General features: G+C 37.4%; 1 protein-coding gene across 1 annotated transcript; it reads left to right on the top strand.

The window, feature by feature from the left end:
- The first annotated feature begins 16,061 nt into the window (after positions 1–16,061).
- Positions 16,062–82,784, top strand: GRB14 (growth factor receptor bound protein 14). Its single transcript, XM_074145113.1, has 14 exons — positions 16,062–16,204; positions 17,854–17,986; positions 53,799–53,955; positions 60,902–61,023; positions 62,697–62,771; positions 69,292–69,429; positions 70,502–70,612; positions 70,803–70,898; positions 71,478–71,558; positions 73,770–73,886; positions 73,985–74,042; positions 74,133–74,220; positions 77,963–78,056; positions 82,096–82,784. Exons 1-14 carry the CDS (start codon positions 16,062–16,064, stop codon positions 82,240–82,242), a joined length of 1,560 nt encoding a protein of 519 aa, XP_074001214.1. The 3' UTR covers positions 82,243–82,784.
- The last annotated feature ends 50,330 nt before the right edge of the window (positions 82,785–133,114 follow it).

The following is a 133,114-nucleotide window of genomic DNA, read 5'->3' as shown; positions in this document are numbered from 1 at the left end:
TAAAGTACAGTACATACATACAAGGAAAATTTTGCAAGTGACTAGTTAAAAGAACAGGAATGTTAAAGAATGGGTTTGCAGATGTGATAGTGAACATCCAGAGGAGTAAAGGAGTTAAAGAATACAATCAGCTCAGGGCCAGGAGAGAATTAAGTCCACAGAACCTGCAGTTGCAATAGCTGTTAAAGAATAAATCTGGCCAACAGTGGCTATTTGCAAGTACTAGTGTACTTAGTGTACTAGGGCTGGTGTACATTAACCACTAGTGTACTTACTAGTGGTTACTGTATTTCTAGTTGAAAAAATAATTAATAAACTATTGTTGGACTCATAATTTCAAACTTTTGTCCCAGCTATATGTGTGTGTCTGCCTGTTTGTTTACTCTTGTGGTTTTTTTTTTTCTCCCTATGTGATCTTGAGCAAGAGCTAAGACATGATGGCTACAGTCGCACTTAATCTGAAGTGGTAAAGCAAGGATAAATGAATTTATTTCACAGTTGCTTAAGGCTTTATATAGCTCTGATTTATCAAAAATACAGTGAAAATAATCCTTAAAATAGTTAAGCTGATTGCAATTTTCTAAATGAAACACTCAAACTAAACAGAAATGGGGAAGGAATGTGGAGAGAGCTGCAACTGGTCACCTTGGTTAAACAGCATGATTGTTCTGTTTCTCCGAATGCTAAGAGCTAATTAAACACTTGCGCTCTGCAAACTGAAGTCTATTTGGCCGCACAAATGTGGATCACATCGGGGGACACCTGCAGCTACAAAGTGCACGTACCAAGCAAGTAACTCCCTACGGCATGTATGCCAAGCTGCTGTAATTCTAAATTCCAGCACCTAAGTAATACAAAGAGGTGAAGCAACGGCTGAAGCAGTGGATTGCAGATGGCTTCCTTTTTAAATTGTAGAGGACCAGGAGAAAGATGGGCACCCAGGGAGCTGCACAGTTTGGTGCCTCACTTGCAAGGATTAGCATATACTGTTAACCCTTATTAACGGCTGCAGTACTGCTAGGGTTAATTCTTGAATGGTCAGAAGGTCTGCTGGGAGACAGCCAACAGGCAGTTGAGCTGGTGGTGGCCCCGGCTCTTAGAGCTGACATGTTTTAACCATCTCTAGAGTGCCGAGGACAGAAAGCTCTCTGATAGAGAAACTTCACCTGAGTCTCCCTTTACCAAGATGACCAAGGGGTGGGAAGAGGAGAGCATTACAGTTTGTGTGGCTGGTAACTGTGTGGTAGCTCTTTCACACACAGCTGTGTCTCTGCCAGAGAAGCTGCCGTGAGAGGCAGGCACCAGCTGTACGCACAGAGTTCACCTGGGGCAGACCCATCAGGACAAGGGACCCTGAGAGAGGGAGGTTTGGGGGAAGGTGGCTTCAGGGCTCTACCTGGAAGTGGTGGGTTTAATTTTTTTTAATTGGTGTCTGCTGTTGATGCTTTTTTAAAAAATCAGAAATTTTCAAAATGAAAAAACAAAAAAAAAATATTCTAGGCTGTCAGGTGTGTTTGGAATTTCAGTAAATATAAAAGTCTTATTCTTTGGTGCTCACTAAAGATAAAGACAGGTAAGGAAGGGTCTGCTAGACCATATTGTCAGGAAAGGGAAGTAGGTGAGTCTTTTCTTGTGTAACTATTATGTTAATTTAAAAACACAATTTGGTGGTGATATGAAATGTAAGTTGCCTGATCATCAGTGGGGAAAACAACATAGCAGAAATGAAGCTGCAACCCAGCAGGAATGATTTTTTTTTCTCAGAAAGTGGAAAAAAAAAGTGTGGTTAAAAGCAGCAGGTATTTTAGATTGATAATCTAAAGGTGGAAGGCAATTTGGGCAAGAGAGAGAATAAAACAAGAGTTATAAGACCTTTAGAAAACATGTCAAGAAAGATTAAAGGAATGAGGTTGGTTTAGTGTAAAAAAAAAAAAAAGAAGACTGATTAGGATGACATAACCATGTTTCAACACAAGAAAGTTGCTACACCAAGGCAAGCGATTAATCATTATATCTTCAAGCAATAGTCTGTTCCAGCTTTAGAGCATAATGGAAGAATGGCTGTACTGGGTCAAACTGAAGGTTCATTTAGCTGTTACCTGGCTTTTGACAATGATCAAAAATTTACGTCTAGGGAAAAACATAAAATTATAAACCACACAAAGTAATACTTACCCCAGGCGTGCTCAACCTTTAACAATTTTTAGCTCTGAGAATGCCTAGCGAAGATGATTTCTATGTATTTAATAGTCTTAAATAGTTGTCTTGTTCAAGAACTCAGCTACTTATTCTTTCAACTCCTGTAAAGTTTGAGCAGTGACAGACAGTACTTTGTGTGTGACAAGGAGTTCTTTGACTTAATGACACACTGTCTGAAGAACCATCTTTTTTCTGTTTGTTGTGAACTTCAACTTGCTAGCTTAATTTTATCCTCTCCAATTCTTTTTCTGAAAGAGACATTAACTCATCAATCCCCATTCATACTCTCTACGCCACTCGTCTTTACATAACATAAAGGTTTGTACGATAGGCACTTATTTGAGACTTGCACACTTTTGCCATTCTATCTGTTAGATATCATCAAGGTTTGTCAAAACAAAGATGTAGGTCTGAGCATGCCTTATGATTCACTTCTCTCAATACCTCGGGAAGAGGATATTTTCTCTTAGCCACATTTATTTTTCAAATTTGTCTCCTTTTGCAGCTGTTTGCATAGTGAGTCACCTGAGGATATACCTATCTTCTGTACAAGATTAAGACTTGGAGAGAAGTCTGTGTTTCGCACTTCTAAAGTGCTAAATATCCAGCTGAATAGAACCTTGCTAAGCTCTATTTATTCACAGGTGATCTTTTCAGTTCTTTGGCTGGTGAACAAAAGAGTTTAAAAACTTTTGGACGTGATACATAGATTTCTCAGTTTACTGTGATAGTTGTTGATTAGTTTCAACTTAAAATAATGAGATTGCTTTGGCAGCTAAAGTGTGCCACTTTTACATGTGAAATTTCAATCATTTTTCTGGTGGGATTTTCTATTGATATCCAATACCAACATACTATGTTTGACTAGAATAGTTCATCTAATCTTTCTAATTCATCCATTAGCAATTTTCCCAGGAAGTTATCGAGTCATAAATATGTAAGATTTCCAACGATGAGATGAGAAATTAAGAAGCTTAACAACAAAATAAACACTTAGCCAAGCAAACATTCATGCTACCTCCTACCTGAGCACCAAGATCTGTCGCTCCCAAAGGGAGGGCAAGTCAGAACCCAGTGTGATAACATAGGGACCCTGCTGGGCAGGGCCCCATCCCACCATCCTCGAGTAAGGGAGCAGGGCAGGCCTGGAGACAGCAGCCAGGGTCAGCCGAGATTACCAGACAAGTCCATAGTGAGGAGGAAAAGTCTGTAGCTCTAGGTGCAGACAAGCAGGTCCATGGTCAGACACAGGCATGGATGCAGCTGGAACTGTAGCTCAAGTGGGGACAAAGCACTAAAGACTCAGATCAAGAGGAGCTCCCCAGGAAGGGGACAGCGCTGACTACAGCCTCCCCACCAAGCTGTCTGAAGAGCTCTTCCCGAGGTCACCAGCTGCAATAGTCTGGCCTTGAGCTCAGGGAGCCAAACCCACAAGACAAGGGAGGACGTGCTTAAGGCCTCGATACCTGGCTCTGTTGGAAACGATGCCCCTGAGTGGAACAAGCTACAGCAATGTCATACTTGAGATATGCTAGGAGTTCAAGCCTGGAAAAAACATTTTGCTAGCAGATGTACACCAGGCCTAGAAGGAAAAGCAAGGAGCTGTGGGCAAGTTACTAATGCTGCCATGGTTTTCTCATCCCCCTGCAATCCCCATGCACCACACAGATGCAGTAGGCAATCTGGCTGTAATTCGTACTCCCTCTCCCCTTTTTAAAAATCATCTTTTTACTACAGTCAATCGCTAAGCTGAAGGTTACTGTAAAACATCAGTTGAATGAAGACGGTGTACTTCCATGATGAGCATTTTTGCCTACAAATAGAGGTAGCTGTCCAGAAATCTAGACCAGGGAGAATGTCTTGCCTTTAGTCCAAATATTCTTTCTAGTCTGGCTTGCAATCAAACACAGTGTTTTCTCCTGAACTGTTTCTACTGATTCATTATTAACTTACTTTGCATTGTAAAGTTAAAGTGAAACATGTTTCTTTAACTCTCTTTAAATGAGCTACCTTTGTGGCAGTATTTTTAGATGGGTCTTTTGATGCCTTTTAATGGTACATTAAAACTTAATGAATGCTGAGTAACAGTAGAATCCCTATGGAAGCACATATGGTACCTACATTAATACTGAATGACTGCATAATGATCGGTAAAATTTCTGTGATTTCCACATGAATCAACAGTGATGAGCCACTTAGTGTTACACTCAATTACATCATGTTTAATTTATGTAGCATTGTTTGGACATTATGTTTAAAATGTCCTTAGTAAATCATTGAGACTCTAATTGAGCCTCCATTTCGGTGACAAATGGCACTGTAAACATTAAATTCATTTTTTTACACAACAATTAATTTATGTTGAAGCCTGCTTGCGAAGGGTCAACAATTTGATATATTCTCACTATTACTCCCTGAAAAATGGAATCCTAGTATGAAAACAAATTGCAGTACCTGTTAAATTATTTCTGTTCCCTTAGTTATACAGCAGCCGGACACTGGAAAAGCATTAATTCCCTGAACTCTGGAAACAATGGCAATACCTCAACTGCTCTATATGACTGCTGCCAAGCAGTTCAGAAGACCTTTTCAGGTCAGAGTACCTTGTCCGCATCTGTGCAGCAGTTCTCCGCAATGCCTGCCTCACCACAGCGTCTCACAGGTTTCACATCACCTCTCATGTGGGAGGCCCTTCTAGCACATCCATGGCTCACTTGCAGTGCTTATACAGCACAGCAAGGTGGACCAAGAGCTTTTGAAGAGTGACCAGGCCACCAATCTGCCAGAGGTAGCCAAAGAGGTGGTGAAGGAACCTACACCAAATACAGACACTGTCTTTCAGCTGTTCTCCCATCCCATGTTGGACAAGGAAGCAAACACTTATTCCCATGGTGTTGATTACCTAAAAGCCTGTGCAGAAGAGTATAATCTTGCCTCACTTCCAAAGTACAATGGAAGTGTGAGGACCTACTACCTCACTTCATCTCTCCTGTTCTAGTCCATGCAAATGAACGTGGGCAGTTGCTTGCATAGGCCCTGGGGTGAAGGCTCTGTAAAAGGCTGCCAGTGGCAAGAAGACTGGCTATAACTGTAGCCCTCCACTGACGTCTTCCATGGTAACTGCTGCAGCAACAGAATTGGGAGTGAAATAGGGCAGAGACTCAGCAGAAGATGCTGTGCGAGACTCCATCTTTCCAGACTGTCTCCACATGAAGACTAGGAACATGCACATATCTGATCACAGTAAAAACTAATACAAGTACATACATTTCATAAGGGAAAACTGGAAATAAAATACACTTACTTCAAACCTCCCTAGGAACAGTAAACTTCGGCTTGGCTTTCACTTTTTCCTGTCAGGTACTTCTAGCTGATAAGCTCCTGGTACACCATTTCAGTGGGTGTCTGCTTGAGCTGGCTTTGGAGATGTTCCAAGGCAGGTCTATAAAGTTTCATTCATAGAATAAGGCTGGAGTTGCCTATTTTACTCAATCATCTCAGTTACCTGAAGAGCCATCTGAACTCATCTGCCTTTTGGTAGAATAGATACCCTCTTCCACTACTCCAGAAGGGATCTTGCACTCTCTGTTCTCTCAAGTTGGCCCTTCTCACTGGTAGTTCAGGCCAGTAAGGTCTTATCAAGATTCTTTTTGTCTTTAACATTGTTCCTCAAATAGCTGTTCAATATACGGTAAGCTTGAGGGGTCTTGGCTTAGGGGAGCTTTTAGTTCTGAGAGGTTGTCTAGTTCAGCTGTGTCAACGAGAAGGACTGGGGAGAAAGAGAACTAGGTTTGGAGACAAAATCCCAACAGCTGTTTACAAACAAATCCATCAATATATTTTTAGTTTCTGCAAATTTTACGCTTTAGCTTCTAGCACTAGGCACTGCATCCAGATGCTTTAGTTTATAGAGGATTTACCATCTGTGAGTATACAAAGGTATCATTTTAATTTGCTGTTCTTTTTGATCTGTTTTGATATTATCTGGTAACTGGCAAGGCATCTAACAAACAGCTGACCAACAACTTTTTTAGAAGATCTATAGACAAAGAACTTTGTAATGATAATAATTATAACAATAGCTGCTCTCATTTCTCTGGATTGCTGAAAAATGCAAATTCAGACCTTTAATAATTGCAGCTCAGGCTTTCATTTCTGACAGCAAAGTGAGAGTAAAAAAACCTTTCCATTCTAATAAGCTGTAAAAGGGGCTATCAGCTTCTTTTTTTTTTTTTAATTATAATTCACTTCATTCTTGTTAGAAGAATATAATAAACAAAGTATAAGAGAGAAAAGATACTTATGGAGAACCTTTTCATTTTGCTTTAAAAATGTCCTTTTTTGGTTTATGTTGATCATTTTAGTGATTCTGTACTCATGATTCAGGAATTCTATGCTGTGTTAATTTAATTCAGCTTTAATTTGAATTGAATAAAGTATTCGCTAGCTTGCTGGCTATGATAATAAAATGCATGTACTGCTTAAACTGAAACTGTTTGAAATATATAAAATAATCTGGAATGAACCTGTTGGAGCGAGTCCAGAGGAAAGCCACAAAGATGATCAGAGGGCTGGAGCACCTCTGCTATAAAGACAGGCTGAGAGAGTTGGGGTTGTTCAGCCTGGAGAAGAGAAGGCTCTGTGAAGACCTTATAGCTCCTTTCAGTACCTGAAGGGGGCCTACAGGAGAGATGGGGAGGGACTCTTTATCAAGGACTGTAGTGATAGGATGAGGGGTAATGGTTTTATACTGAAAGAGGGGAGATTTGGATTAGATATTAGGAAGAAATTCTTTACTGTGAGGGTGGTGAGACACTGGAACAGGTTGGCCAGAGAAGCTGTGGATGCCCCATCCCTGGAAGTGTTCAAGACCAGGCTGGATGGGGCTTTGAGCAACCTGGTCTAGTGGGAGGTGTCCCTGCCTGTGGCAGGGGGGTTGGAACTCAATGATCTTTAAGATCCCTTCGAATCTTAACCATTCTGTGATTCCATGAAATACGCTTCTTTTCAATGTATGCTTATAGATTCTAGTGATGTAATTATTTCTAATTTGTTATGTAGCTATATATTTTTAGAGCCTGCTGTGTCAGAATATTTTTTAAAATGAGTTGTAATGAGGTTATGATACCCCTATAGCCTTTGGAATAACACCAATATAAGAAACAGTACAAGAAAATAATCGAATGTATGCCTTGAGCTACATGATGACTGCACAAACAGACTTCACAGCAAATTAGATTTCCTTGACTAGTGTTGTGGTTACAGTGATATAATTCATGTTTCATAACTCAGAAGAAATAATGAAGACATTGTAACCAGAAATGTGTCAATTTGAATAAATTTATTATGAATTGCTTTGGTTCTAAAAGCTCCCAATATGTTATAATAGAAGCCTACGTTCTTGTTTGAGAGCCAGCCAAACTATCTGTAGAAAATGGAATGGGTTTTTAATGTCTTAACAAATCACAATGGTAGATTTTCCCTTCAAACAAACGAAAGGAGAACTGTTCTGAAGGGACCGTGCTAATAAAAGAGATTGGAATATACCTTTCTTTTAAAGCCACTTTGAAAGTAGAATGTTTGGAGGCCTCAAATTTAGACAGTGGCCTCTTACTCCCTACAGAATCTCAAAACGTTGTTAAAACAGTACATCCATTTTTGCCTGAATCCAGGTTGCAATGAAGTAAAACGTAGCCCATGCAACAATTAACTCTCTTCACCCATTGCTGAACTGCAATTACATTTGGACTGAATGCTACATTCAATGGGCTACCTCCACCTACAGAGCAAAAGTAATGTCTCCAACCAAAACTGGGCAAGCCGGTGGAACCTAAATTGGAATTTAGTTAAGGCATCATCTAACACTTGCACAAAGTACAATGTATCAGTTAAGAAGTTTCATGTATCACCTTCAGCCACACATTTTGGCTATAAGCTGATTTCTTGGTCAGAGGCTTGGTATTGGCTCTGAGGCCATGGCTTGACAATGTGCTAAAAACGGCCTTGAGGCCTTGAAGAGCTGCCACAGGAAGGAGAATCCTCAAACTCACTCTGTTAGTTCAAATTTGTTAAAAGATTTTTCAATGGGTCCTCCTGTAGCCTGCATGAAGTCAACATGGAAACATAAAGCTGCTACTGATACTTATCATGTGCTGTGGCTAATTTGACAGAAATGTGGCCGAGTGCTTATTTCTTCTGTGGAACAGGGATATCATCTTGAGTGATCCAGTAGCACAGAAACCCAGTCACAAGAAAGAACACCAACTTTTGTGTCTAGTGTGGGTTTATAAAAGCCTGGACTTTATGAAAAAGGAATATGTTAGTCCAGTAGTTCTTAAATGACAGCATGAAAGTTCAAGTGGGTCAGAAGTCTGAAAACTGCATTGCTATTGTTTTATAAAATAAGTTCAAATAATGTAAAAAACCCCTCCAAATGTGTATTGCTTTCTCATACTTGAATTCTCAGACTAAGTACAATGGACTGAGCTACATTTATAGAACTGATGCAGAACCCTGGAGGTTGAATTTAAAAGGGTTGAGTGGCTATAACAATTTTCCTAATTTTAGATGCGATTGCAGTTTGTACTGCTGCTTCCCAAATGCTTCAGATACATCAGATGTTAAATTTCTTTGAAGTCAGGTGCAAATTATTTATGAACTTGCTCAGTAGCCAGCATTTTTCACATTTCCCCTCTCACTCCAAGGGAAAATTTTGTAAGACTTTTTGACTTTTAAGTAGAATTTACAGGGCCACTGTGTGTAACACAATTGTCTGGAATTATTTTGTATATGTTATTATTCATGTATTGTGTAATGTCTCCTTCATAAGTAAACAAAAGTGAACTAGAAGGTTGCTTACGTTCAGCATTATGAAATTGTTCTATTTGTCATGATAAAACTAGGACTATTAGGAAAAAAACACTTTTTAAATGAAGTAGAGTAGCTACTAAAACACTCCAGAGCACAGCTTCAGTGAACATGAAATCAAAGGAAAACGTACTTTTTTCTCCAGCTCAAAGGAAAATCACCTTCTGGACCAGATTTAAAGCTGACTTATTGTCAGGAGTGCTGAAGTATTAATACATCTTACCTTCTTATTTTTAGAAACAAGAAACCTTCGTTATAGTTACAAAGAAGGACGGCCTGATTGTTAGAGTACTAATTTTGGACTCAAGAGTTTGCATTCCTTACTCAGCCACAAATTCCATTAGATCTTGAGAAAATCATTTAGCAAATTAATTGCATTGTCTAATTTTCAACAGCTAACTGAGATGCTTAAGTCAGAAGACAGTTCTCCCTAGGTTTCCTATGTAGTCAGAGGAAATAAAAAGTTATTCTGGGATGGCTGTCAGCACTAAAACCCCTACGTGATTTTTAGTTGACCTCTGGAGTCTTCCGTTTCTCTCCATGGAAGTTCTATGCCTCTGTATTAAATGCCAACCTGACTTGGTATAGCGCCTAAATATATGCTAAATACCCACTTAGGGTTAATTTTAAAACACATTCAGGCACATGAAGATGCAAACATTTACTCATCCGTATGAAGGGAGTAAATACATTAAAATGTTAGGTGCACTGATGTTGTGATAATTAGGTTCATAATAAGTGCTGAGATTGTCATTGTTAGATAGGGTTTCTGAATTACAGACAATTGCATTAATAACCTTTAATATAATAACTTCCAAATAGTCAGCACAATGCTTTTAAAACATGAACGGTAGGTTGCTTTTTCAGAGGTTTATTGAATACCTCATTCCCTGAATATAGAATTCTTGGAAAAACTCTTGAGACAGAGCAGATGCTCTTTCTCTGTGTAAACTCTGTGAGATTAATTCATTTCAAAGAGTACTAAATGTCCTACCAGGTGATGTATTAAAATGGTGGCAGATATGTAATCATACAGTGGCACTACCATTGGAATTCCAGCTGCCCAGATAAGCATTTGTTTGTTTTACTTTCTGTCATTTGGGAGGAACGTAATGACTCCATCATTAAGGTTCAGCACAGCTTTCCATTTCAGAGCCCATTTTCAAGGCATTGCACAGGTAGATTGATTTGGAAATTGCTTTGCTCAATCAGGGCTGGTGCAAATTTGGGGATGCAAATCTGGGCTAAGCTATTCTAGTGATTCTGGAAGAGAAAAATTCCTCCTCCCCTCACATGTATGCAGATACGCATACAATCACATTTTAAATTTCTTACTATTCCCAGAATTAGAGAAAAATCTCCTTAGATCTAATGAAAGCTTCCAAAACTCAATTCCACAATGCAATATGTCTGAAGTTACTAGAGTAATTTTGTTTCCTAAAGTCATGGATAGTCTATTGTGTGCTGCATGTTACAGAAGAAGAAAAGAAAAAATATGAGTGAAATTCAGGCACCTAAATACAAGTGTCTGATGCCATATTTAATGTCCAAGGATATCGGAAACATCCACACTAGGCTGTCACATCTGACATAGAATGAACAGAAAACCCATGCCGCCTTAGGGTGTGGTAGAATAGGTATCTAAATTGGCATTAGATACCTGCCTTTAGGCAAACAAATCTCTATACCTCAGTTTTTCAAAATACAGAATTCATTTGTCTTTCTTTTTCATGTATCAGCCTTGTACTCCGATAAAAAAAGTGGAATGCTGCCTGCCTTGAGTCTGACCAAGTATGTTGTTTCTTTTTGCCCAAAATAACTCTGCATCTCCCTCTTTGCATATATCTGGAGACTCTTATTGTGCTTTGTTTAGTACTATTGCTTCAGTGTCCTTGGCAGCAGCTCAGAAAAGGCTGAGACTTATGAGTGATGTGGCTCTTTGTGAAAAGTCATTTTAGTTCTACATTCCTTGATGTTGTTTTTGTTTTTTGTTTTTTGTTTTTGGTTTGTTTTTTTTATTTTAATGCTTGTATTTTATTGCATACTCTACAAAATGGCTAGTGTTAAAGGATCTTGAATCTGATTTCCCAGCAACTCACATTACGGAAAGTGAACTGGATAAACACAAGGAGTACCAGATGGCATAGTCACCTGCTCCCTTTCCTCCATACTAAGTACATGTTTGTGTGCAGTATTCTGAAGGTACATAAGGTCAGAAATTATTTTCTTTGTGTAAGTTGGAGTTCCAGAAAAAGGGCTGTAAAAAGTATCACCAATACTTCGCTGTTGTGAAACTTCGCCTGTTTAATTTATCTAAATATTTTAGTACTTATGTGATGTTTAAAGTTGTCAGCTCTTCACAGCAGTTATTTCAGAGGAACTAACCATTAATTATCACAAATATTTACAAGGGATTAATAAGATCAGAGAAATGTATTGAAAGAAAAATGTTTCTTCCATTACAATACTATCATTACAAATGTTTGGCACTGCTAAATGAGTTCCCTGAGACTCGTCAATTCACTTCCATGAATAACCCCAGTAGTATGTTATACAGTTCATTCATCCATAACTACCCAGAAGATTACACCTAGTCCAGCAGATTTAGACCCATCAGATGAAGACATAGCCACTGTAATCCATACATATGCGATATGCACCCTGGACTATTACAGTTCTCTCTAGGAAGGAACTTCATGTCTTATAGAAGTCCAAGGTTGGCCAGTGCAGATTGCATCACCTAATGCACAGTTTATTATAAATGCTGCTGAATGATTGATTTCATGCAGCCTTGATGCGAGGGTGCAGAAGCCAGTATGCCACGTTGTCTGACCTGCATCTCACAAGCCCTACATGCCACCCAGTCAACCCTATGCTGAATCTAATTATTTGTTTTTAGCTACAACGATCTTTCAGAAATCACAAGCTCTTGATTTGGTTTGGTTGATTTGAAGGGTATCTTTCTTAGTCTCAAAACCCTGTACGGAATTTAATTTTGTTCTTGTGCTACAATGCAAGGCAAAATTCCAGCAGGGGGATGTTTGGGGCTGAGGACAAAGCTGTCACAGGGAATCACAGAACTTGCTATTGAAATAGCAAACACTATTGTCAAAGCTAGCAATAAAATCAACTCGTCCACTCAAGTTTCTTACAAAAGTACACTAAAATATTCATGTTTTTGAATAGGTAAAAAATCCTAAGCCCAAACCAAACAACAACAGAAAACACAGTGCAAATCTGCTTCTTGATAGTAAGTGCAGAAAAGGAAAATTAAGTCAGGGGAAAAAAACAGAGTATTACTGTCCTGTGGTTTGTGTAAGTGCACACAGAGGGAGTTTCAGATTAGGTTGAAAAGCAGCTTCTGGAAACGACTGAGACCAGTGGTGCTGATTTAATCCCTTGGAACCTTTTCCTTATCTGCAATAAAAGATACACATTTTAACAATAATTCTAAACTTAACATTCAATGCGACCTATAATAATAGGCAATACTGCTCACAAACCATTCAACCATGCATAATTTTCAGTTATGCACGACTGCCAAGAAGCTAGCTAGTGATACCTCTCTCTACTTGAGCTCATTGGATAAATTTGGCTCTCATGAAGTACTGGCCAAACAGACGGGCCAGTTTTCAAAGTTAAAAAAGGGCTTTTGAAATGCTCAAGAAGGAGCAAAGACGCACAGCTTGTTCTATCAGGACCATAATATGTGTTCAACATATTCTAAGTACATTGAGTTAATAAATACACATAAATTATAAATTCAGGCTTACACCTTGGGGCATGCCTTTTTCACTGGAAAAATTACTTTTTTTTTTTTTTTTTTCCTTAATATGATCCACTGTATCATTACATTTGATGAAACTTATTTTGGGGTGCTTGTAGAGAAAACATTGTATAGGGAGACAAGACTTATGCCTGGTTATAGCCTTGTACTGGAAAAACTAGCTACTTCTATGGCTTCAATCTAGTACTTCAGTAGAGATGATAATTCTTTTCTCTGCTATTGAGGCTATGACAGAAGATGGTGTAAAGGTATGATATTAGTTCTCTTAGTGTAACCATATTTAAGAAATTATAGTGAAGCTTTTTGCAGTGAAGCCATTATACATAAAAAACCACACTGAAAATATCTGGATAAAAACAAGGGTGAAATAAAAAAAATCTAACAAAAACCTTCTAGTTTTCAGAGATAATCACAGATAGTTTGAATTTTTTAAACCTTCACTTTCTCAGTAATAACTGTGAAAGTTTACTCTAATTAAAGGCATAATTTTGTCACATTAATCAAGTGCTGTGGTTCTAAATAGCACACATGCTTTTAAGAACTAGAGAGCTTGATTTTCTGGAAGTGGGGTGCATACTGAATAGCTTGAATCCACTGGGGTTTTTCTCAATATATATTTTTAATTTTTAATTTTTAATTTTACTTGATAAACACCTGGACCTGATTAGGGCAAACAAAGATTAAATTAAAAGAGAAAACAAAACTACTGAGAACTGAAGAATGCCCAGAAATTTATCTTTAAGAAAACCTAAGTCTGAATCAAGGTCCACTATGCTGTGGAAAATGAAAAAAAGACTAGACAGCTTAGGTGTATTTATGATAAAAAGGAAGCCTAGTCACACAGCTCAACAAATATTTTGGTGTCAGGACTTAGCAGAAATCTGCTAGCCTTTTATTATCAACACTATTAATTGTTCAGAGATTACTGGGTTTGTATTTGTTCAAAGAAAGAGTTAAAAAAGGTTACACTTGTACAGAGTCTAGGTCAAATGCTCTCAGATATCTTTAGGCAAGCTCGGGCAATCTTTTTTATCCTTACAGTTGTTTGCCAGGAGTGACAGTAATTCAGGAGAAACTTTAGTTTCACATTCTCACCTATGCAATGTTTCCAATGCTACATGGGAACACTCACGTAGGTCTTTCTGTGCCTCAGTTTTCCAACGGCTGTATTCTTCTCTTACAATGCTATTTCCATAGAAAGCACTGAAAGCAGCAAGCATCAGGACAGACTATGAGAAGTAGAAAATAATTTTTTTTTAAAGTCAATTTGTTTCTTAAATTACTACATTCTAGTGAAATTACAGTAGCATTAAATGCTGTCATGACTCATTAGCAAAGTTATTTTGAAACACAGAAGTATTTAACTTATTTGCTAATATTCCTTCTCATTGTGTTTTTTATTTGCCTGGCATTTTAAAATAATTACATGACTAAGCCAAAGACACAAACACATACCATGTACGTCAGGTTGCAGCTATGTAACAAGTTGCACAGACTGGATGAAACATCAAAACATACTTTCTTTTCATGGCTGAACTTTTAAAATGCTGATCAATATCAGTATATAATTGCCACTTGAAGGTTTTTATCTCATCCCGACCTCAGTTTTCTACCTAGAGCACCTACACCAGTTGTTCTTCCTTCTATTCTTTTGAAGACAGTGAGGTTTAACATGCCACATTTATGCCAGTGAATTAATTACGCAAAACACAGCGGTCTGGTCTGTGCAATTGTGTAAAAAGAGCTGTTCGCAAGCAATGAGCAAACCCAGTCAATCATCTGACACTGTAAAATTCCAGATGTTTGCCAGTGTCTGCATGTATGAATTGTTAATCAACTCAGACTTGCACTTCTACTGCCAGCATAAGAGAGAATGAGCTGTTCAGAGGACAAGGAATCCTTCGTTTCATTGAAAATAAACGTCCTGCAGAATCATCTGTGACTCAGCCAAAATGAAAACTGTGAGTATTGCTTCTATGTTAGAAAAAAAAAAATCTTTCTCTGGAACTGAAATTTTGGCTTGGGCGTGATTTCTTCGGTGGCTTCAGTAAAAACAGCAAAGCATGTATGTCCTGAAACATTCGCTATTTTCACCAGTCTGACATCCCAGCTACTGCCCACGAGCACGCCAGGTACAGGCCGAAGGTTTCTACATACAGCTGTGTTTACCACGGGCTGGCCTTTAATTATTTGACTTTCTATCAAATTGACAGACTCAGACGATTTTACCCACTCTGCTTGGTGCCGTGAAACTGTTCTCCATTCAGCGAGGTGGTTATTTTTATTTTGCAATAGGACGAATGCTGATAAGGACAGCCATGCAATTTCCACGTAGGATATTGTGTACAAAAAGCAGGGCAGGAGCTGGCTTCCTCAGCAGCACAGGCTGCTGTGGAGGAGCCCAAGGCACGAGGAAAAACCTTCCCACTTTCCGCTCTGGGATGACCCGTGGCTGAATGCGACCCCCGGGCCCAGCCGGGAGCTCGCTTGGCCCAAAGGTAACTCTCTCGTTCGTTCCTTATTTCTCCAAGGCGCAACCATAAACTCCCGACCTCGCAGCCGGGATGGGGCAGCTGAGTTAATGATTTGTCGGGCGCCGAGACAAGTGCCAGGCCCCTCCGGCCGTGCGCGGCTGGGCCCCGTTGCACACCGCTGCTCGAGGGTCCGGCCCTACCCGGGGCCAGGAGGCTCCCGGCCAGGCCCGGGTTTCCCCTCCGCCCAGGCAAAGGGCCCCGGGGTCCCCTCGGCGGCGCGGACACTCGCCGCCTCCTAAGGAGACAACCGGCGGCGCCCCCTCCCCTCAGCCGCCCCGACCCCCCGGGCAGGCCCGGCGCGACGCCCCAGCTGACACAGCGGCCTGGTGGGCAGCGCACCTGCCGGGGCCCGCCTCGCCCTGCCCTGCCCTGCCGCCAGGGAGCGGAGCGCAGCCGAGAGGTCGCGGCTCGGCCCCCGCCCGCCCCGCGCTGCCTCCCCGTCGCAGCGCGGAGCCGGCGGCCGCCCGCCCGCCCCCGCCGCCGCCCGCGCACGTGTGCCGGGGAAGGCGTTCGGTGCCGCTCGCCGCCCGGGCGGCGCTTCCTCCCCCCTCCCCGCCGCCTCCCCCCGCAACTCCTCCGCAGCGGGAGCGGAGAGCAGCCTCCGCCCGACACGCCCGGCAGCGCCGGGGCCGCTCGCCCGACGTGCCTCCCGGGCCAGGACGTCGCCGCCGCCGATGGCCGCCCCGCTGGCCGGTGTGCTGCGCGGCGCAGGGCGGGCGGCGGAGCCCGCGGGCGGCAACCCCCGCGGCGCGGCGGGATCCCCCTGCCCGCCTCCCCGGCCCCCCGGGGGGGACCCGCCGCCCTCGCCCCCCGACAGGTAAGGCCGGAGCCCGGGCGGGCGCCGCCAGCCCTGACCGCTCCCACGAGGGCCCGCCCGCTACCGTCTAGGGGCGGGCAGGCGTCCTGCGGGCGGGAGCGGGGGGCCTGCGGCTTGGCAGCGGCGGTTTGGGGAGGGGGCGAAGCGGGAGGAGGGAGAGGAGGCGGCCTGGCCCGGGACCGGCCCGCTTCTCCCTGGAACTCAAAAGTTGTTTCCCGGCGCTGGCGCTGCAGACGCTTCCCTCCGGTGGGGATGAGTCTCCCCCCCGCCTCCTTTTTTTTTTTTTTTTTTTTTTTTTTTTAGAGGTTTCCCATTTTGAGGTGAAAAAAAAGAGGCGATCCTGCCTCGTCAAACGGAACCGAGCCGCTACTTTCTCGCTGCAGTGTCTTTCTCACAACGTTAGTCAGCTAAACCGCTTCTCCGTGAGCGATGCCGCTGTAATTGCTGTCAGTGATGTGCACCCTGTGTTGGTTACCTCTCGGGCTGCTCTTAAAGGCATTGGCCTCTACTCTTAGTAAAGGAAACTGTAAGCTAGGTTTTCCATGAATTTTGGTAGACTGAAGTTTAGAAAAATATTAAAATATCGCATACAGGATTTTTCACTCCTCCTTAATGCTAAATATGACTTTAAACGAACATTCGGTGAGGATTTCCAGGAAGTGAAGCATCTTCATTCTGCATCGTTACCTTACTATGATGGTTTTCCCCACTCTGTACCAATTAGTATGTGAAATCTGGAATGATAATAGTCAAGATAATAAAGTTAAATATTAATCTTGGGGCCATCAAATCACACATATAGAAAAATCTGATTATATGTTGGCAGACTCAAATACTTGGGGTGCTGTGGGTACAGCTTTCTAAATGAGATCAAGTAGAGAAAGTGCTGCTTAATATTTTACGTGAGAAAACTATGCACTGTAATATACACAGCAGTCTATAAACAACAGCATTATTAATGTGATACTTTAAACCAGTGCAAAACCGAGCTCATCAGCAAGTACAGCAGTGATTATCTTCCCTATTCTTGCAAATGCTGCTTGGTGATACTTGTGGCACAATCAGATTTAAGTGGCCAGAAACTACTGAGACATCTATTTTATGATGGAGCTACGGAGATTCAAATACAAACATAATTGAAAATAGAAATGAGTGTATGGCTTTGCACTGCTTTATCTTGTCTGTCACTTTGTCTCCTGATTCGAGGGGGAAAAAGTTTCCATTTGTTTAAAATACAGTTGTGATGCACTCAGGAAGTGTTACTGAGAAGTTACACGCGTCCACTGTTGTAATATGTGTACATAGGGAATGGCATGAACACAGGGACAACAAAATATTTACTGATGTCCGTAGAAGCCAATATAAATATATCTGTGCTCTTACTCTGCAAAGACTTACACATATTCAAGCAACTTTATATTCAGAGCTGAATACTTGGATTGCTTTCAAGTAGTGTTAAGCACTTTATATTAATGGATTCAGCCTACTGATTAAAAAAAAATAACTGCACTAAAAAGCTAATTGCTGCAGCCAGCAAGTATCGTGGTGAGTATCAGTGCTTTGGTATTTCATGCGTTGTAGCTGGATACTGCAATTTTAACAGCAGTTGTTACAATTATCACTTGATATTATGTATTTTGTTGAAATAGGAGAAAAAAGAAAGATGACAGTATTTTGGAGATCCCATCAATTCCAAATCCTTTTCCTGAGCTGTGTTGCTCTCCGTTTGCATCAGTTTTGTCAGCCAGTCTGTTGCCCAAGGCAACTTCAAGGAAAAAGCAGGTAAGATTTATAAATTATTATTTGGCAGATTCTAGATTGGTTTCATGAAAGCTTGAAGAAAAGCCCAGTTACCTATTAAGTTATTTTTCTAATAAAGGTGTTCCATATTTCTGTAACTTGGTGAAATTTTCTCTGTAGGTCATCAATGACTGTAGAAAATGAGGTTTTGGAATCTGTGACTTAAGACGTGACTGTTCTTTCACAGTCTATGTGTGACTGTGCAAATTTTTCAGTTAAAGCAGAATCAGGGGCAGGCAGGCAGTACTTTATGTCCTTAAATGAGAAGTTAATTTCTTTCTTCCCTTCCTCCCCACCTCCAATTACTGTCATCAGTGCTATGGCATGGAGGGTTTTAACAGTCACTGAGCAGCTTCTTTTGTCTGAAGGTCTAATTTTGCTAGCATAAGTGAATGAAACTGAAATTGATGGGGAGGGAGCAAATGCTGTGTACATGGCTATATTTTTAATGCATGTTTGTTTATCTGTGTATGGCTGGTGTTACTATATTTCCATAAATGCCTTAAACTGTAAGTCAAGGGGAGTTCTGAGTGGGCAGATAGACCTGGCAGTGCTCTCTGTCTTAGTACTGTTCACACACAGTGTATTTGTTATCCTGAGCAGGGATAGAGGTTAAAGAGGAAGAGTTTCCAATTAATGGAGATTACTGGTGTCAAAAATCTGTTTTTCACTCTTGGAAAGCTTACCTGTCTCATTTCTTTTTTCCTCTCTTGAGACTGGAGAGAGCTCTGATAAGGAACACCTGTTGGATTAAGGGTACTACCTCCTTCACATTCTCTTTTCTGGAGGTCTGTGAGATCCCTATCTTAACAGTTTTAGGGGTTGATATCAGAGGTGTAAGAACTTACACTGCTGCTGCTTATTCAGTTTTTAGATTTGCATTAAGAAATTGTCTGGTAGTTGAAGTTTCTTGTAGTTGCATTAACTTTCCTGAAGCTGACTAGCCATGACTGCTTCTGTGCACCTGCCAGAGAACTTTACTAGCAAAGTCTTGGCCCGCACCTTAAGGAGGAACTTTCTCCCACCTTCTCCAGTGAAAAACAGATACGTTTCTGGGAAGCTGCACTGATTCTTTCTTGCCGTATTTTGCATGTTCTCTAAAAATAGCTATTGTGTGTTTCTGGACTACTTTAATTGCTTTTAGTTCTTTCCTACAACAGCAATACTAACCTGAAGCATTTCTGGTCAGTATGTATCTAAACACTGCTAATGCAGTGGGGTAAAATTGTGCTAGTTCTGTGCTTGGGCAAGGTGGAAGCATTGGCTGTCTCTGCAGAGGCAACAAAAACACTGAACTGGTAACATTATCTTTCAGAACATAAGGACTAAAAGTCACGTTTAAAAAAATTTGTTTAAATTACTCATGTTGCTGGCTTAAATTGCACTCATTGTGGTAATCTTTGTGCTTGCAACTGGAAAGTAGATTTCCCAAGCATGATTTAACACACAAAGGTCAACTATCTGCTTTTGTGGCTTGTCATGTTTAAAATTACTGACTGGCTTGATCAGTTAAGCCAGCTAAGCGTTAGCGTCAGCCTTTCAGAAGCTGAAGTTCATAGCTTCACTTATTTTCCTTCTGTTTTTTCATAAAAGCTCTGGTCATACCTTTTGTGACAATTTCTGCTCACGGTCCTTCCATTTCTCCTGCTCTTCCATTAAGAATGCAGTGCTTGCTTTGGAAAAAGCAGAATCAAGAACAACTGGTTTACTGACAGAATTGAGCTAAAGTAATAATAGTATCTTTCAAGGGCCTGATCCTTTTTCCAGTTACCAGAAAAATCCAGAGGAGTCTTCCTGTTATTTTCTGGAGGCATTTTAACAAGGCCATGGTTTCTGTCAAAACCACTGTCACCTATGTATCCGTTTGTGGCCACTGCAGGACAAATGGTACTGGGCTAAGTAGACCTTTTGTCAGACTTGGCATGACTGTTCTTACGTTCTTCACCTAAAGTTATTAAAGGTTGAGACCAAATGGCAACTGTTGAGTTAAACTTTGATCTTTGAAATTCAGGTTGAAGTCTTCTAACATGTTTATAACATTACTTGGATTTAAAAAGGTGGGAGGAAATGTTAAGCAGGTGTGCAAAGAGAAGTGAACTGGCAGAGTTTGACTTCCCACAGCTGGCTGTGGAGGCTGTGCTTGGAAGTGTGTTTCCACCCTACATTCTTGTTTTGCCAACTTTGTAACAGCTCTGTCTGCAAATACATAATCCATATACAAAGATTTCATTGCATATAGCCCCCAAGGTCATGGATATTATTGTTACAGTTTGATAGTTTCCTAACTCTTCAGAGAAACCAGCTACACTTAGGCACTTTCTTTTTTTTTTTTTTTTTATGGTGTTGACAGCTGCCAGAATTTTTGCTGTTGCCTCTGTGATGATCTATATGTTTTCAGTGTTTCTTCTTTTAGAATGCTTTCTTTCTGATTTAGGTTTTTTTCTTTCTTTTTTTCCTGCAGCATTTTTAATTTCAGGCATGGTAAAGAAAAATTACAGAGTGAATTTCTACTTATGTCTAGCTGGTAACTCTTATCAAAATAGGTGCTTCTAAAAGAAAAAGAGAAATTATGCTTCTGACTTGTTTTGCTCTCCAGAAAATAATTTCTTCTTCCAGGAAAAAAGAAGTTGTCACAAATATCTACTTTCTTATTCATAGCACCTGTGACATCTGAAATCTTTCCCCTTCTGAATAGATTATTAACATTATTTTAAATTCTTGGGTTGTAAGCTGAAGTTCCTACTGTCTTCTGATGATCTTTTATCATGTGTTTCTCAAAACATTGAACATGCTACTTGAAGAGCACATCTGTGGGGTTGACTTACTGGAAATAAGTTTTTAAAAGCAAATTGGTAAAAGCCATGTATCAGAATAGTGAGTAGCCTCTGTGCTTGGGAACTAGGACATCTATGTGTTTGAACATTATTTGGTCTACCTCATCAACACAGCTGCCCATCTCCTTTTCCCCCTGCAGTTTGGAAGAGGTTTTGTGTTACATCCTCAGAGACTCATAATCCTGACGTGTTAGCAGTAATTAGAAGAAACTTTCTTTAAGAGGCAACCTTGACTATTTTTTTCTCTTTTCATTTAAAAAATGAACAGAGGTAATGATGGGGATCAAAATAAGAAGTAAAAGTATAGAGTCAGTATAGTGACAAATTTTATTATCCTCGAGGGAGGACTAGGAGCTGGGAGAATGGAAAGAACAGGTTTTCATTTTGCTGCTGAGATCATGCAGGCTTGTGCCTCGGATGACCTGTTCTCAGTGGAGCATTTCATGGAGGTGACCCTATGGAGCTGTTACAGTATCATACCCATGTTTGGGTAGGGGGAACTTTGAGATGTATCCCAAGTGGGATTATGTATTTAACATCCTCATCTTCAAGGGAATAACGTGGAGATGAAATCAACGGCTAAACATGTGGATGGCAAGTCCACTTTGTGGACTGTGTAATCCCTTCTGTAAGAAATGATGAAGTTTGGTATCCGTGGAAGACATGTAGGTGGGGGTTGGGTGCTTTTGGCATGAATAATGTTATGTTTATATATGTTCAAATAAACTGAATTCTATGCTTCAAGGTTGAAGACTTTTGCCTGAAAAGACCAAAGACTCCAGCTTTTCCCTCAGGTCCAACACAGCACAGTCAACTACGTGCGTGGTGGGAAATGTTGCATTCCTCTGAGGAATTGATCATTTTCTGTTGTTAGGTGGAGTGTGTGAACTCATCTGGAAAATCTAATTGTGTTTCAGAGTCTGTATCCTCTTAAGAAGTGACAAGGAACTGAAAATATAAAACTCTTCGTACTTTTGTCTCTAGTTATGATCAAAATGGATGTTAGTAGGGAAAACTGTTAACTGTAAGAAAAAAACATTCTGTTCTTTAGTATACTTTTGATTTTCTTTGGTCAAACAAACTAAAAAGAGGTTACTGTAGTTTTATGAAAGCTTAGTTCTTAAGTCTTTCTGAAAACAAAACCTGAATCATTTGCTCTGGAGTGACAGTTCTTGCCCTGCTCAAGGATAAGCCAAAAGTGTTTCATCACAAAAGTAGTTCAAGGTAATTAGTGCCTTGTTTCTTTAAATTAAATTAGAAGTGCAAAAATAAAACTCAAGTAAATCTCAAGGTGAAGAACACTCAAATCTTTGGAATTTTATCTTGCCTCTTTTGTCTTTCTTTATGTTCTAAACAAGTAGATATTTTTATCATTTAGAATCCAAATATACTCCCACAATGTTCTTTCCAGGAAATCAATTGTGTAAAGAGACCTCAAATGCACATTTGATTGTAGTGGAACATCACTTCTTGTTTCGCATTAACAAAGATTTCAATATAAATCTCTTTGGCAAAGAATAGTATGAAATATTATATGAAAAATGAAATATCTGTTTTCTCTTGACTTTTAAACAATGCAAATATGAAAGGATTTTTTTATTGAAATATAATAACTAATGAATTTCCAAACAATTTCCAAAGGTTGAAATATCTTTTCCAACCAAAAGATGCATTAGTTAAATTTAGTCTTTAATCCAGTCTTTCTGTTTCTTGCCAGATTTCTTTCCAGGTTGGAGAGCATTGCACCTGCCCTCCTTTATCAGTTCTCAATATTTTTTCCTTCCAGCTCCTAAACATAAAGCTGTTTTTTCCATGTCTTCCCCTTAAATTACACAAAAAAAAGACTAAGAGTTTGAAAGGCAAAAGGGAAGGGAAAATGTCTTTCCAGCCAGTTTACAGATTAACAGAAAAACCATCCTATACAGAACGAACTTAAAGAGCTAAAGGTTTTTACATGAAGTCTCTAATAAAAGACGTGATTGAATTAGTCTCCGTTTTGTGTTGTCTCATCTGGTGGTCTTCTGCTCTGGCTTCTGTGCTCTGTTCTTCATTTAAATGGCTGTACCCTCCCACCAAGGAAAGATTATTGCTATTATGTTAGATTAAAATTATTTAGAGCCCTGTTAAAACTTGCATGCATGTACCTTTGTGCTTTGACCAGGCACCTTAACGCTGTGGCAGAAAGTCACAGGTCTGTATAGTTAAAATCAGGAGGAGGCAGAGTTGACCAATTTCTCCTTTTAGCAGTAATGAATATCACCTGGTTTATATTGAGGTGGCCTAGCATAAGCTGTATGGTACATCAACCTGGGGAAATTTCAGAATCACCTGTTCGTGTCTCTTCTTTTTCTTTTTTGTATTTTATGTTCTTTACATTGGTTCATTCCTTAGTGTATTTTTCTTACAGAGAAATCACTTTCTGTCAGACTTCACATCAACCCTCAATGTTATTATAAATTAACCTTGTACTTTGTTACTGACCAAAAACAACCCAAGCAGAGACTCTAAACATTCTAACTCCACAAAAATAGCATGTTTTTTTTTTTTTTTTTCCTGCTAATGAGCAAGAAAACAAGGTCACACTAACTTTTCTGGTTACTAAGATATTGCCCCAGCAAGCTCGTTGCTTAATTCACATCAGGGAAATGTAAGGTTTATATTTTTACTATTTGTAGCTATATAAAATAAAACATATCATCAGTACTGTCAAAGATTCTGGTAGACTTTTTGCCAATGTGTGTCAAATTGGAATGATTTTAATCATCCTTTTGATTTTGGTTGTTTAGGGATTCATCAGCCTGAAAGTCAAAACTGAAGTTTCTTATCTTTTCTGTTAGGACTGTTTTCTCACTACAAGAAGCTGCCTCTTCTGTGCCATTTGGGAAGTTATATTTGGAACAAGAAACCTCTGGTACATTGCAGTAGATCTACTTCTTTGTGTAGGAAACCTTCCCTGGAAATTTGGAAACCTTGGTTCTCTAAAAAGCAATTATTTAATATTCATCTCTTGAATTCTGAGTTGGCTACCTGGTATTTTTGTCCCATGATGTCTCTCAAGTGCTATGTAATTACAAGGTGGCTAGAGCAGACAATGATAAAAACAGTCTCAATTTCTTTGAATATACAAGAGATTTGACAGTTAAACCAGCTGAACCTGCAGGGTACTTATCTACTGTTGCTGAGTCACTTTTGATAGCTAAGTTTTATTGAGTTTGGCTTTAAAAGATTAAACTCTGATGAATGGAGCTTGAATCCTCATAATTTTCAGAAGGGAATGAGATGTGATAGATACTAACACCGTTCTTAGTCATAATTGTTCCTGGGGATGGGTGCCTTTGTTTAGGGTTAGACTGTAGAACTGAGAAGTTAGGTCATTTTGTAGTAGGTCCATACCTGCCATAAACAGATCCATGATTAAATAAATATCTTATTGACAGATCTTTTTCCAGGTGGCTTCTCATTGGTAGCACTGTCAGTAAGTGACAAGTGTGGGATGCAAGACGTCTGTATTGTAACAGAACACTATTAACATCTTCCCTTTATGGACCACTGTCTGAACTGTCTTTTGATGAAAACAGATAAATATTCCCATCTGACTTCCAGGGACACACAATCTAGGTTAATCAGAATAGTGTCTAGTAACATTCATAATTTGTATCATTTATTCTAGATAAACTTTATGATTCATATTGAAGAAATTATGCGGATTGCTGTTTAAAGGCATTATTAAGTTAGAAGACCTGTTGCTTTTTTCTTTCTGTTGCTTTTTGAAGCAGTACTCATATTAAGAGCTTTTATATTCCCAAAAGGTTTGTTTTTTACAATCTTAAAAGACTTAAATGACAGTGTTTTTAAGCTTGTACGTTAGAATTAAAGTTCATGTCTGCATGTGTGAGAACTCCATAGATCATCTTCCTTTTCTGTTGCCACAGCAGTTTTCATTTTCAACCAGATAAAAATGAGACTGAGCCTCCTGCATTTTTTATTTCTTGTGGGTTTTCTCCATTTTGTTTTTCCTCAACTTTCTTTTCTGGTCTTATAAAACCTCTGTGGTCCTGTTCTGGTCTACTTTTGTCATCTTGTTGACCAGTATTGTAAACACCTACTTTATTTCATGTTCTGCTATTTTCATAACACAATTTAATAGTTGCATAATATTGAATGAGATGACAGTAGTCAATGATGAATAGTTCAATTACCTGAAATGCTATGGATTTGGTAAAGCTGGCAACTTAGATGTTTTGCATTGAAGAAATATAGAATAGTATTAAATATTTGTGGTTAGTAAAACAATTTTCTATTCATTATACAATGTGCATCTTCTTGTAAGTTATTTACCATAGCTAGCTGGAGACTTATTTGTTCTATCAGATGATAATTCCAGAACCACTAATACAGTATTGGGGTTTTTTTTCACCAATTTTTGTTTCATGAGCCTTTAAACTCTTTGCAGTGGTAATCCTTATGCTATGCCAATGTATTTAATAGATCTAGCTAGAGTTGTAATGGAAATTGGACCAATGGGGCTATTAGGATAGAAAAAGGATTCCTCATTTTTTAAGTTGCCTTCTCACATCTCTTCCATGCTTTATTTGCCTTCGCTTTCAGCGCCAAGTTTCTCTTGTGAAAGAAAAAGTATAGAAACTGACAATAAACCTGAGATTTCTCACCCTTCTCAACACCCTATTTCATACAGTGTAGTAGCAGACAGCTGGTATCTGTGCCTTGACACCTGCAGATCACTTAGTTGAGCATCTTTAGGATAAAAGTACTCTTCTGTTTGGTACTTGTGTAGCAGGAACCACAATGGCCAGGCAGTGGAAAGGCATCAGAATCCTGTTACCGACAGTTGATGGTGGTCTCGTGTGTGCGTGTGCAAAGGCAAGAACTGATGCAGCTTTCAGCTGGCGATTTCAGGGCTCAGGGATTCCAAACTTTTCTAGCAGCTGATTTTTTTCTATTAACAAGATGGCACATATCTCTAGCAAGTGGTGAAATCCTACAATGATAAGTGGAAGATGACAGTTGACCACTGGCCATATTCTCCTTGTTTGTCTTCAACATGTTTAAAGCTGTTACTTATGAGGGAATTCATGCCTTTATGACTGCCTTTAATTTGGGAAAGAGGATAAAAGGAAACCTTAAAGACAGTGTACTTAAGTGTGTCTCTCATGTTAGAGTTCTGATGGGAGTCACCTCAAGTGGAAAGATGAAAAAAAATGCTAATCAGGCCAAAGAAAATTTTTCAAGAAGGGCAGTTGTGGGAGGAGGAATTAAGAGGGAGAAGAAATTAGACCTCTCTGCTCTAGTAACAGCATGAACTTTCTTTTTTCCTGTTTCAGTCACAGAACATTTGTTTGCAGCTAATCAGCTCATATTTTAGCCCAGTTGTGTATCTGATATTTAATACTTATGTCTCGAGAGAGAAATGTATATCGGTTATCTTAGAGGTGTGCCTGTGCTTCTAATTAGGATACTGATAGATTGTTCCTGCCTATTTCTGGCATGTATGCATATGCTGCATACTGGCATGTCTATCTGTTTGCTTCTTTAACTTGATATTATATCCACAGGAAAGCAAGATACAAGAGATCGCCCTGTGATCAGAATTGGGTTATTCAATGAATGCATTCTTAGTCTATAAATAGCCTCTTATATCAGTTATGTTATGATAACTCCTGTTACTGATTACATTGAGACCTGGAGTTTATGAACAGCTGCAAGCACTTGATAATGGCACAGAAATGGTATCAACTGTTGAGAAACAGGCTGGAAGTTTGCAAGAATTTCTCATAATCACTAGAACTTACTGGTATGTAGTGAGAGGGAAGCCCATGCAATATGAGGGTTTTCTTATGATTCAATTGACAAAACTTTGTTATCAGTGTATTTTTCAATTGGGCTTGAACCTATTGATTGCAAAATAGGCAGCTGAAAAGCTGTGCCAGGAGTGTGCATAACAGGGCTTTTAAGATCCCACGAGTTTGTGGGGAGAATTGACAAGGATGGAAAACTGCATTATGCTCTTTGATACTGCAAAATTTGGAGCTGTGCTCAGCTTTTTGCCATTGTTCTTGCAATGTAAACCCTTCCATAATCATTTGAGGGGAGATGAATAATTTCGTAAAAGAGGATTTTTTCCAGGCTGGTGTGATTTTCATTATTAGGCTTTTCTCTAACATCAGCCCCTCTCCGATTGGTGCATTGTAGCATGAGGGTACGGGAATAGTCAGGATATAGACAGGATCTGCCTAGTTTCTCTCTAGTACAAAAATTACTCATTAGGGCTAAAAGAAAATTGTTCCCATCCTGGTTTTCATACTTCAATTTAGTTCCCATAACTGTAATTTTAACTGGTTGCACTTAATATTTGTATCTGATTGTTCTCATTAAGTTATAAAGTGATTTCTTCTTTGAAATTGTCTCAAAGTTTGTAGTATTTGTGTGTGTGTCTTGTTCAGGAGGTAACAGCTGTCTAATTTCAGATTGTCCTGGAAAGCTGTTTTACTTCTGTGTAGTATTGTGTTAAGGTTTGTGTTAGGATGTTAATTTTCTAGGTAAAATATGAATTGCTCAGTTAGGGTAGACCTGAGAAGAGAGCAAGGTCATTTAGACTTCTCAAATAGGGAAAAAGAAGTGATTTACAGAGTTGAAGGTTAAGGGTCCTGCTTATGATGCTGAAGATGAAGGTTTAAATCCTTTCCTTAATTTGAAGTGATCTGGGTAGCAAGTCATTGCTCTAAATTGAGCAAAGCTGGCTCTTCCTAGTGTTTTTATAACCAATAATTCTGGGAAAAAAAAGAGATATTTCACAGCTAAAAGTTTTAATTGGCAATATTCTGATAGGCTGTAGTCCATGATTAGTCACTTTTGTGATAGTAAGTTACTTTGAGTTTATTATATTCAGGTAACTTCAGAACATGGAGCTTTCAAAGGAAGTTTGTGTGTTTTTTCTCCTCTGGGCAACAGTCAGCAATGAGATCCATTTTTACCCAAGTGTCCACATAACTACTTATTAGTATGATCTTAGGATAATATCCTTCTCATTCATGGAAATGAGAAGCAACCATGAAAAGGACATGCTATGGGTTTGGGGCTTTTTTTCTTAATGTAAGATCAGAAGTGAGTTGAAAGGTTTTTGGAAAATGGTTCCTCTTAAGTTACTTCTTAGAAAGTTTTTTACTTTGTCCTTTGTACTTCTGCCCATGAGACAATGACCTTATTAAATAACATTGAAGATTAAGCATTAGTACATTTTTGAAGTAAGTTAAGTATCCAGTAGGATATATCCAGTAAGATCCAGCAGGCACTGGGCAAACAGATAGAAGACTCTTAGGTATGGAAAATAACGTCAGTCTTGTCATGTTCCTGTTAACACTTTGGCAGTAGCTGGCAAAAGCTTACATAAGGAATAGACTTTATGGAAAATTGGAATGTGTAACTGCTGTGTCACTCAAGCCATATAGAAGATGTAAGATATTCTAAAGTAAGAGCTCTTTGGAAAAGCTGAATGATGAACTCATCATGGTCAGGTGTTATTTTTCTACTGGGATGGAGACTTCCCAAATCCTAAATGAGTTTATAAAACAGAAACTACTCAGCATTTTCAGGCCCAAAGGAGGGGTATTTGTAGCATAACTGCAAATAAGCAGTATGTAAGCTAGTGGAGAGGAAAGGACTGAGTATGTCTAGGCTTTTTCTACAGAGGTATTGTGGAGAAGCGATGAAAAAATACTCCCAGTCTTTGTATTTGAGCCTTATGCATTGGCACAAACCTTATATGAATTTCTTTTAATCTCTTCCTAAACTATTCCAGCAGCATTACAGTTTTGAAGTAGGGGTTGTGCTTACCTAAGTACAGAAGTCATGACCTGGGAAATTATTCATATAGAGTCCTCTGAGATTTAAGAGACTATAAACTCTTGTGACTGAGATAAAACACGTTACTGATGCAGTCCAAGCAGTCTCAATGTACAGTGAGGAAAATACATGGTTTGTGGAACTCTGGTATGTGCTTGACTGACTGCTGCTATTGGTTGTATGGTTCTATGTGTATTATTAAATACATTTTCCTATGGAAAATGTACACTTGATAACAAATTGTTTTCTAATGCGACCAGTCTGTAATCTTGACTGTCAGAAAGTACAGTTGCTGAGAATTTTTGTCCAAGAATCTTGTTTTAAGTATGTTTAAGGGTCAGTTTGACCCAGTTAGATCATGGCTATAACCAGAGGGAAGAGGGAAGCGGGAAGCTGACACATGGGTTAGTAATTCAAGGATAACATTAAAAAGGAGTTTGGAGTTCATGTGGTACATGTTTCATGGCCAGCAAAAGGACAGGGATCTGCTGAGAACTATGAAGTGACATATTTGGAGATGGCTTTTCAGTGCAGGATTTGGGATCTAGGGTTATCTTGTTTTGCCCTTAAATTACTCTGACATGGTGTGTTGTTTGTAATGCCTGGCTTGTCCATGGAAAGGCTAGAAGAAGAGCTGAAACTATGAATTGTACTGGTTCTTTCTTTTGTGGTGCATTAGTCTCTTAAAATAGAAGCATTTAATAGGTGGATAATTATATGAAAAGACAGAAGAAGAGAGATCATGATGGCTCAAACTTCATAGTGAAGTTCCTAGGTATGTTATAACATGTATGTTGCTTTACAGGCAATATAGTCGGTTTTGGTGCAACTGTTTCTGCATAGGAATCAATCATTATCAACCCTCTAACAGGGTGTACTGTATGTTCTGTTTGAGGAGTAAGACCTGGTTACATTTCTTTGTACAAGTGACTATAGGAGCAGAAGGACAACTCACTCAATCACTTTGAAACCTTTCTTTTGTAGGGTGGTTTTAAAGAAAATAGTTATTTGCCAAGCGTACTTATGCAAAAGTACTTATGCAAAAAAATGCCTCGTATGTGTTTGCACAGTCACATTGGTGGTATTAACTGACTCTTCTAGTAAAGAGACAAAGTGACCCCCTGTGCCAAACCGACAGGAGCACTCTCTCAAGGAAGTGAGATAGTACCACAAATAACTTAGCTGACTTTATGCTGCTCTTGTGTAATAATCTTCCGCTTTAGCTTAAAGGAAAAACAAGTACAAAAACCAGCATAAAAGTTGTTTATAAACCTTAATGAATTTATATTCTCTAATTGTTTTTTCTTTTATCTACAGAAGCAAAAGCTCAATCTGATTTGCTCTTGTTACCGATAAATGCCCACATTCCTGCGTTATGTCTGGCAGAGCCAGGAATAGATCAGCTGTTGTGACTCCATATCCAGTGCCTTAAGTACATCACTGACCTTCCACTACTAGCGGGATATCTATATTCCATATGTTGTTATAAAACCCTTACTTGGAGCTACTATCTCTTACTAAGAGCTTTTCAATTCTTGCCCACTCAATTTAGTCACTCTTTCTTTAGCGGCAAGAAGTAGTTTATATTTTGAAGTATCTGAAGAGTATCTGCACAACATTTTCAGAACTGTATCTGGTAGCTTAGTGACAAAAATAGGAGTGAAAAGCTGCATTAACATATTCGTTTTACAGGGCTCTCAAGAAAGTAAGCGGGATCTGATTTCCTTCCTGTCCACCAGCACCAGCAAAAGTCTTTGCAAACCAGCCATGGACAAGTCAAATCTTCTATCTGTAGGAAAAAAAAAAGTGATTATATATGTTTCCCAGAAGGCATAATTGGCTTTCAAAGCCTTTCTGTATCTCATATTTACAACAGAACTCCTCTTGGCTTTCAGATTGTGAAGTGATTCTGCAAGGTTTGCACTGAGAAGTTGAGATGTCATTTATTTTATTTTATTTTTTGTTGTATTTATTTTGTTTTGTTTTAATTTTATTTATTTTATTTCTTGTGTTTCTGAAATTCTAGAGATGAAGGTATTCCTCAATGTCATTTTTAGTATTCTTGGGTACAGCTGATGTGTACTTTCATTATTATAAGTAAATTACTGTAGTATTTTTGTTTAAAATCTTAGAATCAGAATAGTTTGGGTTGGAAGGGACTTTTAAAGGTCATCTAGTCCAACATCCGTTGCAATGAGCAGGGACATCCTCAACTAGATCAGGTTGCTCAGAGCCCCAGTCAAACCAGATCTGAATATTGGAATTTTATTACAAAGTCAAACACAACATGTAAGTGTTTGCTTACTTTCTGAATAGGTCTGGTCTGTATATCTGACTGGAGAAGATAAAATACACTGAGGAAAATAATCCTCTGCTTCACCTTGCAGACAAATAGGTCAATATTATTCATAGAACAAAAGGCTGCACGTGCTTTTCAAGAGCCAAGGACCTTCAGTACCCAGGGGTAAGGAAAGATGGCTTGGGTTATTTTTGTTTGTTTTGCAATAAAGCCACTAATGTAATGCACTGAGATTTACAGTTACTGTTTCCCAAACATTTTTCTATAAGATCCAAGGAAAAAGGATTGTAGAAGCAGTTTTTTGTTCTGGTGCTGCAAACATTTGTGTGTCTAATATTCCTAGGAGTAAAATGCCTACAAGATCAGGGTCTGGTTCCACAAGTTGTTTTCTGAATCTTACAGCAAAATTTTGAGGGTGTATTATAGATTTTTGAGAACATGCTCCCACAGGAAATAAAAACTTTGTGCCTGAAAGGTAAAAACCTAATTGCAAACACTTGACATTTATCATAGCTATCTCTAGTAGAAAAGGACGTTCATTCCAAGTGTTACAGAATTAGCACTTTAAACTTGATCTCTAGAATAGCTTTTTATTCTCCTGATTTCTCAAAACAGTCATAAGGATTTTGGACTGGAGCTTAAGAGATTAAAATAAAAGTAAATAAATATAATACCTTAAACCTAGAAGATTAGTTACTTGCATCTGTTGGTGCTACAGACTCAATGTAAAATGAGTCAAAGTTAAAACTGAAACTCTATTATTAAGCCAAGGAAATGGCTAATATCTGCTGCGTTTTAACTGATTTTATGGCTTTATTAAAAGCTCTTGTTTTAAAGCTCACTGAACAAGGATCAAATGTCTGTCTCCAAACAAATTCTCTTTGTGACTTGGCATCGGTTTGTTATCAGGTTTTTTCCACCCTGTATGTCTCAATCAAGGACAACAGGTTTTGTAAGTTTAGGAAAATATTTGTCTTTAGTTTCTATTCCTTGGCAGTATTTTATTACTATTTGAGAGCTGCAGGTAAAATGCCAGGGCGTTGCAGGTTTTAGTTTCTGAGAGGGAGATGTATTCTTTTTGTATTTTCTTGTTCATCAACAGAATTTACCAGAGCCCTACTGATTTTAGGATTTCAGGAAAGTAATTTGTCATGAAAATAGATGCTTTGAATCCATGGATTCTGAAGTATCTTACTGGTGCCAGTGACTTGTTATGTACTTTTGGCACTTAGGAAATTCTTGAAACAGAAAATTACATGAAGTCACTTTGTTAATTTGCCACTATATAGTTTCTTATGTCCTAGAGACAAGATTTTTTTCCTAGACAGTTTGGGATTACTACAGAGTGTGCTCGTCTATAATTACTGAGGGAAAAACACTATCAATATGATCTAGTGAATTTTAGCATGGATTGTTATATTTGCCAAGTCAGTTCTGAATGCTTCTAGGACATATACATCAGATGTGTGCTAAATAATACATTTGCATTAACTTTCTATGAAACTACAGTAGTCTGCATATCTGATGTATTGTTGTTTGAGATGTTATGAATATTTAATACAAATAATTTTTGCAGAATGTCTACTGTCTTCATCTATGTTGAGCAATGTTTCTGATGTGAACTGCTTGTTCAAAAGAAATATCGAATATCACAGTTCTAACATCTGTTTAATAATTTGGTTTACAACAGGATTATTGCATACTCATGCTCCATAAAAGTAAAACTGGTTTTCTGCTATTAAGCACATTATGAGACCTTAAGAAAAAGAATAGGACTTGCCTTATCATATAAGCAATGTAAAATCTTACCCTTCTTGACAAAGAAGGAAAGAAAAAACCTTGGCTTCCTTACTAGAACCATGTTAATGAAACCAGATTTGTTATGCAGTTATTTGATACATAAAGTAAATATGTGAGTGGGGGTGATCAACAGCTTGAGTTCATAAAACAGTCTTAAATTTCACTTGCTTGTAATATTATGTGCGCCACATCTTCAGGCCTTTGTTGGATTGTAAAAGTAGAAATTGCATAACTTTAAGTAGAAGGGGAGATTTACTGCTGCTTTGAATAAAGGTAGTTAAGAATCATAGAATTAAACTCCATGGATTCTGTGCATCTATTCTTATGCTCAGTTACTTTCCTGAAATCCTAAGATCAGAAGCACTGAAGAATATTTTGTTTGCTGGGAAAAGTCAGGAAAAAAACCCCAACGACACTATAAACACTCTGTAAAGTGCTAGAATAGAGTCTTTAGTGATTTGGTTTTGGTTTTTGTTTTGACAGTGAAGACAGAGTTCTGAGTGATAGAAATGCTTTTTGTTCTGCTTATTTTTATATCCAGAGATACCAGTGTGGGCCTTTCCAAGGACAGAAGACGAGTTTTCAAGCTCTTCGGTTGGTTGATTTCTAGTTAGTCCTACCCCAGGGTCTTCTGTAATTGGCTTTGAGTAGGACTGGATTCACATAAACAGAGTGACATTTACTACATCCTTAGTCTTTTCTTTGCACTGACTCTCCAATATTTGGGTTATGAGAAATTAGACTTCAAGGAATATTGCTAACTGCTTTGTTCTGCTTCATTTTATCACCTGAATGAAGGTTGGCGAGTTCTGTGAAAAGCAGACATGAGTTTATCTTCAAGAAGAGTAACGTTGCCTGCAGTTATGCCAATAACTCTGCAGAAATGGGTATGGCATTTAAATCAGTCTTGTAATTCTGACTTTAGTATGGGTTGGTAATACATTTACTTAGTGTAAATAAACAATGTTTAAGATAAACAGGGCTGTATTTAATTTTTCTTTTTTTTTTTTTATTTCTCTAGTGTAATACAATGTTTTTCTTTTCTGATAAATGTTGATTTTTTTAAGTATGTGAAATATGTTTGCTTAATACACATAAATATATATGTGTACATAATTGAATATTTGTTACTGTGGTTTTTTTCTCTGGTACTGTAATTCTGTACCTTGTGCAAGAAATTGATTTTGCTTACAGATTAATGTATTTTTTTAAATATAAAATGTCATAATTACATTTCAGAATATTAAAATACGCCTCTGTAAAAGGCTATGGTATGTTCCTAATGGATATTTATTGGAGTCCACTTCCATGTGCTTTGGATCAGCCTTAAACACAACATACTTTTTCCTCACCCTCTCTGGCTAACGCCTTAACAGTGGATGCAGTGGATGGTCCATCGTGTATTTTGGGAATCAGGGTAATGCTGTACAGTGTTTCTCCATAGCCACTGTAGCTTGCCTTTTTCTGTTATCTTACTAAAAAGTGGAAGCAATGCAAAATCATTATGCCTACGTGCACCAGCATTGCCAAGTGTAACTCTATGCATTGGGGGTATCTATGATACACACGGAAGTGAAGTATGGGAATATGACTCTCTGCTAAACCAGATATATTAACTTCTAAGAAGTTAGTTCAAACAAACTGTAATTCATTAGTTCGATTTATTTTGTAAATGTGCAGATATTTTTCAAAAATTCATTGCTGCATACTGTGCCTGAATCACTGTTAATAGGCTCTTCTGTTACTCAGAGGCTTTTAATATACCAGCAGTGTGAAAAATGAAATTTCACTGAAATATTGCTACAGTATTAAATGGTTCTCATGAGCAATTTACACAGGACACAGCATATACTTCTTATGGCGTCAGTCCAGTGGGTCTGAAGTAGTATATGAACACATAGCTCTTATTGGCTTGGGATGTATGGTATTTTTTCAGATTAATTTATTGTTTGAGTTAGAGTGGAAGCCTGTGAACATACAATTTTAGTGTGATTGATTGGTACAGATTAGATTATACTACTGTCTTAATAACATGACAGTATACTGCTTTTCTGGTATAATATCTTCCCTTTTAGATTTAGATGTGTTCTCTTACAGAGTTTTATCCTAACAATTTGGTATATCTCTGTTACATTCCTCAAAAATACTCTTTTAAAAATTGTGGTTTAACTTTTCAGCTCTTATCCTCTCAATCCTGTGGTTTCCTCCCTTTCCTCTCTCCCTCCCTCCAATATCCCACCTAGTCTCAGATCTTCAGTTGTCATAGTTATTTTATTTTTGGCTGTTCTTTGGTTATTTGTACGTCAGGAGATGAAGGTCTTTGTTCTTACAGTGTGTAGTTGTGTTGGACTCCTGTGGTATGCACACAGCAGTACTTGGTGCTGTGCGGGAGGAGAGAGATGTGTAACTTTGCTCAATCTAGCCTTCACAAGGCTAGGAAACTCAGTTTTAACTGTGCCGTATATTTTAATTGGTTTCTTTGCTTTATTTTTGCTGTTGAGAGGTGAGCGTAATCCTCTGAGGAAACTCAAGGCTTTTTCTCCTTTGACAAACGCACGGTGAGTAAGATTGTTTTCTGTGCATTCGCTCCTATTTTAAAACACAAATATTTTCACACTGCTATCAAATTACCTGTCAACAGTTACTGGCTTTACTTCTCTTTATCTGTGCATTTTGTAAGCCCAAAATAAAAATAATGGAAGTAGGAGGAAGAAGCAGCACAGGATGTTGCCTTAGGTAGGTATTGGGTTACACACAGTTGCAAAAATTTTCAAAGGCATGTGTCCTCACTGAGGGCTCACTGTGTGCCAAGTTTAATAGTTCTGTTTATGCTATTGATGTTTGTATCTGTGCATGTAGAATTCCTCCTGAAAGTATCTCCTCTCTATTCAGAAGGTGCTTTCGCTGTTTCTGTAGCAATACCCTAATTTCTGGAACTGGAATACTGCAGGCGGGGAAGGCAAGAAGGCAGGCAAGAAAGAGCCTTGCTTGTAAGGGCTGACATTTGTGAATGCATGTGCATGTATAAATTTGCTTTTGTTTCTCATGGACATTAGAACCTCAGACACCACCTTTGACTTAAAGTAGTGCAACTTCTATTTCTTGTAATGCAAGAAGGACCTGGAAATGTAAGGATGTTATGTTAGCACTACATAGTCAAGAGAAACTTAAGCATTAGCTTATGAAGTATTAATTTAGGCTATCAATTATCCCCAATCTTTATTTCTTAATTCATAGAATGCGTAAACGTGTAAGAAGTCTACTTTAATTATGGTACTACAAAAATCGCAAGTCTTTTTTTTTCTTTTTTTTTTTTTCTCTCCTTCATAAAAGGTAAAATTTTGCATTTTCAATGTGCTAATCTGGGTGTTGTGCCAGTTTCTTAAATACATGGGGTTTTCTCATTTTCATTCCAAATATCTAATATGCTTTGTCCAAAGTTATCTCATACTTCTTTCTGTTTTAAAATCTGATATGAAGTACTTATCACAGTTGACATGTTTTATTCTTAAGTAACATATTTTTAACTAAAGCTACAGGGCCTCATTTAGATTCCAAGGGGTCTTTTAGCACAGGCAGAAAAATGACTTGCTTAATAAGCATGGGGAATTATGCATATTGAATACTATTAAAACCAGATTTATAGTGTGTATATAGACTAGACATACAATTAATCCAACACAGTTAGAGTAAATGTCTTCTTTATCTTTTGTATGAATAACTTCGTACTCTGCGATTTTTTTTTTCTAAGAAATTAGATTTAACAGGTCACATTGCGTTCAAAACATTGTTTTACTGTCAAAGAGCAATCATTTATTCAAGATAAACACTCACAAGTCTACTAGGCTTGTTATGTGATAAGTGGAAGAGTATGTATGCACCCCATGTTGCATGCAAGGTGTATAAACAGTGAGAGTTGTAGATTTTCCCACAGCAGCTGGGAACTTCATAGCGTACTAGGTCACACAGGGTTAAAAGCTCTGTGTACATAGGTGATGTTTATTGCAGCTGAATAATTTCCAGTGAGTCTTGAAGAGATTGCATAGTGTCTTTTAAATGAAAGAAATATTGATTAGAAAATGAGAATGTGGTTTAGATTGCTCAAATCTAGGACTGGTATAAGCATGCAAATTTCAAGATTCTTTTGCATCTTTATTCCATCTATTTTTCTGGCCTGAAATCACATGCTGCTTTAATCAACACTCGCCCCTCCCCCAAGGAAAAGTGGTCACTTAAGCCAGATTGTACTGAGAATTAGTAACGTCTGTGTGCAAGGCTAAGAGCATGAAAGTAATTTTTCGGTTTTGCATTTGAGTTCCCTGAGATGAAAGGCCAATGTGCTAATCCAGGAATTTTACATAAGGCACTTTAAGTGACATGATAATGGTGTCATTAAATGGATACCTTTTATAAAATAACCAGAGGCAGACAAAGCGTTCATGTATGAAACATCTCTTCATAAGGACAGTTTGAAAAATAGTCATTTAAAGATGAATAAACAACACCCGTGCCCTCTTTGTCTTTTGTACAGTAATAAAAATAAAAGAAATACAATAATAAATAATATAATAGTAAATACAATAATAAATAATATAATAGTAAATACAATAATAAAGTAAAAGAAAGAGTAACATCCCACAAAGATTTGAAGACAGATGAGAGGTTTAAATGGGGGATGGAATTGAATGTGCTTTAAATACTTTAGGAACAGTGGCCAGAAAACTTGTGGTGGTTGAGGTGAGCTATTTGAATCGTTAAAGGTCTTATTCTTAATGGAATATTTTGTTTCGTGATTTATGGAGGGATCTGAGAGAAAATAATGGGGATAACCACAGGTAAAGTAGTAAGATGGGCTTGACTGGAAATTCAGTATAGAATTAGATCTTAGAGATAAATTACTAAGATAAAGCATCAGCATGTGCTGCTACTGGATCTGCAGAGTTTGATACAAATAGTAAAGGTTTTGAGCCAGAAAAAGAGTTGAGGAAGGTTGATGAGGAGGAATATCTTTGGGAATGGGCAGAGACCCAAACTGAATTCAGGAGACTGGTAGTGTGTTTTTTGGAAGAAGTTTATGTTTAAAATTGCTAGAAGGACAAGCTAATATGTAAGCTCAAGGAAAGGTCTTGCCACCTTTATGTATTTAACCTTTATGTATTTACACCTTTATGTATTTAACATGTGCTAAGATAGCTGCATTTTGTTTAGAGAGATCTGGAATTCTTGCTTCCTCTTGATAATACATAAAAACTTGTGAAACTAGTTTCACAAGTATCTTCTTCAGATACTCGTTTGAGGGAACAGACAGCTTTCATGTTAGCTATGGAAAGATTCATGAACTGCCTAGACTTCAGTTATCTGTTGTACTGTACTTGCAGATACTAAATTACCTAATCATGATAGAGGCTGATGTGATGGTAGAGATCCAGTTTGTGGATGATCTCTAGGGAAGGAAGGTGGCAGACTAGCATTTTCTGTCATTATGGAAGAGATCTGGTCAGGTCCAGGGACTGTTTAGGAGAGAGCTACTGACAGGGCCTCCCTGGGGGAAGGTGTTGCAGGACTTTTCCCCTCCCTGATGATGTTGGCCAAATAAATCTAGATCTGATGCTATACTCAAGAAGGGTTCTGGGACAAATTTTTGCTTTGAATATGTACTCTTTATACTCAAGCAGGTACCTAAAAATGGATTCTGGTATAGCAGTCATATACGGGTTGGCCAGTCATAGTTCCTGCTTTGAATAACATAAAACCAGTAAAGCTTCCTATGATTTTTATTGTGTATAAAAATGATCCCACACGTATAAATGAAATCAAAGTGCGACTAACTTTAGCAATACCTATGGTTCAGCTACTGGGGTGGGGATGGGGCTATTTTCTATCCTGTGACATTCCAGTTTCTACAAGCAATGAAATTTCATAGAATATCTTGTACACAAAATCGTCAATGATCTTGGAATTTAAAATATATAGCAATATACTTGCATAGTTGCCATGAAAGGTGGATAGGGACATGTGTGTGTGTGTATGAGAGAGTGAATAATAAGTGCACAGGGCTTTTTAAAAAGTCTTTTAAAATATCAATGGTTTAATACACTTGGTCATTACTTGTCCCTTGTACAGCTTGACAAGGTTTAGTGGCACAATTAACGTTGCACTATGTCTCCTCTCTGTCTTCAGTTCTTGAACAAATCTTTGATATGTTTTTCAGTTTCTTCTTGCCTTCTTTGAACATCTAACATTCTTCATACAGTAACCAAGGAAATTGGCAGTGTTTAGTGCCCTACTCTGCTCATAATCCTTTTCTGTTGGCAGAAATCCTTTGGAAAAAACCCAGCTTTTTCATCAATTGAAGAAAGTGCTTGGCCATTTTCTAGCTCTAGTACTTTAGTCTCCTCTTGAATAAATTAGGCTTCAAGAAGTCAGAACTTGACCTTCAGACTGTATTATCTAGCCTTGAAGTATATCAAGAGCTATTGCTGAATAGTTATTTCTACTGGTAGTAAACCCCGTACTGATTATGCTGGATTGCTGTATATGAAGGGAGAAACTAAACAAAACTGCACACAAGGTGTTGGTGTCAGTCCTATGCAAAAAATCAAATTCCCCTTATATGTCTTCTGTGTGTGTTACTTTCAACATTCTACAATACATAAGCAAGTATCTGAATAATTAGATTTTATTTACTTTGGTAAATTAAAGATATACTCATGTATACAAAGAAAATTCATCACCTTGCATCCAGGAATTATTCATATTTAAGCTTGCGTTCTTCCTCATTTTCATGCTGTTGCTATGGGTACTGGCCATGCACCATGCTGCCCCCCACTCCTTGTTTTTCTGTCTGTGGGTCAGGAACTGAGGCAGGACCAACCCAACAAAACACCAGCCGCTTTAAGGACCTAAAAAAGAAGTTATGGCTTTATGATCAAAACTTGTCAACCAATATAATTCTATTGTAACACTGGGAATTTTACTCTGGTTCCAGTCCATCTTAGTATCTTACACTCGGTAGTGACTTCCTAAAGTTTCTTTTTTGAAGATGCCCTTACTCGGTTGCTTTCAACCCTTTATTCATGATTACATTATTTCAAGACAATGTGTTTTTCATAGTTTAAAGTAGCTATATGAGAACAGATTTATTCTGGCACAGTGCATAATGGGTGCCTAGGGAACAGTACAAAGCAAGGTGAGTCAAACTTCCTAAGTCACACTTTCCAAGAGTACACATCCAGTACTTGAGCCAGAGTTGATAGACTCTCATCTCATTTCTCATGTTTCCTCATATTTCTCATAACATGTTTCATCTTCTCTCTCTGGCAGATCCTAATGGCTGTCTTGGACTGCTGTCCTGTATCTCTACTAATACGCATGCTTGGGCATCAAATGTTTTAACTTGGAGAGATATCTTTGGTTCCTTTCTTTCCTATGCCTTGCACATCCCTGAGGTTACAACTTCCTGCTATTTGTGTCTTTGCTTTTCATTTGGCACCACTAAAATTCTTATGAAGGACTGAGACCTGGGAGGAAGTGTTCAGTTCACACCCTTAATGCTTTTCCTTTCTACTAGAAATCCTCTTTTTCCTGCTAGAATCCTCTCTTTCCTACTATTCCTCAGCATACTCTGATTTCTTCACATATTTTTTCATCACTCTTGTTGCATACTGTGTCATTTCCACTCCCGAACTTTGCCCTAACATAACATTGTGCTTTTTTTCTTAGACCACTTAGACTGCTTTTCTGAACCAGTTAATTCCCTTCTCCAAGAGGTTAGAGATTAAATGGTATCTAGACTGAATAGCAATTGGAGCCCTCTGCTTGTCTTAGACTAGCTTGACAGCCAGACTTAACTAGCTCATCAAATTACCCACCAGCTGTGTATGCAAGCCCTCAGTGTTGTCATTTTGCCTTTGGTCATATTGAGTGTAACTTGTTGGATTGGTGTCTGTCACCATCCTTTTGGGCATCCTGTTTGACAAGACTTTTAGTATGATCCTAACACAAAATGCATATATTCATGATGATATGAACAAGGCTTGTGTGTGGGGAACAGAAGCAGCAGCCAGACAGCCCAGAAGACCTCTGAGTGTAGGTAACAGCATCTGTAGAGATGAGAAATGTGCTACTGACTTCTTAGTTTTCCTGTATGACTGAAGGCTGTTCAGTCTACATACTTCATTTTCGTTTTGGAACAAATGATTAGAGGTAAGTAGTATCAAAATACACAATTTCTGAAATGATTAGTCACTCCTTATTCCTACATCACCCACTTAACATTAGCATTTTGTTCCACTTTGTTCACTTGTTTTAGTGAGTGTCTGCTGCATTAGATGACTATGACGTTTTTGCCTGCAATTACAAGGCCTAATTTCCATGCCCAGGCACTCCTGGTCTTTCTTTCTGTTCCTGTAGTGGTTTGGATTTGTTGGCAAAATTTGCTGACAAATCTGTAATAACGTGGCAATGTATAGTTGAAGGTTTTACATGGTTTGAGTAGACTTACTAGCTTTACTGCAGGATTTACTCTTTATTTGGATTTTATGCTTTGGCTGGAGGGAACAATGCTATGTGAATAAAATGAAAGACAAGTTAAAAAGTGCTGAGGGATAAAATGTTCTGTCAGAGTAGCTATTCTACAGCTGTTAAACCTTGCTGTTATATACCACCAGTGACTAGAAACAGGTACCCAGAGACAGTGCTGAGCTGATAGGATGTTGTAGTCTGACCCAGCAAAGCAGTTTTTTTGGTCTTAAACCAAATGGGAAGTGCTTCAGCATTCTAAACCAACAATTATTTTAGCGATTTAACCTACATAGCCTTTGTCATATTTGTACTAGTCATTCCTTGTACCACTCCAGAAATTCCAAGAAAATTTCCAAACTGTATGTTCTTTAGCTAAAAATCTAAACTTGGCTTAGTCTTACAGAGTTTATGTTCTTTTCTCCTCTAGTGACCTCCATGGGAATACATAGGGGTAAAGGTGACGACAAAGGCATTCTTCGCTTTGAAGCTGTGTTGTAGTTTAAGCCAGAACTTCTGTATAAAATTGTAAAAGTGAAATAATTTTTTAAGAAAAAATGTTTTTTCTTTTTTTTTAATTTAAAAAAAATATTTTAGGACTATTGCAAAAGAAGTGGGAAACTAACTGGTGTCTTAATAGTGTTATTCAGAAACTTGGTCTTTTTCAGCTTCAGCAAGAGATCTGCTCTACTGAGAAACCAGCAACGTAGTGTGAAAAACTTGGTAGAAACAATAGGTATTTCTTTTTATAGCTGGTATCTCTTCAGAAACATAGAGTGCAGCCAGAATGTGGCAGCAACAGATTTGCTTTTTCTTGTGCTGGAACACAGCATTCTATTTATCTCTGACAAGCGAAGGATATGTTGGACAAACTGCACTATTAAATACAGAAAGCCTCATTTAAATAATGTTAGTGCTTTGACATAAATAGGGACAAGCTATTCAAACATGAGGCTGATAACATTTTGCCCTTAACTTTGTTGTACACAGAAAACAAAACCCAGAAGTGTCTTTTAGTGGCTTTATGTTCAAATTTCTTTCTCCCTGATCTTCATACATGACTTCTTTGGAAAGTAGAGTAGTGTGTGGATAATTTCTACCATATTTCTAGTTTGGGGGATAAAGAACACAGAACACTTTATTACCCAGTGCACTGGTAACTTTTTCCATTTTCTGTTCATTTTTTATTTCATAAACTATTTTAAAAAAATTAATACTGAAGTTCCTCCTTCAAGTCAGATTCTTTGAATCTGCTAGTATGTTTTTTCCATCTCATCCCTCTTTTTAAGTCCACTCAGTCTAACCGGATATTTTTCCATCAGTATATGGTAAGTGCATTCTAAATGTTGTTATTGTACATAGTTAAATGCAAAGCTCTATGTTACTATTAAATATATAAAAGCTATGTAAAGTTAAGACTTAGCAGGCAGCGTGGAAGCAAAGGGCTGAAGATATACTAAATAACATAAGTTTACTAATGGGGCTAATAAGCTGTTTGCTTCCACTAAATTAACTTTTCATGAAGAAAAGCTCATGTGAAAGTATGTTCTTATTAACCTTAATGCAATAATCAAGTCCAGTCTGAATATTGATCTCTTTAAATCAATGAGACTTTTGAACTTTATCACAAAGAACTTGGTTTGGGGGCAAAATATGAAACTCTTAGCTGCTACCAAGATGAATTTTGTACCTTGCTAGTTATTTTAGCAATTTTTTCTGAATTTTATGACAAATATTAAGGCAGCTCTGAGTGAAGATAATGAATCATGAAGCATGTACATTTAACCTAAATAACTTAAACTACATACTGTGAGCTGTATTGTTTGGACATACTGAACTACATGAAAGAGTGTGGTGATTCTGATACTAAGAGGTGGTGATGCATGGCTAGAAGGGAGAATAGCTTGTGGACAAATGTACCTGTTCAGAAGTTGGATTATGTTATGTTCTTCACTGAGTTTTACAATTGCTTTCTGTTGGTTAAAGAATTTTACCCAAATTTCACTGGATTGTTGTCATCATTTATTTATTTTTAGTGGATAGGAAGATGGAAACTCTCTTGTCTTCCTAATTGAGAACTACATGTCTATGTACTGGGTTTAGGTTAACCGGGGAGCCAAGCGTACTGTGCACTGAGGTTCAGAAGTGACCTATGTTTGATTAGCTGTCTGTAACTAAGTGGCACATAGAAGAGAGGAATATGGAACCTTTTACCTTTCCCAGGGCCAAGAGGTTTTTCAAATACATTTGTGTCAGATGTTAATGTACCCACTTCGCATTACTCAATAATGTAGTGAAAAATAACCCAAGATTTATTTTTATCATGGCTTGTAAAGAATGGGTCCTCCACTGTGATTTAAAGGTGAGTATGAAGAAAAGTCTAAAATTACTTGACTATAGCCAGCTGTTCTAAAGATTAACCATTCATTCCAAGCTTGTATTTATTTTGCAGTCTCTTACTCCATGACTGTTTAATCTTCATAATAGCTCTTCTTTTGAAGGACTTGGGAAAAGTTCTTGATACCAATCAATATAAACTGCGCTACCCCACTGAGATTTTTCTGAGATTTTTCAGAAGTATGATGATTACTCTGAACCATTCTAGTAACTGCTGTGAACAAGATGGGGAAAAGTTTTCATAAATTGAAGAGTGTATATTCTCCTAGGAAGAGACAGATTTATGTAATGTTAGTAGATTAGTACCTATCAGCCTGGCAACAGTGGCTCACAAATTCACAGTGCAACACCCTGGAATTAATCTGCTGCAATAGCCTTTGGGCTTTTTTTCTTTCTCAGGAACGAACAGGAGTTTATGTACATCAGATGAAGTAATAGATGGAGCATAAGCCTCCATTTCTGTTGATGTTAGGACAGACTGAGTTTGCCATTTAAGTTTCTTTAAATTTTAGGCTGTATAACCTTCTGTTAACTATTTGTTTTTGCTTTTTCATTTCCAGAGTCCCCTCTTTTTAAACTGGCAGTTTTATTTCACCTGTAAAGAGTAGATGTAGGAACATATTCTTCCATATCCATTGTGAATAATTAAAGCAAATAAATCATTTAGCTGCTCTGCAGTGTGTTTATCTTGTAGAAGTGATCCTTTGCTTAATCATCTAGCAAACCTGCTAATTTTCTTTCATTTTTGCTATTCCATGGAATTGTATTGTTTGGAATTTTTGCTAATGATGTTTAAATTTCCTCACAGCTTTCTAGTTATTCACACGCATCTTACCAGTTGTTCTTGAAATGCCTCTTTAGCTGCTTTTGTTTGGAATCTTCATAGTCTGAAAAAGATCTCTGGTAAGGCAGAATAATTTGGGACTCTATTTAAATAAATTGTCCCATCCACCCCCGCCTTTCCTTATAAATAATGTGCATTCTTTTTAAGGACTTTATTGTGGTTTTTACTTCTATTGATCCCTTTGCATTTCTTACTTCTGATTTGGTCCTTTGTTGTGGTAATGGCTGTTGATGATGATAAATATTTCACTTTGTATGTTTAATCTACATGTTATTTATTACTGCAATTGTTAATTACAGTATGTTGAACTTCACAATGTAGTTGTTGATATTTAATTCTCCAACTATAGTAACTTTTTGAGCAAAGTATCATATAATTATTGTTATTGTATAGTTAACAATAATCTCACTTTCTGCTCTAAAAGTAGTTGTATTATGAGTTAATTGTCCAAAGCGTGGAAGTTGCTTTCTCTAGACCTTGCCTTTTGTTCACTTTTATGCAAAGAAATGAAATATTCTGTAACTATTTTATTACTATTTAAAACTATATTTTGCTTTTGTTGACCAACATTGAAAAATTGAATGTATCAAATTCAGGATTAAATAATTATATTTATACTTTAACTTTCTTGATGTCTTTCAAACCTTGTTTCTCTTCAGTTTTACTGACGTTGTCTTTGAGATGATTGCATGTCAGCATTGTCCTCATTCTGCCATTTTTTCTAACATCATAATGTGGTTGTCATAACCTTTGATTGAAAGTACTTTGCTGGTATATTTTTGCATGTAGCTTATTATAATTTGGAGATCTGCATAATTTAACCTCTCTTTTTATAATACAACATATTTACACATCTAAAGCAGTAGTCATATGAGCAAGTCTAAATGCTTTACAAATCTTAATGAGTTCGAACTCTTACCCTGCTGTACAGAAATAGATTTCAGTTCCCCTGACCCATTTTACAAAAAGCAAACTGAGGGACTAATCCTGACTTGCCCAAAGTCAGATGGCAAACGTATATTTTAAAATTAAGAACTGGGCCTTTTTTGTCTATAGGTAATCTCAAATATTTCTCGTTACTTCTTCACATTACTGTTTAGTTCCTTTTTTGTGTGTGATTTTTCCTTTCATGGGATGGTCAATCTTGTGCTGGATTAGGCAGAGCCATCCTGAGTCTCGGGGAGGGGAGTGACTGTATGGGATATATAATATAGACAGTTGCCATAGTATGTAAACTATCAGAATACTACTAATAATTAAGTTTTAGTTGATAATGTGTGCATACTGTTACTGTGAAATTATTTTTTTTTAATACCTTCTAACAGAATATTTAGGTCTGAAAAAATTCATTGCGTTTTGAGACAACAAATTAATGAATTGCTGGAGAAATTGTTCTTGTCAGTGGTCTTATATTTGAATAAAGGCTGGAAATTGACATTATTTTTCACTTTGAAAGGTCATTTTAAAAATCGTTAGATTTTGGAAAAAATACGAGATTTTTCTAGGTTGTGGTAGGAAAGGTAGGCAATTTTCTTATACTTTGCTCTTCCTTTCTTGGCACTTTGGTTTCATTGCAAGACAGGCATAATTGATTATTAGTGGTTTTATATCTTTTAATGCTTGTGAGACCATACATCAATCTATCAATAATAGGTAAGTGTATGCAAAGTTCACTTTTGGTCATGTGGAAGAAGTTCCTCCTCCTTCAGGCAACTACTTCATTCTTTGATGTTTGCTGTCCTTGTAATCAGGGACTTGGCTTACCTTCAGTTTCTTTAAATTGATCTCCCAAGTCTTCAATATATGGCTTCACAAGCCATACCAGGTGCTTAACTTTTCCTTAATAGCCTTGATAGTCCTATTGAAGATGATGACAGTTTCAGTTCATTTCATGTCACTTATAAAGTGTCCAGTCTGCCTATTTGGACTCATTTTTTATAAATTTTCTGGTTTGTACCTTGAGAAGAAAGCAAGGACTATAAAGATGATCAAGGGAATGGAGCACCTCTCTTATGAGGAAAGGCTGAGAGACCTGTGTCTGTTTAACCTGGAGAAGAGAAGACCGAGAGGGGATCTTAGCAATGCTTATACAAATGTAAAGAGCGGGTGTCAAGAGGATGGGTTAGGCTTTTCTCAGTGCTGCCTAGTGACGGGACAAGCGGCAACGGACTCAAGCTGGAACACAGGAAGTTCTGTCTGAACATAAGGAAAAACTTTACTTTGAGGGTGGCAGAGCACTGGAACAGGCTGCCCAGAGAGGTTGTGGTGTCTCCTTCTCTGGAGATATTAAAAACCCACCTGGATGCGTTCCTGTCCAGCCTGCTCCAGGTGAACCTGCTTTGGTAGGGGGGTGGACTAGATAATCTCTGAAGGTCCCTTTCAACCCCTACAATTTTGTGATTCTGTAGTCTAGAACATTGGAACCACAGAATAGAAAATGTTGCTGGGACCAGGATCTTAAAATTTCCTTCCTGAAGTTGATAGGAATACAGGGAGTCTGTGCGTGAAAGAGATTTTAAGTGTAATGCTCGTGTCACCAAAGCTACTGCATATATACGCTGTACATTTTTCTGCATGGGAGCAGTGTTTCTTCTGCCTGTTGAAGCTATGCTATGTTCCAAATAAGAAGTCAGGATTCACTGGGACCTCTATTTTACATAAATTTAGTTTTTGGATTGCATGCTGGAACTCAGATTTGCCCTCTTCCCCCATGGACAGGCTTCCAGGTAATTGTCACTAATCACTGGGTGACAGTTCCTGCTTGCCCAGTTATACACATTGAGAAGTCTGTGCAGACAGTGTGTGTGGTGCAACCTCCTCAGAAGAGAGGTTCACAGGCTTTAACGGCCACCACTTTAGATCTGGGTGCCTAAAATACTAATGAATCCTCTGTTGTTTTGTGTCTGTGCTTCAGTTCTCAGTGTTCACTCCTCACAGGGACATTTACAGGACAAATTTTTGAAAGCTCCTGTTGTGGTGATTACGAAAATAGTTGTTTTACAATGAGCAGTTACAGCAGTAACTGCAGTACAGTTTATCATTGTATCATCATACAGGGCTCGACGAGGCCCTGGGCAACCTGGTCTAGTTGGGGGTGTCCCCGCTGACTGCAGGGGGGGTCGGACTAGATGACCTTTGAAGGTCCCTTCCGGCCCAGATGATTCTATGATTGTGTGCACACTTTTTGTTTTTTTCCTCTTTCGTTTTTTCTTTTTCATTTTTTTTTTAATGACAGGTGTAGATTTCTGCAAACTGAGAATCCTTTTGGCCTGGAAATCTTCCCTTTGGAGGAAATATTGGAAGCTGGCTTTCTAACTGTAGACTGGGATATTTAAAGGGAAAGTCTTGCATTCACTCCTGATAATGAAGACGGTAAACTTTACTAACACACTTTTTTTTTTTTTTTAAACTAGTCATGAGTTAACCTGCCCTTAAATATTTTTATGAATGTGGAATTTTGCTGATTCTCTCTAGAACCAAGACAGCCTATTGCTAGAAGTCATAAAATAGTTCAAAATGCTAGAAATTTCCAAGTGCTTCCATTGTAGTTCAAATACACTCCAAATTCCCCTACCCTCTGCCAATATCAATAGCAAAAAACTTTGTCTAGCAGGAGACAAGGTTGGAAGTTGGAGAACAAATGCTTCAGGCAAATAGCCTGTTAGTTAACACTAAAGACAGAGGTTAGCACGGTATCAGGCAGGATCTCAAGAGGAAGTATGGCACCCTGGAGTGCAAGACTTTCTAAGGCCTGGTTTTGCATACAATAACTGTGCATTTAACATAAATGTGACTGAAATTGTAATGTAAGTACAAAATGTGCGATGTTTTATTCATGGGGGAAAAAATAATTGTAGAAATGGTAAGCTGAAGTTAGGTGCTTGTATCTTTTTAAATAGAAGTGGCCTGATTTTTTTTTTTTTTTTCCAAAGGTGCTGTCCATCCACTGTCTTAATGACTGTACAGGAGCATTAAGAATCGTGTAAATGTTAGATCATTTTTATGTAGACACCTAAATATGGACTCCAAGTGCTGAGTGGTTCTTTTTCTGTTGGATCTACCTGGCTTTTTTCACGTTAGAACTTAGTTTGAAATTCCTCATTGCAGGGTTTGGTCTTTCCATATGTTTGTGCTGTTTCTGCAGATTGGAACTTCCAAAACAGATGGCTTGAAGATTCTGAAGAATCAGACTTGGACACTCTCTCTTAAAAGTCTATGAAAGACATTATTTAATTATTGTAGTGGAGATGACGTTTGAGTGTTGAAGACTCGGGGGAGTAAAGTCCAGCCTTCTCTTGCTCCTCCCTCCTCCCACACTGATTACCTTATGTGCTCTTTTACTTATTCTTTTAAACAGATGCTGATTTTTTTTGCTCCTTCTGATTATTTTTTTAGTGTAAAAGCTAGGGTCTCCTTTTTCCTTTTCTGTGTTAAATACTAGGTTATATTTGTCAACATTGATTTTACATTCTGGGTTCAGATGATTAGTGAAATACAAACAATAATCTATTTTATTTTGAAGCAAAATTTCTTATCAAAATATTTTTTTGTGGGTTAAAGATACATTGCACATACTTCTGGGATCTTGGCTGATTTTTAACATATTGAAAAATGGAAAAAGAACCTGTAGGAAAGCTGTACCTCCTTGCCTGCTCCCATAGGCAAGGAAAATGATTAATGCTTGTCATGCTCAGCTTGGTGCTTTCCTCCTATAAGAAGATCTTGGAACTGCTAATTTCTTACTTCCAGTGGTTTAAATGAAAGCTATTGAGATGTTTCTTTTTCTGACCTTGGGAAGAACTAAAATCTATTCATAAATAGACAGGAAAGAAGAAGATTTGAGCGCTACTGAGGCAACTTCTAACCGTCTACTAATAGGTATAGTCAAGGGAAGTTAAATAGCTTGCTTTAGAAAAAAGCTTGAGTGTGTATGGTAATGAAAACTATAATGACAGCTTGTTTTCAATTAGCAGCTCTTTTCTTGTGTGCTACTTCTCAGACAAATTTTCAGGGGAAAAAATGAAAGAGTTGGGATGACTGGCCAACGTAATGCATGATGGTAACTGCTAATAAAAATAAAGAAGTGGTCACTCAATCTTATTCATCTCTGTAGGAGCTCAGCATAACTGCATCTGTAGCATAATCGTGCCACCCTTTAATTCTTGGAGCTTCCTCTACTTCTGGGAAGAGAAATATTTGTTGCAACATATTTCCAAGGAAAAATGGGATTTTGAATTTATCCTTTTTCGTCAGATCTACTCCCCTTGGAACAAATACATTCCCAGAAAATCCTACAAGAGACTTTGCTTCAAACACAGCAGAAAGCGCAGACTGAGCAACTTTTTCTAATTAAAAACCCCCTCAAAGGTCACTCTGACTGATGAGATTTACACCATCACATTCAATTCATTAAACTAAAACTGTAACAGAAGTTCAGAAGGGTCTGGGAGGTGACTGCCTGTCTGTTGTCTCCTGCTGTATTTGAATCCCTTGCAAGGAAGAGAAAAAGGGCACAGCATTTGTGTTTTATAAGGTAGCACATGTCATAGCTGTGAGCTGGGGTGATCCGTTGTCCTAGACTTGCGCAGGATTTATTTCCCTATACTGAGAAAGCCGAGTGAGAATACTCACAGAGAACATAAACTCTGGGGGTTTTTGCCATTGTTTTTTGTTGTGTTGTTTTGTTTTAGCTGTATTCCTGTAGTCCAAGGCCACCTCCAAGGCTTCCTGCTCCCTGAGTTGAATGGCCGCAGGCAGCTCATTATCATGACTTGTGTTGCTGTCTTCAGCATTTTAAAAAGTCTTTTTCTATTTCTTCAGCAATAAGAGTGTAGTCATCTGCGCTGCAACTCTTAACCCTTTTAAAAAGAATTTCTATAAAAATCGTCTGTCAAGGGCCTCAGCATGGGCTGTACGTGCTCCTGCTGTAAAACAAGCACACCACCTAACTTGATGAGTAGCTGGAGAAAACTGTAGTAGCTGGTACGTGCTGGCAGGGTCCCTAGCTAGGGCACTGGCGTGGATTCTCACTCTGGCTTTACTGTGAGAATATTGAGAAATAGAATAGAATATTTCAGTTGGAAGGGACCTACAATGATCATCTAGTCCAATATTAGGAAAGTTGCTTTAATTCTCTCCCTTCCTTTCCCCTTCTATACTGTCTCTCTCCTTTCTGGCACTTCCACCTGTAAAATCTTTTTTACAGATTTAGCCTGACGCAGACTTACTGGAGAGACTAATGAAGCTGTCCCTGACCTTTAGTACTGCCCAGAGTAGGACATACTTTAAGGTGATGGGATGCTGTTTTGTCTACTCACCTGTACAGCCCTCCATCCCATTCACAGAACAACCTGCCAGACACCTCTTTTAATTTCATCTTTGAATCCTTGTAAATACTGCAGGAATTTAAATAATACATGCCGGTTTATCCTGAACTGCAGAACATCATTTCTGTGTGACTGGAGTAGGAGTTTAAGTTGTGTGTGTGGAACAAGACCCTACTGCAAGCAGGCTGCATGGCTACTGGTCTCACCTGCTTAGCAGTGGGAATGCTGTCAAAGCATAGACACCTTATAAAACTGACCATAGCCATCAACCACGGCTGCTTTGGCAGTATTGATCATTGCGTTCAATATCATCTTGGTCTTTTTGGCTTTTGTTTTAAATGCAAGTACTGGGCTGTAGCTTAGGCCTGTGGAAACTTTGGATTGACTTTCTCTAAGGTCTGCCTGTTTTTTCCTGGAAGACTCTGCTTTGAGGTGGTTGATTGATGAGTGGAGAGAGATTTTCACACTTTAGAAGCATGATTTTAATGTTTGCTGTATCCTGGAGATAAGTGTCATGGCAAGGGTGGCTGAACCTCATGTGGCACTTTTGAGCTGTCATCATTTATTAGCTGAATTATTAAAGCAAATCATCATGGACTTCATGCTGATTTAATATGCACAGCCAAAGTTTGTAACAGAACCGCTGTATGTGTAGTTCCATAGAGAAAAGCAGGCTTTGGGAGAGGAGTAAGGCCATCGATGTGCTTTAATCTCAATGTAGTTTTCAAATGGAGTCCTTTTTCCTTGTTCTGATGTTTGGAAAGCATGGGTGAACTGACCCAATTTTTTATTTTTATTTATTTTTATTTTTGGATTTCTGCCGTTAATGGGAGAGAAGCAGGTGGCAGGAGATACAGTTGCAGCTCCTTCCTCACTTTCCTACCAACTTCAGCACAAACCAGAGAAGGAGCTGCTGTAACAATTTAGGGCAACAATAATTTGATTGTTCATTAGATACTTGAAAGGAGCATATGTTTAGTAAGGTGGCAATTAAGGACTGACTGACAATAACAGGCTTGTTTGCCTTTATAGTAAAAAACTGTGTCTTGTTTAATGAAAGGTTTACAATGGTATTTAGGTTTTGTGCATAAAGTGCAGGTGAGGTGTGTCATGTATTCTCACGAATATGGATAAATTGATTAAAGTGAGAGGAGGATTTCTGAGATAAATTAAAAACGTCTTGGACGCCCTTTGTCTTGAGGATGTCTGTGCTTTGGCACAGTCAGGGTAGGCAGAGTTGTTTAACCTATGCCGAGTTCCTTGCTGTTGTGGCCAGGCAGCCACTAGCAAATGAGCTGCTTAGTGTTTCCATTGGCACAGTACACAGCAGGCACTGCTCTGGGGATGGACATTCAGACTCTTACCGTTTTGGTAGAGAGGGAATAATGTTGCTCAGTGTTACTTGACACTACTGGAAAATGTAAATATCGGGGAATAAATCTCATTCTTAAAGATGAATGAATGTATTAACTTCCCAATCTCACAACATTGAGTTGTTTTGGGTGAAAATGCTTGTTTGAAAATACAAAGAGTGAAAAAGATGCGTTCCAGACTTGATTACTTAGTGTGTTTCTGAGTACTTGGAAGACTTCTATGGCATGTTTAATGTTGCGTCAAATCTTATATACCTGTTCATGTTTACCTGCCTGTTTGTGTTTATAATAAAATCTCAAACATCTGTTTTATTTTAGGAGCTATGTTACTATTCCAACATAAAGCACCACAGATAGGAGTTGATCTTTGTTTCAGGAACCTCAGTACTTTTCTCTTTTTATGTTTTGTCTACTTTTAAAGAAATGAGAAATAGAGGAAATCTAACAGAGTATTGAGTTTCCTGACTGCTTCGAGGAATACGAAACTATTTTCTATTCTTATGCAAAAAACCTTCTGTGTTGACTTTAATGGGTTTAGTCACTGTGCAGAGCTTACGAGGACAGAGCACTAGTGATCACCAGTGATCCACTAGCATTAATTCCATCCAATTCACTGATTCATTTGATTAATTCTCCTTAAAGAAAATATAGAAAAAAAACACCTAAGTGGTCATGCCTTTTTTTCCAAACAGTCAATATACAATAAGACTTCCTCAGCCTCTTCATTTGAAACTAAGCATAAGCAGGTGTAGCTTCACCTCTTCAAGAACTTAATGGACGCCCACTCTTCAGGGCTCTAAAATGGGTATCAATGTTGAAAAATAAATTTTTTTAACTGAAATTTAAAAAGTGGAAATGACGAGGAGAAGTCATGAGAGCTTATATGGCCTCCTTCACCCCTTCCCCACAAAATACTTAATAGAGTAAAGAAACTTGGAAAAACTACTGAGATAAAAGAAGATAAAAAGTGCTTACTTTAAGTATAGATCTTCTAGAACATTTTATTTACATTCCTGGTCCTCATATGGTGGTAATTCTTTTCCTTGTATGACAATTTTGATTCTGTCTGTATGTATATATGGCTTTTTTCACTCATGGTTCAGTTCTTGCTTGTCAAAATTTGAAGCAGCACTGTAGCATCTCCTTTTTCAATTGTATATAGAACTGTGAGCATCTTGAATCTCATTACTGTTCTCTGAAGTAACTCTATCAAATCTTTCTACAGTTCTGCAGTCATAGAGTTGTTGCATTTCACTGTTCATCCTCTGTGGTTTCTTCTTTAGCTTATATGAGAATGTAAAATTTCACCAGGTTTATTTACCTGTTCATTACTGTGGCAAGGGATGTCCAGCAGCCAAATTTAGAAGTGGGATATTCTTTGCTCAGTTGTTCTGTTCTCAATTACGCCATTGCACTAGAAAGTGTTGCATCCCATGTGTATAGGTTCTTGTCTCCGTGATGAAGCTGAGAGGGGAACATATTTGGATGAACTGAATCAAAAATTAAACTTTTGGATATTTTAGCTTTTTTATTTATTGCAGGTAATTAAAGTGTATAGTGAAGATGATACTAGCAGATCTTTGGAAGTACCAAGTGATATAACAGCAAGGGATGTATGTCAGCTGTTGATACTGAAGAACCACTATATTGATGACCACAGCTGGACTCTGTTTGAACAATTTACCCACACAGGTTTAGGTAAGACTAGTACTATGCAATGATATGGCAGTAAATAAGGTGTTTGGTTTTCATTTTCATATAGAAATGCAATTGTAATAGAAAGGCTTGGAAGCAAAATGATGGGAAGGGCTTGTGTGAATTTGTTCTTTTGGGGTCTTGTCACTTCTGTTTCTCTTTTTTTTTGAAAGCATAACTATAAAGTACATTTTGTCAGTACATTTGCCTCACACTGCTTGATCTGTATCTGTAAGAGTGATTTGGAAGACACCAACCATTAAGGTTCTCCCTGCAAATTCTTCCTCGCTCTTCCTTGCTTTTCTTTGGCAGTTCTTCCTCTTCTACTGGTGTTTCCTGCTTATCTCTAGCAAGACTTGAGTTCTTTTCATTGCAAATAAAATCTTTGTTGTCCCTAACACACCTGAGTGAAATCTCTGACATCAAGGACAGAAAGCAGTTACACAGTACTATTCTATCTGAACAATAGGACTCAGTCTTCAGAAACAACATCAGAGTAGGCTGTTAGTGTTTTCTTTCAATACAATCAGTTTGGCTAGATTTATTATGAACTCTGGGACAGGACTACTTAAAAAGCAAAACAAACCCATTCTTCTAAACTTACAGTTATCAAACAATGAACTGTGTTGAAGTGACTTTATGCTTAGTATTTTAATTTGCTGGAAACTAAATGCTCTGAACTCCTTCCACATCATCAGTGTTCCTCTAGTGTAGTAAAAAACCTTTTTTTCTGTTACACATTTTAAAAGGTGTAATCTGTGGTTTCAGAGTACAACTATAATTTTAATTTCTGGTCTGTGTTCCTTTTTGTAGTGTATAGACGTAATTTTGCAGTATAAAAACACATTTAGACAAATTAAGTATATAGAGAAAGGGGATGTTTGCAGAGATGTAAATAATGTGGAACACAAGGAAGAATTCAGTCAGCAAAAGATGAGTTTAGAAGCCCACTGCTAGGATGTCCTATTGAACTGATATTGCTGGAACGGGTCCAGAGAAGGGCAACAAAGCTGGTGAGGGGTCTGGAGAATAAGTCTTATGAGGAAAAGCTGAGGGAGCTGGGGTTATTCAGCCTTGAGAAAAGGAGGCTGAGGGGGAGACCTTATCGCTCTCTATACCTACCTGAAAGGAGGTTGTAGAGAGGCAGGGGTTGGTCTCTTCTCCCAAGTCACAGGCGATAGGACAAGAGGAGATGGCCTCAAGTTGCACCAGGGGAGATTCAGATTGGGTGTTAGGCAAAATTTTTACCCTGAAAGGGTTATTAAGCATTGGAATGGGCTGCCCAGGGAAGTGGTTGAGGCACCATCCCTGGAGGTATTTAAAAGAAGCGTTGACATAGTGCTTAGTGACATGGTTTAGTGATGTTTTTTTATCAGAGGTAGGTTGTTGGTTGGACTAGATGATCTTAAAGGTCCCTTCCAACCTAGACAATTCTGATTCTATGATACTGTAGTCAGGCAGTCTTACTTCCTTTTACAGCACTACGTTTCAGTACTGTATTGTGTTTGGTTTTGAGAGGGAATTATATCAGAAAAACCTACTAGAAGACAATGCCATAAAAAAAATCTGGTTTTAATTTCACGTCACTCAAAAGTTTCCATATTATTCTTGAACTTTGGCACTGTACTAGAGTTACCAAAGGTAGTACTTCTGCAACTTCAAGGGCAGTTCCAGCTGCTAGTGCAAAGTGTGACTTGAGAAAGAGGACATTTTGGGGGCCTTTCCTGTGTTCTAAAATACATAGAAAACTCCTTGAAGTCCTAATTCTCAGAGGAGACTGCACTGGTACCTGGTAACTACAGTTCTGTTGATTTTAAAAGAAAACACACACCACCAACAAAAAAATAATCCCCTTACCCCCCTCAATATTTAGGTATCATTAAAAGCTATTTTTAAAATCTCTGTGTATGTATCTAGGGAATCTGGACTTGTGCATTTGTGCAAAATAAACTTGAGTGTGCATATCCAACTGTATTGTGTTTATCAACTGTATTTTAAAGAGGAACTACAAAAGCTAAAACTGTTTTCTGCCCTTTTCTGCTCCTTTATCCTATGAAGGCAGCCACAAACGTTTTTCTTTTTTTTCTTTTTTTTTTTTTTTTTTCTTTGCTCTGGAACATTTCAAAGATATTTATAACCTTTTGCACTGAATGTATCAGTTGTAAGATGCTTCCAGCTCAGAGTAAGGTCAGAATTAAATCTGGGTTGAGGCTGTAAATGACTGACTGCTACAGAAGAGGAGGTATAAAAATGGCTTTAGACAACACTACTATATAAATAGTAGAAGTGTTTTCTGTATTTTATAGTGTGGCTGGTGTTTAAGTAGTGTAGTAACTATTGAAGAAGACACTTTTGACAAACTATACTAGCACAATAGTGGCATTGTTTTTCTAGTTTTATTTATTTGCACAATAGGCTTTTTGCCAAATACTGTGTTTACTTCAACCTGAAGGATTTCTTGGAAGATTTCAATATCAAATCATGAGTGAAGTTGTTTTTCCTAAGATTCTGAAATTCTGAAAATAGCTAATGTGCAGGTCTGAAGACCTGCATTCACCATATGGTCTTCTGATTGCTCCAGCTGCTTTGGATATAATTTTAGAAAAAGGTGAATTTTTGATTTCTAAAATAAAATTATTTCCTAGATGATGAGGATGGCAATTCAACGTTACTAGAGAAGGAAAGGAACAACTTGAGATATGTTCCATTTTTTTTTTTAAATAATACTGAATAATAATGGATTTATTTTTATGATACTCTTAGGTCTGGTTTTGTTTGAAAGGCTTAACATATTAATCTTGACTTGCTTTAAGTATAATCTTAAGTGCTGGATGAGTAGCATGAATAAATATTTTTCAAATGATGATTTGGTTTTGGCCCATTTGCTGTTTGTTATTCTGTTGTATGTTTTACCCATGGAAATTTGGACAATCAAATTTTTCTGCTCCCAAGTTAAATGAATGGATACAGAAAGAAGTACTGTGAGTGATTGTGTATGTCTGTGTAAATTCCAGTATGATGGGGATTAATAATTCATTCATCAGTTAGCGAATATTTTCTTTAATATCTAACAGCTGTCTGAATACTCCTGAATTAGATATGATTGCATGAATCTTAGTGAGCTGAGCAGAGTGTTCTGCTTTTAATCAAGACAGACATTAGTTACATCACTGGAGCGTGCCTTCATTGCTGTGTGGAGATATCTGCATGTGAAAGAGGAAAAAAAAAAAGCCCACCCAAAAGAAAACATAAATCCATGGTCTGTATATTCCTGTTTTAACAAATCTATATGCTATTCTTTAGTGTGGAACTATGTTGTTGAACATTAAGCATGGTCGTGTCCTCACTTCATTGCATGGCAAGTGCTGACCGGGTGGTGTTGACTCAGGGCAGGTGAGACGGTTCCTCCACCTGTGCCACGTTCCTGGGGTTCTGGCTGGTGCACCCCATCTGCCTGCCCTGGGGCACCCATGCTGTGCACAGCCTGCTGCTGCTGTCTCATCACCTGGGAATGCTCAGCCTTCCTACACACCTGGGTAGGAAGTTTTGCAGTTGGGCTTTATTTCAAATATCTGAAGTATGACAATTATTACAGCACTATAAATCACAATGTATTTCAGAACTCTGTGCTCCTCATATGTGTCCTTTTTGTCCAAAGCTATTGAATTAAAAAAAAATTCTTGGATGTTTTTCACCTAGTCTAAGATTATTGAAGGCAGCTGAGGTATGTCTAGATTTGGATGATGCCACGTCATCTCTACCACCAGGTACCTTGGAGTTGGAGTCCCATACTTCTACTGCGATTTCCCTGTACAGGGCAGGCTCTGAAAACAGAACAGTTTTCCATAGCTATTCTCCTTTTCAAGGAAAATACTGTCTTCATCCTGAAATTTTTCCTTGTATAGTGAGAAATTTTTGTGTTGACTGTAAACAGTTTTCCATTTGCTTTTGAACCCTGGACTTGTGTTCCAGGGTTCCTCTTTGAGTAGGCGATAGTGCCTTGGCCAGGCACATCATTGTTGTGCTTCAGTCTCTCATTTTGATTTCACTACCTGCATTATTTTAGGTAGCCTGTGGAAAGGCTCACAAAGCACTATCGGTGCAACAGTACTGGCAGGCTTTTCTGGGTTTTATTTAGTTTAATTTTTCCCCTCCACTGGGTGGCTAGAGAGGAGGCTATTTGACATGTATTCTGTCATGCACTTCAGTAGTAAATCTTTCGTGTGCTTTAGTTACTTCCCATAGTTAAGGAGACTTTGGTTTGTACTGTAGCAGGTGATCCTCATGTTAAAGATAGTAGTAATAAAGAGATGGTAGAGAGGAAGGTAGAAACTCTCCAGTCTAGCTGGGAGAGAAAAAATTATCTAACTAAACCAAAGTGCAGCTTTTTCATGGCAGCATTTAGGGATCTGATTACAGGGCTGTGTTTTGGAGGTCGCTAACTCAATGTTAGTGCTCAGTTAGCAACTCAGTTGCTTCAAGAAATGAAGTTGAATCAATTGTAAAATATTCTGTGATGTGACACCTTAAAAATAAAGAAATACCAGCATCCTTACCCATCCATTGGGGTGATGCAGAATGTTTTATTTTTGTACCAAGAAGTGAGTCTTGAGGAAATGGTATTTTCTTAAATGTCACAATGCCAAACATTTAAGAGTTTTAAATGTCATCCCAGAGGAGCACTTTCTCTCTATAAAACTGAAAGCAAAATCCTGCTGGTTTTGAGTAAGAGCTTTAGTTCTTTAGTGTCTCTTTACTCCTGCATCTGAAGCATGTGTTTTGGAGTAGAGCAGCCTGTACAAGATTTCAAAATGCTCATTTTTCTTTCAGTATTTTTGGGGTATTTTTTCATTTTCTGAATTGCTTTATGTTTTTATTTGCTTCATTTGATCTGGTCACAAAATGTGAGTTTCATGTAGCATCCTTAATCTCTGTATTTATAGGCTCAAGATTGAGTGAAATTCAGTGAAGAATTAGTTAAATTCAATGGAAGTTTAACTTTTCCCTACTTGATCTGTAGATCATGAGAGTGCTTTGTCTTCTGCTGGTTGTGAGACTGATGCTTTCCTACTGAGGTGAAATTTAGCTGTATGAGTGTATTGTCTCTAAATTTGCTAGCTGGAAAATTTCTGAAGAAGCTTATAGATTTGCTGGCTACAATCAGGCTGTTACCCACCAGACTGAACAGTGTGGAAGAATGAAGCAGTGATGGGCAAAAGAGGTGGCAAGAGAAGATCAATAAAAAGATTCTGTAGTTCTAAAGAGGCTTTAATGATTTCAAATTTGGTGTTCGATTTTTATCTCTTAGAAGGTTGTGCATGATACGCTTAATGTAAGTTAGCCTCTTGGTTTAGCCAGGACCAATTGTAAAAATGTATATTAATTTAATATTATGCCTAATTAAGTTTTTAAAAAATCTATATTATTCTTTTATGTTATGATTTTTTTAAGAAGTTTCTAACAGCAGACAGTTACAGGAGACCATCAACATTCAGTTAAAGATATCATAAGATCCCTTATGATAATGCAATGAAGTGTAGAAAATGTGATGAGAAAATTGTGAGTTACATGGATTTTATAATATATTTTTAGTTGCCTTTTCCCATATGACCAGAATTGGATGTTAAAACCCTGTAAATGGCAGCAAGACACAAGTTTAGATCTCAGACCTGTTCTTAACCTGTAACTTATTATTGGAATGTAATTTAAATTTGGAGATGCCTATGATCATTTAAATAAAATCTACAACTTTGTTCAACTCCATCTTGTCCTCTTTAGTTTTTGAGTCCACAACAAAGTACAAGCGGCCACAAAAACTGTATACTCATCTGGAAGCATGTTCATCCTTTTTTTGTAACATGATTTCATAAGCTGCTGAAATTTATTTTTTTTAAAAAAAGAAGGCAGTATAGATAGTATTTTACAGAAATTATCCATAGTCTTTCAGGATTTATGCTTAACTTCCTGCACTGTGAGTAATCCCATTCCATTATTCAGAGTATGTAACACATAAACATGCACAACACATCTACAGGGCAGTTCTTTCCTTTAAGTGCATTTCATATTGCTGTAAAATCAAAAAATTCACTCAAGAATCCGAGCGGCAGAAGCAGTCTAAAGCAGTGAGAATACCAATTCTGAATGCCAGTGCTGCGGCACAAATAAATGAATTCTGTGCCTTTTCTTCCCCTCACCCACTGCAAAGCCAAACTACACGTTAGGGCTCACTTTGTAGGTAATTTTTTGTTTTGTGTTTTAATTTTTTTCATGGCTTACCATTCCTTTTGCATATACTAGTTCTATAGGTGCCAAAATTCTCAGTAATCCCTAGTTTGTGCAAAATCATTAAAACACTGAAATGCCCTAAGTTCATTTGTAGTTTTAGAAATGCTTCAGGACATATTAGGAGTCTGGGGAGAAGAGAACAAATTAATGGTTTTCTATATTGCAGATGACTTCCACTTTACAAATGATGCCTTAGAGAAAGGAGCATTAGAATGACATTCCTGACGCCCCAGACAGGCTTGAGTGAATGGTTGAAGTGGTCTGCTGCCTGCTGCCCCATGTGTCATGCAGCAGGAACCTCCTGTCTTCTGCAGGGAGAACATGGATTTGGCCATGACATAGAATAAAGCCCTCAGCTGCCCCTATAAAAGAAGACACCACCAACAAAACACCAACAAAAAACCTGACATGTGACCTACCTCAGAAGTTGGACCCTACTGAGGTGGAACAGTAACTTGGTCTAACATGGACCTGATTAATGGGCTGAGTTCTGATTGCTTGTTTTGTGTTTTGTATTCATTTACAAATAATATTCAAACATATTTACATAAACATTTACAAACATTCAATAATATTTTTATTATCTGAGCTTTGTGTTTTCACATTCTGCTCTTAGGTGCAGGTTGTTTGTTGTTTTTTTAAAATTTGTTTGGTTTTTTTACAGGAAGAGCTATAGAAGACCATGAATTAGTGATGGAAGTCCTGTCAAACTGGGTAATGGAAGAGGAAAACAAACTGTATTTTAGAAAAAATTATGCCAAGTATGAGTTTTTTAAAAATCCACTGGTAAGTCCTAATGTTCTATCTGTGAAGTGGTGCAGTTGTTGCTGCTGCAAAATAGTCTTTTCCATTACACACAGCTAGACAGAGTGTAATGTTATGACCCAGCGCTGCCCAATGGCAGCTTCTCACAGCTGCAGCTAAATGCCAACGGACACAAAAGGCCATGAGCAGCCATAACCTGTTAGGAGAAAGAGAAAACGAAGCCAAAGTTAGTGTATGTAAGGTATAGAAAGAGAGCAGAGACAACTCATAACACAAGAATGTTGCCAAAGGTTAATGTTGCTGATTCAGACCTTGGCTGATGGCAGAGGCCCTGGAAGCAGTCCTGGCTCAGCAGGAGAAACTCACCATCTGGTTGCTCAAACGTATGGTATATTTGGATCGCTCCTAATGCTGTCTCTGATAAAGCCAACTTGTTTCAGCTGTCAAAGGGAAAAATAGCAGAAATGTATGAGGACTTGAAAGGTGAATAGTGGAAGGGAACCCAAACTGTCCACTTGTGAAGAGGATGAAAAGGTAAATACTAAGATACCAAAATATATGAGAGATGTGAGGCCTTTTTCGTGTTCCATTTGTGTTTCTCTGGGCAAATCATGTACTCCCCTGACATAGAGATATCAGTGCACTAGTGAAAAATTCTAAGCTTGAGATGGTCTATAGTTAGTACAGAGCAGAAGCTTTCAAAGAATAAATATGTTTGTGTATCGGTTAACCGGTGAGTGGAACCAGCTGCGGAGGGCAACAGACATGCAACTGTGACTGGTATCAGCATCTGTGGCTAATCAGAGTCCTTACTGTTGCTGTTGAGTCATTCTTCTCGGTACTGTGGTCCCAGGTGTAGCAAGAATGCTTTATCAGAAATGAGTTGATATGAATTAACCCTACCATTATCAAAAATGAGTCAGTGGACATAGGATGGTCGAGGGACTATTAGCTTCAAACTTGTCCAAGCTTTGAGAAAACTATTAGTAATGATCACAGAATCACAGAATTCAGAATCACAGAATCACAGATCAACTCTGGCAGGTTCATATCTGCATGACTATATTGAACTCCCCGGCTGCAGGTCTGTCCCATGAATTACCTTGATTTGAGCTTTCCTTGGCAATGAAATTGGCGCTTTAAATATGGACTTTTTAACCACGCCGTATTGATGTAGTCAGATTTTGATGTTAATTCATATTCATATCATACAGAATGGACAATTAAAAAATCCTGAGAGGACTTGTTTTCTATTAATGGAAGTTATTCCAAAATATTTTACTGGCTTTCTAGTGTGATGAAAGCAATAGAAAAGAATGTATTTTTCAGCATGCAGGTGTATATCCTCCCTGCTTGGTAGCGTATTGAAGCCCCAGGCAAGTCTTATATGTCAACATAAAATACAGCTAGAAAGACAACACTAAGGGCCAAGTACTGCAATATGACTTGCACTGGTTTATGAAACCCTCTAGCTTCCAGAGTTTGTTGATATTTTCTCAAAATTTTAAGTTTTTCAGCAAATAATATATAGGATGTCACAAAGTTAGAAATGATGTTAAGGTAAGCTTAAATTATTGGATCAGAGAACCTGCAGTGTCTTGCACTGCACTGAGAACCTCAATTTTATGTCCAAAAGAGATAGGAAGTTTAATATTTCTTTTTACAGAAATTTGATATAAATTATATTGTTACAGAGCTTTTTTCCAGATCATATGATATCTTTTCCAAGTGAGACCAATGCAGCTGTAAGCCACTCTGGGATATTGCAGGTATGTAATCTTTGAATGAAGAGGAGCCAGCATAACTCAGAATTTCCTGATGTCTGTGTTGTATGAGCATAGTTCTTTGTCTCTGTTGGATCTGTTATTAGGTTTTGAATAACTCAAAACATGGTTAATAACTTTTTTCCTTATGAGATATGAAGTGATGCGTCCCTTCCAGACAGTTTCCACGCTTGGAAACTTGCACATTCTTTCAGAATCAAGGAGTGCCATGACAGACAAAATGCAGTAAAAATGGTTAATACCTTTATCGGGTATTTCAGGTGAAAGACCCTGTTTCCTTAAAAAGGTGGATTGCTGCAGCAGTACTCAGCACACACTTAACAGCAGGCATTGGTAGAATACTGAGGAATTGGTAATATGACACAAATAGATATAAAAAAGAGTTAAATGGTTAAACTTAATGAGTAGAAAATTTAGACTGACTAGTATGATTTGTTAGCTTGAAGGCTACTGTAGCCTTCGAAAAAAAAATATGGTAGGTCACTCAGTGTTAGTCATCTTTTAAGCGGACACAAGATTTTAATTTACAGTGGGAATAATTTCACAGAATGACCATATCAGGGATCATCGTCTTACTTCTCAAAGAGGGGAAAAATGAGTAATAAAGGTGGAAACATACACATCATTCTTGTTTGCTTGTCACTAGAAAAATTAATTAATAGAAGAACTTTCACTGGTCTTAAGACAACAATCCTATGTGGGAGTTTTGGGGACAAAGAATGATTAGAAAGGCAACATAATAACACAAGATATTTAAGGTAGAACTAAAAGAAATATAGAAAATACAAATTTTTTTTTTGCACCTATATGATAAATTCTACCTTAGCGCCCACCAGTAAATGAAAAACATTTAAGAACTAATTCTCAAAGCATTCTTCTGTATTAAACAGTTATATCCTTAACAGAAGCAAATGTAAGTCAGGAGGTTAAGATTATCCCAAATATAGTAAAAAACGTTTCAAATTAAATTTAATTTACATGTGCTAGTTTCTATAAATCATTTTTGCAAACTTAAATAAAAACTTTGTAGTTTCAAAAGATGCTGCGTATCTAATGAAAATTGGTTCACTTTTGCTACCTAAATAGCAAATAGATTTTGCAGTCTAACATTAACATTTAATCTAGGAAATCTTGTCCCCTGTGTTAGTAGAACTTAGTATTTCTTGCTTGCAAATGTAATTAGGTAGTTTTAAAAAAACAATATAGACTTTTATAATGGAACTGTTTGCCATAGACTTTTGCACAGAACTTCCTTACGCCCATATTGTGATATGTAGAATGTGTGCAGAGTTTATGGGTAAGATTAGGAGTCATTCTAAATATATATAGTTACATCCCATTTTGATAGGTTGAAAAATTTGTTACGAACTTTCCTCTGTTGCCATTTTATGTTGTATTTTCTGTCTAATTGTATTTTGTCAAATAAAACTTCCTAGGCACAAAGTAGAGAATACATTTGTGGGTTGGGCAGCTGTTATGCATATTTCAGCAGAAGCTGTTGAGTAAATTGTTTACAGTGTGTCGCTATTTCCTTGGAAACTTTCATTAAGACAAGTTAATGGCCTTGCATTATTATTTGTGATGTGCTTGGTCAAGTATCAAGAGAGACATTAGTTTTAACAACTCAGTGCTTACAAGTGATTAAAAAATCACTTCTGATACTTTTATAGCTTTTTGTGGATTGAGCTGTAAGCAAGTAAAATGTTTTTCAAGTATGTTTTTCATTGAAAGAGTGAGTGTTTTGGCTGATGACTTTAAAGCATCTAAATAGCCTCAAAAGCAAAAAAAAGTTTACTCGTGCTAAGTAAAATTAGTAGGTCTGACATATACTGAATGTGTATGCATACAGAAGAGAGAGGTTTAGTCTGCCATTAAGATCTTTAGCCTGAAAAAAGAAGTGTGTTACTATATTGGAGTATGGCTGCTGTGAGACACAACACACTATGTACCTGTCTAGTGGTAGGCCATCATTTGGAATTTACTTTAGGTTATTTTTGCAAGTTGGATGCTTTAAAACATGTCAAAAATTAACGTAGTGTGAATATTTTTATCTGAAGCCTCTCCCCATAGTAATGAAATATTCTATTACTTTTGAATTTTGGGGTGGCTTGGTTGGTTGTTTTTTGAGAATTAGCAATTTTCATAGGTGGGCAACAAATTGTTTCACTTGGTCTAATTACATGTGAAACTATTGTTTAATGCCATTTTAAATGTGACTTGTGACTTGTTTAAAACATTGTCTGCTTATTGCAGCAACTCTTATTTTAGATGAATTCATGTGCATGCTAGATCCTTTTCTATTCTTAATCATGCCAGCATTTCCAATAAATAGACTGCACAACATAGATAGTGTTGACAGAATTGAGTCCCTCAGAGTTAGTAGCTAAAATTCCAACCTCACTGAAGTCAATATTTATTTTTTTTTTTAATTACTTGGAAGGGTCAAAATTTTTATCTTAGGTTTCTTTCATTTTCTTTTTGTCTGTGAATAACATTTCTCCAATTTTGTAATTCTATTTTTTTAATCTTTAATTGTATTTGTAGCCGAATTTTTTTCACTATGTGATATGTCAATCAGTGTTTTAAATTTAACAATTACATTTTCAAAAAATAAGGTTGAAATTACTTGGGTAATTACACTTTTTTCTGGTTTTGCTTTAAGAATAGACCCATCCCCTCTCCTCTTATTGTTTAATAGGTGCAAGACTTGAAGTTCAGAGTTCAAGTCTTGTATTGACTAATTTGGCTGTTTCTTTCTAATAGCTTTTTATGTATAATGTGAATACATTAAAAAAAGCTATTGTAGATAGCACGTGTCCAAGCCATCTTCCAGAGCAATGAAAAAAACCTTGCACCTGATATAGAATACATTAAAGAATGGAGCATATATCTTTCCTAAATAAACATTTAAAAAAATGCTATATATGCAAAAATTAAGTTAAAGACAAAACAGGATTACCAACACAAACACTCATAATTTTGCAAAATGTAGAATTATTGATAGTATCTTTTCCTTTTGCCCGTTCTCTATTGCCATCTCTTGCCCCATGTTCTTAGTTCCCATTCTCTACCTTCCCAGATTTAAGATTCAAGTAAAATTACTGAACAGAAAATTGGTTCTGTTTTACCTCAAATCAGGACAATTTCTTTAATTACTCTGCCACAGCAAGTCCCTCTTTCCCTGACCAGTTTCTCATCTGACTCCATTCCAGTCTTCAGGCTGAAATAGCCATGCACTGAATTTTAGTCTCTTGTCAATCTCTTAGATGTGTTCTAGTCTGCCTGTTGCTTTTCCTCATCTTCCACTCTAGGCTCTGCTGGCCTTTCTCCCAGTCTAAACTCCTCAGATTGACTGAAATCTATAGGAGACAATACTGAGAATTGATATCAGTTCTTCACTGGAATTACTTGATGCCTCCAAAATTCATCAGCAGATTCGGGGGAAAGTCCTGCTCATTCCCAGTAGCATTGGGCTGGATTGTGGCCAGCTGTCATCACATCTTTAAGGAAATCAGTCATCAAATTCAAACTTGATTCATGGATTCTTAGGAAAATGGCTTCTTTAACTCTGCAAAGTAGTAAGAGCTCGAGAAGCCGATAAGCAAATGTTGTTGTCTTCGCTACTGCAGCCATTCTTTTATTGAATATGTTGAAGGTGTGGACAGGTAAGTTGTATAGTTAGGAATTCAGCTCTCAATCTTTATTGCATTTGGTGACATCTAGTATTTCTGCATTTCTTACTATTATATTAATCTGAGACAGTGGGGTTTTTTTTCCTTTCCATTTTTTCCCCCCACTTGTTGATTGATTTAATTTTTTTGGGGTTTTTTTTTTTTTTCCCCACCAGAAGACATTTATTTGCCTTGGGTTTTGTTCAGGTTGGTTTTAAATTGGTTGGTTTTACATCTAATCAAATCATAATCGAGTCCTTGGTGCTGTCATATATTAATATCTGGAAGACATGGTAACACTTGACACAACCCTACATATCATGTTATATATTTCGCTGCATGGGGGAGAGGGTGCAAGAACATTTCTGCATATTGCGTGACCAATAATCCCTGTCTGCAGCATGCCATCATTTAACTCTCCCCACTTCTTCCTGTATTAAGAACTTTTCATATTTTTCTTAATTTGTCTTATTTTGATTACCTCTTATCTGCATAATGCAGGAATCCATTCCCTTCTATAATAAACTTGCATGTACTTCCATTAAAAAAACAACAAACCAACAACAAAAATACCCATGCAAATCACCCCCCAGCAAAAAGAACCAAAGAAGTTATCTTTTCTACTATCTTTAGTTTTAGGTATTTATTACAGATGTTCAGTTCACACTCAGATATTTTTACTGCTCATTCCTTGTGACAGTTAATGGTTTTGACTACAGCTTGTTCATGTTATATTTTCTCACACTGTCGTCAGCTGTCTTAGAAAGAAAAAGATGGATCTAGGATTGCCTTTTTCCTAGCATTATTGCTACTTTATTTTAATTGATAGCATGAGTACAACAGGGACTGTCAAAGCTGAGCTTTGTATTGCTCCTCCACTTTGGTCTGCTGAGTAAGAAAAGCATTTTTCATGACAGAGCTTCTAGTTTGAAGCTCTTATGGCAGAAATCCTGGGGAAGATTCTTGTGGGAGCCAGCCACTCTTTTCATCTGCAGCAGAGATACTGAAGCCTAAAAAGATGCTTTTTTGGCTTTACATACATTGACTCTTTTAGATTCCATTTGACTTGTTTATGGAGTTAAAATACTTTTTCAATGAAGCCTTTATATTTACCATCGGTGAACCTGTTAATACGTGGCAAATGGGAAGATTAACAGGCTGGAACACCTACCAGGACCTACTCATCTGCTTCAGTGTGGCTGAAATAGCTTAAGCTGCGTTTGCACACAGCTGTGTGCAGCAACACATGTAGATAGATACACCTAGTCTTATTGTAATTTAACTATTCAGATGAATAGCATGAAGCTATTCATAATGCATTCCTACTTGTGGGCTAGGGCATTCCCCTGTCAAATGAAGCCTGCCCCTATTACTGCATTCACACCAGCTGAAATTAATTAGCTCAGGATGATCTGCAGGTGGTACAGTCACGCACCTGACTGCAAGGTAGGAAAACAATAAAAGCGAAAGCAACCTTGTGTATCTTGGTTGGATTGCATTATTTAATGGCTGTACATGAAGAACATGGTGTACTTCAAAATCACTTCATCATTTTGCTGCTGTTCTGGCCAGTCTGCCTCTTGCCTGAGAATCTGTTTTTTCGTGTCCTCAAATCAGATTTTCTGGAAGAGGCAGAGGACAGGAGGAAAATGCGGCAATGAAAGCTGCAGATACCAGCCCTTGTTCCCTTCCTCCATATAAGCCTAGATAGTATTTGTGATGCTGCAGGCCAGTCTGGGCCAAGGTCCTTGAAGAGCTTAGTAATAACACAGATTCTTTTGCATAAATGGAAATTGAAGAATTGTAGGTTAGTCTGTTTAGATATGAGTCATAGTTCTGAGTGGTTTTATTGGAAGGAGAGTAATAAAAATGAAGGCATTACATGGAATCAGAATAAAGTTAACACGGTTGTCAGCTTTTAGTGGATACTTTTGCAGACTGAATAGAACTGTGTACTTGGTCTTAGCAAGATGACAGCTGTGTTGCACTCTGACAATGTCTGGTTGAAATGGCTAAAAAGAAGCCACCAAATACCTTGAGTAGAAGCAGTGCACCGGTTAACTTCTCTGTCAGACCATCTCATTCTGCCTTTCTGTGGCTTGTGAGGGTATGTACCTTTTTCTTGCAGTTCTGGAGACAAAATGGGTGATCTCTCAGACTTTTAAGTCTTCTTTCCTTCCTCCTGACCCATTTTTTTTTCAATACTCTCTGCCGTGTGACCTTGAGTGCAGACAGGAGCTGTCTTGGTCACTGGCCCAGCCTCTCATCTTTTTGGTTCTACTAAAGCTCCTACTTAAGCACCACTTCAGATCCCGAGACCTCTGTTCCCTCCTTTTGAAAACGGTAAAATCTGACCGACCTGCATGGTTTTGTGATTCAGATTTTCTGATCTGTTTGCTGAATTAATTTTAACTCAGATCAGTTCCCTTGTCTGCTTTGTAACATGGCAGGGAGGAGGGATGGCTTTTTTTTAGTTCTTTTGGTAGAACTGATTTGTAGTTTTGTATAAATAGGGTCTGAGGCATGGGATCAGAACTTCTTACACTGGTTTTGTTGCTGAAGTCAACATATTGCATAACTAATGCTCTCATTTCAAACCATATGTTCCATATAAATATGTAACTTGCTTATCATACCTTGGAGTTGTGTAACATTCTACACGCCTTAAATCACAGGTACTCTTAATGGGATTAGATGCAATCATAACTGAATTACTGTGGTGTCGTAGTGGATTTAGGGGTTTATTCCCCTTAGTCCTGTCTGAGTGTGTTAATGAAAAAGAAAGCTGGTTTCAGATTAAAAGAAAAAAATGCATGTTTGATATTTTCTTTCAGATGTTCCTAAGCTCCAGCACATATCCTGAGATTCATGGTTACTTGCATGCAAAGGAGCAGGGAAAAAAATCGTGGAAAAAATTGTACTTTCTCTTGAGAAGATCTGGCCTTTATTTTTCCAGTAAAGGTACTTCTAAGGTAAGGGAAGAAAAAAAGGAAAGAGAGAGAAAATTATTAAGTTAGAGCAAATGTGTATGTATTTATCATTTGTTGTAATAATAATGAAAATTTGAATGTCAACTTTTAGTCATAAAAAGGAAAAAAAAATCTATTTATTGTAGATAAAATCTAGAGAGATATTGAAGTATAAAATTGGGAAAATATTGTCTTAGAAACAGTGGTTTCTTTTTGCCTGATAACTTTGCTTCATTCTGGTTAATATTTTTCCAATCATTTGACAGAGTGCCCTTTTAAAATGAATTTTCGAATAGTAGCTGAAATTCTGAAGTATAAGTAGATGCTCTGAAAAGTGGACATAATACTTCATTATCTAAAATAAACAAAAATCTATGCATAAAAGGATTTTACATGAAGATTTTGAGAGTTCTCAAGTTTTGTCACTGGACAGTTTTCATTTTACTAGTTCAGCTTTGGTACTTGGATGGCAGTACTTTACGTATGATTATATTGAACAGGATACACTGGAGTTGTGACACCTTTTACATAAACCACTTAAACCAATGTTTTTCCTGGTTCTGAAATTTTTGTGTTAACTGCCAGAGTATTCACTGGGCTGTTTTTGTACCCTTTAGCAGTTTTCTTTCTTGCTTCCTTTACTTAATTAAGCTTAGAGGGTGGAGATAATGGTTAGAAATAGTACTGGACAGTAATTATTACAGTATGTTGTTTTTCAGATTGTAAGAGTATATTTTATTTTGATGTTTGGAATGGATCCTGCTCTCAAAACTTGACTCCTACTGTAGTATTGTGGCTTGAATTTAGTGGATGTTTTCCCAGTAATGATATCACTTGTACTTTGGTTTTTCTCCCTCTCTGGAAGAATGAATTCTTTGAGTAGTTTGAGATGGTTTTACTTTGCATTATAAAATTAATGTTGAGTTGTCTCTTTCTAGATTTCATAATATCACAGTTCAAACCGCAGTATGTAAGACTGTTTTGGAACAAGAGAACTACTATACTCTTCTTGAGTTTCTTATTTGGGGGGCTGGATAAAAATAATCTAACTGTATTACATTGCTCTTCTTTTTAGGAGCCGAGACATCTGCAGTTTTTCTGTGAATTCAGCAATAGTGATATGTACATGTCTTTGACAGGCAAAAAGATTTTTGGAGCACCAACAAACTATGGATTCTGCTTTAAGGTACAAGCTTATTATTCTGATACTTATTAAAGCAAGCCACAGTTTTTAGGTAAGCTTAAGTTTCTTTAAGGTTTTTGAAAACAATATTCAGCTGTCTATTATAAAATAGGAGAATTAGTGGCTTTTATTTCAACAGGTATTATCTTCAAGATATGCATTAATGCTAAAAAAATGTGCTGTGGCCTTCTAGCCTAACAAATCAGGAGGAACCAGAGACCTGAAACAGCTCTGTGCAGATGATGAACAAAGTAGGACCTGTTGGATGACAGCAATTAGGTTGCTTAAGGTAATTTTTCTGTGTGGAGTTAAATTTTTGCTTAAGTCTACTATGTGAAATTTTGATACTGCGTGGTAGGGAAGTAACCTAATTCTAGATTCGCATAGAATAACAGTATCGATTTTGTACTCTGAAAGCTTATTTTTCTTCATCCCAACAAACAGGGAGAGACCAAATTACTGGAATCATTGTAAGGGATGATGACTTGAAGCCTCAGTCCTGCAAATACTTAACGTTAAACATATGCTTATATGTAACCATATTGAATTCAGTGAGGTTGTTCAGTAATGTTGAACAAAGCTATGAGAATACCCAAGAAGGGAACTTTAATATGTTTTTAAAATGTGTCTGTCTGTGACAAAATAGGAATAGGTCAGTTGGTGTATTAAATGGATAGTATTTAATGCAGAGTGTACCTTTATAAAGGCAGCAGCGATGACGATGTTGTGCATTTCCTTATCCTAACAGCGTTTGTCCCTGGTTTTTAATGGTAAAGAAAAGCATGCGTTATCTTTTACATCTGGAAAAAAAATTACTTGGCTTAGGTTTATAATTTAAAATGCTAACCGTGTTATTTTCTGGTTTTAGTATGGGATGCAGCTGTATCAGAATTACATGCAACCATATCAAGGTAGAAGTGGCTGCAGCCCTTTGAATGTAACACCTATGGTATGTCCCACAGTAGCTCCATGAATAAATACCTTGTTTCTGCCATTATGCTATTTTTAAGTAATTTGTGTCAGTTATACTGCTGACCTGATCCTGCAAATCTTTGCATGTGCAAATGCTTGCCAAAATCTTTAGGGCTGTCAGGGTTGACTAGAAAGCTAATTAATTAATTTACTTCATACAAATCGGGTAGTTCAGACCAGTTAACAGGCTTTTTACCTTTGTCAAATCTCCAGTATTTTGGGAGTTCAGTGGCTTATTATCACTGTCAAAAAGAGTGGAAAGAGGATTTTGAAAACAGAGTAACAGAATTATAAATGCATTAAAAAAGAAGCAAAGTGTTTAAGGTTACCCATGCTGTAAATGATGAATAAGAAAGCTATAACAAATCCTTTTTGGTATACAGTAATACAAAACATTAAGTACTTGAGATGAATTTCAGCTGGTGTAATACTGACTGGACTTCAGAGGAACACCATAGTTTGCCAGAACTGGCTTTTGGAGGAACAACAGCCTATAGCAGGTGCTGTGTCCATCTCCGCAGTCAGATAGTTGGGATTGGATCAGGTTGTCCTTTTCTTTAGTATCTTATGTTATCCCAATTCTTTTTGAGTTATTTGATTTCAGACTTTTTCATGGATGATTTATATCACTTCTGTGGTTTTTGTTGGCCATATTGGTTACAAATTACTTGTTTCTGGGACTTGTGACAGTAATTTTATGGTGGATTTTTTAAGCTTTTATTATAGTTCTTGCTGTTAAAATGCCTAAAATATGCCTTTACTATTATAGGCATTCACAGAAACAGTTTTCAGTGATATTGCTAATAAGCATGGCTTCAAAATTTGCTTAATACACTGACCTTGTCTTTACTTTCTGTTATATGAAGCTGTTAAAATAGCCAGCTGCTGCTTTTATAACGGATCTGGGAGCCATTGCTGATTCTTTCTCCTCTTGTACTGTTGAGTGCATTTTAGCTCATGTAGCTTCTAACACAGGCATAATCTGTAACCATATTAAGCATGGCACTGTTTTTCTACTTGTGTATAATTCATGAATTAAACAGCAAATTGGGTAAACTTGGGAATTAAGTGCACAAGCTAATGACCACACTTCTTAGGGGAGCAACCTCTATGTTTCATATTCTTCAATAACTCACAACCAACTCCAAGCTACAAGGAGTTCCCTCCACTCTCCTAGAAGCAAACATTTCTCTTATTTTAGCCTTGTTTTTTTACTTTTGCAAAGTTCTTTACAAGTTACAGTTACTCAGGCAGACCTTAGTCTACAGTGTCAAGAATTACAGAGAACTGCAGAATTGCCATCTTCCCTTTCTAGTTACATTCATGCATGTAACCAAACAAGAATGAAACAGAGCTGCTTTGGTTTTGGACTGGGAAGCTTTGTTAACAGTACAGGAATCTGGGCCTCTTGTGTTCCAGATGTTACTTTAACTTACAGAATGCTAGAATGTTCTTTTAATTATTTGATATTCCAGTGCCTGCCAGCATTTGAGCCATTACAGTCCATATTAAACTCGATTTTGTAAACCTTGGTTTCTGAGAAGTATTTTGGTGAGTTTTAAGACTATTTTGTCAAACTTCAATGTTTTTTGTTCTAATGTAACAAACTTAATATTCACTGGGAGAAAAAACACAAGCAGTTTGTTGAGTCTGTAATAAGAGTTAGAAGAGATGCATTAAAATTGAAGTTAAACTCCATAGAAATGGCTGATTTCAATGCTTAAATCCAGTTAATTTTGAGTGAAATTTTATATAAAAAATACATAAATTTATGACATACTTATAGCAAAATATTTCAAATCTTTGTTAATTTGATGGTTATGTATAAGAATTTTGTGTTTTACCTTTTTCCTATTACTTGAACAACTTAGTAACAGTTTGCTGGCTTGTTTTGACATGCAAAGGGACTAGGTATAGTTAAAAATATAGAGTTTATGGTAAAGCGATATATTTATCATCCATTGAAGTAATGCAAAAAGATGATCTGTCCTGCCAGACCGTAAAATTGAGCTTTGCAGCAGCATACTGGAATTACAAATGCTCCCTAGGGTAATATGAGTTTGGCTCTGATGGGAAACACTGCAGATACTTGAAACACCACTTACAAAACATAATGTTTTCTCAGAAGCTCACTTTTAAATGATGAATCTTTTAAAAAATGAACTAAATTTATTTTCCTTTGTTGCAGAGAAGCATTTCAGAAAATTCTTTAGTAGCAATGGATTTCTCAGGACACAGGAGCAGAATTATAGAAAATCCAACTGAAGCCCTTTCAGTTGCAGTTGAAGAAGGATTAGCATGGCGGGTATAAACACCTTTGCTTTATCAGAATAGTGTTTTCTGATTTTTTTTTTTTTTAACAAAAAAGTTTTGAAATCATGCTTTTACTTCTCTCTCATACAGAGGAGAGGGTGTCTACGACTCAACTCACATGGTAGTCCTATTGCCATGTCTAACATGGGTACGTGTGAGTTAATTCATTGCCAGAGAAATGCAATAGCTGGTTCTTTCAATAAAGACAAAACGTTTTTTAAAATCTTTATTTCTACAGCTATACACAGATCTCAGTCATGGTTTCATCATAAAATCTCTAGAGAAGAGGCTCAGAGACTTATTTTGCAGCATGGACTTGTAGATGGGTAAGTGAATTCTTTACATAACTCTTCTGAGACATTTCTAGTCAACAACTGCTATTTTCATGTACTTCTTACTGGGGGGTGGGGGGGTGGTGGTGATGGAGGAATGAAGATTTTGCACTTACCTAATAGAAATAAAAATTCTTTTATATAGGGCTATCTGGGGGTCAGTTGGTTTCTATTTTATATCTTTTGGAAGCAATAAAGTGGTGATCTAACACTTCGATTCTGTCACTGACAGATTACTTATGTCTGCTCAGAGCCAGGCACTTGAGCTCTGTATTTGCACAATATTCTCTGGGAACTGTCAACTTTGGCACCAGTGTCTTTTGTATCTCTTATTAGTGATGAAAGAATGAAAGAAAGCCTGAAAACATTGACTAACCTTATTATAAGATGAACTGTGCTGGGACAGCCATTAAAAAAAAAAAAAGTATGCTTTTCCTCATGAAATGACTAAAAATTGTATTATCACTTAATGGTAAAAAATAAACATTAGGATAAGACTATTCTCTTTTGATTTTCTCTCATTTAAATATTAATTTTTAAAAATGGCAAAGCAAGTACGTATTTTATGTTCGAAACCTCCTGTTTTTCATTTCTGTGTTTTTATCCTTCCTTCTGTATTAAATAAAAACTTGAGCCTCCTTCATTCAACGAGTAATTCCATAAAACTCTGTTTCTAGTTAGTACCTGTAACATCAGATTACTCATTAAATTCCTGCAGTTTTAGAATAAGTATGTTGTAATACTGTTTTCTACATCTGCAGAAAGGGCTATAGGAAAAAAAAAAAAAGAGATGGGAAGGAAAGGGAGACATAAATAGTCATAACCAGCAATGATGGCTACTTGGACTTCTCCTTTTGTATTTTTTTTTTCCTTTTTTAATTTCAGGGGTCCTGTTTTTAAGCCTGGATAATCATCCTGAAGCTGCTTCTGTACTCTGCATTCATTTTTGCATTTGTTACAGGAGAGGGACGGGACATGGGGATTAATCCAACATGTATTTCTGAGCAGTTTGTCATTCTAGGGCTGATGAATCTTCCAGTGTCTTTCAGTGGGTACACACACATAGTGTTAAATGAGACCCAGTAGATTTGGCAAGTAAAGAGCAATGGTCTTTGAGATGAGAAAGTGAATACCTTGCTAACATTGGTTTAGTACAGTGTTGTTTGTGTTATATTCTTAGATCTATTCATAGATATGCATTGTGGTTTTGGTGAGGATGATAGTCTCGTGTAGACTGTCTAGAATTGATTAGAATGGTAGTATGAGTGCTCATTAAGTCATGAATACATTAAGCATGTGATAAATACTGTGCTTTTTGATGGGCTGAAAGAATGAATTATCACCAGAAATACAGAATCTTTTCATGGGAATAATAAGATTCTGGGGGCAGGAGGGTAGGCAGAGAAAATAATCCATGATCCAGGGATCTCCTTTTAAGATGATCCCAAGCAGGGAGATCTCCTGTGTATATGACAGAGGTGGTAAGATCTCTATAATACTGTATGTACCAACAAATATGCTGTTCACAATGGCTTATAGAAGATAAAGAGATTATTATATAAAGGATCTGTAGTCTCAGTATTTGAGTAACCCAATAACACAATTAGGGACAGCAACAATCTTAAGGTGTGCTAATAAGGAATAAAGTTTTTGGATCTACTGTTCTGGTGTGAAACCAACTTTGTTAATTGTAGATTTCATACTTTACTCCCTAAAGGACATTTGAAGACTTTTCAGTGATAAATGGTTGACAGGATTGTGAACTGATTGGCATCTGATTGATGAATGGGACAATAGCATTAGCAAAAGGCCCATGAAAAAATGCAACTGGTCGTTCAGCAAATTCCTTATAAGTTTATGAAGGAGCAGTTTGGAGTCATGCAGCATGTCTAAAAAGCTCCCTTCCAACCAGCATTTCTAAGATTGTGTGAACTACAACCCTTTCTTCATAATAAAGTGATCTTTTTAAAGGTTCTTTGACAACTAAAGTAGGTCTATTGTGATAAAGTTAGAAAAGAGTAAAGATCTTTTTATGTGAAGGAGGACAAATGTTGCTTATCTTTGCTGTTAAAACAAGGAAAAAAAGTAAGAAAATGGACTTTAAAAGAATTGATGAATGGGAACATAAATGCTAATCAACCTTTATTTTCTCTCCTACCCAATGTGATTACTTTGTATATTGTTTAATGTGCATCTCAGTATTTGGACGTAGAGACCGCATTTTCAGTGTCTGCAAAGGGGCACATTCTTATAGTGTCATTTTTCTGAATAAAATAAAATCCTTAATGCTAGTCCTTAATGAAAAACATATAAAAAAATCAGTTTATGCAAAAGATATATCTAACTGCTCTGAAAATTTTCGTTCATGTCCTGGAGAGGGTGAGAGGCCACTAGGTGGTGAGAGAGAGCTTGTTAGGAGAGCCCAAGTCTATTGAGAAGTCTTACTTGTCCTTATGCTTGCCATGTGCTCTTACAAGCCGTATGCTGAGTTGACAATTATCCCTCTTTAATAACTGAATTAGTATCAGAGCTCCGAATTAGACAGGATGGGGATTTTGATATAAATGTTAATGATTATGGACTCCAAATTTCTTAATTCCAGGTATTTTGTTACTTTGTACATATAGAACTCTTAAAATCTTTGAGGATTAAATTAGTAGTTTGAATCCATGCCGTTAGTCAGTGAAAATCCACTGTAAGCCTTTGTCTGCTTTCTTCTCCTGAAATCCTTTCTTTTCATGTGGTTATGCTCACATTCCTGGTATGTGATTGGGCAAAAGTAGGTGGCCACTAGTGCTTGCTTGGTTGATACCTTCAAGTCCATCTTGCCTGTTTCTCGGTGTCCTCAAAGAGGAGCATGCTTGCCAATGGCTGTCCCTCCGTTGCCCTTCTTTGGTGCATTCGTTAGCTATAACTGTTCCAGACCTGCACAGTACAAACAGTTCAGTCTCTCTCCACTACAAAGCTGTGAATCAGGTACTTCCCTCTGTCCTCCAAACTGTTATGTACTGATATTCAAAACCCAGTGATTCAATGAAAGTTGTCTCTTACTGGTATTCATCCTTTGCCTGTACCAGATTATCCTGCCAGGATTATGGCAAAATTATGTCTGTCCATAACCTGGCTGGAATAAGTTATCGGTGAACTAGCTGCAATGACACTGTTGGCCATTGAGAGTGTTGTGATTTGAATAATGATGCCATAAAGTGAGCAGAGTGTAGCTTTCTCTCGGTGGGGATTTGGCCAATGTGCAGAAGTGAGTGTGCATTTATGAATATTGGCCAGATGTGAAAATCATTCTGGTATTTCCTGCATTACTTTTTCTGTAAACTTCCTGTTGAACTACCTTTTGAATTTTCCCTATAGCGCTTGTGATTTAGGGTAACTGTCAGAGTCCAGTGAAATTTTTTTTTTGAAGCACAAACTTTAAGGGTGCTTTTCTATCTGAAGAGATACATTGTAATTCTATGCGGTGTAAAAACTAACGCCCACAGTGTCATTCATTCTGAGAAATGCATATTTTTCACGTAATAGACAAGGTGAAGAAGAATTTAAGAAAAGTATTTCCAGTGACACGTTTGCAAAGAAATACTGATTAAAGGCATAACTTAGGGAATTTATATTATTTCTGCTTTTTACAAATGCATACTGCAATGAATTTATGACAGTTTTAACTGGATGTTTACAAAAGACTTTCCAGAGTGATCTTACTGTGAAAATTCTCAATCTCTTTTAGGGTATTCCTGGTACGTGATAGCCAAAGTAACCCCAAAACGTTTGTATTGTCATTGAGTCATGGATTAAAAATAAAGCATTTTCAAATTGTTCCAGTAAGTAAATTTTTCAGTTTATGTATACAGTTGTAAAACAAAACAATTGAATAATTGTGATAGAATATTGATGCATTTTTTTCTTTTGCTGTTATATGGAAGATATAAACATAATACCTGCATCACTAAAAATAGCATTCTTGAGTAGAGTTGAACCTTTTTGAGCTTTGCTGTTTGATTTGTTATAAAGCTTGACTAGTATTATGAAATCCTAAAAAGTATCTTGAAAAAATAAAGAAATCTATTTGAAATGGAATAGAAGCAACTGTAATGGCATGAAAATCATGTATTAGTAAAGGTCATAGTGCCTTTTCACTTTTCAAGATGTGCACCATTTCTTTTTAGTCATCTGTTTAGGTGGACTGCGGACGATGTGTGTGTATATCTCACTGACTCATCTGTTTAGGATACTATCTCTCAGTATTTGGAGTCAAACATTTTTTGCTGACCTTTCCTCTTGATTCATGTTATTGTGGTATATTCATCTCTAAGTCTTTTTCAGGGGGAAAATTTTAGCAAAAAATTGATAACTTTATTTAGTCCAGCTACTTATACGTAAGCTGAAATTTCCTAAATTGAAGTCGCATTTCCATCAGTTTTCATTGAAGATATCATCCAATTCTCCTGCCAGAATGGCCAGCTTTCCCCATCCCTTCTACTCCCTCCAGAAGTGGTTTATACTGTTTTCTTTACAGGCTACTTCTGTTGAGATGGGGAACACTTCAGCGTTATGTGTTTCAGCCACAGATGCTTGACGTAACTGAGCAGACCTATAGCTTACTCTTCTTTCTTCACAAGAACCTTTCTTCCAGACCACATAGTACTCTACCCTCCATGCTTCTTCCTACTGAAGTTTCTAGGAGATTCTGCTGTTTCTCAGAAGAAATGAGTGTAGTGGCTTTTTTTTTTTGGTTTTGTTTCTGATCTGGTCATCCCCTATGATTGTTCCCCAAATTTCTGTATATCTTACTTAGGGATTGTAGCTGATATCCTCCCCTAAAAAAGTTCCCGTAGAATAAACTGAAGCATTATTTGGGAGGAGGAGAGGAGTGAATCAATGTTAGTTAAAAGAGTTGCCCAGGATTTTCTTTGTCTTAGGTACAAGCAATGGAGGACTCCTTCATCCAAGAGCAGTAGCTATGCCCTGGATCCCATCTGACCATCAATGTATCCTGTGATCAGAATCACAGGTATAAGATCTCTGTGCTTCTATTGACTGTAATCGCTTCTAGTTTTTACTTTGGGATAACTGTTGTGTACTTTAGAAAACCTTCTGAACTCTGTACAAATACTGTATGATTCTACTTCATTGGGATGTCATTTAACTCTCAAATTTGAGAGACCACTTTTTCTTTCCCTATGAGGGAACAGACCCTCTCTTCTCAAAGAGCAAATGTAGCAGGAAGCTGCAGCTGGGTGATTCTCCTCTTCCTTTCAAAAAACTTATCCGGTCAATTCTAATGTTCTTCTACAGATGTAAGCAGTGTATTTGAGCCCTGCTGTAGATCTTTGGAGGAATGGAGAATCTTTGTTTTGACATAGGTTGTCTACAGACTTGGGTCAATTTCTCCAGGCTGATGGTCTAAAAGACCTGTACCACTTCAGTGCAAAACCAGTAAACAAGTAAAGCAGTTTATCCTATGCTAGTTACCAGGAAAAAGAAATCTGTAATGGCAACATCCTAATCCAGAGAGAGAATGTGTATCTGGAAACTGTTAGTTCCCCAAACATAGGCATATTTCAATTCCCTTCTGTCATTTGATTTCCAGTCGCATTCAGTACCCCTCATAGCATTCTCAATACCCTCACTTACCGCATGCTCTGTTTTCACTAGAACAATAGTCTAAGGAGTTCAGAAAATTATTTTTTGATGTGGGAAAGATTTTGTTTCCAGTTGCTGCTGATCTTCTAAATGAAGTTATAATTTTCTAAGAAACAAGGCATTTTGTGTTACTGCAGTAAGTTGGTAGCTTATTAGTTGGAGATCAATGTTACCTTTTTGAACTTCAAATTCTACTGTTCTTCCAAACTCTTGGCTTTTTCCAGCTACTGGGAAGAGAAGAGACATTTCCTACTAAATGTAAATAAGTTAATAACATTTAGTAAGTCTTTTTACAAGACAAAAATAATTCAGTCTCTAAAGTAATTATTTTTCTCTTACATTTTAGGCTGTTTCAGGTTATACTGTATTTAAAAACGTCTCCTTTCAGATAGGGCATGCAGCCTGCCAATTCAAGCTTCCCCCACGTTAACAGGTGCAATGTTAGCATCAGTAACGTGTGCTACAGGTATTGCAGGTGGGTGGCAGGGAAATGATTGTGAAAAGTTGAAAATAAAAGCTTTGGGATACATTTGGGATCCCATACTGTGAAAATTTGAGAACTTGATAGCTTAAATGTTTCTCTTAATCCTTACTATTCTGAGCTGATACAAGTTAACTTTGGTGTAGTCTATCCTGAAATTAGCTGTTCTGTAGTCCGTGCAAAACAAGAAGAATTGATATACATTTCTGGAACTGTCTTTTTCCAATAAATGTTCTCTCATAACAGCCTTGTTAGTTTGCAGAAGATGTTAGGTTCCTGGGCAACATAACTTTGATATGAATTTTTACTTTGCAAAATATTGATTGCTTTAGAATTAGCAATCTGTCTAGTATTCACTTTGAGGTTTGGGATTAATTTGGAAGGAGAAAAATATGCTAAAAATGAAATGTTGGTCGACAGACATCTGAATTGTCAGCTCTTCCTTGTACTCAGTGTGTTGGCAGGAAAATTGCATGCATGCATAAGGAAGGTCCGATGGATGATAATTCATTTTCAGGTTCTTGGCTGGAGCACAGGAATTTACATGTGCACACATTGATAATTCCTTAACTAGCAGTGTTTGACCTGGATTAACCAAAGTCTGAGAATAAAGAAATTACAAACTACTTCCAGACATGATAGAAAGGGGTAGAATAACCAGGAATCATAAGCAGTTCAACAGCTGCTTCAGATGAGAAATCTTAATTACAGGTAAGAGAGCTAATTATATGTTCTCCCTTCCCCTGTACTCAAGTAGGGTAGTTGCATCTTTCCCTAGCACACCATCTGTTACTATCTAGCCCTTCTTCAGAATCTTCTGTTCACTATTCTCTCAATCTTGTAAAGTATCTTTTTTCCCTTTTCTTTTTTAGAATAGTTTAGATGTGGGTTTTTTACCCTCTATTTACATTAACACTGATTATTTGCTATTGCACGGAAGCTTCTTGATATTAGATGTATCAGCAGTAGAGGAAATAGATCGAGAAAGTATATAGTCAGCAGTGCAGTACAAACTGGGCAGGAGCTGATGTTCAGTAACCTAGAATAGGGAAATACTGATTGTGAATTTTTAAGCATTTAAAAGTCAAAAGTAATTTTTCAAGGTATGTTTTGCAGTTTTTTCTTTCTCTCTTGTATCTGTGCTGACACATGCATTTGGAGCTGCAGCAGTTCTTTTTGCTACAACGAAGAACACATTACTACATGAAGCATGTTACTTTTGTGATAGACAGTTTCTTGTATAGCAAGTAGCATCCAGTACAGCAATGCACTAGTGTGTAGATGCATTGCACCTTACAAAATAAGTGATACAAAATGTAGCAGTTACACAGAATATGAATGGAGCAAAGGTTGAAATCCATGAGTAAGTTGAAACTTGGTTGTTTCCTGTCAATCTGTAAAAACTTGAGTCTACATATTAACCAGCTATGATGCCAAGGGCATAAAGTAGTACTGTTAGTGCAGAAATAATATTCCTATATTTATTTAATTGTTTTTCCCTTTTAGGCATGTACCTAACTTAAAAGGGAAGTTAAAGAGTGCATTATTTTTCTGTTTTTTATTTTTGATACTGCTGTGAATGATGACTATATTTTTCCTTCTCTCAGTAGTCATGAATATCTTGGTCTACAAGAAGAATTCTCAAACAAGTATTTAAATTGGCAAGAAATACCATAGCAAAAGAGGATTTTATTCTATCTGTTTTTTTTTTTTTTTTCTTTTTTTCATTTTTACAGTTGGAAGATGATGGGAAGCTATTCTATACCCTTGATGATGGTCATACCAGATTTACTGATCTCATCCAGTTAGTGGAATTCTACCAACTTAATAAAGGAGTACTGCCTTGCAAGTTAAAACACTATTGCGCACGAATTGCTCTTTAACCAAAGCATCTGTTGTTTCATCAGAGGGAAAGGAAGATATTGGAATACTTTTTCCCCTAAAGGCAATTTGTATAGTAAGAAGGGACAAAGCATTACATTGTAAAGATTCTATGTTTTAGATGCAAAAAATTTATATTCTACATGGATAAGAACTTTGCATTGTGATTGTCACAGCAAAATTAACTTTATGGTTTTAAAAAAACATTCTTTCCTATGTAATTCTTTAGTGTTCTCTTGGAATTCTTCGGGTTTTTTTCAACTGAAAATAATTTTAAAAAAGATAATATTGTGTAACTTTAACAACAGTATAACTGAAGGGAAGATCTTTGTTCTTAGGTTTAAAATTTACTTTTTGTCTCTTCAAATGTTTCTCATAATTTCTATTCATCACATAGAATAATAACATTTATTGTGGTGAGGATAAGCTGAACTGCACATTTTATTTGTAAATAAAATGAATAAATATTTTGCACTATATTTTTGAACGCTACTTTGAAGATTATCATACAAAAAGTGAAAAACCATTAAAACTACTTATAACTGATCAGTTGTATTGCTCTTACTGTTGTAATATTTTAATGGATTTTTTCTCTAATGACTAGATCTACATCTTTATATGGAGATGGAGTGTCACTTGGCTGTGAGATACATAAACATGCATAAAATATCACATAGTGCATAAGGTGGTTTAGAGTATGCCTACAGTCTCTGAGAGAGAATGAGAGTGCTGTTAAGTACAGTTGGAGAGTTGGAGAGAGAATCAACTTCAATTGCCCTTAAAAAATAAAGGTAACATTATAATTCTTACAATATTAACAAGTATTTACAAATAAAGGTAAATCCAGGGAAATTTACTCTTTGCTGAAAACCTGATAAGAGTGTGTTTGCAGTCAGTTCCTAGCTTATTTTATTATTTATCACAGCATAACACCTTCAGTGTAGGTGCCAATCCTTAGAGATTACCAAACATCTAACATTCCAACGAAAAAGAGTCAACAGAGTCAGATTTTGGACCATAGCATTAGAAATACTTTTGGTATCTGTTTTGAAAGAGAGATGATACTGCTGCATCCTTGAACAAAGACTCCAGTGGAATGTAGCTTAGATTAAAGAGCTGTCCCTGTCCTGATGCTTTGCTGTCTAATAGATTTGATCTTGTCATCAGGGTTCAGGACCTGGCCCTGGGGATCTTTGCTTGGGGTAAAGGCTGGAGTGCGAGGTGGTGCTTGGAGATGGGCCATCACACTGAATCCGGCCCTTCCTTCCTGTGCTTGCTTTGATTCTTTGACTGTCAGACATGCCAGCTGTTCTGCTCTAGGAGTTGGTGGGGAGAGAAGGTGAAGGAGACGAGGGACTGAGTAACAGGGACCCGAGGCACAGCAGCACCAATACGCGTAAGCCGACAAGATCATATAGATGGAAGCATTAGAATAGTAGGGTAATGGTAGCCTATGGTTTTGTTTTTGTGTGTCTGTGGAAGGCAATCATAATAACATAATACTGTGATACTTAATTTACTGACTCGATCCACACATCGCTGACCTTTTCCTCTGGTATGCAAATACAGTTTTTAAAGCTCATTAAAAAAGCGTACACTTCATAACGTGTACCAAAGATGCAACATATGTGGTGCCTGAGCTCATTACATTAGAAATGCCTTGTAAAACTCTTCACAGTCTAATAAATTTAACTTTTAAACCTCAAATATAATTTCAAATTGTAATTACAAAGATATAGTTTTAATTAAAACCTCTTCAGATTTAGCTTAACAATGTGATTACCTCTCAGGCCTAGTATTGTCAGAGATTGGTATAAAATAAGGAGAAACATTCTCTGCATCCATATTTTTTTGATCATCTGACAAACAAAATGAATTGTCTACTGTAGTCCACTTCTACTTGGACACGTGAAAGTTTTGCCATAATTTTAATTCGCTAGCATGCTTGGTAGAGAAGCTACCTGCTCAGTGAATGAGCACCTGTCACCTTTGGACTTACCAGGAAAGAAAAGAGAATGTGGGGATTATGCCATGTGGTGGAGAGACATCAACCATCCAGAGTCCTTCCTGCTTTTTCAGGGGTTTTTTCACAAGTGAAATTGAAAAAAAAAAACACAAAGAAAAAACCAACATGAAAAAAATTCCAAGTAAAAGGAAGTATTGCTTAATGAGCATGGTTTTTAGACATTGAAAGTTTTTAACTGGCAAGTATTCAAAGCATTCTTACTCTGTAAACTGTTGTCTCCTGTGTTCTGACAGCTCTTAATGAAAATCTAAACTGAAATCTTACTGAGAATACAAAATCTTTTTTTTTTTTAACAAATATGCATACCTTTCCTGAGCCGTATGGTTGTTCATGACTATGCCATAAAAAGCAAAATGGTAAAACTAATAAAATCTAGTTTGGTGTTTAAATGACTTAACAGGGTACTTCCTTGTTTAAATATTACTGAAGGAAGAAGCATAAAGGAGGTAGTCTTAATTTGTAAAAACAAAAACTAACAAACACACTCCCCTCAAAGCTAAAACTCTTTGATATCCCAGACTACTTTAAAACATGTTAAATGGGTACAGGTGGTTGATATATGACTTCCAAGATCCTTGCTAGCAACCAGTATGTTCTTGTCAGAAAAATGGCAAGGCTTTTTATACCATTCAGGGTATGTCTGACCATAAAGTTGTTTGAGGGTGTAGGCAAAGCTGTTTAAACAGAATTTCTGTGTGTTAACTGTGGCTTCTAATTAGGAATACTACACTTTATTGCCCACCTTCACAAAGAAAATTGGCTAATCAGGAGTTGTTAACAGCTCAGGGAGAAATCAGTACTATTTTGGGCAAACCAGTCTCTCTGTCTCCAAGAGAACTAAGAGACTTAGCGAGAACTAAGCTTGCCATGCAGAGGTACCGGAAGCAGTGGAACTAACTGTACAAGCCCAGCTTTCTATCTGGGGTAATTAGCCCTGCAGGGGTATGCTCTGCAAGATGTGAGCTGGCTCAGAGATTGCTCTAAAGCGCAGCATTGTATTTGTTGGCATGCCCTTTGTGCCTTAGTTTCCAATCTTAAAATCTTTTTGGCTCAGAGGAGATTAAAAGTTAATTCATTGGTGTTTCATAATGCATATACATACACTGTTAGAATTAAGGTTGCATGGGCGGCATTAAATGACATTTTTTAACTTCTGAGTGTTTTTACTTAACAATCTTATTAAGTAACTTAATGAATTTTTTGACATGTAGCAAGTCTCCAGTTCATCAAACTAAATGTTTTGAAAGAGAGCTTTAACCCATTAAATAAAAGAGGATTACGTCTGTAACTAACTACAAGTGGGATCTTTCAAGGATAATTGAATTTCTGTCAAACGTTGTCTGTTATATCCTGGTTTAAGAATGGTAGCATTTTGTGCTTCCCTGGGGGGTAGAATTATTCTGTAGCGTAAGTAGGTTTGGGGTGTCTCATTTTAAGACACAAATCAGCTTATTTTAAGAGAATAGCCTTTTTTGTTGTTGTTACATTGTTTAAAAGCTACTCATCTTCATTTAAATGGAACTCACTCAGCTACCAATTAATTTAACTGTTTAAATCTGTTTAATAGATGTAGCTTGCAAATCAGTCTAGCATTTTTCATTAATGAATCTTACACATAATTTTTGTTACCTTCATTACCTTACTTTAGAAAAATACAAAGCAACTTGCACCTTACACCAGCATTTCTGTTTGGTTAGTAAAATAATTATTTTTATTCCCATTCTGATATTTCAAACTACTGTTCCTTAGCACTGTAATGCACTCCGTTTCTAATTTCAACTTCGTAGCTGAAGCTTTCACTGAAATCATCGAAGATGGGACGTACCCCATTACTTGAATATACTTGCAAGCTTTCAGAGGTTAAACACTTATGGTCTATGCATAATCAATGTGTATGGTAGTGCAATTAATGTTAACTTTAATGAAATGCATGAATATTTAAAACTTAATGAATCTAGCTTTACAGCGCGTTTTACAGCCTGGTTCACATATGTGAACAGTATTGACTGTTGGCCTCTGGATGTCAGCAGCGTATCACAAAATTCCTGTAATCAGCTGCTGTTTTCCTGCTTCCTCCCAGAAATATCTGTGACTTGTGGTCTCTGCACACCTCCAGAACACCCAGTGCTTTTTCCTCTTATAAATTATTCACTTACTCTGTACCAATTAGTTCTACCAGTTGCTAGGTTTGTTATCAAGTTAAGCTTCAAGACAAGAACCTGAACTCAATGAGTGATTAAAAATTTATTAGCAGAGATGATTAAATATGCAGATAGACTGTGAAGCTTGTTCTTGAAACCATTATATTACCTTTTTAATACTAATGATTTGTATAATTAATTTTAAAAAAGCCTGAAAGTCTTTTAAAAAAAATCAGAGTAGGACATAAAAGGGAAGAGATTAAATGCAGAGGAGGCAGTGAACCTGAGTATTAAACCAGCTCATTCACATGTATAGGCAATAAAGCGATTTCCTTACAGGAATAGTTTGTGGTTTTTTTCCCCCTCTGCTAAGTTGATTATTTTATTAATCTTTTAAGCAATTTGGGAAAACTCTATCCATTAGTGAATCATATTTTCAAAACAGAATTTTATGTGATTAATGCTGATAATACAGACAATTCCCCTAAACTTTATGGTTAAGACCTAAACCGTATCAAGATGCTGTTTCAACAACATTTAAGTGGGACATGCTGGATTTTAGGTGTGCAAGTAACCCCAGGGTTTCTCTCGGAACCGCTCGGGTACATTAATGCCACCAGGGAACTGCCAGGCAGAGTATCCAAAAAGAGGGGCTGTCCCCCACACCAGGGGTGGTATGTGCGCCTGTGAGGTGGGTGCTGAGCAGAGCCCGTGTCCTCACAGCTGTGCCCAAGGCAGCAGTTGGGCAGATTCAGGGGTGAGGGCAGGTGGGACCCTCCAGAGCCCAGCCAGGGAAGAAATGTCTAAGGGGTGAGCAGGAACAACCTGGTGCTGAGGAACCTTCAGGGCCCCCTCCAGAGGAGAGGGGCCTGCCTGCCCTCACCTCCCACAGGGGAAATCAAATTAAAGGAGTAGATGGGGTGGAGAGACAGCCCTGGGGGCTTTTTGCTTTCCGTCTCCCTGAGAGGAGTAAACCCTCACGGCAGCGTAGGAGTGGCTTGGAGAGCAAAGGCAGTGGGCACCAGCTGTGGCCTGGAGCAAGCCTTGGGTGTGGTGCCACTGAAGACCATGGCCGATGGCCTCAGGCACTCCGTGGGAGTGAGCTGGTGTGGATGAGGGATGAAGGAAGGTGAGGACCTGCCCCAGCTTCTCCTGCAGACCCTGTGCAAAGAGGGGTGTGAGCAGCCCAAGAGCTGATACTGGGCCCTTTGCCTCCTGGAAAGGGAGGAGTCACTCCTCAGGTGAGGCTGATGAGCCCCACCAGCTGGAGATTGTCACAGTTAATGAGTTGCCCCTAATAAATATGGGTGGTCTGTGTTTGACTAGTATATATGTGCTTGGAGGAGGCATGTTAGGTGTCAAGTTGAGGTCAGTATGAATAGCGAGTGAAAATGTTTAATTTTCAAGATTGGGGCTTGAGATGGGAAAGGGAAAGTATAAGAGGGGGTTGTCGTGTACCTGCTGTGTCCGTTGCCCCGCCTCCTCTCCTTTCCCCTCCCCCTGGCTTTTTTTCTTTCCTGTTCTGTTTATAAACCTGAGTGCCTTTATTTTCAAATACTGAGCTCTGTGTAGTATTCTTTAGGCTTCAGATTATGTGAAGTGCAGTGTGTGTTTCTAGTCTTGGCCATAGTGGGCAGCAGAACTGGAGCACAGCCTTTTCTAGAGTGAGACCCAAGGAAGTTGTTGGTATTGCTATCACCGTTGAACTTGCATGGCTAGGATCTTGCTGTGGAAGATAAGTCTAAGTAAAAGTGGTTGTTCTTTATCTGAAATAGCAGGTGTGCTTCCTTGTTGGTGTGAAATTTGACTGTGACCTGGGAACTTCCTTAGCAGAGCACAGTCCTGGAAGAATTCCTCTAGTTCCTTGGGAGGTGCATTGACTCAGATGTACATATTTCTTTTTTTGCTTTCCTCTTGCTCTGAGCTAAGTCAAAGTACCACTCTTCAGAAATGTTTTTCAGCTTCCTGTTCTGTTATGCCAGCTACCTACTTGAGGAAAGAGAGCAGAGGGAAGAGCATTAACTAGGGTAAGCAAGTTGGTAGAAAAAGTTGAGAGGACTTTGAATGAGGTGTTTCATACTTTTCTCCTTCTGGCTGAAGCTGAACAAAAGAATGAGTCCTTAATCTTGTATTCCTGAATATGGGGTAGGCTGATGTGGCCCGAAGTGGGATCATAAGTTTAGATTGATTTTTCACTGACGTTAAAAAAAACAACTTTCTATTGTGAAGACAAATCCTTTAACTGAGGGAAAGGAAATATATTATTTCAAACACTTTTATCGTGCATGAGGATGCAGGTGGGAGGAAAAAAATGCATGAAGTTTTCACAGGTTGAGGTTTTCTGTAGTTTGTTGTGGTATTTTTTTTAACCAAAAAATGTTTTCTGTTAAATTGTGAAGCACAGCCTATGCTAAATGTTTAAGTTCTGGGAAATAACTCCAAAAAAATCTTTTCTGATGATGGATGTGAGGTCAGCTATTGAAACTAAAATAATTTCTCCCCAGTAACATGGTATAGGGCTGTGGTGCTCAGACCATATGTATAGTTAGTTATTTTTAGACATATAAGGAGAACGTAAAGGAGGTGATATGTGTAGGAGGGTGGAAGGGTAAGGAAAGAATTTTAAAAGAGATACTAACACTTGGAACAACAATAGATGTGCTATTGGAGCGATTTTTCCTAACCTGTACACATCACATCTGAAGGGGTTTGCTTCTGTGCTGAACAATTAATGAAGTCCTCATTTCTGAAATGATACATATGCTTGTTTGTGTGCTGTGCATAATGCTATGGATTTCAGTACGCTTAAGATAATGTGTGTAAGTGTTGGCAGGATCAGAGTCAAAGACGTCAAAAATAACTTGGAGGGCTTGTGGAAATTCACAAAGTGTAATAAGGTGATACTTCAATTGGTGCTGAAGTGGAAATTGTAGCTGATATTATATTTAATGATGGACTGTGGTCACTGGGTTCACTGTGACTGAACAATATCCATCTCTATTTTTGAGGTAAATGAAGAGCAGTACATAAAGTTGAGTTAAAAATTAGGAATGTTTTTCCTCTTTAGTACTTGTACATTGATAATGCTATTTGCACTTTTTATCCTGTATTGCGTATTTAAGAAAAAACACACTCAAGAAACCAACCAAAAAACCCTTCAGTCCTTCTTTAGAAGAAAGTATTTGCAGTAGAGATCTATATTTGAAGTGGCCTTGGCCTTGTGAAAGTGTAAGATGTATGATACTTCTCAAGAAAAAGTTCCTCCCTTCTCAGCTATAGAGTTAGGAACTAAAAAGCATTATGGGAATGATCTAATCGCTTCTATTTCTTTGCTAGAAATAAAACTAACAGTAATTCTAAGCGTATCACTAGTACAGGTGGCCCTTTAAAAGACCCTCCCCATAGCAAAGAAATACAGCTGAGTTGTATTACGTCTTTGCTTAAGATAGTGGGGTTTTGCAACAAATGAATTCTAGATTGGTCTGTCATGAAGTGAAACGCTCCTTTGTCTTCAGGAATGTGTGTTCCACTTCTGCTCCTATTTCCACTTGAAATAAGGCCATATCACTCAGCATGGCTTCAGAGACACGGGGAAGAATGAACATGCTTTTGCCATGATGTTGATCCAAGGAGTTGCAATAACATTAACTATTGACGTTCACTAGGCTTTCAACTTTTCTTTTCCTCTGTATATAGATTATCTTTTTATTACTTGCAGAAATTAATCTCTTTCTCTTTGAAATATTTTGTCAGTTATTTTTCTTCCTAGAACTTATTCTATGGAAAAGAGAAAAATACCCTCTTTGCTATATGAAGAGCATTGTTGGTTTGTAGTTCTTCTAACAAGTTTTTGATGTAATCTGGAGGCAATATTGGTTCTGTACGGTTGATGAACCTACTGCTGAAAGCATGATGCTGAATGGATTAATGCACATGTACTGTTCAGTATGCTTTCAAAGTCGTAACAGTAGAAGAAAAACGTATTTGGAGTTATGCAGGCTTCTCACAAACAAATGCGGTGGTGGAGAAATTCTGCTATACCAGGTTGTACAGACAAAGAAATCATGCTTCAGGTAACTGAACATCTTCATAGTGGAGTGGTTTGCCTTTATAGCATATCAGACTGGCTGTGGGTAGCTCAAGAGAAGAAAAATCAAACAGCTGAAGAGCTCCTGAAGAAGAGAACTGTGATGATAAAGAGGGTGGAAGAAATGAGCTTGAAGCAAAAGCTAGAGAACTGTGGCAGTTTAGCCAAGTTGGCTCTGGCTGTTTCAACCCTGAAAAACACCAAAAAGTGACTGACAAGATGAAATCGAAAAGAACAACAACTACTTCAGCTGCTTGGAGCAAGGGAGAAGTCTTAATCTGTTTGACCTGTGATTATGAGGCATTCTTTCAGGGATGTGCATACACTTGAAAATTGTCACAAACTCTGTCAGTCATCTGTGGAATCTCATGGAGAAATTCTGAGCTAGTGAAATACCAGCATTTTTACTGAATAACTCTGAACTCATTGCTCAGTAGCCTGATGTTGCAGGGGAAATTTTGTTCTGAGGGGTGTGTGTGGTTTTTTTCTGAACCTAATCTTGTTATGCTCTGCCTAACAGAAACAGCAGCATAAACTGGAGACAGGTGGAGAGGTGGTGAGACAGAGAGAAGTGAGGTAGATGCATGGTATGTGTCACAATTATGAGATTTGACCAAAGATGATGAGACTAGTAAGAACTCTTATTTCTATTTAGTAATGTGGCACCACTTGCTGGTGATATGTAGTTGTAACTAAAATGCAGTTGTCTTGTGACTTTTTTCAGTTTTAGTTTTCTTATGCTGAAGATACGGATCTATACTTGCTAACGGTTAGCTATAGCAATTGTTACTTGAAAGTTTTGACTTTGAAATGCAGAAGTACTTGAATGCACTGTAAAGTTTTAAAGTAAACTTTGCTGTGGTCTCTCTGCTAAAGACTAATGTAGGCTTATTAAAAAAAAAAAAAAAAGAGAAAGGTGGAAACCAGATATGTAAGCATGATTTCTTTTAATAAAAAGTTAACATTCCAGGAGACCTCATTAAGCCAGGACGATATTCTAAAAGTGAATATACATGTTGACAGCTACACCCATAAATTTGAAAACTGCAAACATGTTCAGCATAAAAGCCATTTTAGAAAAAAGCTGTTGCTCTGCCCTTGTACTAATTTAAGAATTGTTCTTTCATTCTGACTTTTATAGTTTCTTTTCACATATATAACTGGGACAGTTTAAAAAGTACTTTAAAGAATCTTTCATGATGTCACAAACTTCATAATGCAGATGATTTTTTTTTTTAAAATACACACATTACATAATGACTCGAAGTGTCACATAAGCTCAATAATGCCATTTTTTTAAAGAAACAAAATGACCTGTATGTAGACTGTGCCTCTGTATAGTATTCTTGCACAGAACCTCTGTTTCCCAGGAGTAGTGATGCGAATTTAAATCTCTTGCACTCCAGCACTAGTCTTGGTGAAGAGGTTCTCTTCTTCTATTCATACTGTAGCTGCACAAGTAATAAAGTCTTCACAGTGAGCACAAGAAGATCATGGACAATCTCTTCTTTCCAGTACCTTTCTGTCAGGGTACATTCAAGGTACATGCATATTTAAGTTGTTTTCAGTAAAGTAGGGACTTAATATTAACCTAGTTTTGAGAAGTGTAATTGGTACAGAGACTCGAGTATTCTGCCTGTGGATGCAAACTCTGTTGAGAACAAGAAACAACCAGTCGTGACCTCAGGTTTGTTTTCATGTCAGTGTGGGAGGAAGGAGGAGGAACGATTCTCTTGGCCTGCTCTGTGTGGGTGGAGATAAGACGGTATTCAGAAGCTAGAATAATTTTAAATGAAGATCAGTAATGAGAAATCCCATCACAAAGAGCATGGAAAGATGACAAAAAGTCATCAGGTGACTGAGAAGCTGAGAAAGGGACAAGACCTTGGGTTGGAAAGGTTCTTGGGCATTGAGAAACATGAAGTGTGATTTTGTGTTTATTTTATTTTTATTTTATTTTTTGTTGTCTTGTTTGGGTTTTCTTTTTGGGGGGGGAGGGGAGTGTCACTTTTTTGAGTAGCTACTTTTTTTTGTGGCTACTTCTCATATCTAAAATGTGTGTGTACAATCTGTTTCCTTGTATTTTTGCCATATTCAGCAAATGCCTTCTAGATTTTACATGATGATACTTCTTATACTTGCTTGGGAAGGGGTTCTATTTCATGCTTAAACATGTATGTGTCCTGGTCTGGGGTGGAGCAGAGCCAACTTTCTATTCAGTCGGAGAGGCTCGTGCTCTTGCTTGTTGCTGTGGCAACCCGGGTCAGCTAACTTGGCTGTTTACCCTGTGGAGGGCTTGCACCAGTGGGGACAAGTGGACAGAACAGGTGACCCAAGCTGACCAATAGGGTATGCCGTCCCATCTGCCCATGCTCAGTATAAAAGCTGAGGTACCAAAGGGTCTGGGGTCTTCGTCAATGGCTCTTTTTTTGTAGTAAGTGAGATCTGAGGAAGTCTGCTCATCTGCTTTTAATCCCAATCAGTGTGTTCTGGAATCCAGGTCCCATCTGTCACTGAGTCCAGACTGGAACTTTCCCAATGCCTGCTGGTGACATCTTCCTGGGAACTTGATATGGTTTTTTATATATTGTATTTGTTTCATTAATTCCTTTTCATTTTATAGTTAATATTTCATGAAAGTAGTTTAGTTTTTTTCTAAACTCATAAATCTCTTCTTCCTCTCTTTGGAGCAGGAGGTAGAGGACAGCATTTGTTGCCCTGTCTTGGTCAGCCTGGCCCAAACTGTGACAAAATGTTGCCTTAGCTCTTCTGACAAAGGGCTAGTGCTGTGTCGTTTTCCCTCTTACTTGAGTGAAAGTGTTTTTAGAGAAAATATATTCCTCTGACTTCCTGTCTGAGTGGTGATGTAATAAAAAAATTGCTGAAAATCATTTTATGAGCTTTGACACTTAAGATAAATCGGTATTTTGCAACAGAAATACTCATGATAAAGATTTTGATATGTTGACTGAACTCTGTCGTAGTATAGTGGTTCAAAACTTTTGATAGGTAGATAGTTTTACCGCAGTCTTCCATTTATTATCAAATTAAACATACTATGAGGTGAATCATTAAGGATTCACATTAATACATATTAAAATATTGATAAGATTCCATTTAAGATTTTGTCTTAGCAGCCAGAAAGATACAGTTTTGCTATGGAAAGGTTGTCAGGTATGTTGCACTACTGAAATCTGCACAGAGTAAAGGAAGTTGTAAAAGCTGCAGAGTTCTCAGAACTGACACAGAATCTTTCTAATGAAATTAATTGCTGACATAGTTGTGCTGTTTCTGGCCTCTTCCATTCTAACTGAACATAAGCTCCTTCAACAGACCTTTTATTAGTGAATATTAGTGGAAACCATCTGGTAAAGGAAAATCCGTTTGTGCAAAGTAGTTCTTAATTTCTAATTAGTGGTCTCAAACAGATTTTCAGTTCTCTGATAATATATGTGTATCTTATTTGTGAGTAGGGGGAAGAGGAGTAAGAGTAAATTTCTTATCTAAATTGTGTCAGCAGCAGTTCTTTGTAAATTCCAGGACATTACTATTTTCCTGTGTATTAAATTAGACTTTTATGATTTGTAGCACATTCTAGTATCTCTGGCATAAGGAGAGGCAGGGAAACAGTCCCCAATATGAGTGGATTAAAATTTTTTTTTTTTTTGTTGGTGATGAATAATATTTAAAAGTCCCCACTGTGTCCATCCAAACCAAAGGATTCATGTATGCATAGCAGATGCTTCACATAAAAACCCCAGGAAAAAGTGAGGCTTCAAGGAGTAGTGGCTCTGGCACGTTCTCTGCAACTGACTCTTCCAAAATCCTATAACAATTACCCTATGGACTTCCAATAGGAAATCTTGCCTGTAACTTTTCAAAGGTTTTGAACTTGGGAAAGAGCCAATTACAGAGCAAGGCAAAGACAACTAACAGTTTAGGAAAAACAGTTGTGGCAGACAAAGGACTAGAATGATGCCGTATGAGAATAAACAACACTGGTACTGAAGAAGAGAAAGCAAGCAATGTAGACTACAGCCAGTAACATGTTAGTCTGACACACACACTTCTACATTGCTCTGTGTTTGTGCTGAAAAAATCATCTTTAGAAGGAAGAATAATAAAGGCTCATTATATCAAGCTGCTGAATTCAGAATAAATATAGTGACTAAAATTCTCACTTGTGGAAGGCTTCCAGTTTTCCTCTGCTGACTGAACAAGAGTTTTCTGCAGAGGTAATAAAGAGCAAGAGTACATGAAACTGTGGAAAAGAGTACCAAAGAACTAGGTGCTTGACATTGAAGGCATCTTCCACTTCGTAATCGAGATATCTGCCAATTTACTCAGTGTTGATCCTGATGACAGAAGGAAAATAATCGTGCTGGTGTGATACGCTGGGGTCAGATAAGGAGGTGTGGTTTGGTTGGTTGCTTTTCATCAAATATTAGCTATGCTGTTTTTAAAGTGGCAGACGCAAAATAATTGCATAAACTTGTTCAAGTGTTACACTACTGGTACCCAGCAGGATATTCTTAAGTATAACCTATGTACTGTGTACATACTAACAACGAATAGCACTATACCAAATATATCAATGTGCTATTAGTACATTTAATGGCGTTCAGCTGTCACTATTATTGCAAACAGACTTCTAAATTTTTTTTTTCTTTTTGTAATGCAAAACACTGCTTTAGGTAAGCAGTCACATTCTAGTTTTATGGCAGGTAAAGGAGTTATCAGTGAAATAAGTAAAGAGCGATATTTATATCTGGCCTAACAGATTTTTAAATGATGCATTATACCTAGAAGAATACCTCTTCATTTAATGGGTAGTTGGTTGGTTTTTTGTGTGTGTGTGGTGGTTTTTTTTTTTTTTTGTTTGGTTTTTTTTTTTTTTTTTTTGGCACAACACAAGCTGCTCTTGTATTGGAGAAGAAAATAGATGGAGCTGGGCAACTGAGCAAATATGACCATATGGCAGCATATCCTTCCAGATTCTGCTGTGGCAGCAATAGCAGTAAGACTCCCTTGTTATAAAATAGCTTCTATATCAGGCCTTTTTCTTAAGGATAGTTTAACAAAATATAAACCTTGCAGTATTAATTTCAGTCTAGCCAAAACTACCTACATGTGTACAGTTCCTTGTTAAACCTCCTTTTCCAGTCAGCTTACTTTCATTCTCCAGTTCCTGAATACTTTGGCTTACAACTGGAGGTATGGGCCCATGCAGATTAGTTGAAGGCTATAATTTCCTTTGGGTCAAGAAACAATTTTGATGTGTCCTCTCTCCTGTGAAACATTCTGCCCCAGATTCTAGCACCTGGAAAACTGCTAATGATTGCCAGAGGTGGAAATGCAGACTGACTGATTCTGTATGAGAGATGGAGAGAGCAGAATGGAACATTGAAGAAATAAGAGGAGTGCCTGTTGCCTCTAGGAACAGCTAGTTGGAGAGGATTTCTCTTCCCCTGGGAAATGCTCATCGTGATTTTTGGTAATACTTCCAAATGAATTTAAGTCAAATCAACTCTGTTCTCTTCCTACCAGTGGTCAGTTGTAAACATTGGTAGAGGAAAGAGGCAACAGGAGCTATATGGAGGGACCCTCCCTGTTGTACATCCTTCTGCAGCCAGTCTGTCATTAGAGAACTTCCTTACAGTAGGCTGCATCTTGTCTGTTCTTAATTAGTCATTACTGGATCATGAGTGATTTTTCAGCTCTGTTTGGTCCCATCTATACTTCTAACTTCCACCACCTCTCAGGCAGAGTTGCACTTCTCATGTGGAAGAAATTCTTTGTGTGTTTTTAAACATGCTGCTTGAGATATTTATCAGATGTTTATAAGTGAGCAGATGACTCATCATCATCTTTACCTCACTGTTTGTTACTTTATAGACAGGGGCATAATTCTCCTTTGCTGGGAAAGGGACTAGTAGAAGAGTTGAACTCCTTCCCTTTTGGATATTTTCTGTATTCCTCATGATTCTTCTTGTGCTTTTCTGGACTCTCTCCTTTAATGAGGTTCAGAGCTGTGCTTAGAGTGAAAGATCTGTGTGTATTTGGATTTACAAAGTCACGTAATGTTTTGATTTTTGTTTGTTTGTTTATGTTCTCGTTTTCCTTAACAGTTTTTAATACTCTGTTTATTTTTCTGACTTCTGCTGAGCAGTGAACTGATTTTTTTGGAGTGGTAGTATTTTAACTTATGGCCAATCATTGCGTGTATGTATTCTTTGTCATTCCTTTGAATTTAATGACACTTATTTTTCTATTTTAAAAAAATCTGGTTACTGTGAAAGTTGCATGCGGGTATACACGAGAGAGATGATGCCGTCCTGCTTGGCGTGTTGTCTGACGTAACTTGAATATTTTAGAAGAGAAGACATAAAATTTGGCATTTCAGTGTTCTGGAAAAGTCCAGTGAGGCAGCAAAGATAAGAGACTGCTGGACAACAAAGAAAAGGGAAATTAAAGAGGATTTCTTGGAGACAGCTGCTGGGCTGGCTTTCTAAGTGAAGAAAGGTACTGATCCTGAAATGAAAGGCTGACAAATCTAGGACTCTAAAGAAGAAAGCAAGAGTGGCACGAATAAAATGGTATGATATTTGGCTGGGAGGAAAGTGGAGCGTGAGACAGCTTGGTTGCAGAGAAGTTTGAAAGTAGAAACTTTTTTTCTAATTTGGTTCAAAGAATCATTTGTGTACACTTTTACAAATGAGCAGTAAATTAAACTTCTGAAAATTGCCATTTGTAACTATTCCAAACTGCTAGTTTGAATGGACTGTGAAGATATCTTTCCATCCACTCCACTTCCCCTGCCACTTTCAGTTAAGATTGGATCCTGATGGATAGCATCATTTTGTCACATTGTGGCACTTTATAAATAACATAATGCAGTGATGTACAGTGCACTGACAATTGCAGTTTTAGTAGCTATTGGGAAAGCTAAAAATGAACATTTTCCATAATCTAGATCATTTACTTTGGCTGTTGGGCTTTCTGCACATCTCCAGTATGTATTCCCACAAGATATTAAAAAAGATGTATATGTTTTTATTATATTGTGTATACACTTTGGTAGGTGTAAAATAAGTTTACATTTTAAATGCATTTGTGCTGCTATCAGAGAAAAGCAAAACAAAATAAATTGATGCCAGGGGAAATGTCAGGCATGCAACACAGATTTGTTAAATAAACATTACTGTGTGGCATTAGCTAATGTTATTACTTTGTTTCCCTAGTGGCTCTTTTTTTGATTATCTGCATTTCTAAAGACTGCACATTTCATACTAAGAATGGAGTACAAGGATTCTGCTTACATGAAGGGCCTTGCAAAAAAATACCGAATATGGTGACATTTTTTATTTACAGCTCTGCTAAAAACATGCTTATGTTTTTGTTGCAAAAGAGATAATGTGAAGAACTTCAGCTATTGAACTGTTTTGAAACTGTATGGGAACTATATGCAGAAAAACTTAAAAAGCAAAATAGAATCTCAGAGATTTAAATAAGGGTCAAAAGTATATAATGTTTTTCCTGAATATCTTTCAGAATGGAAACAAAAATAAAAGTCTAATTTGGAATTTGTTTAAAGCATTGGACAAAAGATGGCATAGATATGCTTTTAACTGTAGAAGGTGATTTCATAACTTTCAGTCTTTTACACATAAATGCTTCTTATTCACAGAACAGGGCTGTTGAAGCCAATATGCAGTGTAGACAATGTTCACACATAATGTAAATTTGGGAAATCTTATGAAGAGTTCTGTGGGTAGGAGATCCCTCCCTCTATGACCAACTCGTATCCAAGAGCAGACACTGGAGTACCTGCAGTGCCACTGCACAAATTGTTTAAACAAGCTGGATTTATTAGCAAGGATTCATAACAGTGCCAGCTAGGGTTTGGTCTGTTTATATATTTGCTTCTACAATATTAGATTGGATAATGTATATATATTTATTTGAAGAGTATAAAGCTCATTTTCAGGGTTTGCATAATCAGCATGTTTCAAGCAAGCCTGATACAGAAAAGTGACTGGGGTAAAAAAGAATATCAAAGCTGAATGTTACCATCTGTTCAATTTATTTCATATACCATATTGCTGCTCTTAGTCCAAGTCCAAATATCCATACTACAGCTGACATCAGCTGGCCTGCCTTTTGGCTGTTGGTAGAGGACAGGGAAGGCCAAGGCAAGAGAACTGATCTCAAGCGTGGCTGAAACACATTGACTAGAGTATTTTGGGGGGAAAGCTTGCACTGACACTGCATTTCTCAGGAAGACAACTTCATTTCAACACAAAAGAGTAATTGAACACACGTATGATTGTCAGTGCTTGTTAAATGTAGTTTCTTACCTGTTGAATGTTGACTTTGGAACCGAAATGCTATTTCATTATAATTAGTTGGTTTTGATTATAAAGTGGAGAACGAGAAAACTTGTATGTGAAGAACAATATTGACTTCTCTCTTGGCCAGTCTATCTAGTATATCCTATAGTATGAATCTTTACTTCATTTAACTTAATGGAACAACTTGTAGAAGTGGCAAAAAGAAATAACTTAGAAGTAGAGTACTATTGATCTCTGTTGATGGATAAGAGTGTAGAACCTGGGTTTTGGGGTTTTTTTTGATTCATGTTTTTGATGTGTATGATGTTGTTCACGGTCTGACTTCCTGTCCTATCAACTTGCATCTATAAGACGCAGCCTACTGGCTGCTGTTGCTTTCCTCTTTATGGTAAGAGAGCTGACGAGGCATTAGTCTCTCCTTTTATTGACTCTTGGTTTTGACTTTCTGATCACTGCACTGTTCCCTTCCCTAATATAATGATATCTTGTATGGGTAAAAACAACGAATGGTCTTCCTAGTTTTCTTCCTAGTGCCTGCCAAACCTTAGGGATTTTCTGCTGCTAAGAAAAGTGTGGCTTGGGTCTGACTTATTCAGATCCTGGTACATTCTGAGCAAACACACTTTCTGAGGACTTTGCCAAAATATGACAATGATCATTTCAGTGTGTGTAAACTAAATAGAATCAAAAGCCTTGTATCTTTGCCAGAACAGGTGAAATTTCTATGTAGGTTAGGGCAAGTCACTTTCCCAAATTTCATATTTCTCATGAGAAAACATGTTCTCCAAGGTTGAAATTGGGGTTGGTTGTTTCTTCTTTGCTTTTTTTTTTTTTTTTTTCCTCTCCTGTGAATTAAAAGATATTTAAGCAAGAAATGATTGTTCTGGGGAGAAATGTCATTTCAGGAAACTTATGATCTGGTGAGGATATGATTTTTATGATGGAGAATGAGACATTTAACTACAAATACTGTCTGTCTTTATTAACTATGTTATAGAGTGTATAGATGCTGGAGACCTGCTGAGGAGAAACCCTCTTTTCTTGGGGAATGTGACATGCCTGGATGGACAGCTGTGTCAGAGGTTCATCATACTGAACATCATACTGAACCTCTATTAGGTTATTTTAAATGAAAACTTCAAAACACTCCTGAGCCTGATCCAGCTGAAGATGATAGTTGGTATATCACTTACTAATTTAGGAGTTGGATCAGCTCCTAAATTATTCTTCCTTTGTTGCATAAAACTGAAAAAGAAGAAACTCAATGAGTTTTGCTGTAGGTATAAAACTAATTGCCACAACTCTAATTTCTAGGCTGGTTTTCAACTCTCTTTTTAAAAATGAAGCATAAAAATAACCCTTATTTTTTTGTTACTGTCAACCTATTAATGATTTCTATAACCTAGCGGTAGGACTCTAATCCCAGCACCCACCCTTTCCCATAATTTCCCTGAAATCTATCATTTGCAGCATGTGGCAATGGAGACTCTTAAATAGTGATATATATTTATCCTTAAGAAGCAGGTTTTGCTGGGGTTCATGCTTGAGTCCGTTTTTCTTATCTTTCTCAAATGGCCAAAGTTAACTGATTTGAAAGGGCCTCATTTTAAATTGCATTCATTCAGTGAAAACAGAAATTAACACTTAGAGACATCTATATGCTAATGATTGTAGCTCAGGGAATACCCTTCTAACCTTTTCAAAAGGAGTTGGTAAAAAGCCATTTCACTTGAAAGCAACTCAGTAAAAATGGTAGATTAATTAAATACAATAAAATTTCCCTAAAATCTTTATCCCATTTATCACTTATCATTATTTTTCCTTTCACATATGGTACCTTAGCTCCAAACTGAATGTTCCAGGATGCATTTATTAAAACTGTTTTTCTGGTGACATCTATTAGATGCTGAAAAACAGAGGTTAATAATGTCCTGAGTTTTAGGGGTGGCACACAAACAGAGGTGAAAAAGCAGCTTCATCTATCACAATACATAAGATATTAAGTATGTGAATTTTGGCAAAAGGGTCAAAAACGTGTAGGGGAAAGATCTTCTAGATGCTAAGCAATGAACTGAAGAGGAAGATCCCAGGCTTTCAAACTTTTTTTAAGTGCTGTGTATCTGCATCCATTAGACAGTTTACTGTAAATGCAAATTATGACTATTGCTACTTATAGGCATATTTATTATAGGCACAGTCTGTGTTCTTGACTGTGTTTGTAGGAGGCTGGAATTCCTAGGAGGATAAACTGAGTATTGCACATATTAAGATGCTTGTGCACATTGGTATTCTACCACATAGTACCTGTGTTACTGCCTTATCTGTAACCTTTCTTAGATAAGGTCACTACTGTATATAGAGAACTTGCAGGTCCTTGAATCTTGTGTTCTTGTTTGGAAGAACAGGAAAAGCTTGTGGAAACAGGAAACTGACTGCTATTCATGTTGTGATTGATCTTAGAGGCACGATTTCTAAGCAAAAGGCCTAAAAAGCTAATGCCTGAAGCTTCTTTGAAGCTACCTGTCTGATTAGTCTTGTAGATCCTGATATGAAGTCAAACTAGGGTCAAATAAAATATTAAGCCCTGGAGTAAGATGTGTCTGCCCTAAGCTAGAAGCAATTTGCAACTCGTACTTGGTTTAAATTTAATAGAAGTAAAAATCCTATTGAAACAAAATGTGGCAATTATCACATTTGATATTCCAGCACAGGAGAGACTGGAGGAAGGTCACAGACCTGTACTTGGTTTACTGATGAAAAACTGCAAAAGTGATGTGAAGATCCAAAAGGATCATAAGCTTTAGTAATACTCACTTCAGCAGATGTTATGGAACAACTTCCTTTCCACCAAGCAGAAGAGAAGCCTAGAAACCTTCCTGGTTGGCTGAGTACTGCGTCTGCAAGCCCTAAGCAGGCAGGCGTAAAAGGCTCTGTTCAGCTCTACCTCAAGAGAGAGATAATCAAATATGCTGGGCAACCAGACAAGAGAAGATAGGTGGTGAGAGGGACACTTGTGACTTGAGGATTGGAGGGCGAGATTTTTCTGCAGGAATTGAGGGGAAAAAGCTAAAAGACTGGGTGATAGCTACCTCCTACACAGCAAAGGAAGAGAGGCTGGGAATCTTTTGACGAAGAGCTGCTAACAGGTAATATATGATTAAAAAGGAATAACTGTGCCTTGAAGACACACCAGAAGAGTATGTGGGGTGTGAGAAAATGGCTTTTGCAGGCTTTATTAGCAGCTCAACTGTACCCTAGGTTTTTTAGTGTTGTCAGAAAAGTAATGATCTACACTGCTGTGTTTTTGTCCCCTGGACTGCAGAAAGACAGTTTTTAAGCAGCCGTTGCCTAATGCCACAAAAAGCTAACATGACCTGGGATCAGAGCAGTTAAGAACAACAAGATCTTTGTTTTTCACTGTTCTGAGCAGGAGCTGTTCCCTCTGCTCTTACGACTTCAACTTTCCCCTGGGTTTTAGTCAAAATGGTGTCTTTCAAAATCCTTCAGAAGGGGGAAAACATCCCATTTGAGCTGGCAGCTTGCAGCATGTGTATGTAATAAGACACATATTTACAATGCTAAAATGTCTTTCAGCCTGTTCTTTCTCCCCCCAACTCCAAAAGACAAGACAACTGTTAAAATTGCAGTTCTTCAAAATTGATTAGGTGGAAGCAGCACATATTTCTTCCTGGCAGCCACTGAGATGCTTTTCTTCACTGCTTTGGCTCCAGATAAAACGTGATAGTTCAATTCATTTTCTTAGTTAATGCGAGATGGTGTCCTTTTTTTGACAGTTGGTACTCTAGGTTCTAGGTTGGTCTAGCTAAATAAAAGCCCTGTTGTCTTGGCTGTTATATGGGGCACTCCAGAACTGTTAGAGCTGGAGAGGCAAAGCTTTGTCCTTGTTCTCTTACACTTCTCACATCAGTGTGCAGAGCACAGCAGGGAACTGTAACATACTCTGCTGCTGGTCTGCAGTCTGAGACTGGCTACAGCCTTTCAGCACTCTTGCAAAGGCGGCAGGACTGAGAAACTGAGTATCTGTAACCTAAACTATTTGGTATGTTATATAGCAACCACAAAATGCTTGAAGACTTCATGACTAAACAATAGCCACAAGTTCAGCAGTCTTTTATAATATATAAAATATACTTTTATATACTTTTATAATCATCGCACTTATTTTTGTCATGATGATTAAGATTCTCGGAATTACAGAATCACAGAATCTTAGTGGTTGGAAGGGACCTTTGAGATCATCGAGTCCAACCACATTAAAAACAAACAAACAAACAAAAAAACCACAACACACAAAACCAAACAAACAAGCAAACAAAACAAAAAAAACCCAACATCAACAAAAACACCCCCCCCCCCCTCCACCCCCCCCCCCAAAAAAAAAAGCACCCACCAACTAAACCCCACACCCACAACCTCACACACAACACCCCACCACAAACCAACAATCCCGGGCACTAGAGCATGCCCTGAAGAGCCATGTCTACACGTTTCTTAAATACCTCCAGGGATGGTGACTCCACCACCTCCCTGGGCAGGCTGTTCCAGTGCTTGACCACTCTTTCAGTAAAGTAATTCTTCCTAATATCTAATCTAAACCTCCCTTGCCGCAGCTTCATATCATTATATTCTTTGTATATTTGTGATTTGTCATGCCCCTTAAATTATAAGCTTTGAGTGCTAAACTGTATACAACAGTTTGGATGTTGTAATCACAGTACTTGTGTGACTGTATGGAATAGAAAAAAAGATAATTTATATAAGCAACAGAAAATTAATTATTTTCAATGCACTGTGCTTTTAGGTAACATAATTTTAGTTTAATCACTGTTTGCAGTAGCTCTAAAGGAGGGCTACCATGAAGTTCTGTTGGTCCAAGAACATTTTGTAATGAAGGGTATGTGGCTCCCAAGATGGTGAGTTGGGGTGTGTGCGTGTCCACCCTGAATTAAACAAAAAAAAAAAAAACACAACACCCAAAACCAAAACACAAAAAGAAACCAAACAAAAACAAAAAAAACCCTCACAACATCCCCCCTCCAAACCAACCAACCAAAAAACCTCTCCCAGCCCCCCCCAAACAAAACCTATGATGTATGATTTCTATAAAAAGCTAAGAATGTTTTATTTGTGCATGCATGTATATCAGGTTTTCTGTTTATTTTAAGAAGAAAAACTTGCTTAAATCTTGTGGGCTAGATGCTACATTTAATTACTGTACAATTAGTGGATATCAGCTTAATTAGCAAAGCTTTGATATGAGTGTTCTTGATATTCTTTGGTTTTAGGCTTACCTGTGTGCATTTAATTTGTGTTTTATTGTCTTTATTTACTTATTTATTTTCACTTCTTTATTCTGGTAAAACAAATTAAAATTGGCTTTTTTGGAGACCCCTTACTGCAGTGATGCTTAGTATCACCACAAGATCCAAGTGTTGCTAGTAGCTGATGTTTCTTGTTCATGAGCAACTTGGTTAAATGGGAACTTACTGTTGGCTGAGGACCACTGACTTTTCTTTTGGGAAAGGAGAACAAAAGCAGAGGAATGGGATCATATAAGATAGAGGACTTTAGGGTACTTTGATCTAAGACCCAAGAGACTCATTTTCGCAGCTCAGTAATGACTTGGAGAGGGACCTGATGTCTTGATAGATGTCCTTGGTGGGGCTGAGCGGAGCTCCTTGCACAGCAGTAGCGGGAAGTCAGCAAGCTGATGGAAGTCAGGAGCTTCTGGAGCTGCTTTTAGGATTCAGAGGCTTGAACTGTCCCCTGCCCCAGGGCATGTGAGTGCTGTGGGACTCTTGTGAAGCTTTGAGCTCCTTGGGGGTGGTGGGGTGGGTGGGTGACTGACTGTAGCTCCATATACCCTGAGATGGCTCCCCATGTCTGTCAGTAAACTTATTTCAGATTCATAGTTGTCTGTGTGCTACACTGAGTCGCTTTCTCAGAGGTGTCAAACATTGCTTGTCTTCAGCCTGTGGTTTGTAAAAGCAAAACCACATATAAATCCCTCTGGCACTGTAATAGAACTGGATTTGCAGGAGTTTAGCAAGCTAAAGCAGATCCTGCAAGTTGAGCAGGTATAGATTTAAAGCAATGGAAAAACCTGACTGAGGGAGTTTCATAAATCCTGTTTGCTGAATGTATCAGTAAACCAATTGTTTTGTTTGCTATGGCATGAAAATTTTGTTAACTGAGATAGTTATCAATTTTTTGAAGGTTGTACTCCCTGCAGCAAGATCAAAACTGACTGAAGTTGATACCGTTTATGTTAATGAAGATATTTTTAAATGGATAGCTATATTATAGTTGGCAATTGTCATGGTTACAACAGAAAGAAAAAGCCTACCAGAAACTTTCTGGGTGAAGATAATAGTGTAAAATTTTGATCACTTAATAGTTTATTATAAAACTAAAGCATGCTTCTCTTAATGAAGTCTTATTTTCAGTTGGTGATACTTGGCTTTGCTTGCACAGGTTGTGTCATAGACTTCTAAATCTAGACCACATATTGAATATAGCTTGGTAGGGAGAAAAATGTTCTATGGTGGTCTGTTATAATTATCAGCTGAAGTTATTAGTTTTTAAAGGAAATTATCAGTTTAATTGGAACACTATTTTTCAGGCTTATTTGAAAGGTGTCAGTAGAATAAGATCGTATAATATCTGTGTCACTGGCACTGTCTGGAAAAAAGTCTTCAAGGTACTCCACTTTCCCTTTTATCTTTTTGGAACAATATTCAAACTGGTGCTTCAGTTGTAATGTTGTGAATTTGATCTGTCTTAGTAGTTAAGCTATTGAAAAATGTAAATTGTCCCTTCCAAATGCAGTACCTAGGTTCTTGTGCATCCTTTTGTAAATGAAGCGTTAATTGCCATGTGATAGATTCTTTTGTTACCTGAATTAATATAGATATGAATAAAAAATTGTAACAGTGATGTTTAACAGTATATAATAATAATAATACGAGTGTCACTAGCATCAGATTTCACCTGCATCCAGAAGAAGCAAAAAAGATGTATAGGCTTTTTGGTGTGATGGAGTTTTTTTTGGGTATTCTCTCGGATCTCTGAGATTCTAATTGAAGTTGAAAGTAAATTCCCTGCTTTTATACATGTTTTTTTTTTTCTCTCTGAAACTTAATGTGGAATTTTCTATTGTAAATGCCTCTGTATTTATTTTTCTTTAAATGTTTTTCTCCATAAAACCAGCTTTTTGTAGGCAGTACAAGTAGACTTCTGATACAGCTTCTAAGCAAGTTCAAGAATCAATTTTTTTCTCTGCATCTTGGTTAAAGTAACATCCTTGTTAAATTACTTATAATTTCAGCTGAATCTGAAAACAATTTGCTCTCTCTGCTGTCTCACTGTATGTAAAACTATAAAATCCAAGAAGCTGCTTACTATAAGCTTATCATTTGGAATAGTACTGGAATGGAAATCAGCTTGGACAGGTGGTGATGTGTGTAGGACCCAAGATTGAGCATGCAGTTACCAAAAGGAGAGGAAAAACCATTTCCAATGCAGGATGATGAGAGTTTAACATTAATGGACTTCTGGAAAAAAAATATATTGCCCAATTTAGTTAATTCCTACTCTGTCCTTGCTGATGGAGATTTATTTGTCTTTGCACTAGGTTTTAGGTATTCTGTTGCTATAACAAGGGCCATGTAAGGACAAGGAGAAACCCTCTCAGGAGGGAAGAAGGATGCAAGGCCAGCTTTGAAGGTTTGGGTCTCCCATGCTGTAACCAGGCACAGAGCCAAACATCCAGCTGATACCCGGTGTATCACGTGTAGGGGTGACAATGGGTTTGTAATCCAGCCACAACAACATTAGTTAATGACATACTGAATTAGAGCAATCTGTAATTTTAATAAGTGTCTTATGGAAATAGAGCCTTTGGTGAAGTTCAAGGGATTTAGTGTTTTCATACAGGAGAATGTGATGAGTTTCTTAAGAAAAGAAGCACAAGCATGTCCACGGTTTTGATTTTTAACATGTGCTGTATATAGTTGTGTGATTGTATGGGTATTTGCACTAGCTTTGGTTTACTCCATGTTATGGATTGTTGAGTCTCGAGGCTCTTTTGCCAGGCTGTATCTGTACCTTTTCGGAGCGCTCACTCCCTGCACATCCCTCCCCACAGATGCCTCTGTGACATGGATTTCCCTGTTACCAATGAGAGTGAAAGCTGATCCTCATCCTTGCACTGCTAAGGCACTAAATGCTTCCGTGTGCTGACATGAGGAAGTAAAATGGACAGTGGGGTTGTTAACGTTTTGGAATATCACAGATATGTGCAAGAAACTTTCACATAACTTTTGAAACCACAGGGAGAACTTTATTTCTATAATGAAATGTACAGTTCTTCTGGTTCTATCCTAGTAAATAGTCCTATTGGCATCTCAATATGTAATTCCCTGGTCCTAACCCTCCAGTGTTCACTCTCAGAAATAAATTAACTTTGCAATCTTATTATTTGCAAGTGAGTCTCAAGGTGTCTAGTGTTCAAATAAGGGATGCATAAAAATGCAAAATGATTCATGCAGAGAAGTTTGAAACAGTGAATTCTTCCTTCATTGCAATTGATTCTAATTTGTTCTTTGATTTTGTCATTTCTGATGGAAATATTTTTGCAGTTTGGAGGATAAAGAGAATCTCAGATCTGTGTAAAATGTAGGTAGCTTTCAAGGGTATATGTGTAACAGCAGCCACATGAGTTCATAACATCTTAAGCTCCAGTTTGTCTATGTTTAAAAAAAAAAAAAGGTTTTTTGAATGGCTGTGTGCATCTTGCATCCTGTTAGACAAGAAAACCATACTCATTTTTTCCTTTCAAACAGGAAAATCCTATAAGGTCTTTTGTCTCATTGGGATAAAGTAAATAGAAGAATGGTTCCTTAAAGCACATTTCTCTTGTCTTACGGACATGAAATCAGAAAGGAGGGCTCTGTTAACAGATATTGACAGCTCTGTATTTTGTATTTCCCTAATACACTTTAGCTAATAAATTTGTAGGTACACCGAAGTTAGCAAGCTTTGTTTATTTTATCCTACTCTGTGATTCAAACTATTGTTTAATGCTCCTCTTGCATATTTCTTGTAGCATTGGACTAGGGATGTGGTATAATACACCTTGAAGCACTAATGCAAAGCCGGCAATGGTGCTTAGAAAGACTGCTTCTGGGTAAGCCACTCAGGACACAGTAATGAATGTGAACATATTTTTAACACTGGAAAGTAATACAGTATATATTTCAAAGTTAATATACTTACTGTTCTTCATTTGCTAGTAGTTATATGGAGGAAAACCAGTACTATGTATTGGAGCATACTCTGTTGAGGATATGGAATATCCCTCCATGGCATATTTTGAAAGTATTACTGCCATTTCATCCCAGGGTGTTACTGGGGAATGATGTGTCAATGCCTGCTGTTAATTATTCTCAATCTCCTGTTGCATTGTGCTGAGACAGTGCAACCTATGCTGACATATACATACAGTAAGTAGCATTCCTACATTTTGGGGAGGAGGTGAAAAGAACTGTCTAGGGCAAGAACTGAGTGGAAGAAAGCAGAACCTGCAATAGCCAGGAGAATGTGTTTATAAATACTGTGGGGCTTGTGGGCTGTGCTGCTGGCATAGTCTGGAGATTTGACACTGATATTACCATTTGGTTAGAAAGATCACATAATATGATGGTAAAAAGAACATATTTCCTACTCTAATTCTAATGGGAAAACTGTTCTTCAACATCTTTGCAATACATTTTTGGAATTTCTTTGTGCTTTTCATGATAAGCAATGTAGGTGGTAATTTTCTCATCTCACTGGAGAAAATACACTGATACGTTCATGCAAGTGATGTCTTCAGCAAAGAAACTACTATTAAATATACAGGATGAAAAGACGATTTTCAGGCTGATTGAAGCTCCACTACTGTGTAACAGTCTTGAACTTTTGATGGTCCTGTATCAATTTGCAAAGTGTGGGAACTGACAGTGTAATGCAAACAGTTCCAGAAGGGTGGTATGCTTTTTAACTTCAAAATTTTGTATTAAATGTATTTCTTTCTCAATTTTTCTTCTGTATTAAAATTAGGAGCTAAAATATTGTTGGTAGTCTCAACAGAAGGGCCAAGGAACTATGTTTCTTATGCAAACTCTCAGCCCTTTGGATTGTACTTAATAGGTCGTCTTAAAATTGGTTCTCCTTCCTTACAATATAGGAAGACTGAAGGTGCCAGGTCCATCTACTTTGCTCAGCTGTCAGGCTTTCTTAAGGGGGAAGATGGTAGTCTTCAGACTCATCCCAGACATGTTTCTGTATTACTGCGGGTGGGAAGTCCAGCACTGGGAAGGTGAAAATAGCCCTGGATATAGGAAAGAAATTGCCAATAGATCACATAATATATATATTTGGGACACAAACAATATGCGTATATTTTTTTTTCCTAAATGCAACTGAAATCCATTGGAAAATACTCTATGTATTCTGCCTATGATAGTTTGGACCAAAACCTGTAATTAGTCTGTAGGGCTCTTTATTATTTTATCTTTGTTCATTATTTTTTTGCTCAGTCTCTGTGGATATGCTGTATTTTCATCATCAAATAACTTGCTGGCTATTTTTGTCAAACAAGAACCCTGAAACCATCACACTGCAGTGCTGAGCCTATCTGCCCATTCTGTCAACAGGATGAAAGTGAATCTCAAGCTTTTTTAATTACAAGGATAACATGTTCGCTCATCTAATAATGAAGATGGTTAGCAATTTTAAATTTTAATAATCAATTACTGAAAGTAATTCTCCATTAAACCACAAGAGAGCCATTAAATCTCAAAAGATGGAACATGCTGTATGTAACAGTAGCAAAATTTCTATTTTTAAATATCATTAGGGAATATCTGATTTTCATTTCTCTGCTTTTCTTTTACCTTTTTCCTCATGCAGACCATCTCATTTTCAGCAGGAAGACAGCACATGATCTTATAAATAATAAAAGAAAACCCTTGCAAGACTTGATCCAATGTGTGAAATATGTGCTAAAAATCTAATTTGTTTCAATCCAGCATATTTTGACTGAATAATAAGGAAAGTGACTAATTAATATCTTAATACACTGAGGGCTAGGTGGCATGGTGGGCTTGATACAGTCTCACCTCAGGAGACCTGCTTTCAGATCTTATTGATATTGCAGATGTTGAACAGTTTGGTGGTTTCTCTCTTGCTGCTGGTGTAGCTGCCATTGAAAACCATAAACTTCAGTACCATTGCCAGCTTCAATTATAAGCATGTTGAGAGCTGGAAAGCAGGGGTACTGCAGCTCTCGGATAGCTTGGTGTGCTTACATGAGGATGCCTATTCAGTGACAAGTAAGTTGGCAAACATAAATCAATAGTTGCTTCCAGCAGAAATAAAATAACCCCAAAGCATTGAGAGGGGAGGGAGACAATAGATTAGTCTCACCTCAGCTACAAAACAGCTATTTTTCTTTCCAGGGCATTTAAAATTGAAAGCTGCAGAAGTGATTTGGAGTAGCTTGTTGATAATGTTGGACTAACTATTAAAATGTATACTGTTTAAGGATATATTGGTGAAGTATGACAAATATATAACTTGGGTAACTTTGTATGGGGAAAGGACCATTAGTGCTAGCGTGAAGGAAAAAATAAGGCTCTGAAATGAAAAGCTGATACAATGGTTAACTTTAAAATGATTTTTAGTTTTCAGTGGGTTTTATTACCAAGGAGCCCTACTGATAGTACAGAGCATGTGTATCTTTCCAGGAGATAGTAGTGTGCATTAGGACTTGCAAAGTTCAGCTTGATTCTTTGAACCCTGTCACTGAATTATCCTGTCCCAATGTGCCTGGTGGCCCAACATTGGAACAATATGCAGTTGGGGTACTCTTAATGTTAGTTGGCATCAGTTCCCTGTACTCAGAAAGGCGGGTCTATGTCTCTGGCTTGGCTTTAAGCAGAGACTGATGACATCAACAGAAACTTTTCAAAGGAGCTGAGACATCTTTGGAGCCCAAATTTTGTTGGAAATCAGGTGGAAGAAGGCTTAAAATTCTCTCTCTCTTTTTTTTTTTTTTTTTCAAAGCCATATCTGTGGACAACTGACACTTGGAAAATTCCGTATTTTGCTGGCATAAAGCCTGCTGCTGCAGCCATGATAAATATGGCTTAGAGACTGAGGGGGAGGGAATTGTCTTAACATGGGACTCTGCATCAGACTTGGGGCTATTACCATCACATTAGATACATGTTGTTCTTAGCTTTGTTTTTATTGATCTAGAACAAAATAACTGCAGAAAACTATGTGGTGCTCTTCTATCTCTTCTTACAGAACTTTGTTACAGATATAAATTGACTCTTTAGGCAAAGTTTCCACATATCTGAAGGCCTTAAGTAAGGTAGTAATTTTATGGTTTTCAGCTTTTTGGTTAGTTTGAACAAATTTTATTCCCTATCTCAAGCTCTTCAATAAGACTGATAAGAAAACAACTGATATAGCTGTAGGGTAGGAAGGGAGGGACAAACAAGCTTTGAACACAAAGCCACTCTCAGTGTCTGAAATAGAAGCAAAAAAAAAACCCTTCAAAATTAAATATAGGTTGAGAACAATTGCTCTGAGCTTAACTTGATTATGTTCATCAATTAGGCAATTTGAAAGAAAAGGTGATTGGACCTGTGGAGCAAAGGGGAAGTATTAACAAGGAGAGGGGTGACAAGGTCGCTAACCTCCATGGCACAGAGAAAGAGACAGATAATTATCATTTGTGGAACATTAAGGCAATATTTGGGGGTATAAGGTTGGTGAATAAACTGTAATATTCCAAAAAAAAAAAAAAATAAAAATCACTTTGTGTTGTCACTGCAGTTGTCACTGTAGAGGCATGAATGTTAGTTCTGGTCTTGTCTCTTACTTGTTTCTTCAGGGCTGAGAAATTAGATATGGAATGGTTCTTCTGTGAAAAATAGTCTGTAGCAATTATGATATTTCTGTCCCTTTTGTCAGTTCTCTGTTTGCATTCAGGTTCACAGTGGTTGTTAGGAATTAGCTGAAACCATGGGTAGCTTTCTAAGAGGCATAAATAATTTTAGCACGGTGTAGTTATGGCAGTTCATGGCCATCTTCTGTCTTGACTGCTCTGTGATTGCCTGCTTCCATTAGGTAAAGGAGAGCTTGTGGGGTATTTGATTCCAGTGATGGGGTTTGCTGTAGACTTCTGGGGCTTGAAGACTAAAAGCTGAATCTTCCATTGTGAAGTGAATTTCTTCTGAGGTGTGATCTTCTCTGAGTATAAATAATAAGGCTGGCAGATGACCATCTGTGATACAGTTGTATTGGGTCCTTCTTTATCTTGAGTATGTACATAGTACATCTTTGAAGGAGGCACGTGTCTCCTAGAGGAGACAGTCCCAAGAGTCTGGGCTAAGGGAGTATCTGCAAAGTGTCCTTGGGTTGCTCAAGGTGTTCTGAGATCAAGTGAGGCAGAACTTGAGAGCCTTTCTTTGTATGCTGGCAATTTTTGATGTGTTTGAAGGCCTGGTGCTTTTGTGGAGTAGGTCTGCAGGTTTTTTATGTTTTTGCAGCTTGGGTAGACTGTGCTGTTGATGCTGTTGTTTCAGAAACTGTTACTAAAGAGAAACTGTTAGAGGGTTTGGATCACCTCCTCTTCCAAATTAATCAAATGAATCTTAGTGGCAGCTCTCAATTTAAAAAAGTCAAAACGCCTGAAGAAGGGCTTCTATGCTTGGAAGCTTGTCTGGTTTCTCACCATTGTTAAAAAGTATAATTTTATGTAGCTTGATTAAAGCTATGTTTCCAAGGAAGGGTCATCTCTTCTGTTTACAACTGTAGAACATCATGAGTACAACAGCACCACTGTTAATGAACAGATGTGTAGTATATTTGGAGTCTCTTCTGATTGTTTAGTCTTGTGTGTGAGCCCAGGGAAATTTTACTTCTGGATATCCTGACTGTAACTGGTAATACTGTGATACTATTAGTGTACCTCGAGAACTATTTGCTGTTATTTGTTTCTTTGTTCACCACAACCTTCGTTGCTTACCTTTTCCTATTTTTCTTCTGAAATATTTGTCCTTCACTCCACAGTATATTCGGTTTGGTGTGGTTTTTTTGTTTTTTTTTTTTTTTTTTAAATTTTATTTCAGTGTTGCTCAAACTGTACTATATCTGTTTGGTTTTGAATTTTTATAACACTCTCTTCAAAATTTGAAATTCGTTACATCATCCTCTATCCTCTGTGCAGCTTCCCTGCTGTCTCTGCTAACCTGGCTGGTGACACAACTGTTGCTCCTTTGATGTCCCCAACCCTGCCCTGCTGTGCTTTCAGTGGTTTTGGTTGTTTCGTGCTATTGTAGAGTGAACACAATTTTTCAGAGTACAGAGAGAAGCTTTCAACTGTAGGCTTATATGCTGCAATAGCGGGAACCCTAGAAATACTTAGATATCACACAGATAAGCAGAAACACCACAAAGTTTAGCACAGTTTCACATCAATAAGTGTTGCCCAACCCTTAGCAGTACAATCACAACATCTCCCCAGAGTTAGTGGTTGTGCAAACTGCCTTCTGACGTGCTGCAGGAGGGAATGATTAAATGCTTGTTTAATGATGTCTGAATGGAGATGTAACTATTGGCCAAGCAAATCAGCTTCTGCCCAGGACTGCACATGAACTGTGGCATAGGCATAGAGAAGGTTTTCCCTAGGTAAGCAGTGAAAATTCAGTTTAATTGCAGCTATATGCTAGCAGTGTGTAAATATAGGAGAAAAAAACCCCAAGCCTAAAGATGCAACAGCATAGCCTGTTTCTATTAGCCAAACATGGACAATTTTTTTTCTCTTTAGGTGTGACTAGAAAGCTTTCCACTAAGAAATAAACTCTCCTTGTCTGACTTTCTCCTACTGTGTTCAAAGAGATGGGATTATGTGCTGTGTAATAAGCCTGATGGCTGTTAAGAAAAAAATGACCAGAAATCCTCAGAAAATAAAGAAGCTATCTTCAAGAACCTAGGAATTATCTAATTACTTAGGCCAAAGTAGTGATAAAATCTAGATGTTCTTGCCGTCCAGTGCTAGTCACATACAGTAACAAACAAGAGTTTGGATAAAGAAAAAACTCTTGTTGGGTATATGTGTGTGGGAGGAACTGACTTTTGAAGATGGCTTTAAAAAAATATTCCATTGCAGTCACATATAGTTTGGCTATGCGAATGAAATATCAGACATAGCAAAGGCTTAAGAGCAAGCAGCAAGAGGAAAGGGGTGTCTTCAATATTAGCAAAAGGCTGAAATTAGGCAGGCAGAGATTTGCAGCAAATGTTTCTGCAAGTGTTCCACAATGTAGTTGAAGTTGCATGTGTATTTAATTGTACAAAATTTTAAAGTGCTGCTGAAGACTGATGCTATTAGATGTTCAGCTGACATGAGACTTCTTTGTGATATAAGCAGAATTTAAACAACTTTGGCAATGGTGGAGACAGATTTTGAGGAAGAGTCGGAGAGAAGGGCTGGTTTTGAGGTCCTGAGATTAATGCAGTTATTGGGGAAAAGAGGTTTCTTCTTTACTTTCATCCTTCCATGATATCTGAATCCATCCCCTCAGAATGTGTATTAATTATTTTTCCATGAGGCACCTGCTTACCTCCACTCCTCACATTTTCTTTGTAAGCGTGAGCTCTGGCATCTTCCTGTACTGCTGAGAAGATGGACAGAGCTGGCTCTTACTGCAGAGGGAGGAAGGGCTGATCCCAAAGGGAGGTGTGTGGTAGAAAAATGTCTTGTCCCTACTGCTGCCAGAGTTTGGGGGCAGGAATTGCTTTGATGTGTGACAGCTGCCTTTTGAGGCAAAGACTCCAGTGTACATTCAGTCCCCTCTCATGGTGAGAACAAGAAGCAATGACTATCATGGAGTGACCTGGAACTGCTGACACTCATGGTGTTGCAGTGTTTTCTCTCTTGCTCCCTCTTTCTTTTTTCTCCTCCTCTTCCTCCCAGTATTCTGGATTTAATAAATTGCTGGTGTTCTTACTTCGTTTATTCAGATGAAGATCTAATCTGCATGTACAATTTCTAGGACATAAAATTAAAGCTTCTAAAAGTGTTTCTGTTTGTTCCTTTTAGTGACTTAATGAAAAGTGCTCACTGAGTTTAGGGGTTCAGGGATCAGATTGTTATATTTTTTAAGTTTTTCTTGACATTTAAATTTAACTAGAATAATTTACACTTTTGACAGCTCAGGACTTTCTTTTTCCATGCATACTTGCATAACACACTTCAGGTCTTTTGGACAAGATGCAAATTCAAGGTCCTGACCACCTGTGGTCATTAAAGATTTCATGGTACTCTTTTTTGCAAGAGGAGGAAAGTTAACACCAGTGACCTGGCCAAATTCCAGCTTCAGTAATTACATTCTGTCTTCCTCAAAATATCTTTTCTGTTTTCAAATGGAAAAATCTACTCTTCATTTTCTTCCTAAAAATGCTGCCTGGTGAGGCTGACTGCTATAAAGACCTTCAGTGTAGATCAGACAGGTTTAAACATAGACTCAGGCAGTCACCATTTATTTAACTCTCTATAGAGCTGTCGACTTTGTGCTAAATACTTGCGCGCACACACAAATAGCTAAAAGGAGTTCTGCGTAATTCATAGTTGAAAATTTGAATCTCGGCGTGTAATAGCATCTTTCATGGTGAAAGCATTTCATAGCTCAGAGAATTTTTATCATTTGTCTCATGTTTCTTTATGAAGAATTCAAAGTACTTTTAAGAATGTTTGCTCCTCTTCTCTATAAAGCTTCTTTTGTTTTTCTTTTTCTTTTTCTCCTCTTTATGGCCAGAAAAGGAAGAAAATAATATTTAGGAAATATTTAGAAATCTAATGTTCCTATTTGGTCTGCTTCCTGCAGTTCTTGGTCAGGTGAACAACCGTAAAAATATAATCATGAAGCACCAAATGCCATTCTTGTGTGGTCCTTGTATTCACCAATGCTAAAAGAAAAATTGTCATTCTTCAGTGTTTCTTACTAGTCTACTGCCTTCCACTAGCCTGTTGCTATTTACTATACATGCATTTTGATAAGGCATTTTCTGGAGGCTTACTTTTGCAGGTAGGGAAAGGATAAGAGTGTAAGGGAGGTAACAAAATTGCTTCATTCAGTTCAGCCTTGAGTTTAAATGTGGGCCTAAGTAAACGGCAGAAAGGTTATCTTAATTTAAAATTAAATTAATTCATATATTGAATATCTTTGAGTTACGTAGCAAGTGATTAGGCACTGAAACGTTTGCACAAGAGTTTAGCTGTGTAGCACTCATGAGCAGAGAGTTGGGGAGAAGTCCACATGCTACACTGGGATGTGCCAAAGGGAGTATGGTTCATCTGAAGAACTTGATAAATGTTTTAGAACTTCTCTAACCCAGTTGGTCTAGTTTGTTTTGCTGTTTTGCTAATGATTTCCCTGTACACTGTAGCCTTATAAATAAAACCAACTTCACCATAAGCTGAAACTAGCGCTCCCCTTAAAAACACATACTACAATAAAAACTGAAAGTAATATACCAGGAATAATCTCGAAGTTTGTACTCCATGTGTGTAATCAGTGGAACCTACTAAAATGTTTGAAGACTGCATCTGTTTCACTGTATTGAAGAAATAAAAAATCCAATCTAAAAATAAGAAAAGAAAAAACAAATTGTTGAATTTTGCATTGCTGGTATAATGATTACTGGACATAAATATTCAAAAATACACATGCCATTTCTCAGCGTGGTCATGGGAAAACATAATTTTGTACTGCCATGACTGCAGTTTTGTTAAGTAAGACTTGCAAAATGCAACACCACAAACTTTGGAAATGCAGCTTTAGCATTGTTTTGTGTTCAATAATTAAATACAAAATGCAAGAAGTTGCCTTCTTGACTTTCAAATCATACTTTTGCCACATCCAAAATGAAACACAACTGCAGGGTACTAATAAAAGTAGGCATGACTAGGCAAGGTAATTTCCTTCTGCATTAATCTTAAATTCTCTAAGAGTCATCAGAGTTTTATTTCACTGGTTCTGGTTTAAATGGCTGAATTTAACAACACATTAAAGCTTGCACTGGGGAGATCAATTTCAAACAAATGCTCCCTTTGCAGTTGTGCTTGTATGAAGAAAAACAATCTTCTGCTGATCAGAAATTCAGTGTATGTTAAACAGCATTTGAAGGAGCCAAGTGACTCTCATGTATGTTTTAATAAGGCTGGATGCTTGATGTCCACTTGTTTTGTTAAGAACAGTTTAATTTGATCAGCAAGTGTTCAGGACAATGTTCCCTTCTGCTCTGAGACCCACTGAGCACAGAATGGATGAGTAGCTGTCAGGGAGCAGGTTGCAAGTAACCACAACCAAAGTCCTGCTGTGCAGTAGATCACTCATAAGCAATTTTTTTTTTTTTTTCTTGTGACAGCGTCTAGCTCAGATCCCGAAGAAAACAAACATACTTTTAATCTGATTTGCAAATTTACTGCTTTCCTCTTCTGAGCTCCCTTTTGTGGGAGAGTGGTGGGATAGAAAGGGCCCCAATTTCATCTCCTGAATTACGGACAACTCTTAAATGGGCTCTTCTCCGTGCCCAGTCTCTGGGTTCCAGAGGAGATGACCTTATTTACACTATAGCTGAAAAAAATACAGCAAGGTAAGATTGTGTCATGCAACCCTTGTTCATTTCTGTAATCCTAACATGGATAAACATGTATCCTAGTCAATGGAAAAGAGGGCAAGGCATGACTCTATGACTCTGGGCATCATCTTATGCCTTGGCATTTGGAAATTATTTAGGTAGTGAAAGTAATAGGTAAGAAAGGCTTATTTGAACAGCAATTGTGCTTCCATTTAAATAGTCCTAGTGAAATCTTTGCAACTATTTATATGGGGTAAATGTAATCACAGTTTAAACTTCTCAGTTTCTGAATTGTGTTGTCTGATGTCTGGAAGCAACATTTGAATGAAGTCGCCAAACATAATTAAATTTGACTTCTGCTGTTTAGTAACATGTATATAACTTCACGTTTATGTTTAATACGTCAGTGATTTTTAGCTGACATCAATGCAGAAGTACTCAAGTATTTTAAGGGGAGACTAAAATAGTTCTTGCTGAGTTTTATGTTGCCTTTTGTCCTTGACCAAGCTAATTTGGTGGCTGGTGGTGCTTATGTGGCAGGTACCTCTGTGATAGCAATGTAGATATACCATCATCAGGGCTGTTTCTCATCAAGAGGCACGGGATAAAATTTATACAACTCTTATCCTTGGGAGGAGCTTGCAGCCTGGTCTGGGAGGCCTTTTCCCCCCTTCTTCAGGTTTGTATTTCATGGATTAGTCTCTCTGCTCTAGGGCTTCCAAGTGTTTTATGTTTTACCAATCACAGGCATCCCTGCTCACCTTGTGCATTCAGCTGGCTATGGGCAAAGCTTGTTTATTTTGACTAGTTTCTCATAGGTTAGTAAAAGGTCAGTTTGGTGAGCAACAATCAGATGGCCTTATATTTCTCATCTGGATTCCTCGCCATGTTAGATGTATTTAGTTTTTTCTTTCTAACTTTGAAGTAGCAGAATTATTAGAAGAAGGAAGCAGAGAAAGTTCTTCAGGATCTACTAGATACTATTCCTAGCTGTTATCCACCATAAGAACCATCTGTTTACCTACCATCTGCACCAGATACCTTAGCAATAATCTTACCTTAGTTAACCAAAATGTGCAATGTTACCACCACCTTCTCCCTTTATTCTCACAGAAGCAAGCATTGCCTCTGCCAGCCTCTAGCGTCCTTAGCAGTTGGAGCTGCTAATTTTTCTGTAACTACAATAAATCGTCAGTGATTATTTTCAGACAACTTTCAAATATGCATATTAGGTAATTAAATTTGCAATAAGTGTCACTCTGTTATGCTAATGTTAAACATGCAACCTTTCCCTTGTCCTTCTGCATTAAGCCTTTTCTAAACTGATGTGTCAATAACTAATTTCTTCCAGCTGTTCTAGATCAACAGTTATTTTCTGAGCTGTGATGTAAAAAAAAAAAAGTGCACTCACCTGACTTATACTCTATACAAATGAAAATAGCACCTCCAGAAATCACTTTTTTTCAGGTGTCATAGTCTAGCTTCTAAAATTACTTTTCTCCTTTAGTACCACATAACACTTAAAGATATAAAATATATGTTTGCATTGCTTCTAATTTTGGGCTTTTTGAATCTATCAAGGTGCAAGACCAACAAACCTTTAACACAGAAAAGAGTCTTAGTGCTTCTTGTACCCAGAAAATCTACTAATTGCCAGTAATAAAGTTTCAAAAATATAGAAATCTTCTCTTTTAACTGACAATTTTTTCTCTTCAAATAGTTTCCTAAGAAGGAAATTGTTCTTATTGGGGTTTGGGTGGATCAGAGCTCAATCCTTACAAAAGGCTGTTTCTGAAGTGTTTTGCTCTTTAGATTTCCTGGCATAGGACCCAGGTTATTCTTTCTCTTACTAAATTCTCGGGTCTTATCTCCAAAATGTGAGACTTTAACAGTTGTCCAGGCAGAGAACCAGATTATTCATATGTCATCATTTTTAGTGGTGGGCTTGGTATTGTTAGGTTAACAGTTGGACTTGGTGATCTTAAGAGTCTTTGCCAACCTAAATAACTCTATGATTCACCGGGATTCTTGCAAGTTGCCCTGCCTACTTCTGCTATCCACTCTGAAGTTTAATAGTAGAAGTAACACAACATTATTTAAAAAATTGTTCCTTCAGCCTTTCTTGCTACAGAATTTTACAGAATATATAAAATTCTGAGTCACGGTAATTGGAACTGAAGAAAGAAACTTTCCTTGATAAGAAAGAGAGGGTGAAGGAGTAACTTCCAGGCACTATGGAGTCAGGCCGGACCCTGTTCTGTGTGTCATGCATTCTTCTCATCCCCAAAAAGGAAAGCAAAATAATAATTGTTCTCCCTCTTGACTATGACTGTTTGTGAAAAGCGAACTTAATCTGTTTGTCCTTTACCCCATAGTTCCTAAAGCAGCACCTACTAACACATGCTTGGTAAAACCTGGGATGATCTTAGTAACACATTTTCAACAGTGACAGTAGTTCCTAAAGGTGTCTTTCTCCCCGATGGCAAGCTTATGGACTTAAGTAGCAACCATGATACAAATTTCTTTTCAGCCATCAGTGAGAACTCTCACAGGTGTAACAAAAGTTTGGAGCAGGTAACCAGGCATTTGGCAGAATGAAAGCATAAAACAGTTGTTTGCACTTGGTTTGCTGTATTCTGGAATGATATAACTTATTGTGCATGTACATTGTGGATGTTCTAGAAGACTTTCTGTGCCTGGAATATGTAACACAGGATGCTACCTGCATTTACCTATAGAAAGTACATATTATGACTGAACAAGGAAGTGACCATATATTTCAAGACTGTGTTGTAATATATATGCATCAGGGAGCACAGCTAATGTGTGTGCAATCTCAAGCATTGTCACTTCCTGATTGTGAGTTCTTCCCAGCACAGCCTTAATGGCAAGCACTGCATGCCTGCCAGATTTCAACTTTCTCACCCAAATGGGCTCAGACTTCCTTCATGTGACCCTCCTAATGTAATCGCACGTAAGGTGATCCCTATGTTTAAAACAAAACAACTTTGAAATAAATATTGCAGCAGAGCCAGTTCCTTTCAACAAATCAACAGCCTTGACTCGGGGAGTGAAATGGGCCTAGTCATTTGACAGCAGACCACTTATGGGAGTTTACAACACAAGTTCTGACCACACTTAAATTGGAACAGTGACAAGGTGATTACATGCAGTCTTGACGTCTTCTTCAGTATGGGAAATAGAACATAATAGATTTTTGTGCAGAAAGGTGCTGAATGCCCTAGTTTTTCTGTGTTAATATAATTTAAAGATAGGTATGTGCAGAGAACTGTCCCAAAGGAAAAATTCTTTATGAATCTAGTTTGCTTTGTTGTAAGTGTTTAGTATGCAGAAGAAGAAAGTCCCTTTTCTCTTATTTGCCAGCTAAAACACAGGAATAAAAAAAAAAAATCTAGAGTGACTTTATTTTTTTAATTCTGCTGTTATTAGATTTACCCAAGCTTACAAGATGAGGTTACAAACAAAACATAGTTACCAATGCTGTAGAACTTTATTGATTATAAAAAATAAATCCAAACAACCAAAACATCCAAACTTTTACTTTTTGTGTTTCTTTATCCATTTTTGTGATTGACTTGCTTTGAAGTATAATGAAAATTCCTGTGATGACATACGCCCTCATTTCCAGATGAAGCCCTATGACATAACAGAATTAACATGAAGTTAGTTAGCCACAAGGCATTCAAGGTGTGGTTTAAAGGGCTTCGAAGTCCTCTGTATAGCCTTCACAGTTGTGTTTAGACCTGCATGTATACATGCCCTTAAAGGGTCACAGTACAGCTGTTGCGATACTGGGTGTAGCAATACCTGACATTTAGGGGCGTCATTTGCAACATGAAAACTCTACTTTGGCTTGTTTGACTGATAGAGATTTACTGATCCCTTTTATGCAAAGACACTTATGAGGCAATCATCTAAATTAGTCAATAAGAAATCATGATTGCAAGCAGTGTTGAAGGACTACATTAATTTTTCAGAGCTTGAACATCTACCTCTATGTGATATTTATAACCTTAAGTTATCTCCTGGCGTTTGATCCTTGGAGCTGTTCCTTTACAAAAAGCAAAACAGGATATTCCTTTCCTGAAAGAGATTTCTGTCCACTGGTAAGAGGTGTTCAGCAGAAGGAGCATCGGTCATGCTGGCAGAGACTTGAACCTAGATGAGGTTCAAACCCCTACCTCACTTTTCAGCGAGAGGCCTCACTATGTTATACTTTATCTAGTTTGCTTTTCCCCTCCTTTGCAGAAAAGATGCATTGGCCTGGAAGGAAAAAGCAGGACTTCTGGCTGGGGCCCTCTGCTAGGAATGGGAAATCTGTGCTCTGCTTCTTAACCAGTGACTGTTTGTATTTTACCCATTAACTGTTTCATGTGGAGTGCATGAAATCTCAGTCACAAAAGCAGCTTCCCAGTGGGTTGTATGAATACATGTTTGTTCAGTGCTCAAGAATAAGCGTATTTAAAGCAGAACAAGAAAGTAAGTCTCCATAGTCCAATGAGCGTTGTGAAGAGATACCTGAACTGTAGACTAAAAAAAATAAACCGTATTAGCTGTGGCAACCCCGACTGTGCTGATCATCACATCTCAAGGAAGTTGAAATGGTTAGACTACTTCTGGTATCTGAAATGCTCCAGGAACATTATGGGCTGTTGCTGGCTTAAGAGTAGGCTGTGTCACAATGTAGATACCGTGTGCTGTTTCAGGCAGTCTTGGAGCATTCAACATACCTGTACGTGGCCAGAAGATGTACTTATGGAAAACCTGCATGTTTCTGGAACGGCAGCTGGAGCCCAGGAAAATATTCTAGGATTCCTACAAAAGTACTTGTAATGGGATGCAATTGAATCCCATTTCTGGGCACAGCTTTGGACATCTATGGAATTAGACAAGCATCCAGAGGCTGGTACTGTTGGATTTTGGGACGTGACTCTGCCCAGTCCCACACTAGCCCATCAAGTATGTGTGCATGATTCTGCTGAAGTGGAAGGGAAAGCATAGGCTGGGGTTACTGACAGATGGCTGAGCTGCCCCCTGGGGAGGTAAGAGGTATGGATTTGAACCTTGTCAGACAGCAGAGGAAATTGATACTTTACCACAAGTTAATAACACACTTGAGCATCCACTCAAAAGCGCCTATTGGGAGTGTCTGAGTTGCAGAACAGATGCTCTCCGTGGTGCAACTTGCAGTCTTACTCCCTGATTGTCTAAACTGAAACCTGCTGGATTGACTGTGAACTTAAGGTTCTCTCTGAGGGGACCTCTCCAAGGGGACCGTGCTGAAGACCTGGCTCCAACCTGCAGTCTGAACACAGCCACACGTGTCTGGGTGCCAGCAGGCACAGGGGAGTCTTGCAGTGTGTGTGCAGCTAAAATGCTTGAATTATGATACCTGTGGAGTCCTGCTGTGCTGCACCCTGGTATTTTCTATTCTGTGAATATGCTTACCTAGGTGGTTTATAGACAGATCAAACAATACTTTTTTTTTTTTTCTTTTTTTTTTGACCTAGTCTATGCTCAGCTTATGTTGCAATGTCTTTGTGCACAGAGCATGCAAGTTCTCCTCCTTCTTCAATATTTTAGTGTAACAGAACCATGATGTAATTCAGTGTATGTTCAGTTCATAAAGCAACAAAGTTATTGTGTGCTTTTCTCCAAACTGCTTAGCTGTGAGTTCTTAGGAGTACAGTCAAACCTTTCCTACCTGTATAGAGAGGACTTCACATGATGAAGACTCCTGTATCCCTGGTGTTTGGGTGCTATTTTGAAATAGAAAGTGATGATATTGTAGTTACAATTTTTCAGTGACAATAGGAAGGAATAATAAAGCTGCATTGTAAATTTATGGTAAAATTAACCTTAAAGATTTAACTCTAAGAAATGTAAACTTTCTATTACGCTTTTGTACTGCAGTGACACATACAAATGTCTTTTTCTCAAGCTGAAAACACAGTTTGTGATATTCTTAGGATGATCCCTTTTCTTTTTTTTTTGTTAAACTAAAGCTGAAAATTACGATGAAGTAAGCTTCAAATGTCTTGTCTTTTCTTTTTCTCCCTAGTGCTGTATGAACCACTCATTCAGGCAATAGCTATAAATACATAGTGGCAGACAAACTCTACAAACGAACTCAGAGATATATATATATATATTTGAGAAAGACAGACTTTTTTGCACTGGTTAAAGTAGAAAAAGGAACATGTTCCTGTGATGTCAAAATACAGCTTGATTGAAGATATGCACAGGCGTACAAGCACACACAATTACTGCTTCAGCTTATGAAAATGTAGCTCTTAATATCTGTTCTAACCCCCATTAGGAATATTATAGAGTTGCAGTCTGCATCTGTATTGGTTATTTAACAGTGATAGTGCATATTGTAATTGATCTAGATAAAGATGTTAGCATAAAGTATGGCAGATGCGCTTAAACCTTGTGTCCCTATGTAGTCATATTGGCCAATGATGGCTTAATTTTTCTGAGAGATAAAATGTGCAGCTCCACGTTGTAGCTTGATGTATCTTTTAAAAGCAAAATTCCTGTGCATCTTTATTTAAAGTGACAGAGTTTTTATCAAAGAATACAGATAATTAAGTGCTGAAACTGAAAACCATCTACGAGTGAAGAATTCTGCTGATTTTGTGTACGTGATTGTTTACAGATTTTGTTCTCCATTTGCTCCCAAAGAATACACTTAAACACTCAATCAATGAATAACCTACAGCAGTTTGTTGTAGATTCAATAATGGGGAATGGTGCATTGTACCAGGATAGTCAGATATACCCATAGGGAGTGTCAGTGGTCAAAATGCTTCCATTGCCAGAAGGTAGTCTGAAAATGGTCTAGAAATTCAATACAGCATTGACCCTACATTGTATACATGATCTGCAGTCAGTTTCTCAAGCTTACTTGAAGTTTAAAAAACAGTCATTTTAAGTCCAGGATTCAAAATATATATACAAACATATAGTCTGGATTAAAACGATTTTTCTTTCTCTAAAGTTACAAGTTGAGGAGATGTTTGTTTTGTCCCCTTCCTCCCCCTCCTGCACTCCCCCCCAATGTAGCTTCTTGATGTTTTGTTTTAGCACAAACAGATTTTATGACAGTGAGGTTTCTGAAAATACAGTCTTAGAAAATTTACACACAGCTCCCCCGTCCTTTGTCAGATATCTCTACCTGGTCTGCCTCTGACACCAAATGTTTTTGAAATGCATAGCGATACCAAATTACAGAGAATATGTATGTTGTTAGACTTCCTGAAAAGCTTTAGCTCCTGTTGATATGAGAAGATGTCTTAAGTTATTAATTCCACAATTCTGTCCTTTAATGTAAAATTTTATTTAAATACTTTAAATTGAAACAAAAAATATGAATGTCATTTTACAATATAAATTGGATATTATATTTCTTAATTGTTTACCACAGTACACAGGTTTTTAGTGTATAAAAGAAAACTAAACCGGTTTCCATCTATGCATGTTTTTATTTTCTGTTTTTGTTTCGAATTTTTTTTAGAATCTGAGTAATAATTTTTTGAATAATCCTACCTGGTATCCTGCTTACTTCTAATGCCCAAATGGATCCTACACTGCGACTTCTTGGATGGAGCTCAGACTTCCTGCTAATTAACACATCTCACCCTTGCTCCAGTTTACCAATGGTTCTAGGTAAGTAAGACACCTTTATTCTGCATTGTTTCTTATTTTTTAAATTGTTAGTCTTGCTAAACTAAAGCAAGAGTATGTATTACATTGCCCTGTGCTTCAGCCTGGTGCATAGTAAAGTGAACATTACTACTAAATACTTAGAAAAATAGTCATTAGACTAAGTGCCTTGAGTTATGCATATGACCATAAAGTGACATTACACCACTTTCAGTATCAGGATTCATATGGTGTCACTGGCTGATTTTCAAGAAGGAGCACACAACCACAGTGTTTGCTTCCCAAATGGAAGTCTAATTGTTCTATTAAAATAGCAGCCATCAACTTTTTGGTTTAATTCAAATTTTTTAAAAAGACCTTTATCCCTTGAGATTGTTTGCCATGATGAAATATTTCAACTGTATCTTATTTAACAGATGCAAATGTTTTGTAAAAGCAAGAGAGCAAAATAACCTTTTAGCTTTTTCTGAAGCCTAGAAGTGTTTTGTTTTGCCAGCTGTCTATGAAAGTTCAGTGCATAAAAGGTTAGGAGCCTGACTTTTTTCTGTCTTGTATATCTTTGAAAAATTGGTTTATGGCGAGTCATACATCATGTAGCTAAGACATATGGGAATAGTTAAAGATTAAGGTAAATAGACAAATTGAACTGCTTTAAATCATTTTTCCCCGTTTCACTTTTATGAAAGAGCTTATGAACAAAAGTTGACATTAAGCAATCACAATAGGCTATTCTATATATTTTAGACAGTGGTAAAGACTTTAGTGTCAGAAAGTGTTGCATCACTGATGCTTATATCAATTTGATTGGTGTCCAAGTTTTAAAAATGTTACTTTGTCAAGTCATAACCTTTTCTGAGTCTTTCATTTGTCATTGTTTTGATGATTATATCTTAAAAAAAAAAAAAAAAGAAAAAAAAAGAAAAAAGAGAAAAATGTTCTGTGCATCAGGAATCATAAGACTTTTCTTATCAATTGTCTGGATAAAATTAGCGCTTTTGTCGTTCTTCTGTAATATGATTGCCTAGATGTTTTGGTGTAAATGTTTTATTTTAAACACAAAGATTAGCAATTTCACTCAAGAAAAGTATGTTAGAGATGCATTTTCATGAAACGTCAGAACATGGTTTGGCTTCCAAAGTCATAAATGAGAAGATTTTAGTCACACAGTCACCATACTCTGGCTGTTATTGATAATGGTGTTACCATGAGCTGGGACCTTCCAGACCAAAAGAAAAAGCGTGAGCTGACAAAGCAAGGTAATTCAGAGTATGAACTTGATATAAACAGACAAGTATTTTTGTTCCTGTCCTAACCAGTCCAACAAAATATGTCTATTCTGTAGACATGGAATAACTAAGAGGGAATGGATCTGTTTTACCTATTTGTGTTCTTTGAGTCTTTGGCAGGAACTTAAGAAATAAAATACAATAGGAGTTTGCACTAAAAATGCTGTCCATGATTTAAAGCATTGTTTCTTTCACTTTGTGATTTCAGAGCAATTATTTGTGTTTTCATTCAGAAGGGCTGGGAGCTGGGGTGGGTGTTCAAGATGTTGTTAAGATGAGTTGACTGTGTCTAAACATTTCTGTGGACTGTAGCAAGCTTTAGGGGGAAAACAACCAGGGTACCAGTAGGAATTTTATTCAGATCCTTGGGGGCAGCTTAGCCAAGTGATCTTAAGTTAAAACACCAGTTTCTTCCAAAATGGAGGTTAAATATGATGATTGTTGTCATGTTTTTACAACTGTTGTGGATAACGTGACTACATAGATACATGAAGTTTTACTCCTTTACAATATTTGCTTGTTATTTGATTGTAGGGAGATTATTGCTACACTTACTTGGTAGGTCTTATATGCTTATTTGTCTAATACTAGTCTTGTAGCTAATAGCTAATTGCCTTTATTTTTGCTGTATGCAGCAATACTAAATACGCTAGCAGTTTCTCTGATCGTATTAGAAATTGGTGATTTATATCAATCTGTTTATAAAACAAAAAATTCTGAATATCTATTCTTTTGGAAAAGGTAATTTTATTTTCAATACAGATGAGTGGCACAATTATAGAAATAATGTAAGATTTAATGCCAGCAATGGTCTTCTCTATAGCGAGGTAATAATATTGCTTTGTAGCTATTTTTAATGGGTCACTTATTATTTTGAATTAGAGGATGTATTTGGACTGTTTCTGTGCACTATGTAAAAACCAGGCACTGATTATTTTCAGAACCATGGGTATCAGTGCAGTTTTTAGCCTCTGTGGTAGGAAACTGCTTGTTTCCCAAAATTTATTGCTATCTTCCCTATTGCATCAGCTAAAAATAAGACAACTCAACAAACCCCTACAATATTAAAATAATTCTTAAGTGAGTTATATTCCTTAAATTAATGAAGAGATGATTCTTGTTACTTTTCTAGAATAAATTTGGGTATTAACCTTGATTATTGAATTACATTGCAATTTTTAAGTTAAAAAAAGATACAATAGCAAGATTTTCTGGTAAAGCACCTTATGTCTCCCTCTTTTTCTTAATATTGGCCGTGGAAAGAGTGCCGGTGAGCTTAGCATGACATTCAAACGTAGCTTGAACGTAGTTTAGGCAAGGGAGCTTTGACATTTCAATCACAAGAGGGAGCTGTTGGAGCTAAAACTACTAGAAATGCACACTCACACATGCCGTTTTAATCAATACTGCTCAGTTCTAAATATTTAATGAAATACATTAACAATTATTAGTTTCCACCATCACACCCTATGACTACCACTGACATGCATTTCCTAAGCGAAGTATGAAAACAATAATTAAAGTGAATAAACCTATACATTGGTAGTAATATATTTGGTGTGTGTGTGGGAACAACAGCCAATCTTTTCTCCTTATGTTGGTGACAAGCTTAAATCTGCTTCAAAGCAAACAGTCTTGTCAAGCAGTGAAACATTACTTTCGTTATAGAAACCTTTGTTACTCCTTTATGCTGTTGTGTATCAAAAGTCTGTGGGTCCAACTTTTCTAGTGGCTCTGGTAGGAAATTGAGCACACACACGAATGTCATATGGTGAAGAATGTCAGTTTATATGAAAATTGAAGAATTATCTGTTTTCCCCCTGCAGTTATGCACAAAGGCATCATTGTCAGTTGCCTTTCTTAGACCTTCCCTGCAGGCATGATCAGACTCAAGCAGACAGCTATTTTCCTTTAATTTTCCACAGCAAGCCAGTAATGCTTATGATTATTGTGAAGTCAGGAAAAGTTTAGTTTCATCAAGTGACATGTAGTGTTGCAATTAGTTACTTAAGCACTTCTTATAAAATTTTCTGCTACAGTATCTAGCTTGTCAGATGCAGCTAAATATTAGCATCTCGTATTAAACAGGAGAGTAAAAACTCCTAGCAGAAAGCACAGCTGACAGCTCTCAACATGAGCTGAATGATCACTCACAATTGTAATCGATTCTGTAAGTACTGAACACAAACCCCCAGGCAATTGAGGAAAATAGGATGATGAAGGACTGCAAACTAATACGTTACACATCTTCATTGATTAGTCATTGATTAACCATTATTTTTCTGAATGACAAACAGCTAGTGGTAAAGTAACTGAAGCTGATGATTTATTTACATGTTAGACAGAAGATGACTTCTTTATTCAGCTGATTGTGAGCTAATGCGAAATCAGAAGACAGCAACAGTTTAAGAATAAAGGCAGGTTTATAATCTTTTTTGACAGCATTCCTGGGTTCAAAATGTTTTTACTGGAAAGAAATTTAACTTTTAAATGCAGATCATCTACACAGTACCTGTAGTATAACTACATTTAAAGAGAAGATCATTTTATAGACTTGGTATTTACAAGAATATTGATCAATGTTTATTGAACTTTTAATTTAATTCTCTGTTTTGTTCAGTGCCTTATTGGCAATTAAACACAGCTGCAGAAATGGCAAAATAATGGTTTGTAATATACCTACTATCTTTATTATTCTGGAAATACCTCGAAACCCTAGCTTTGAACACCCCATGGAATTAGGAAGCACATAATTAGGAAGCAGTCTATGCATTTGAAGATCATTTTTTTTTCTTTAATACATATCAAACATCTAATTATAATCAGCTCCTACCAATACAGTATGAAGTAAAACTGATTGCAGTGGAAGGTGGAGGGGTGGGGGACTGGAGTGAGGTTTCTGCCAGTTCAGTGGACTTGTGTTGAGAGTCCAGTTGACCTTTTCCCCTTCTGGTTTTTTTTTTTTTTTTCTTTTTTCCTTTTTTCCTTCCTCCCTAAAGAGGGAACAAATCTATTCCTAGTGAATGTAGTGCTTAAATCAGTTTAAGGAAAGAGGTCTATGATACCATCAGAGATTCCCTGGTACAGCCTCCCTCAGCTATGAAAGTATTGTGGACAATGCCTGTTATTTATTAGTGGTGAATCAGTAGAATTCTTTGCTTTTCTTTTTCGTAGTATTAATTGTGATGAGCTTTTTGTAAGCAAATGGATATGTTTCTTCATAGGAATTACGTTCTAAATTAACAGTAATTAATATAGAGGGCTAGTGATCTGTGATGTGTATTAACTAGCTATCAGAGAGAGTTTCAGTGAAAGATGTGTGCTTTCAGGAAATATGAATGCAGAATAACTATTTAAGGGAGATTCATCACTATTGCTAGATTTAAAGGTTAATTATCATATCACATAAATTAAAAAAAAAAAGAAAGATGGCAGTATACCATAGAACTGCAGTTGAAGTGCAAATGTACTTGCTACTACCTCTAATAACTGTTCCGTTATTAGACATACAATTGTGCAGTTCTGTTGTCTCCTGGTCTTAGTAGATTTTTAATTCTGTAAATTAATACATTAAGATATCACTACACACTTGGCCAACTCCTTATACATCAAATTCCCTCCCCCTATTTTATTGTGAAAGCTTTTCAGATACCTTTTATTTTCTGTACATGTTTTATGAGAGTCAGTCTTACAAGTGGATAGCAACTGATATCCAGGTGGTATCTTCTGAACACATTTAATATGAACCTCTGCTAAACTGTTAGCTTTACTGTTGAAACGATTGTCAACTGGCACTAAGCATGATCTTATTTCAGGGTTTTAGCAGTTTTTACATTTAAAAACACTAAAACCCCATGCTCTTTGCTTTCAGATTTGTAACTTGCTTGCAAAAGAGCTCTGGGGCAGTGGTGAATTTACATCATTATTATTTTTGCCTTTCTGCCAGCTGCATAAAGTTGAACCACTTTGCCTTTTGGGACATCCAGTTGTCTGCTAGTTTCAGGACTGTCTTGGACTGGACAGTAGAAGCATTTTGCCACGTTGCTGCCTGCTAAGCAGTTCTGTGTTATGAGCCCTGAAACGATGGTACGTATCGGTTCGGCACATCTTAATTATAAATCTCTACCTCCTCACAGCTAATCAGCTGTGTGTGTTTCTGGGGAACCTGCAGCACTCCTGCACTCCCAAGTGCTGCCTCATGCTGCACATGGAGCATTTACAACTGGACAGTGCTGATTGCACTGTCTGAAAAGTCTGAAAAATAACAAAAGACTGAAAAATAACAAAAGAAAACAAGTCTGAAAAATAACAAAAGAAAAATTGCTCTTGTAGTAAAACCACAAGGAAAAGCCTCTAGGAGAAGAAAAGAAAATATACAGTTCCATTCCAGTTGCACCTGCACTTTCAATACCTATTTCTAGTTCCCTGTGTAAAAGCGAATAAGAAATCCAATGAATCCTTACATAATTTTGTGTGTCATACTCTGTTTGTGTTACCCATTTAAATTGCCAATTAAGGGGACTATTCGCATGAACAAGAGTGTGATGTGGCCTACTATGCAGTGCTGGTACATACTTTGTAATTGAAGAAAAGAAAGAAGTATTTTGGATTTTCCTTCTCACTCTTTTGAGTCCAGATGCATTATCACAACTACACATGGGGTAGAATATGCCTCAGTGTCTTCAAGCATATTTAATATCTTTACATTTTTAAATGAAAATGTAGCTGTCAATTTTAAACTAATTTGGATGGACAGCAATAAAATGCAAACCTCACTTCAAATTAGAATTTTCAGTGAGGATTTCTAATGGAAAGTAATTGCTGACAATAGGAAATGACAAATTACTAATTACTTAGTTCAATTAGACTTTTGTGCCTTTGGTCCTAAGTGGCAAGCATACAGCAAATCTTGCACTTTTGTAACAATTAATGACACTAAAACTATTTAAACTGCCAACAGATGTGAGTATGAAGACATGAATTGAAACTTACTTAATTTACATACTATCCCAATTTTATATCAAGTAAATGGTGTTTAATTTTTATGTTACAATTAAATATCACTGGCATAGTGTAATTTCTGCAGAACTTTTCAGAATAAAATAGTTTTGCTGAAATGCTAGTGCTAATGCTTTTTTTCCTCTTATCACAGCACTATTTATCTTAAAGTGACTCTAAAATATATAGGGGCAATGAATGGAATATAATTTTTTAAAAGCTTGTGTGAACAGTTTTCCTAAAGTGGAATGTAGAATTGCATCAACTAGATTACTGTAATGTAAGATTTCAAATTCTGCTACTAATTTATAAGTGAATGCAAACTTCATCTAGTGTATAGCATTCAGAAGCAGTCAAACATCATATTTGCTTCTCAGTCTTTACTAAAGTCCTTCCAGAATTTGTATGTTAGATATTGTTTCTTCGTTAACGCTATGTCAGTTTATGCCATTTTATATTAAAGGCTGGGTTCTTCATTCTTTCTCACATTATGAAGTTTAACTCTTTGGATTGCTTTCAAGTATGTTTCTACTGAATATGAATTGTGGCAGACCATAAATAGACTGTAATGTTTTCTGTGCAGTCATTAATATATGCACAGGTATGTTTTCTCTGTGAAGTTTACCATAATTTCTGCACCTCAAAACTTCTGATATTGGATACTTAAAATCAGATGCCCAAATAAACCTTTTATGCCTTAGGAACTGCTGGTCTCTTTTCAGCGTATTCCATGTGATTGTTCAGATTTCTTTAGGTATTTAATAGTTCTGAGAACTGGCTACTTCTGTTTGGATTTATGACTAACCAGCTTTGGAAATATTGGCCAGTAATATATTTTTAGTCAAGAAAAGAAGGAAAAGTTACTATATTTTGAAGCTATTAATCCAACAAAACTCTGTTTGACTTTACAGATTATTTTGCAAAAGCCTATTTCTGACTTCTTTCCTTAGGCAAAACAAAAAGAAAGCTAAAGGCAACATTTAAAAGAATCCATTAATCTAATAGTAATTTATGATTACTTAATTTTCCAGAAGAATCTCCCTGTCCTTTTGTTTTGTAGGAAGATAAAAGGCAGTAGAGGTTAGTGTAGCAATGGATATTCTGCTGAAAAGATGTATAGATAGAAGATAATATTCTCAATATGGGAGTAGAAATAGGAATGTCTTTATAAAATATAAATGAGAAAGCTACAAGAAAATTAAAATGTATGACCCAAATCAGGAAAGATTTGTAGAAGTGCCTACATTTAGTTTCAAGAGTTGTCTTGAAAAAGAGGGTGTTTTGCAAGGATCATTGTGCAGGTGTATAATTTTGGTTTACAAAAGAATGTAAGTACTGATAATGTTACAACAGCCTTAATGTAGCGTACTTTCAGACAGACTAACTATGAGACTGAATATACTATTATAGCATTTCTTCCTCAATGTGCTTTTATCTGAAGTCTTTGCAAATGACTGCCAATTGATCATCACTTTCCTCAGTCTTCTTACACTTTAGGTAGTACTGCAAACAAAATAATATAATAAAATTCTCCTTGATTTGAAATATTAGGTGGCAGAAAAGCTGAACTGTTGTA

Source organism: Numenius arquata, chromosome 3 (genome assembly GCF_964106895.1).
Source record: "Numenius arquata chromosome 3, bNumArq3.hap1.1, whole genome shotgun sequence".
In the NCBI taxonomy this organism is placed as follows: domain Eukaryota; kingdom Metazoa; phylum Chordata; class Aves; order Charadriiformes; family Scolopacidae; genus Numenius; species Numenius arquata.
This window is presented reverse-complemented; position numbering and strand designations above follow the sequence as displayed.

What these genes read in the sequence shown, in the direction of transcription:
- GRB14 (XM_074145113.1), top strand. Translation starts at nt 16,062, where the DNA reads ATGGCCGCCCCGCTGGCCGGTGTGCTGCGCGGCGCAGGGCGGGCGGCG. An exon ending in CAACTTCAAGGAAAAAGCAG is followed by an intron (nt 17,987 to 53,798) that starts GTAAGATTTATA and finishes TATTTATTGCAG; the next exon opens with GTAATTAAAGTGTATAGTGA. An exon ending in AGCATTTTCAAATTGTTCCA is followed by an intron (nt 78,057 to 82,095) that starts GTAAGTAAATTT and finishes TCATTTTTACAG; the next exon opens with TTGGAAGATGATGGGAAGCT.